The sequence below is a fragment of the Oncorhynchus gorbuscha genome, linkage group LG04 (assembly GCF_021184085.1).
Source record: "Oncorhynchus gorbuscha isolate QuinsamMale2020 ecotype Even-year linkage group LG04, OgorEven_v1.0, whole genome shotgun sequence".
In the NCBI taxonomy this organism is placed as follows: Eukaryota; Metazoa; Chordata; class Actinopteri; order Salmoniformes; family Salmonidae; genus Oncorhynchus; species Oncorhynchus gorbuscha.
In genome coordinates this window covers 52,749,706-52,874,375 of record NC_060176.1, presented here as the reverse complement: position 1 = coordinate 52,874,375, position 124,670 = coordinate 52,749,706, and the positions used below count along the sequence as shown (strand labels likewise).

General features: G+C 41.8%; 2 protein-coding genes across 3 annotated transcripts; one reads left to right on the top strand and one right to left on the bottom strand.

Annotated features, from left to right (window-relative positions):
- Positions 1-23,907: 23,907 nt before the first annotated feature.
- LOC124034261 (LIM domain kinase 2-like) lies at positions 23,908-92,855 on the bottom strand. Of its 2 annotated transcripts, none has more exons than XM_046347194.1 (16): positions 92,611-92,855; positions 46,793-46,889; positions 40,872-41,007; positions 35,809-35,918; positions 35,174-35,362; positions 34,640-34,745; positions 33,861-34,075; positions 33,537-33,723; positions 30,641-30,727; positions 29,685-29,816; positions 28,873-28,929; positions 26,850-26,915; positions 25,905-26,082; positions 25,734-25,789; positions 25,370-25,527; positions 23,908-25,110 (listed from the first exon to the last, which is right to left on the bottom strand). In XM_046347194.1, the coding sequence occupies exons 3-16, from the start codon at positions 40,887-40,889 to the stop codon at positions 24,936-24,938; spliced, it is 1,734 nt and encodes a 577-aa protein (XP_046203150.1). In that variant the 5' UTR covers positions 40,890-41,007; positions 46,793-46,889; positions 92,611-92,855; the 3' UTR covers positions 23,908-24,935. The 2 variants fall into 2 exon arrangements, with proteins under 2 accessions (XP_046203150.1, XP_046203149.1); XM_046347193.1 differs by lacking the exon at positions 92,611-92,855 and adding an exon at positions 61,925-62,201.
- On the top strand, positions 68,879-123,267 carry LOC124034262 (sodium- and chloride-dependent GABA transporter ine-like). The gene is made up of 13 exons (XM_046347195.1): positions 68,879-69,649; positions 75,253-75,387; positions 100,819-101,029; positions 103,147-103,279; positions 105,732-105,866; positions 106,266-106,369; positions 108,475-108,599; positions 114,181-114,293; positions 114,681-114,821; positions 118,615-118,714; positions 119,908-120,008; positions 120,220-120,390; positions 122,451-123,267. The coding sequence occupies exons 1-13, from the start codon at positions 69,409-69,411 to the stop codon at positions 122,565-122,567; spliced, it is 1,827 nt and encodes a 608-aa protein (XP_046203151.1). The 5' UTR covers positions 68,879-69,408; the 3' UTR covers positions 122,568-123,267.
- Positions 123,268-124,670: the final 1,403 nt, after the last annotated feature.

Here is a 124,670-nt window from a genome sequence, read left to right as displayed (position 1 = left end):
AAGTATTTAATTTCCTCATTTATCACAACAACTCTTTATGAATGGAAAAGTCATGTTGTAGGATACATTTTTCATTTCAAATGTATGTAATCCATTAATGGTGATTTTTTATCAAGAAGGGAAAAGCCAGGAAATATTGCTGAACTGTAGGCTACACATTTAACATTTGAAACTAAATTGTGATTTTGTTGTATTTGGAATCAAATTATATTGCATTGTAATATTGTGCGGATAGTGGAGATGATTTAATTAAGTTATGTGTAGAACAATGTGATAACACTCAATAGTGAACCTTCATAATTTCGTTTAGGGCTACTGTACGAAATAGTATTTAGGCCAGTAGGTCTACTGTAGCATATTGTAGGCTACTTCATTGAAGAAACAATGTCTGAAATGTGGTAGGGAGAGTCATTTCTTATGATATGGAAGCCGTTCTCCAAAGAAACAGATGCAAAGAGCTTTGTTTTAAAATTATATTTAAATTGTCTATCACACCCGTTGCTGCAATAAATATCACTTTCATTTACAATGTAATTGATTAAAAGTTGGTCTTCAATAACTTTATTTCCACAGTCATAATCATCGTAATTGACAGGCTACATTTCCCAGTATTATTTCAGTTATAATATGTCACAATATCCCATTTATCTTTTTCATTTTCTATTTCGTTGTTCCTGGTACACTACATGACCAAAGTATGTGGACACCTGCTTGTCGAACAGCACAATCCAAAATTATGGGCATTAATATGGAGTTGGTCCCCCCCTTTGCTACTATAACAGCCTCCAGTCAAGTTCTTCGACAAACCAATTCTGTGTGGACCTTGATTTATGCACGGGAAACAGAAAAGGGCCTTCCCTAAAATGTTGCCACAACGTTGGAAGCACAGAATTGTCTAGAATGCCATTGTATGCTGTAGCGTTAAGATTTCCCTTCACTGGAACTAAGGGGCCTAGCCTGAACCATGAAAAACCACCCCAGACCATTATTCCTCCATCACTAAACTTTACAGTTGGCACTAAACATTGGGGCAGGTAGCGTTCTCCTGGCATCCGCCAAACCCAGATTCATCCGTTGGACTGCTAGATGGTGAAGCGTGGTTCATCACTTCACATAACGCATTTCCACTGCTCCAGAGTCCAATGGCGTCGAGCTTTACACCACTCCAGCCGGCGCTTGGCATTGCACATGGTGATCTTAAGATTGTGTGCGGCTGCTCGGCCATGGAAACCCATTTCACGAAGCTTACTTGTTGGAAAGGTGGCATTCTATCTGAGAGAGATTGCATGGAGATTGCATGGTTGTCTGCTCGATTTTATACACCTGTCAGCAACGGGTGTGGGTGAAATGGCCAAATCCACTCATTTGAAGGGGTGTCCACATACCTTGGTATATATAGTGTAGGATGTTTCTTCATTGGGGTGAGAATACTGAAGGCAGACAATGACCATTTCCGCTGTCAGAGGAAGACTGGAGCCCAACTCGGTTTCCATCCAGCAGATGGCGTTTTTCCATTGCTTCGCCCACCAAGCAAGGAGACCAATGAGTGTTGAATTTGGTCAACAAAACAATAAATGGCTTATTTGCAATGTGAGGTTGATTTGATCAAATTTCGTAATTTCAAGTTTCGTAATGCTTAAGTTGTGTACTGATATAAGTAGGACACGTGGCATCCCAGCAACTTTGAGAAAAAACACTTTATATCAGAGTTGTCTGATGCATATTCATGCAATGAGGCTTGTAAATAGCAGATATAAAAACGAGACAGAACAATGAAACAGATATTTCATCGGATGTATATATATGAAGCATCCGTTTGGCGTTTCCACCCACTACCAAATATGGCGGTGAGAGGAAGCGCAGTGGCCGGCAGCGAGAGGAGATTCATTTTGCAATTTTTTTGAAACATTTGATTTTAATACAGTTTTTTGTTTCCAAAACTAGTATCTGTTAAGAACAGAGTGGACAAAATATTGTTGTTAAGGAGTGCAATAGTGAATTTAGCTATTACACACACACATCAGAGAAGGCTCTTGAGTGGCGCAGTGGTCTAAGGCACTGCATCTCCATGCTAGAGGTGTCATTACAGACACCCTGGTTCGAATCCAGGCTGTATCACAGCCGGCCGTGATTGGGAGTACCATAAGGCGGCACACAATTGGCACAGCGTCGTCTGGATTTGGCTGGTGTAGGCTGTCATTGTAAATAAGAATTTGTTCTTAACTGACTTGCCTGGTTAAATTTTAAAAAACAATAGGCTGTTGTCTGTGTTGGGTTAGTTTGGCATCTCTCTCCATTGAATACAGGGGGTTGACGTCAACAACCTCAATCGAATATTTAAAAAAGAATTACAATAATGAGATGTATCCACTAATGCAAAGCAAAGATAGGCGAGAGCTAACGCAACAGGTTAGGTGAATTAACGCAGCAGGTTATGTGAGTTAACGCAGCAGGTTAGGAGAATTAGGTTAAAGGTAGTAAAGGGTTAGCGACAATGTTACAGTTGTCAACAACTGCTGTCCCCGAGGCGACCAATAGATGGAGCGGTAGGCCTACTCTGTATCGCCACAACGGTAGAAATATAAACAAACCATCTGTGGAGACAAACATTAGTATCATAACACTGGTTTTACACAATGGGTAACTGCATATGTGAAGTGTCTGAAAGTGGCGTTGCAAAATAAGTGGGGTTATTGAAACATAACAGCTGAGCTAATTGGGCAGATTGGTTGCCACTCAAGAGCGTTTTGTTTGGCTGCTTCCCTGTAGCGTTTTAGCTAAACCGGTTAGGATAACTAATGTATCAGGTTAGGAGAATGAACGTTGCAGGTTAGGAGAATGAACGTGGCAGGTTATGAGAATTAACGTTGCAGGTTAGGAGAATTAACGTTGCAGGTTAGGAGAATGAACGTGGCAGGTTAGGAGAATGAACGTGGCAGGTTAGGAGAATGAACGTGGCAGGTTAGGAGAACTAAACTAGCAGGTTAGGAGAATGAGGTTAAGGTTAGGAAAAGGGATAGGCTTAGCTAAAACACTACATAAAAGCAGCAAGCAGCCATGCAAAATGGTCTTGAGTGGCAACCAATTTGCCCAATTAGCTGTTAGGTTTCCATACACCCACGTATGTTGATCCTCCCACTTATTTTGCAACCGCCACTTTCAAACACACTTCACATAAGCAATTACCCATGACTCGCTTGACACCGTTACAGCATCAGATCAGCAGAGTGTACTATGAAGCAGAGGCGATTTCAGCACGTAAATCTTGGTGGGGCAAAAAATACAAAACACATTAATTGCACTATAACGGTGACAAACGGTGCCAACAACCTGTTAGGGCCTACATAAAGCTGTCCCAACAGTAGTCCCAACATTTTACCACTGCTACACCTGGCTATCAGCGGAGCCTTGTCTGGCAGCGAAACAGTTAATTCAGCCTCATTTACTGTCTTTAAAAAAACATAGATGATATGGCTGACTTACTTAAACAAATGTGGTTTCTAATGACAAATGAGATGTACAAACTATGGAATAAAGGGACGACAAGCAGATAAAAGGCAATCCGTAATTTTGATTAAGACATTCATGAGCGAGCTAGGACGGACATAGTCACTATAACTATTTTGTTTAGCACTTTTGAAATGTACAATGACAAAATTCAGAACATGGGCAGTTCTTACAGTGTTCTCCCTGTACACCAAGTCAGAACCGTATGATAAAAAAGTGGGCATATAAGCAGACAATGAAAGCTCTTACAATATTCAATGATTACATTTCTCTAAAACAGGTTAAAGGCTACATGTGCACCACCAAGTCAGAACAGTAGGTGAAATTAAGAGGGGTAAATTGACTAGATTATTAGGGTGAGGTACATGGGCTACTAACATTGTTCTACACAATATAGACTTAGTATTACTTTCTTAGCTACAGTATACATATCTCCCTGGCATATTACATCATTTATGCAGCAGCAATAGCATACAATACAATACATTTTTGGACTCACCTTGTTGTGCTGTGCCCACTTGAACAAGAAGGTGGCGCGGCAATCCTTCGTGGGCAATTTTTTTCATCAAAGTCTGGCATTCTCTGGATTTATGGTGCTTTCAAAACAACTGGGTCTCTGAAAAAAACAAGGTCAAATCATGATGACGTCATTGATCTTCAGGTCGTAGCTTTAGAAAGAGGCCGGATTTACAATTCCGATTTGGATGACCATTCAAAACATATTTTCCCAGTTGGAGCTCGTTTATTCCCGACTGCCCAGGTGTCTTGAACTCACTGAAGTCAAGTTTTTGCAGTTCCGGGTTAACAGTTGTTTTGAGTGTGGCACAAATCATGCTTCATTGACAGCGTGGCCAATGTTGAATGTTTATCATTTTAAATTTGGAAAAGAGCCCCACCAGTTAAGACTAGGGCTGAATACTGCCCCCTTTGGAGGAAGTGCGTGCCCATCGTAAACTGAAAATATTTTTTCCCAAAATTGCTAATATATGCATATAATAATAATTATTGAATAGAAAACACTCTAAAGTTTCTAAAATCGTTTAAATTATGTCTGTATGTAAAGCAGAACTCTCAGGGCAGCCTTTCTCCCAAACTCTCTCTTGTCAAGAGAAAAGTTGGGTCAACTTTGACATCATCGCCCCCACTTTTCCCAGGCAGCTACCGATCTGGGAACAGTATGTATGTGTTCAGCGCGATGCCTGCTTTCAAATAGCGCGTTCATTGTGAGACTTTGGCGGGCTAAAATGTTCGGGTCACTCTCAAATACATGCACTCTATTGCGCGCGGCCGATTTGGGGCACTTTCTTTTCCAAGAAACACCAATTGAAGGCGGTTTGTCTGTTCGCGCTGATCATTGTTTTACATGTTAAAAACATCATAAAGCTCGATTCTGCACATAGTTTGACCAGTTTAGTCGACATATAATATGTAATTTTGAAGTTTTGATGCGCAAGAGTGCGGGACCAGAAGTAATTTTGGGTGCATTTCAGCTGAAGCTGTTAGCATATGCTAATACAGAGACACACAACTTGAAACCAAACGATGTATTGGGTAAGTATGACTCCTTCTACGTCTTCTGATCGAAGAACATCAAAGGTAAGGGAATATTTATGTGGTTATTTTGGGTTTCTGTGGACTCCAAACGTAGAGGAGACATACTGCTAATATCTGAGCGCCGTCTCATTGTATAGCCAGTGAACGAATTATGTAACGTTAAAAATAAATGTAATACAGCGGTTGCATTAAGAAGAAAGTGTATCTTTGTAACTATATGTAGAACATGTATATTTAGTCATGTTTATTGCTTGTTATCTGACGTTATCTGTCGGAGCTATCATAATTTCTCCGGACATTTGAGTAGCATTTTTTGAAATGTCGTCATTTGTAAACAGAGATTTATGGATATAAATGGCATATTATTGAAAAAAACATAAATGTACTGTGTAACATGTCATATTACTGTCATCTGATGAAGATTTTCAAAAGGTTAGTGAATTATTTATTTTTTAATCCTACTTTTAAATTTAATATTTTCTGGGACAAAATGGCTGCCTCTTGTCTTTTGTTTCAGTGGTGATCTAATATAAATATGTGCTATGTTTTCACGGGAAAACATTTTAGAAATCTGACTTGCTGGGTAGATGAACAAGGTGTTTATCTTTCATTTGAGCTATTGGACTTGTTAATGTGTGGAGGTTAAATATTTAGAAGAATATTTTCGAGATGACACGGACATGCCTGTCCTTCCTGCTGCTAAGATCGTGGCTCCGATCTCGTGGCAAGTTGAGGATACCGTGAGACGAGCTCAAGCTATTGAACCGGACCCGAAAGGAGGTCCTGCCAATCGGTTGTTTGTCCCCAAGGCAGTGAGGACTCAGGTCCTTCTGTGGGGGCACTCCTCTCGCCTCACCTGTCACCCGGGCGTAGGTCGCACCTTGGAGTTCATCCAGCGTAAGTTCTGGTGGAGAAGGCGTTGCCACTTTCGTCAATGCTTGCCCCGTGTGCTGCCAGGGCAAATCTTCTCACCTCCGCCCGCAAGGACTCCTTCACCCTTTACCTGTTCCCCACAGACCCTGGTCCCATATCTCGTTGGACTTTATTACTGGCCTTCCTCCATCCCATGGCAATACTACTATCCTAGTCATAATCGACAGGTTTTCAAAGGCGGCCAGGTTCGTCCCTCTGACTAAGTTACCTTCTGCCAAGGAAACGGCTGAGTTGGTAATTAATCATGTGTTCCGAGTCTTCGGCATTCCTCAAGATATGGTTTCTGACAGAGGTCCCCAGTTCGCCTCTAGGTTTTGGAAGGCCTTCTGCCAACTCATGGGGGCTTCTGCCAGTCTATCTTCAGGGTACCACCCGGAGTCCAACGGCCAAACAGAGGATGAATCAAGAGCTGGAAACCACCCTCCGATGTATGACTCGTAACAACCCGTCCACATGGTCGTCCTTCATTGTTTGGGCCGAATACACGCACAACACCTTGCGCTCCTCCTCCACTGGTATGTCTCCGCACGAGTGTCAGTTTGGCTATGCCCCTCCATTGTTCCCGGACCAGGAGGCAGAAGTCAGAGTGCCTTCAGCCTTGAAGTTCGTCAGACGCTGTCGGCTTATGTGGAGGAAGACCCGTCTTAATCTTATGCGTTCCTCACAGAGGTACCAACAACAAGCCAACAGACGTCGCCGTCCCGGGCCTACCCTGCGCCCCGGCCAGAGAGTCTGGCTCTCCACAAGAGACTTACCACTACGGGTGGAGTCTCGCAAGCTGTCCCAAAAATACGGTCCCTTTAAGGTTGCCAGGAGAGTTAACACAGTTTCTTATCGCCTACACTTACCCAGATCCCTTAAGATTAATCCCACGTTTCACATTTCCTTATTAAAACCTGTTGTTTTTTCTCCCCTTGTCCCGGCAGACAGACCTCCCCCTCCGCCTCGTGTCATTGGAGGCCAGCCGGCTTATACTGTCCATCGGATACTGGATTCCCGCCGGGTGCAGCGGTCCTGGCAGTATCTGGTGGACTGGGAAGGCTACGGTCCCGAGGAGCGCTCCTGGGTTCCTGCCAAAGACATACTGGACCCTGACTTCATTCGTCAGTTCAGGGTCCTCCACCCTGAGAGAGCTGGTAGGAACGTCAGGAGCCGTTCCTAGGGGGGGGGGATTCTGTCAGGATTTGGCCAGGGTTGTTCCGGTTTTTGGTCACTAGATGCCCCCATTGTGCCTTTTGACCTTTTGTTTTCCCTTGATCCCCATTATTATTTGCACCTGTGCCTCGTTTCCCCTGATTGTATTTAAACCCTTTGTTTTCCTCAGTTCTTTGCTCTGTGTTTGTATGTTAGCACCCAGCCCTAGTACTCTGTGTACTCTTGTTGATCCCGGTGGACTCTCTTGTGGAATTCTGTTTTTTGTTCTTGTTTGTTTGTTTTTGAGTATCTTTTGAGGCTTTTTGTGCTATACCTTCCACCTTGTGGATTTACCTTTTTGTCTTGGAGGATTACCTTTGTTCTTGTGGAATTCCTTTTGAGGTTGTGGAGTTACATGTTTTCCTGAAGAACTTCACTTTTTACTTCATCAGTACTGCTGTGTCTGCCTCATCTTCTGGGTTCTGCCGACCATTCGTGGCTCAGTTGGTTAAGTGACTGTTTCTCACTCTGGAGACCCGGGTTCGTAACCGGGTCCTGACAACTGTAGCAATATTAATATTATCGGAGCAGTCTTGTTGATACAAAAGGTTTCGATGTACTCCGATCCGCCTCGTTCGTTGATACGTTTCATTATTCTCAGAAACACCTTGTTGATGAAATGTTTCAATATTCGCAGAACGTTTCCCTTCCCTGGCGAACATGCAAATACAAAAATGAGCTACCTGGGCACACACATTACAAGGAACATTTCTGAATGCAGAGCAACAATTTTGGTGGTAAGCACACGAGACAATGACACTGTCATAGTACACTATATGCGCGTTCCACAAGGGTGACATCATATAGCCTATAGCAGGGGGTCTGCAGCCTTTTTCATATGTGTGACAATTTACAATTGATCCTACAATTTCTAAGGATCTGTGTGCCACTTATTATTTTCAAATAAACATTGTAGGCTTCTCAACTGTGCCCAGAAAATGTCTAACTGCCCACAAACTGAATAGACTAATTCTACCTGGCTAATAGACAGAGACGCTGTCCATTCAGCCACACCCCACGGAGCTCCACTATGCCTACCTGTGAGGCGCTGTCCATTCAGCGGTGCTGAATAAAATAAAGATTTTTCTTTATTCCTTGGTTGAGTTTGTTTGTCTTTATTCATCCTTATCGATTATAGGCCTAAGTAATTCCTTTGATTTATGCCTTGTATGTCTATGCATGTGTAGGATTTACAGTATCTGGCATAGTTTTCATTCGCAGTCAGCTGTTTTATGCTCCAGTTACTTTCTCATCGATGTCAGTATTTGAAGTCGGCCTTGATAGCGTGTATTACACATCTATTTCATGTTGCACTGTATGCACTGTCCACAAGTGGGCTAAATTAGTCGGTGTAGTTTATGCATAATTCGGTTGAGTAATACACTGTTCAAGCCATTCCACAGACCTTTAAACCTAATATTGAGGTGTTGATGTCTGGCAGACATTTTTGTTTGTTTTTGCTATTCTCCAAATAGCATTTGCCGGAACATAGTATGCACATTTACATCACAATTTGGCAGTGCATTATTTCTGACAGTTTTATAACCTTTATCAAAACATTAAAATGTTACTTACTGTGAGCTTCCTGATTGAAGCCTGCTCTGCCCCCCTTTATGATGTCCCACCAATGAAGTGATGTGAGTTTTGATAATGTGACCAGTCTGCAAGGGCTTTATAGTTGAGATTTTCTCTTGTCAGACCAATAAATAAATGGTCAGGATTAAGCCATCCTAGTTCATATGTTCCACTCCTTCTGAATTACCCCTATAGATATTTTCCTAATATTTGAAACTTGTTTTATTGAGTTTTTTTTTTACCAGAAATTGCAGTAACAGCCTGTTATATTCTGAAATTATCGCAGTATAGCTGCCGGCTGTGCTACGTAAAGCTTGGGGCCGTTTTCACAGACAGGGCTTAGATTAAGCCAGGAGTAGGCCTTAATGTGTACTAGTTAAACTAGGACATTTAAGTAGCTTTCATGAACGTGGCTTAAATTTGGCTTAGTTAGTTGGAGACTATGGAGTCCTGGAGTAAGGTAAGTAAACCTAAATGAGAACCTAATCAGGTTTAACCCAGGTGTTAAGTGTGAGCACATGTTGTTGGTCTAATGGGGCTCATAAAAACCCAAATTGGAATAGAAAATACAATTACAGGTGTGAATCTTGAGACAAAACAGAGAGAAAAATAATTAGTTAAAAAAACTTTAGTGAGTATGATAAAATGCTACTAAAACAAATTTTGACAAACCATCCAGTTATTGAAAGTAAAAACCATACTACTGCTACTGAGCAATATAAAAAGAGTGGTTCAAATCAAATCCAATTTTATTTGTCACATACACATGGTTAGCAGATGTTAATGCGAGTGTAGCGAAATGCTTGTGCTTCTAGTTCCGACAATGCAATAATAACCAACAAGTAATCTAACTAACAATTCCAAAACTACTGTCTTATACACAAGTGTAAGGGGATGAAGAATATGTACATAAGGATATATGAATGAGTGATGGTACAGAGCAGCATAGGCAAGATACAGTAGATGGTATCGAGTACAGTATATACATATGAGATGAGTATGTAAACAAAGTGGCATAGTTAAAGTGGCTAGTGATACATGTATTACATAAGGATGCAGTCGATGATATAGAGTACAGTATATACGTATGCATATGAGATGAATAATGTAGGGTAAGTAACATTATATAAGGTAGCATTGTTTAAAGTGGCTAGTGATATATTTACATCATTTCCCATCAATTCCCATTATTAAAGTGGCTGGAGTTGAGTCAGTGTCAGTGTGTTGGCAGCAGCCACTCAATGTTAGTGGTGGCTGTTTAACAGTCTGATGGCCTTGAGATAGAAGCTGTTTTTCAGTCTCTCGGTCCCAGCTTTGATGCACCTGTACTGACCTCGCCTTCTGGATGATAAGCGGGGTGAACAGGCAGTGGCTCGGGTGGTTGATGTCCTTGATGATCTTTATGGCCTTCCTGTAACATCGGGTGGTGTAGGTGTCCTGGACGGCAGGTAGTTTGCCCCCGGTGATGCGTTGTGCAGACCTCACTACCCTCTGGAGAGCCTTACGGTTGGGCTGCAAGTTGCAGTGAATTCAATGCAAATTCAAATGTAACCACAAGAGTACAACAACTTCAGGTAAGAAATCTTCATTATTGTCAGGACCCGGTTACGAACCCGGGTCTCCGGAGTGAGAAACAGTCACTTAACCAACTGAGCCACGAATAGTCAGCAGAACCCAGAAGATGAGGCAGACACAGCAGTACTTGAGACGGTGTATTTAATGAAGTAAAAAGTGAAGTTCTTCAGGAAAACATGTAACTCCACAACCTCAAAAGGAATCCTACAAGAACAAAGGTAATCCTCCAAGACAAAAAAGGTAAATCCACAAGGTGGAAGGTAAAGCACAAAAAGCCTCAAAAGATACTCAAAAACAAACAAACAAGAACAAAAAACAGAATTCCACAAGAGAGTCCACCGGGATCAACAAGAGTACACAGAGTACTAGGGCTGGGTGCTAACATACAAACACAGAGCAAAGAACAGAGGAAAACAAAGGGTTTAAATACAATCAGGGGAAACGAGGCACAGGTGCAAATAATAATGGGGATCAAGGGAAAACAAAAGGTCAAAAGGCACAATGGGGGCATCTAGTGACCAAAAACCGGAACAACCCTGGCCAAATCCTGACAGAATCCCCCCCCTAGGAACGGCTCCTGACGTTCCTACCAGCTCTCTCAGGGTGGAGGGCCCTGAACTGACGAATGAGGTCAGGGTCCAGTATGTCTTTGGCAGGAACCCAGGAGCGCTCCTCGGGACCGTAGCCTTCCCAGTCCACCAGATACTGCCAGGACCGCTGCACCCGGCGGGAATCCAGTATCCGATGGACGGTATAAGCCGGCTGGCCTCCAATGACACATTATTATCAGTATTTCACATTTCTCATATTCATATTTTTGTGACATCACTTATAGTCCTTCTGTAGCTCAGTTGGTAGAGCATGGCGCTTGTAACGCCAGGGTAGTGGGTTCGATCCCCGGGACCACCCATACGTAGAATGTATGCACACATGACTGTAAGTCGCTTTGGATAAAAGCGTCTGCTAAATGGCATATATTATTATTATATATTATATTGAATGATATCTGCCTTTATAGACTCCGTGGAAGAACCTTAAACTGGCTTTAAAAAGAGAGAATGCAGAGATCAGAAGAGAGTGATTTACTACTGGTGGTGGACCACCAAAAAAAAGGCAAGACTGATGAATTGAGTGACTTCCTGTCTGGAATAATAAAGCACCAGCAACCTCTGGCTGGTATACCAGATGATGACCAACCTCTGGCTGGTATACCAGATGATGACCAACCTCTGGCTGGTATACCAGACGATGACCAACCTCTGGCTGGTATACCAGATAATGACCAACCTCTGGCTGGTATACCAGACGATGACCAACCTCTGGATGGTATACCAGACGATGACCAAACTCTGGCAGGTATACCAGACGATGACCAACCTCTGGCTGGTATACCAGACGATGACCAACCTCTGGATGGTATACCAGACGATGACCAACCTCTGGCTGGTATACCAGACGATGACCAACCTCTGGCTGGTATACCAGACGATGACCAACCTCTGGATGGTATACCAGACGATGACCAACCTCTGGATGGTATACCAGATGATGACCAACCTCTGGCTGGTATACCAGACGATGACCAACCTCTGGATGGTATACCAGATGATGACCAAACTCTGGCTGGTATACCAGATGATGACCAACCTCTGGATGGTATACCAGATGATGACCAAACTCTGGATGGTATACCAGATGATGACCAACTTCTGGATGGTATACCAGATGATGACCAACCTCTGGCTGGTATACCAGACGATGACCAACCTCTGGATGGTATACCAGACGATGACCAACCTCTGGCTGGTATACCAGATGATGACCAACCTCTGGCTGGTATACCAGACGATGACCAACCTCTGGCTGGTATACCAGACGATGACCAACCTCTGGCTGGTATACCAGACGATGACCAACCTCTGGATGGTATACCAGACGATGACCAACCTCTGGCTGGTATACCAGACGATGACCAACCTCTGGATGGTATACCAGACGATGACCAAACTCTGGCAGGTATACCAGACGATGACCAACCTCTGGCTGGTATACCAGACGATGACCAACCTCTGGCTGGTATACCAGATGATGACCAACCTCTGGATGGTATACCAGACGTTGACCAACCTCTGGCTGGTATACCAGACGATGACCATTTGGACAGTTCAGATGAAGAACTGAGCACAAATGGTACATATACCAAAGACCATATCCAGTGTCTCTGGATATTACTCTGACCATATCCAGTGTCTCTGGATATTACTCTGACCATATCCAGTGTCTCTGGATATTACTCTGACCATATCCAGTGTCTCTGGATATTACTCTGACCATATCCAGTGTCTCTGGATATTACTCTGACCATATCCAGTGTCTCTGGATATTACTCTGACCATATCCAGTGTCTCTGGATATTATCCAGTGTCTCATATCCAGACCATATCCAGTGTCTCTGGATATTACTCTGACCATATCCAGTGTCTCTGGATATTACTCTGACCATATCCAGTGTCTCTGGATATTACTCTGACCTGACCATATCCAGTGTCTCTGGATATTACTCTGACCATATCCAGTGTCTCTGGACCATATCCAGTGTCTCTGACCATATCCAGTGTCTCTGGATATTACTCTGACCATATCCAGTGTCTCTGGATATTATGACCATATCCAGTGTCTCTGGATATTACCTGACCATATCCAGTGTCTCTGGATATTACTCTGACCATATCCAGTGTCTCTGGATATTATCTGACCATATCCAGTGTCTCTGGATATTCCTGACCATATCCAGTGTCTCTGGATATTACTCTGACCATATCCAGTGTCTCTGGATATTACTCTGACCATATCCAGTGTCTCTGGATATTACTCTGACCATATACAGTGTCTCTGGATACTGACCATATCCAGTGTCTCTGGATATTACTCTGACCATATCCAGTGTCTCTGGATATTACTCTGACCATATCCAGTGTCTCTGGATATTACTCTGACCATATCCAGTGTCTCTGGATATTACTCTGACCATATCCAGTGTCTCTGGATATTACTCTGACCATATCCAGTGTCTCTGGATATTACTCTGACCATATCCAGTGTCTCTGGATATTACTCTGACCATATCCAGTGTCTCTGGATATTACTCTGACCATATCCAGTGTCTCTGGATATTACTCTGACCATATCCAGTGTCTCTGGATATTACTCTGACCATATCCAGTGTCTCTGGATATTACTCTGACCATATCCAGTGTCTCTGGATATTACTCTGACCATATCCAGTGTCTCTGGATATTACTCTGACCATATCCAGTGTCTCTGGATATGACCATATCCAGTGTCTCTGGATATTACTGACCATATCCAGTGTCTCTGGATATTACTCTGACCATATCCAGTGACCATGTCCAGTGTCTCTGGATATTACTCTGACCATATCCAGTGTCTCTGGATATCTGACCATATCCAGTGTCTCTGGATATTACTCTGACCATATCCAGTGTCTCTGGATATTACTCTGACCATATCCAGTGTCTCTGGATATTACTCTGACCATATCCAGTGTCTCTGGATATTACTCTGACCATATCCAGTGTCTCTGGATATTACTCTGACCATATCCAGTGTCTCTGGATATTACTCTGACCATATCCAGTGTCTCTGGATATTACTCTGACCATATCCAGTGTCTCTGGATGTGTCTCTGGACCATATCCAGTGTCTCTGGATATTACTCTGACCATATCCAGTGTCTCTGGATATTACTCTGACCATATACAGTGTCACCAAGTAGTAGTACACTATGTTGTCCTCTCCGAAACTGAGCACACAATGACGAGTTGAGAAAAATCCTTGAAATCACGAGTTGCAACTTTCCAACGGGCAACAATGTTTGAAAACTCTAAATTAGGAGTGCATACACCCTGAACATTGATGGAAAAACCAGTTCTTACGGTTCCTGTACTCTTCAGCATCAGGAGTTGATGGACACTTTATGGGAACGTGACATCCATCTATACAGCCAATCACTCCTGGGATGTGCCCATATTAATACATCCATACTCTATAGTTGGCTTGGCCAGCAGCATCAGGAAACTTGATGTAGACTCCTCAGTTCACAAATGGCCCTGCAGACTTTGGAAACTATTCTACACACAGTTGCTTCACTGGCACCACACGAATCACTAGTTTCACAATGAAAGATTCCAGATGCCAAAAACCTAAAGGTGATCAGAACTTGGAGAGAATTGGGTAAAGGCCTTCCTCTTTGAGAGAGAGGAAAGTCTAGGCTCAAGCAAATATATTATCCCCAATGCATTTTCTTTGTACATATGAAAGCGGTCTCGAAAAATCTATTTCATCAAATTAATTAAATCGATTACTCCTATCCACAAGTACTCATCTGGCTGGCCTCTGTAGTGCATGTTGGACTTCATTTAGATATTCCAAATAGTCCATGCTCCCTCACAAACAGTACTAAGCAGAAGTTAAATCTCCCTCTTTGAAGGATTCATTTAAGCTTCAATTCGGTCTTAGAGTAGCTCTAATCCTCCCTCTTGCAATCGGCTTTGTTTAATCCAGAACAGGGTAAATCTACCACTATTTTAAGATAAGTCTGTGCAAGTCGCTTTGAGTTAAGCCAGCTCAAACATGCATTTTAGTCTGGGACTAGGCTTAAACCTTGTCTGTGAAACTAGAGGTTACCCTACGTGTGGTAACCTAACCTAGACTACACCACCTTCTGTTTAATGAGGGGAAGGATCTCAACTTTAAGGCTTAAAATGGATATGGGTGGATTGGCAGTCTGGCAATTCTGCCAGAAGGGTCGGACCATCTTTTAATGGGGTGGGCTGGTCGAAATTGACAAAATAAAACTTAACAAAAAAATTATATATAAAAATACAATAATGGACTTTTGTGCTATTTCTCTGTTGTCGGCCACTCTAACAAGATGAGTTGGCCCAGCTTTCTGATTGGCTGAGCTGAGGTAGCTCAAATTCACATTCAAAGTTAAACGAGCACCATTAAAGAGAGTGAGACCTGCCATGACTCTGTCAGTCACTCATTCAGAACAGAAAAACGGAAAGGTGGTGCCGAAAAAGTTAGAGACCAAAAAAAGTGCTTGACACCAACGCTGCTAAATGTGTGAAAATAATCAACTTATTTGCTAAAATTCTGGTTCTGCTGGTCCGAGTGGTGTGTCTGTGAGAAATTTCAGGTCAGATGCTGTGGTGCAGCTGAGGTAGGAAGAAAACAGACACGCACACTGACACAAATCATGTATTTTGGCCGTATATTGTATGAAATATATTTCATACCTACTATAGTAGGTGAATTAGGAAGGGAGATTCAGTGGAACATTTAGACACTAGGCTACTTGCAATATAGCCTAACAAGTTGTTAGATTGGCTTTTATAACACATAGGTCAGGCAATAGCCATCTACTAGACATTTAATCAGTGCCTTTTACTTAACATAAGTCAATATGTTTTACAATAAAGGGGACTGTCAATTTAGGGCCTGTCTGTGTATTTGACTTGTTTTATCAAATTTTTATTTGCTTCTGTATCCCAGTCTATTCAGCCCAGCTAGTGGGTTTTTGAGCTGTAGAAACAAGTGACTCTGGTGTCAGATTACATTTACATAGCCACCAACACTGATGGCTGGTAAGTCCTGCCTATCTCCCGCTTATTTCATTCACTGAAAGGCCCGTCACTACTTGGCAGGAAGATTCACATACGCACGCTACACTGTCAAACGAAGCACAACACTGGAAATCTATTCACATCCACATAAACTAGTCCAGGCATTGTTCTTTGACAAGCACAGAAAGTTGTATATGAATTCAAAATCCAAAGTAACAGTATCTGGTGTGGCCACCAGCTGCATTAAGTACTGCAGGGCAACTCCTCCTCATGGACTGCACCAGATTTACCAGCTCTTGCTGTGAGATGTTACCCCACTCTTCCATCTAGGCACCTGCAAGTTCCCGGACATTTCTGGGGGAATGGCCCTAGCCCTCACCCTTGAGATCTGGACTCTTCTCTGCCCATGGCAGAACACTGACATTCCTGTCTTGCAGGAAATCACGCACAGAACGAACAGTATGGCTGGTAGAATTGTCATGCTGGAGTATCACATGATGAAGGATGTCTTCCCTGTAACGTACAGCTTTGAGATTGCCTTCAATGACAACAAGCTCAGTCCGTTGATGCTGTGACACACCGCCCCAGACCATGACGGACCCTACACCTCCAAGTTGATTCCGCTCCAGAGTACAGGCCTCGATGTAACGCTCATTCCTTCAACAATAAACGCATCACCCCAAGTGAGACAAAACCGCGACTCGCCAGTGAAAAGCACTTTTTACCAGCCCTGTCTGGTCCAGCGACTGTGGGTTTGTGCCCATAAGCGACGTTGTTGCCGGTGATGTCTGGTGAGGACCTGCCTTATAACACGCCTGCAAGCCCTCGGTCCAGCCTCTCTCAGCCTATTGTGGACAGTCTGAGCACTGATGGTGGGATTGTGCGTTCCTGGTGTAACTTGGGCAGTTGTTGTTGCCATCCTGTACCTGTCCCGCAGGTGTGATGTTCAGATGTACCAATCCTGTACAGGTGCTGTTACACGTGGTCTGCCACTGCGAGGGTGATCAGCTGTCCAACCTGTCTCCCTGTTGCGTGTCTAAGGCGTCTCACAGTACGGACTTTGCAATGTATTGCCCTGGCCACATCTGCATACCTCATGCCTCCTTGCAGCATGCCTTAGGAACGTTCACACAGATGGGCAGGGACCATGGGCATCTTTCTTTTGGTATTTTTCAGTCAGTAGAAGCCTCTTTAGTGTCTTAAGGTTTCATAATGTGACCTTAATGCCTGCCTTCCGTCTGTAAGCTGTTACTGTCTTAACGACCTTTCCACAGGTGCATGTTCATTAATTGTTTATGGTTCATTGAACAAGCATGGGAAACAGTGTTTAAACCCTTTCAATGAAGATCTGTGAAGTAATTTGGATTTTTACAAATTATCTTTGAAAGACAGGGTCCTGAAAACAGGACATTTATTTTTTTGATGAGTTTATATGTAAGAAAGCCTGTCCCTTTAAGAACTCAGTGATAACGTCACATTTATCACAAGCTGGCATAGTGTTAAGTTCATTACCAAGTGCAGTTTGCAACCTATTGCTGTGAACACAAATCTCAGTTTTTGGACATAATTTCCTTTCTGACCAAAAACTGAAATATCTGCATGCCATTCTCCCATTCTTCTCTGCAGATCCTCTCAAGATCTGTCAGATTGGATGGAGAGCGTCACTGCACAGCTATTTTCAACTCTCTCCACAGATGTTCGATCGGGTTTAAGTCCGGGCTCTGGCGGCGCCATTCAAGGCCATTCAGACACTTGTCCCAAAGCCACTCCTGCGTTGTCTTGGCTGTGTGCTTAGGGTCGTTGTCCTTATGAAAGGTGAACCTTTGCTTCATCAGACAACATAATCTTGTTTCTCATGGTCTGAGTCCTTCAGGTCCCCTTTGGCAAACTCCAAACGGGCTGTCATGTGCCTTTTATAATAATATAATATAATTTACATTTGCAGACGGGTGACTTACAGTCATGTGTGCATACATTCTATGTATGGGTGGTCCCGGGGATCGAACCCACTACCCTGGCGTTACAAGCGCCATGCTCTACCAACTGAGCTACAGAACCCCACACTGAGGGGTGACTTCCATGTGGCCACTCTACTATAAAGGCCTGATTGGTGGAGTGCTGCAGAAATGGTTATCGATCTAAAAGGTTCTCCCATCTCCACAGAGGAACTCTGGAGAGTTTTCTCAGTTTGGCCGGGCGGCCAGCTTTAGGAAGAGTCTTGTTGGTTCCAAACTTAATCCATTTAAGAATGATGGAGACCACTGTGTTCTTGGGGACCTTCAATGCTGCAGCCATTTTTTGGTACACTTCCCCAAATCTGTGCCGCTCTATGGACAATTATGTCGACCTTCATTTTCTTTAACATCATTTTGAGAGCAGCACAAAGTGTACTCCAGTCTCTTAAAATGAGATCTCATTCAGATCTGTTGCATGTCCCTTATAGTCATACTCAGTGTTATTAACAATAATAAGTGACTCATTGCTAATGAGATTTTAGGATATTGATAAGGGAATTATGCTTAAAGGTAATGATTAAAGAATCCCACCCCAAAACGTAACTAATTAGTGATTATTAGTTTATATAGCATGTATAATGAATGATTAAAGTACTAAACATAAGTCCCATAAGGTTTGGTAGAGAAATGTGTGTGTGTGTGTGTGTGTGTGTGTGTGTGTGTGTGTGTGTGTGTGTGTGTGTGTGTGTCTAAGAAAATACAGAACAATTCAACTGTGTTTGACCCGATCTGGCTAGAACTCTGAGAAACTTATGATAGGACATGTAGTCCTTTTCAAGGTTCCTCTAATCTCGGGGGAATGGAACTGTCGGCTTGGTAGTGATAAACAGTGGTGAGAACTCACTACTGTTCGTGTGTATGTATGTGCATAGAATATCTACTGTTTGTGTGGAGGTATGGGCATAAGTAGGGAGCAAGTTATAAAATGAATGTCTTTGTATCATGGACGTCAGAGCGTGCTCTTGAATAAACTACAACAAAGTCTTTGCCTAATTCTTATTAACCCTAGCTTACAACCTAGGGGGAATTGATCAAAGCTTATTGATCGTTAGTTATCATTGGGATTGAAAATTCTCTTGACAGATGGTTAGCTGAAGCTTTTTTTGTGTGTGTCAAAACTCAACAGAGCACGCCACGAGGCAGAATATACAGTATGCCTTGAATGAAACCAAAATACAAGAAAGGCCAATAGTTGGTTAACACCATCTGCTCTAATACGCTCATGAAACAGTAATTCAAGAAGATCTAAATGCATGTTCCCATGAAATAGAACGTTTTATTTATATACGATACGTTTGGGCATAGGCAGAGGTTGCGTTATATGCGTATTATACACTGAACAACAATATAATTGCAACATGCAACAATTTCAAAGATTTTACTGAGTTACAGTTCATATAAGGAAATCATTGCGACATGGGGACGTGCGTTATCATGCTGGAACATGAGGTGATGACAGCGGATGAATGTCACGATAATGGGCTCAGATCTCGTAACAGTATCTCTGTGTATTCAAATTGTCATAGATAAAATGCAATTTTGATCATTGTACGTGGCTTATTTATTTTTAACTTCACCTTTATTTAACCAGGTAGGCCAGTTGAGAACAAGTTCTCATTTACAACTGCGACCTGGCCAAGATAAAGCAACACAGAGTTACACAGGGGATAAACAAACGTACAATCAATAACACAACAGAAAAATCTATATACAGTGTGTGCAAATGTAGTAAGATTAGGGAGGTCAGGCAATAAATAGGCCATAGTGACAAAATAATCACAATTTAGCATTAACACTGGAGTGATAGATGTGCAGAAGATGAATGTGCAAGTAGAGATACTGGGATGCAAAGGAGCGGAAAAGAAATAACAATATGGGGATGAGGTAGTTGGGTGGGCTATTTACAGATGGGCTGTGTACAGATGCAATGATCAATAAGCTGCTCTGACAGCTGATGTTAAAGTTAGTGAGGGAGATAAGACTCCAGCTTCAGTGATTTTTGCAATTCGTTCCAGTCATTGGCAGCAGAGAACTGGAAGGAACAGCGGCCAAAGGAGGAGTTGACTTTGGGGATGCCCAGTGAAATATACCTGCTGGAGTGCATGCTACGGGTGTGTGCTGCTATGGGGACCAGTGAGCTGAGATAAGGCGGTGCTTTACCTAGCAAAGACTTATAGATGACCTGGAGCCAGTGGGTTTGGCGACAAATTTGAAGCGAGAGCCAGCCAACGAGGGCATACAGGTCGAAGTGGTGTGTAATATATGGGGCTTTGGTGACAAAACGAATGGCACTGTGATAGACGACATCCAGTTTGCTGAGTAGAGTGTTGGAGGCTATTTTGTAAATGACATCCCTGAAGTCAAGGATTGGTAGGATTGTCAGTTTTACGAGGGAATGTTTGGCAGCATGAGTGAAGGAGGCTTTGTTGCAAAATAGGAAGCCGATTCTAGATTTAATTTTGGATTGGAGATGCTTACTGCGAGTCTGGAAGGAGATTTTACAGTCTAACCAGACACCTAGGTATTTGTAGTTGTCCACATATTCTAAGTCAGAACAGAGTAGTGATGTTAGACGGGCGGGCGGGTAGCGATCATTTGAAGAGCGTGCATTTAGTTTTACTTGCATTTAAGAGAAGTTGGAGGCCATGGAAGGAGTGTTGTATGGCATTGACACTTGTCTGGAGGTTTGTTAACAGTGTCCAAAGAAGGGCCAGAAGGAAACAGAATGGTGTTGTCTGTGTAGAGGTGGATCAGAGATTCACCAGCAGCAAGAACGACATCATTGATGTATACAGAGAAAATAGTCGGCCCGAGAATTGAACCTTGTGGCACCCCCATAGAGACTGTCAGAGGTCCGGACAACAGGCCCTCCGATTTGACACACTGAACTCTGAGAAGTAGTTGGTGAACCAGGAGAGGCAGTCATTTGAGAAACCAAGGCTGTGAAGTCTGCCGATAAGAATGTGGTGATTGACAGTCGAAAGCCTTGGCCAGGTCGATGAAGACGGCTGCACAATATTGTCTTTGTCGATAGCGGTTATATTGTTTAGGACCTTCAGCGTGGCTGAGGTGCACCCATGACCAGCTCAGAAACCTGATTGCATAGTGGAGAAGGTACGGTGGGATTTGAAATGGTCGGTGATCTGTTTGTTAACTTGGCTTTCAAAGACTTATGTCTGCCCACAACAAACCCCACCCCCACCACCATTGGGCACTCTGTTCACAATGTTGACATCAGCAAACCACTCGGTCACATGACGCCACTGCCTGAAACAGTTGAAAACAGGAATCATCCTGTGAAGAGCACATTTCTCCATTGTGCCAGTGCCAGTGTCCATTCCCACTGATGTTGGTTACAAAGCTAAACTGCAGTCCGGTCAAGACACTAGTGAGAACGACGACAGTTTGTGCAGAAATTATTTGGTTGTGCAAACCCAGTTTCATTAGCTGTACGGGTGGCTGGTCTCAGACCATCCTACAAGTGAAGAAGCTGGAGATCCTCGGCTGGTGTGGTTACATGTGATCTGTGGTTGTGAAGCCGGTTGGACGTACTGCCAAATTCTCCTAAAATGTTCTTTTCTCTTATAGTAGAGAAATTAACATTCAATTCTCTGGCAAGTGTGGACATTTCTGCAGTCAGCATGCCAAATGCACACTCCCTCAACTTGAGACATCTGTGGTATTGCGTTGTGTGAAAAAACTGCACCTTTTAGAGTGGCCTTTTGTCACCCAGCACAAGGTGCACCTGTGTAATGATCATGCTGTTTAATCAGCTTCTTGATATGCCACACCTGTCAGATGGATGGATTATCTTGGCAAATGAAAATGACATAATTTCACTAACAGGGATGTAAAAAAAATTGTGCAAAAACATTTCAAGAAATAAGCTTTTTGTGCATATGAAACATTTCTGGGATCTTTTATTTCATCTCATGAAACATGGGACCAGAACTTTACATGTTGCGTGTATATTTTTGTTCAGTATATAATGAAAGGCTTATTCAACTTTTCAACTGCCGTTCCTTCACCTAAAACAAAATTGCACTACACATTCTTGTACCACGGAAAATGTTAAACTTGTAAAAACTGTAGGTACAGATCTTTTGTTTTGTCTCATGGGTTTCATAACCACGTCTAAAAACAATTCAATAATGATGAGACGGAAGACAGAAATGCAGTTCAAACATTTATATAGAACGTGATTAGCTCAACACATACATCCCCCATGATGCTCTGCTGCACAATCCAAATTCACCACAATTCTCTACACTTAAAACGTAATTTAGCTGAAACCTGCTATTCCTGTTAAGAGAATGAGTCATGCTCACTGGGAATTAAATTAGACTATTAGAGACGCAAAGTTACACAAAACCACCCTCTAGTGGTCATCAACCTCCATTTACAAGGGGAGGGGAGGATTTCGGTGTGTGCCACTGAAGTAAATAATGTTGTTTGCACCATAGGCAAAAGTTAGCACCATAGGCAAAAAAAAAGAAACTGCTTTCAAAATGGTATTGTTTAATTCATTAAATTAATTCAACACTATGGTGATATAAATGATAGTGGTTACAATTTGTACAAGTCAGTACCATAGAAAGATTATGCTATCAAACAAACCTCAAAGTTTATTAAATCTTCATATTGTACAAAATGTCTAAACAAAATATATAAACCCTTGATTCTCAGATAGATTCATATATACATTTCTTACAGCAAACTTCAAAAACAAATAAATCCAGTTCTTTTATTTATACAAGTCACTTTTTAGTAAGTTGTACAATGCCTTTGAGAGCAGAGCTCCATTTACTACACATGTTCAGTGTCTAATCAGCAGCTGAGATTCTGACGCACATACAGAGCTGTGTTGAGTAGTCATTAAAGCCAAGTGCAGTCCAAATTCTGTTTTTCCTGTGTTTTGAATAATTGTCCTACAGCTGCTGAAATGAACATGTGATCAATATAATTTCCTGATAGTTGCTGGTTGAAAATACAATCTACACAGAACCTTCTAATCAGCAGGTTTGCATGGGTGAGAGTTTCAGCTTTCCATGGTGACATCATTCAGTAAATTGGTGAAATGAGTTCCAAACCTCTGCCAATAACAGCTAGTTTTCCTCTCCCCACTCAGACCACTCCCAGACAGTTCTAGCAAAATTCTTGCTTGAGAAATAGTTTTGCTAAAAAGCTATTTTTGCCCATTTTAATGGAAATATATTACAGTAAGGTACTTAATTGTTACCCAGAAATGATTTGATATTGATATAAAACGGCTGCATTGGGCCTTTAACATCAAGCACCTGGTACCGGTCTGGTTCTGAAAGTGTGCTAGCTTAGCTACATGTGAAAACAACCGTATTAATTTCATTCTAAAAACTCCAAATCAGTCAATAGCTCTAAAAATCCCCAAATCACAATTCAATTTAAAATCTGTCCATGACTGCAAATGAACAGATAAACAAAGTCATATGTAGTTAATAAAGTGGAATGAAAACATTTAGCGAATGGTAAGAAAATCTATACACAAACATTACCACCCTCTACAGTAACTTGAAGTCGGTAGATGCCCCATAAACCCTCCACTGACAAAGGCATCAGCATGCTTTAGCTTGGCTAGCTAGTCGAAGTCGGCTAGGTGAACCAAGTGTGCTCGCATACTCCCTTAAAAGACCTTCGCTTGAAAAACAAGAAAAAAAGCGGCAATAGTACCGTTTGTCCATTTTGAGACGTAGTAGCCTGTATACACTTCATCAAAGTAGTCAGAATGAATCTAAGGTAACTCAAGAAATCTGTCATTCATTTGGATGTTTTTGCTTAGAGATCTTAGTTGCACAATTTTACATCTAACGAAGATGTTTGGAGCTGTATTTCTTAATGACAAAATTTTCATGAAAACGCATAGTCTCTCATTGAATGACAACAAAGACTTTATTGAAGAATCCCTACCTTTGACCAATCACATCTGAACACCTGAAAAAAAACCTCACCGAATGTCACAAAATGTCATAATATATATATGGACAAACTCTTCCGAAATGTTTTGGCTGGAAAGCATGCGGACGCCTGAAGACTCCATGTGTAACTCTGTGTTGTCTGTTCACACTGCTATGCTTTATCTTGGCCAGGTCGCAGTTGCAAATGAGAACCTGTTCTCAACTAGCCTACCTGGTTAAATAAAGGTGAAATAAAAAATAAAAAAATGAGTGCACATGATTACACTTAACGGTTGTAGAGTGGATCTGATTCCATCAGTTTGAAAGTTCTCTCTAAGATCAAGGACCTCAGAGAGTCACACCTCTAGGTGAAGCACTGTTCAACAACTATTTTTCTGGTCGGTGAGCTCATAAAATTCATTTGACACAGCTCCACATATTTCTCTGACTGATGTGACTTGGCATCCTCAGAGAATGTTCGTTTTGTCCTTAGACATGTCCTCCTGATGGTTAACAAACTTCACTCCAAACTCCCTGCCTTGCGTTAACTCTGAGCCAGTCATCAATCAAGCCAGTCTGTCACACATCTGTTTTCTCTGCTGCTGCCTGCCTGCTGAAGGAGTCTTCTCATGGGCTGGGTCTCATCTCTACATTCCAACCTCAGCAAACTTCAACTTCAGACCAACCCCAAAAAAACAACCCAGTGAAAAACACAACAGCTTTCACGTGGGGATTGATATTAAATGCTGTGGAGAGATCACTCTCAATATGATTCCTCATTTTATAGAGACAGTGCACCACATAACATGTTCTGGTAGTATGGTAAAAATAGATGTGTACCCTGCATGTCCTGGTGTTTGGGTTTTTTGTCCAGCTAGCTCAGGGTATCCAGTTCCCAGATGACACGAGTTAGGTCCGTCTTCCCCACTCCTCATCCAGTGCAGCAGTCCAGACGGTGGTCCTGGAAGGTGGGCTAGGTGCTGTTGTCAGCCAGGCTGGGATCCTCAGCAGGGGCTGGCGTTGGGGGTGCGGACTGGGACGGAGAGGAGCTGTCTTTGGGGGGGGTGGAGTCGACACAGTCTCTGGTGCAGCTCTTCCAGTTCGGCTGGCAGAGGGATGCCCATCTCCTGGTTGAGGTGCAGGGCTTCGAAACAGTCCTCCAGCTTCTGGGAGGCAGGCCTAGGGAGGGAGTGGGGGGAGACACAGGGGGGGGGTTAGAGGTTACAACCAGGAATGTAGCTAGGCAGGCAGGTCAGGATGAGGGAGTGTCCCTGGGAAGGCAGCCTGAGCCTTTGAGCCTTCATTTACAGAATGTTTTGTAAACATGCCTACTATAGCTGTTGTCACTAGCATACAAATATAATCTAGATAATACAACAGATTCAACTGTAATACATTACTCAGAGTGAAAAGCCATAAGATACTGTATAAAACTCACCGGTTTTCAGGGATGAGGTCACAACAAGCCACAGCCAATGCAAAGAAAGCTTGTGGGCAGTCATCAGGAAGGAACTTCTCCATGAACTTGTCTACATTGAGGCCAAAGTCATAGGTCCTTGGAAGGCACTCTGGGTCGGCATTCACCTGCCCAATAATCTACAACAGAGACAGAGTTAAGAATAGATCCACACTCCAGATTACAGTATCTGACTAACACTGGAAAAAAATCAAACTGATGAAAATAATACTGAAGCTATATAAGCCTAACTTTGAAGCACAAAATGTATCCTTCAATTCAACATACAGCTCATAGCCTAATACTGTCAATATAAAAAGCAAGACTTTAAAAATGGCATTCTTACCTCACAAAGCACAATTCCAAAGGAGAAAATGTCCACCTTTTCATCATAGCGTTTACCTGATGACAAAATAGAAAGTGAATTAACAGACCAGCATAGAGTGAATAAAGACGTGTTGAAGTGACTGATCCGTGTGATCCACAGCTCCACGCTGGGTCCTCCTGCTCTGCTCACCATTCAGCATCTCTGGAGCCATCCAGTAGGGGTTCCCCACCACTGTGTAGCGCTTCTTACGATCAATGCGCCTGAACACTCTTTTCTTATTGGCCAGTTTCTCTGGGGGAGGGTGCTTGACCTTCTCCTCCACCATGAGCCGGGATAGGCCGAAGTCTGCCACCACCACTGTGTTGTCCTGAGGGAGGACAGGGGTCAGAAGTCAGAGGTCAAGAGCATATGAAGTGGCAATGTAATAGTGGTAGGTGTTTTGTTCATACCTCAACCAATAAGGGTCAACAATAAAATAAGATTGTTCAATGGATTTTGCTTGTTGTGTGTAAAGTCATTGACAAATAAAATAAATAAATCACAATGATATATGACCAGAAATGTGTATCAAATTAAAAAAATTAGTTGTCTTCCTGTATATAACGTCACTGAACTGAGACAATTATACAGATGCCACCTCAATGGAAATAACAGACAAGACTCATTACACCTCATTGAGTGTTGCCATACAGTGAAAGATCTGTGAAGATCTATATAAGCCTGTACTTTACTACTTACACAACATGTTGTTGTAAATTGTGTTCAGCTGCTACAATAGAACCTAGCTCTACCGGACCCTGGCCTGTATCGACAAGACCGCACTGGCTCAGTAACAGACTCCTGTCACAACAACAAAACATGCTCTAGAACACCCTGCCCCCAGGCTCATCTGAAACAATAACCTACGGTACGCCCAAGTACGCCCAAGGTACATCTAGCTTTAACTGTTTAGGAACACTTTGGTATAAGAGAGAAACAATGACTTCATGATTCATTTGAGATAATGAGTCTGGATTAGTATCTTTATGGTGTTTCTGTAAATTAAAATCAGGAAAATTGGGAAGGGATCACTGCTCCTCTATACATCTATTTCCAAATTTGCATGCAATGTACAATTCAGGACAGGTCACCTACCAGTTTCACCAGGCAGTTGTCAGAGTTAAGATCTCTATGGATGATGCTCATTGAATGCAAGTAGGCCTGAAATAAAGAAGAAATATGAGTCAAACAAACCAAATCATCCACAAAGGGAAGCAAACACGCCATATTAGAGACAGAAACCTCATCATTTGACAATTCCTTGAGTGGGAAAATATACATTTGTTTTTGTTGCCCCACATAGTTGTGTTTCTGTGGTGGAACTGTGGAAAAGGAAAGAAAATTAGGATTACTGTCAACATTGAGCTGGTCTCCAGGGAAACATGCAGGCCCATGCCTGCCACTGTTGGCTAAGACAGACCGTAAGGTCTCTGGAGCATATGATTGGTCACTGCCCAGCCCCAACCACTCCAGTATGACCCATGAGCAAGGGCAATCCCTGCCTCAAGTAGGCAGATTTTAAAATATTGATGTCACAAATGTATCATTTGCACAGGTCTTTATTAAAATATGTAATTATTTATCACCTTGTGTAAAGGTGGGATTTCCAATACCGTTCAAAAGTTTGGGGTCACTTAGAAATGTCCTTGTATTTCAAGGACAAGCTTTTTTTGTTGTCCATTAAAATAACATCAAATTGATCATAAATACAGTGTAGACATTGTTAATGTTGTAAATGACTATTGTAGCTGGAAACGGATGATTTTTAATGGAATATCTACATAGGCATACAAAGGCCCATTATCAGCAACCATCACTCCTGTGTTCCAATGGCACGTTGTGTAAACTAATCCAGGTTTATAATTTTAAAAGGCTAATTGATCATTAGAAAACCACTTTGTAATTATGTTAGCACAAATGGACAAAATGTTAAGCTTTTTTTCTCAAAAACAATGACATTTCGAATTGAACCCAAACCTTTGAAATATGTATAGTATTTTGCAACAAAACATGATTATTTGTCTCTGAAACGAAACCGTCAAAGGCTAGATTTCAAACAAATACAGTGCCTTCAGAAAATATTCATACCCCTTGACTTTTTGATGTGCTGCAGCCTGAATTTAAAATGTATTAAATTAACGGGCCTTCTGGGTGGCGCAGTGGTTAAGGTGTGCCACCATAGACTCTGGGTTCGTGCCCAGGCTCTGTCGTAACCGGCCGCGACCGAAAGGTCCGTGGGGCGACGCACAATTGGCCTAGCGTCACCTGGGTTAGGGTGGGTTTGGCCGGTAGGGATATCTTTGTCTCATCGCGCACCAGCGAATCCTGTGGTGGGCCGGGCACAGTGCGCGCTAACCAAGGTTGCCAGGTGCACGATGTTTCCTCCGACACATTGGTGCGGCTGGCTTCCAGGTTGGATTGTTTTGGATTGTGTATCGGAGGACGCATGGCTTTCGACATTCGTCTCTCCCGAGCCCGTACGGGAGTTGTAGCGATGAGACAAGATAGTAGATACTAACAATTGGATACCACGAAATTGGGGAGAAAAAGGGGGTCAAATAAAAAAAAAAAAAAATAATTAATTAAAAATAAATAAAAAGTATTAAATTGAAATGTTGCGTCACTGGCCTACACACACACACAAACGACACCTTAAGCCATATGGAATTATGTTAAGACATTCTTTTATAAAAAAAGAAATAGATTGTAATAGATTATATTATAATAAATTTAAACTCCGTTACAGTTTAAAGACTGATCAGAGAAAACTGAGGCTGGATCAACAACATTGTAGTTACTCCACAATACTACCCTAAATGACAGAGTGAAAAGAAGGAAGCCTGTAGAACAGGGATCATCAACTAGATTCAGCCACGGGACAATTTATGTTCTTGAGCGGATGGTCAAGAGTGTGTGAATACTTATGTAAATTAAATATTTCTGTATTTAATTTACAATAAATTTGCCAAAATTTAAAGGTACTGTACCTTTAAATGCATGGTGTTAAACTACCACCATACATATTGGAGGCTAGTCCAGCTGAACAAAAAGCAGCCAGTGTCTATATGGACAGTGTTTTACCGCCAATGGTAAATATCCCTGGAAGGCACCAACTCACCATTCCAGAAGCAATACCTTTAGCGAAGCTGACCCTCTGCTCCCATGGAAACTGGTCCTATAACAAGCCAGAGAAGAAAGAACTAAATGAATAGGTCTGCTGGTTGACATGCCAGCCAGCCCACCACTGAGCCAACAGCCTTTAGCTGAGGTCAGTGAGTCCCAGTCCCACACAGCACAGGCCCATAAAAGGAAAAGTTTGAAAAAACATTTAACAACCAAATCAATTTTTTATGTAAATGACATTTTAGGGTCCAAACACCTTTTTTTGTTGCAATATCACTTGTTTTTGAGAAACTTAACCTAAACAGTGACTCACTTCCTCACCCTCGTTGTGCAGTATGGGGGCCCTGAAATACATCCTACAAGAAACAGCAAAACTCTCAGTATAGTGATGCAGGTCTTGAATTTAATGTTGCGGATAAGTTAGGAAAGTTAGGAATGACACAATTTAATGTGTATAACATTTAAAAAGACCTGTATCAATATACTGAGAGCTTTGCTGTTTCCAAAAGGACGTATTTGGGTGTTTTTGGAGCCCATGTACACATTTTTTACAGGCACCTATACCGCACAACAAGAATGAGGAAGGGATTCGCTGTTTGGGGTAAGTAAATAAAAAATAAAATCACCAAAAAGGTGTCTTAACCTTCTATAACATACCATTTACATAAAATATTTAGATTTGTTGTAAAAAATTACTTCTCCTTTAAGGAAAACACTAACAGCAGACCCAAGGCCAACATTAATGCTATTTTGGAGGAGTGGGAGAGCATAAAGAGAGTGAAGTGAATTTAACTAGTTGAAACACACCATGTCTCTAATGAAATCCTTCAGTGTGCCTCCCTCGATAAACTCGGTTATTAAATTAAGCCTCTTGTCCTTGTATAGCACGCCGATGAACTTCAACACGTGGGGATGTTCCAGACTTCTCATCACTTTAACCTGGGGAGAGAGAAAGAAAGAGGTATGTTTTCAAGATATGTAACTTTCAAAAATACAGAAATCATCCCCATATGACACATTTTGCATGATGCAAAATGCTTCATACTGGGAGGATTTCTGTATTTTGAAAGTTACATATCTTGAAAACTTGATTGCTGACAAGCAAAATATTTTGGGACCATGTCAACAATGGACTAATGAAACAAATACCAAAATATAGTTTTTGGGTGGAGTTTTCCTTTAAAGCCCCCACCATGCAGTCTGTCATTTTATTTTCACTGTATGTCTATTAAATTCACTGGGTGTGTTTATTTAACGAATAAACTCCGAAATATATTTTTTTCATTTCTTTCCCTGAGCCTCCTTTGGCCCTTGAAATGCTCAGTCTGATTGTGTGGGCAACAGGAAAGAAATGTCAAGATATTTAGATACACATCTCTGATTGGCTGATAGGATGGTCTAGCATTGGTCTATTATAAGCAGATCAAATTGTGACGACATGTGGGTCAAAAGTTCCATCCCACCAGATCATAAAGAAACTGCAATTCTTTTCTTCTTCCAAACAGCTCTTACACAAGGGCATTATCACAATTACATTGTGTTTATCACCACAGTAATCAGTTTACACATTGGAGATATTTTATCTTTGCAAAAAAATCCCAAGCTTATTTTTTCCCTCTGAGGACTGGAGCAAATGCATACAAAAATAATAAGGTTGGCCTAAAGGAATCCATCTATGAAGCAAATACAGGGACATTTGGCAAGCTCTCATTTGTGGGTATAATAAATCACGGCCCAATGTACAACCAGATTAGTCTACTGACCTCCTTTAGAAAGGTCTTCTGGGTCTCCTCATCACAGCGAATCAGCTCCTTCATCACCATCACCTCACCAGTGGCTTTGTGGGTCACCTGTCAAAATGGAGAAAAACAAAACACTGATCTGTGTAGATGTGAGAGAGTCATTTGTTTACTTGGATCCCTATTAGGTTTTGTGGAAGCAGTAGCTACTCCTAGGGTCCACAGAAAAACGAAACATGACAATAAATCACATACACTGACAGACATGGACATTCACACACATTTAAAATACAAACAAAGCAAAAAACAAAACAAAAAAAAGTGTGTGTGTAGAACAAGGCTGTAATGTAACAAAATGTGGAAAAAGTCAAGGGGTCTGAATACTTTCTAAATGCACTGTATCTTCTGTTAGAGGAGCTTCCAATGGAGAACACTCTGGGTTCTATTAGAGAACTCTCCAACCATGGGATGGCAGGGAAAGACATAGCAAGTGAGTTTCTTCAATAACAATTCATGATCATTAACATCAAAGGCTGCACTGAAATCTAACAACAGAGCTCCAACTATCAATGTATTTTAACTAGGGCCAACTATCAATAACTTTTAACTACATTTCTTTTAACTAGACCCCATTTAGTCGACTGGCCGATTGTTTGGTCGATAGGCTGTTGATTGAGATTTGTTTAGTCGAGCAGTCACAAAAAGACACAATCATGGCATACCTGTCTCAGTGGATGAATCCATTGCGGAGGCCACGGGAATGGAACATCACTAAGACAGGCATCCGTGCCGCGAGGGTATTTATTTGCCTTGGCACACCAAGCAAATTGAGAAAATAAGTGAAATTGCATTGGTTTTCCATAATTGGCTACTCCTTTGAACCTGACACCGTTTGTGAGAGTATTACTTAGGCCTAGAGTATGTGTGAAGATCATGTGTAGGCCTAGAGTATGTGTGAAGATCATGTGTAGGCCTAGAGTATGTGTGAAGATCATGTGTAGGCCTAGAGTATGTGTGAAGATCATGTGTAGGCCTAGAGTATGTGTGAAGATCATGTGTAGGCCTAGAGTATGTGTGAAGATCATGTGTAGGCCTAGAATTTAAAATGTTGAGTCAAGAAGGGGAGTGTGGCTTCCAGATTGAACTATCCTGCCAATTCATGTACATTCAATGTTTCATAACTTGTTTGCATCTATCAATTCACGAAGGCTTATAGGCTACCTAGCCTGCGTGTAAAATGTATAAAATGTAGCTTCTTAAAGTATGTTTTCCTACACCTCAAAACAGCAAGTAAACAAAGTCTATTTTACATCAATTTAGAATGACAATAGTTCCTCAATTTATTTGAAAAATCTTTCCAGCTCTCTCCCTTTCAATCACTGACAAGCCTCAGCAGGAAAGGGAGAAATGTCATGCTCTGACCCAGTGTAAACGTCATAAAATACCTGATTACTTTGTGCAAATACTGCTCTCTGTCCAGAGGTCACTGGCGTGGGAAACTGAGTGCCCAGAATAGTTTATACAATGTTGCAAGTTTGCTAGCGTGAGTTGCCGGCCATACCCAGGTGCTAGTTTTTTTTCATTTTTAATTGTGTGAATTTGACCACTTTTTCTCCCCAATTTCGTGGTATCCAATTGTTTAGTAGCTACTATCTTGTCTCATCGCTACAACTCCCGTACGGGCTCAGGAGAGACGAAGGTTGATAGTCATGCGTCCTCCGATACACAACCCAACCAAGCCACACTGCTTCTTAACACAGCGCCATCCAACCCGGAAGCCAGCCGCACCAATGTGTCGGAGGAAACACCGTGCAACCTTGGATAGCGCGCACTGCACCCGGCCCGCCACAGGAGTCGCTGGTGCGCGTTGAGACAAGGATTTCCCTACTGGCCAAACCCTCCCTAACCCGCACGACGCTAGGCCAATTGTGCGTCGCCCTACAGACCTCCCGCTCGCGGACGGTTACGACAGAGCCTGGGCGCGAACCCAGTATCTGGTGGCGCAGCTGGCGCTGCAGTACAGCGACCCTTAACCACTGCGCCACGGGGGAGGCCCTACCCAGGTGATAGTTGATACCATGTCTCTACAGGCAGGCAGAGCAGAGAGATTCATGCGATTGAAGAACATGAACCTGCATGCATAGCCAATTTGATTAAGTGGCTATTTATTTATTTATTTATATCAGGATATTTTATACCTGCAATATTTGTATTGTTTTTTTTATTGGTTTTACCTCGTTGTCAAAATAACAAAAACACGTTATTATAACTGAAATTAAACGTTTCCACAAACATTTGCATATAAAAATCATAACTGGCACGCAGATCAGAAACAATTGTGAGGGGGGGCTCTTGATCTCTGGCTCCCTCGAGTCATTTGTGCCTTAATCATTTCATCAAACAGTGTGCTTAAAGCATCAGACAAGCGCAGTGCATAGTTGATTTTATTAAAACACACAGGGTGTGAATGTATGGAAAAATACACATTTAAAAATGTAGACCAATCGATTGAGTCGAAAGAACAGATGACTCAATTGACCAATACTGTTTTTAGGTTGGGACAGCTTTATGTTTAACCAATCAGCTGTCAGTGCAGAGTCAGTGCAGTACACGTTGAGTGCCCTTCTCTATAAGCATGCTGAAATTCAGTAGTTAACTTGTTCTCTGAAAAATAGCATTGTATTTGGTCAAACAACTCTCCATCAGTTTACTAAGAACAGGCAGCCAACTGATTGGGTGGCTGTTAGAGGCAGCAAAGGGTGCTATACTATTTTTAGGCAGTGGAATTACTTTAGCTTCCTTCTATGCCTGTGGACACATGCACTCATTTAGGCTTTGGCTAAAGTTATAGCAAATAGGTATGGAAATACAGAGTGAGATGTGTGTGGAAAATATGTTGATTTTTGAGTGAAAAGCTGACCTTGATAGCCTGGCCAAAGAAGCCCTTGCCCAGAACCTCTCCATGGATGAGGTCACAGGGGCGGAAGATGCGATGAGAGCAGCTGCTGGAGGAGCGCAGGGATTCAGAGCGCCCGATGTCCCGGGTCAAGATAGGGTGTTCCTTAGGGGAGGCTGGCCCAGGGGACTTACAGATGCTGTTGCTACGCCTTCCATTGACGGAGAGGAACAAAGGTCAGTAAGACATTGATCAGGTTCTACTGGAACAAATAAATAACTTTGTATCTCTCAATTTTTGCCCCAATGCTTAGACTCTCTCTCCCAAGGTTGGCTGGTTAAGCTGTACCTTAGAGACCTCCTCTTTAGGGTGGCATCATCCACCAGATCTGTCCTCTCCAGGACACTGTCAGAGGGTGAAGACAGGCGCATGCGGGAGGTGGCGGGGACCCCCAAGCGGTTGTGCAAGGACCCCAGTCTGAGCCTTTCCAACCGCTGCCTGACTGGATCGTACTCTATGAGCAGATGCAGCGTCTGACTGGTCCGATGAATGAGGTCCTCCACCTGAAACATAAATCAATCAGAATACATAATCTGCTAGGCCAAAGTCCTCTCTGACATAGTAACATGAGCAAGCAACACTAATGAGAGAGGTATAAGGCCTATACAGAACACAGGATGGAATTAGAACTAGGCAGGGTTCCAATGAGAAAAGGATCCGGATTCCTGACAACGCGAAGAGCTATCAAATTAACTTAAACTACATGACTTGAATGAAGCCAAATAATTTAAATTGGAATGCACCTTGTTGCAAACAGGAAAGGTGGGAACTAAAATGTAATTAGTGAATGCACCATTGGAATGAACATGGTTGAATGAGGTGTGTTGTGAGATTGTGTGTTGGAGTCCTTTCAGATGCCATCCTCTCCCAGCTAAAGAATGTTTAAATGAAGGCAGAATGAATGGAATGCAAAGACCACATGTTCCGAAATCTATTTTAGAGTAACAGTAACAAATACTTATGTAATAGTCACATTTTATACACCACTGGGTCACAACCGAATAGTCTGAATAGTTTCAATGTTTTATTATTCAGTGTACTGTCAAAAGCTGGATCCTGCAACTCACCTCTTCCTCCATCAGTGTTCCCACTGGAAGACCGTTGATCTCCAGAATCCGGTCACCAACATGGATGGCATTCCGAACCTCCGGGCTGATATGCATTCCTCTGACCCTGAGAGAAATACAGCACATAGCCATGTCAGTCTGGAGCACCAGTATCAAAATGAACTATGACTCCATATAGGACTGTCAACGGAGAGCTGGTTCTGTTGTCCAATCAGCAGTGAGCACCTGGACAATACAGAGGTGGGTGTGTCCGTCTGTCCACAACATCTCGTACATCTATCAGCTAATGAGAGACTCCTTTGCCTGACCTGGATCAAGACTATAATAAACACCAAAGTAAAGAGATGTGGGGTTTAACTTTTAAATCCAGATTACATAATCGTATTAGTAATGTACACACATCAGGACTAATGCCTTGTTATTTCAACAAACCTATAATCCGTTTCAGAACACGACTCACCCTGTCCCACTCAGGCCTAGATAGTGAAGGGTGTACAGATTCACTAGTTGTGTGTGACAGTTCAATCCACTCACTCTTTGACTTGAACGCTAGAGGAGCCGCTGGCAACGTCTCTTAGGACAGAGACAGAGAAGCCCCTCTTGCTGTTGGTGGCAGAGGGCATAGAGATGAGGGTGACCGTGTGGGGCAGAGAGCCCAGGGCCGAGTCAGCCGAACGCTTCTCCAACACGGGTGCCAGGACTACCTGCTTATAGCACTTCCCACTACACCGGGAGGAGGAGAGAGGAGAGAACAAACAAGGAATAAGGGGTATTGTTGTGGATAATTATGTTTTTTAAGTTCTTACCAGTTCTTAAAGTATTCAAAAGTGTTCATCAGTGTTTAAACATCAAATTATTCTACTTTCTTCCAACTTTCATCTGAGTACTTTTCTGCTAAATAATTTCCCTTTGGGGAACAATAACGTTTTATTGGAGAAAAAGGAGGGGTATGCAGAGAGTCGGACTATAGAGGGGACTCTACAGTGTGACAGACGCACCAGATTCCTAAAAGATCAATCAGAAAGAGTGATGTTGACGGTTTGCAATAACAAACACCACATTCCCTAGTTGCCTCTATCAACATCTGACCCAACACCATACTTACAAACAGAATCTGAACGAATAAAACCAACAATTCTGTGAGCAGTAGATAGTAAAACAACCCTCACCAGTACAGCTTGGATCGCTCCACCAAGGCGTAGGTGTCTCTGTCCTCGATGACCACCTTGCAGCTCAGACATACAAAGCATTCTGGGTGATAATTGTATTCTCCAGCCACCTGGAAGAACAGATAAAGGTGAGTTTGTCTCCTGGCTTTGATCTTTCCCATGGTGTTCCAGGTCCAAGCAGAGAATTCTTCAGGGTGATCCTGCTGTGCTGAGCTGTGTTGTACACTGTGTGGTGTTCTGTATTGTCCCGTGTTGGCGTGTGTGTTGTCCTCTCTTTGTGGCAGTAACACAGTCAGTAACAGCTGCTCCACTCTCAGCCTGTCTGGAATCTGCTATGATGTCATCTACCTCCCAGCTCCTAAGCCCTGCCTTTTCCAATCACAGCACACCTTGCTGACACTCTCACCTCACACCCTCGCCAACTTTTCTCACACCCTCTCGCTTACTCATTCCCTTTTTATCTACGGTCATCAACTTTTTATCCCTTTTATCTACTAACACACTCCCAATCTGTTGGCCCTGCACTCATGCTAAATTAAATCAACTTATCCATTATAGCTGTGAATTTCCAGACAATATCACGATACGATATGCATTGTGCTTCTATACATTTCACAATTTATCATGATTCAAAATGTATTGCGATTTGATACATAGATTGAATTGCAATTCAATGTTCCAAACATATTGCTCACTAGGTCTCTGCTGCAGAAGGGACAATCGAGAGTCATAATAAAAACGAGTTTTGATAAGTCATGGGGGAAAATAAGTGCTGAAAACATGGTACCTCAGCATTTAAGAAGATTGAGGCCAAACTAGAGAAATACTGAAGTAGCTAACGACTAGCCGACTAGCTAAAGTCAACTACCTAGCAAAAACTACCTTTTTTTGAGGGGAGAATCAATAGTCAAAAATAAATGTAACAAATTGCAAAACTCTACTGTATTGATTTTTTTTTTAACCCGATCCCCAATATTCACCCTCTAAAGCAAGGGACAAGTACAAACAGGGCCTGTGCCATAGCAGAGGGTCCTGAGGTTATACAATGCATTCGGAAAGTATTCAGACCCCTTTACTTTTTCCACATTTTGCTCCGTTACGGCCTTATTTCAAAAATGGATTAAATAAATAAAACATCCTCAATCTACACACAACCCCCCATAATGACAAAGCACAAACAGGTTTTTAGAAATCTTTGCAAATGTATTACAAATAACAAACAGAAATACCTTATTTACATAAGTATTCAGACCCTTTGCTATGAGACTCGAAATTGAGCTCAGGTGCATCCTGTTTCCATTGATGATCTTTGAGATGTTTCTACAACTTGGAGTCCACCTGTGGTAAATTCAATTGATTGGACATGATTTGGAAAGGCACACACCTGTCTATATAAGGTCCCACAGCTGACAGTGCATGTCCGAGCAAAAACCAAACTATGAGGTTGAAAGAATTGTCCATAGTGCTCCGAGACAAGAATGTGTCGAGGCACAGATCTGGGAAGGGTACCAAAAAATGTCTGCAGCATTGAAGGTCCAAGAACACAGTGGCCTCCATCATTCTTAAATGGAAGAAGTTTGGAACCACCAAGACTCTTCCTAGATTTGGCTACCGGCCAAACTGAGCAATCAGGGGAGAAGGTCCTTGATCAGGGAGGTGCCCAAGAACCCGATGGTCACTCTGTCAGAGCTCCAGAGTTCCTCTGTGGAGATGGGAGAACCTTCCAGGAGGACAACCATCTCTGCAGCACTCCACCTATCAGACCTTTATGGTAGAGTGGCCAGACGGAAGCCACTCCTCAGTAAAAGGCACATGACAGCCCGCTTGGAGTTTGCCAAAAGGCACCTAAAGGACTCAGACCATGAGAAAGAAGATTTTCTGGTCTGATGAAACCAAGATGGTGGTGGCAGCATCCTGCTGTGGAGAGGTTTTTTGGAGGCAGGGACTGGGAGACTAGTCAGGATCGAGGGAAGAATGAACGGTGCAAAATACAGAGAGAGATCCTTGATGAAGTCCTGAGCACTCCGGAGCAGCTTCTCAGACTGGTACTAAGATTCATCAATGAAGTACTGAGTTAAAGGTCTGAATACTTTTTATTTTTTAATACATTTACAAACATTTCTAAAAACCTGTTTTTGCTTTGTCATTATAGGGTATTTTGTGTAGATTGGGGGGGGGGGGGGGGGGACAGTTGAATCCATATTAGAATAAGCCTGTAACATAACAAAAGACGTGGAAAAAGTCAAGGGGTCTGAATATTTCCCAAATGCACTGTAGCGTTTGGCCAGTAACTGAAAGATCGCTCGTTCGAATACCCAAGTCGACAAGGTGAAAAATGTGTTGATGTGCCCTTATGCAAGGCACTTCTCCCTAATTTGCTCCAGGGGCACTGTGCTACTATGGCTGACCCTGTAAAATAACACATTTAACTGCAATTATCTGGTGGATGTGGCAATAAAACCTCAACCGCTCCCCCAATTCTTTCTTTTTAAGGCTGGGCAGGCAGCTGGAAACCTAAATATGAGGCCTGGAGAGTGTGGGGAGATAATCTACAGTATTAAGACTTCCAGCGGAGTCTTACGACTGCTGTTGTGCCAAGACGCAAGCTCTTCCCCCAGATGAATTCAAACAGGGAATAACGTATAAGGAATGTGAAGATATTAATGAAAACCTGTAGTCTTTGAAGTAGGATAACCTTTTCCATTACCCCCCCTGCTGTTCATTGTATGCTGCTATGAGTAAGACTGTTGGGAAATGATATTGTTGCCGTTGCAGGCAGCAGTGAGATTAGGCAGGGTGATGTAAGCCATGTGTGCATCTGTGGCTGTGCCTCCCACCCTCCAGGCTGGAGCATTACCACACTGACCCCAGTCAGACACAGCCTGAAGGAGCCACAGCTAGACACACATGGCTGTGTCATAGTCCATAGGTGGCTGTGTGTGTGCAGGCTCTCTCAGAGGGGAGGCTAGGCTAGTGTGCATTTGTGTGTGTGTATGACCAACATGACTCCAGAGGAAATGTCTCTTACACAACACACTTGAGGTCATTTTCCCATCTCATCCAAATAAAAGGGAACAAAAAAGGATCTTACAACGTGTCAGATTTACAACGTGTCAGATTTACAACGTGTCAGATTTACAACGTGTCAGATTTACAACGTGTCAGATTTACAACGTGTTTTACAGTAAGCAAAATTGAAGAAAACAAATGTCATGCCACGATCTCCTAATTAGGAGAACTGAATGCAGTTTTGTGCCGAAACCTGCCCATCAAACACACAACGGTCATAAGTAGCTGCCTGCTCCACACTGCTCTCCTCTCCTGAAAGACCCAACATCCATACGATTTTACGCCGTGTTGGTTCGGCTGCTATCTAAGAGAAGCCTGCCAATTAAACTCTGCCAGAAATACTTGGCATGTCACTTTCAGAGCCAATGTGGCCAAGAACAAATAGAAAGGCCCATTGTGTGTTTTGCTTACTGGCAAACTTCTTGCTCTAAAAAAAGAATACTTTTGGGACCCCCTTTAATCCAGTTGAAGAGAAAGCATCCTTTTGTGACCAACAATTGTTTGTGCCAGCAGCAGTTTAATTTAGACCTGATTTAAATTGGGCCAATAACACTGTTAAAATGAAGTTTCACAGCACTCCAACCCCATGCATGAGGCATGGGCATTCCATAGCACTGATGAAACAACAAGAAAGCTAACCAATATCCAGCCTTCAGTGACTCTTCCATATCATAACCATGAGCTCATGGTCTAATCCTGGAAGATAAACATAGATTTGACAATCGCAGTAGACCATAACCATTCTAACCTTCCCTTAATAACAGATAGTCGATCTTTCAAAAACCATCCCCAATAAACAGTGTGGTGGTCTGGTGGTGCAGTGTGCGTAGTATCCATTGACTTTCCACCGCAGTGGACCGAATCAGGTGATGGACTGGCTCCAAAATCACTCCATGTTCTCAGTTTTCACCCCAAAGATTGTGCTGGAGGAAGTGAACTGTGGAGACTGTACAGAGACCAGAGCAGGGCCATGATGGGGGACCTAACTAATACACACATTGTGATGGGGAACCTAACTTCCACAGATTCAGAGAGAAGGTTCAGGTCCAGTTGGCGATCTTTCAAAGCAACCAGGATGCAAAGTATGGCTGCTCAGTGTGGGTGATTACTTGTTGAGCCATAGCCCAGCCCCCATGACCTCGTCTGTACATAAGTATTGACCTCAATCACCAAGGAGATGTTTGTTACAACACAGATGAGGGACAGGGGACAGGGGGCAGGGGTAAAGCTGACAGTTCCATCATTTGTGTACATAGAGGAAAAACAGATCCTATTAGACCACAAACCCCTGAACTCAAATCAAAAGAACAGTGATTCACTGTGAACTGGTGTTATTTGAGTATGGCCCTACACATCTAACCTCTGAATCCAATGGTAACCTTGACAGTTAATTATTATTCAAATATTATATTAATGTACAGCTTTGTCATTGCCTGGACACAACCCTTAGCCGTGGTATATTGGCCATATACACCACAAACCCCGAGGTGCCTTATTGCTATTATAAACTGGTTACCAACGTAATTTGAGCAGTAAAAATAAAAGTTGTGTCATACCCGTGGTCTGATATACCACGGCTGTCAGCCAAATCAGCATTCAGGGCTCAAACCACCCAGTTTATAATTAAGCAATAAGGCACGAGGGGGTGTGGTATATGACCAATATAACACGGCTAAGGGCTATTCTTAAGCACAACATTGCGGAGTGCCTGGATACAGCCCTTAGCCACAGTACATTGGCCATATACCACACCCCCTCATGCCTTATTGCTATTATAAACTGGTTAATAAAATGTTTTGTCATACCCGGGGTATACGGTCTGATATACCAGGGCTGGAACCACACAGTTAATAACGGTTCTTCGCCAACACTGTCCTCTTCATGTTCCATGAGATCCAAGTGAACCAAGCTAGAAGCCTACTGCATCATAATACCTGATACTCTGGATCCTGGGCCAAACAGGGTTCATCTTGATTTCACACGGGGCAACTTACCATGGCAGGTCCAATCATGAGCAGAGAACAGCCATGACACAGCTCCCCAAACTTCTCCCAGTAGTGTTTACGGCAGTACAGCTTGCCATTCTTCTCATAGTACCAGTTGGTCAGGTGGTCACAGCATTCCGAGCACCTGTGGATGGGAAAACACACTTCATGACCTCTGCAGGAAATGAAGGGAGTAGAGTGGACAGACAAATCCTTTCAGTGGAGACCATATCAAGCGTAAAGCAATCTGTTTCAAGGCCATTCAAAGGAGACTCACTACAAAGCCTGGGTGCATTATTTCAAAGACAAGTTGACAATCTCAAAGGCTTGTGTTAGACTCCTGAAAGATTCCAATTGAGCAGAGAGTCCACTCTCAAACAATGAAGGAGTCTGTGAGCGTTCACGTATTGACTGAACTGAGAGATTTGACATACACATATAGAAACAAATAAACAAGACACAAAGCTAGAGCAGAAATACCCTGAAAAAGACCCTGAAAGAAAACAGCATTTGACAAAGACAAATATGCTTAGTGTGCGATCGAAGTCAGGTAACTTGGGAAATAGTTTAACCAACGCCAAAACAGTTAACCAGACTTGTCTGTAAACTTTCCCTCAACCAAACAACCAACAAAGTGAGTGTGGAGGTAAAAGTATGCTTTAATGAGAGGAACTGGCACATTAGACACAGTGCAGCAGAAGCCATTCATCATGTGAGAAATGACACTGGTGAACATAATACTTTCCACTCCCATGTTGCACTGGAGTGCAGCGGTTGCTTCAGGCCTTTCTTTAGAAGGACGGTATGTACTCGTCTCTGATCGTCAGGTACGATGAAGAAGTAGGCTACCTTGTTCCTGAGACATGTCACGTCTCATTGGTGTGCTCCAGCACAAGGTGGGCAACACTGAGAACAGGGTGACTAGTGACTACACACACAGTGTCTACCGGAGGGATGTGGTTTCAGAGAAGAATGAAGCGATAAGCAGTAGACGGTGGGAAACAATGGTCATTAACCTGGTACTAAATACCAGCAACCAACACCAAACACTGCCCTCAGCCCTCCCTGTCCACAGCCACATTCCAGCATCTTAATATGTTCCAGATGTTTCTGGAGAGGCTGCAGCACCTTTCGGACAGAAACCCTGACAACCATCTACAGCCCGGTGAAGGGGTATCAACTTAAATTGTGGTTAATACAATGATTAGACCAATTATCCTGCCATGCCACTACTCAAGAGCGGATTGATCCACATCCTTGACTGGTGTGAAACTTGGCAAATCAGGCAGAAAAGTATGGCTCGGACTTAGTCACGAAACGTTCAGAGTTAGAAATGCTGAAGTTGCAGAGAGAGCACCTTCAGGCTCTGAGCGCACCTTCCGAAAGTTTCACAGGTTATGCAAAATGGTGGCACCAGGTTAAGCTGTGTCAGGCACACAATCAATTCCACACCTCTGTCAACGAGATGAAGGCACGACACTGGCAACCCACTTACACAGACAGCTCCCTGTGAAGGTCTGGGGATTTGCTGTAGTTTTGCCCACTGCTGGCCTGGGTCTGTGGATCACAGTGATCTCTGAACCCTGCAGTAGAGCTAATCGCAATTGATCAGCCTTTGGAGAGACAATCCACTCCTGGAGATTAGGTAAATCAATTCCCTTTTACAATGGTTCATTCTTTAACACAATGTTAATTACTGGGTAAACCTTACAGAGGTGGTTAATAGCTTCTGGTAAATTGTGTGAGGAAATGCAGCCCACACACAGAAATGAAAGCAAGAATAGGTAAGCAGGAAAAGAGTGAAAAGGAGGTTTCCGGGCCTTCCTGTGCACAGAGGGATTATGTGGAAAAGCAGAGGTGGTCTGAAAGTCTGTCCAGATAAAGATCAACATTCTGACAGAATGTTGACGAGACAATACGCCCCGGTTACAAAACGAGACTAAACAAGTGACAAAAAAAGGAACTGCATTTTAAAAACACGAGTCTTTTTCCTCCTCTATACTCTCCTCTGTGAACAACAGTTTAGTCTGCTAGCCAATCTGTGGTCAGTAGTAGTGTCCTACCTGCATATTGCCTGTGTACTCATGGCTGTCTGTTTGCTAGGCATGCACTGTATGGGAGTATTTTTTATAACAGTCACGGAAACAAACAGAAACAGAAGGCAACGACGAACTACACTGACAAACACGCACGCGACAAGTGTGAAGAATGTGGTGCCCCGGACAGACGAGTCTCACAAGGGCCCCAGGTATGCTGCAGGGTAAACAACTTTCACTGTAAAACTGAACAAAGTAACCTTGGCTGGTCCCTGTTGAGTCACTGTGTCCTCCCTCCCTGTCATTCCAAAACAACCCAATACCTCATGACAAACATTGGTTGTCAATCCCAGTGTAGGGGATGACAGATAACTGAAGATTACAGTCATGTCTCTGAAGAAATAATCGTTGTTTTGGCCTTTAGACTATCTGACCTTACAAACACCTCAATCAGCAGAGTAAACAACACGGGTGCCATTTCTTATCCAATAAGGGAAAAAAAGGGGGGAAAAAAGAAGAGAAAAATCTGTCTCAGGTGAGAGGAAGGACTGGTCCTCCAACAATGCTATGAACAAACACCAATGGGAAAACATTACTTATTCCATTTCCTCAATTCCACTATACCTGTGGAAGGCCAACTTTAATGCCTTTTGTTGTAGTGTACTATAATACATACTTAAGTTTTCTATGATGAAAACTGACACTAAGCACTAGGCCTATGGGGAAGCAGTGTCGTAGTAATGCAAACAAGAAACACTAGTTCAAGATGCCATAACACGGAACTTAACCCGAAACCTCTCAAACTTTATCATATGTATTAATGGACTGCATGTACAACTTTCAATGTTAGCCAACGAAGATCCAATTTAATAACAACATATCAAGAACACAATAGCACACATTGCAATCATGGTTGGTATTGGTCAATGCAGGTCTGGCTGTTATCAAGGGACTCATGAGTAACCAAACCAAAGCAAACCAGCCAGAGCAGTGGCCACCAGATCATTGGCTAAGTGAAAGCACATTTTCATTTCAGAAGGCAACCAATGTGAACAGAGAGTAACAGCTCAAGTCAAAACACATCAACGTTACATTATTGGACCCCACAGACAATTAACAAGGGGAAAGTACTATCATTATGACTTGAGCCAGAAGGCTTCAACTCTTTTAGAGGACTAACATCGACTCATAAAGGACAGTCCTTTGGGACAACGCAAAATCCAGTTTTCCCTGGGAAAAACAAAGGACTCTGTGCAGTGTCGGGAGCAGCTGGCCCACGACTCTGAATCGCTGTCTAGGAATGTGGCAGCGGGGCACACACACTGTCTAGTCTAGTCTTTACCTATACATTCGTCTGAATGTCAGCTTTACTGGAACAGGGATAACGTCAGCCTTTCACAATGCTGCACAACTTGGGGGAGGTGCAGGACTGTGTGCACAATAGGAGCCAGGGGTAACATGGAAAAGGAAACTACTGTAGTTGCTTTAAAGTTAGACAATGTCCCACACGGAGAGTGAAAGGAATTGTGTCCTCCATGGACAAAATTTGTGTATAACATTTGACAAAAACAGGACTTTTGTCATCTCAAAGTACCAGAAAATGCGCAGATTTGGGGCCAGGGGGTCTGACTACTGAGGGCTAAACTCCAGCACACTTGGCTGAGCGTCAGTACGGTAGTCTGGCTCGATGGCGGTTTTTCCCAAAGCAGATGCTCCATCTAAAGTGTTAATTTCACAGAAAATGACTGAGGTGGTCTTGGGCAGGAACAGAGAAGGAGGAGGGGGAGAGAGACAAAGGGGCAATTCCACGGTAACAGAATGACGCAGAGACTGATTTTTCTATTTAAAAAGGTTTGGACATCACAGTACAGCAGAGTACAGCACAGCAAAGTATCGTTCAGTACAGTAAAATATACAGTACTCGTGTGCTCTACTGTACTAAACTCTACAGTATTGTACTGACCGATACGCCACTCTTCACTGTACAGTACTATACTCTACTTTTCTGTACGAACTTGTGAAACAGTAGTCTATGCCTGGTTAAAATTTGGACTGACCAAATTACAATTTCTCAACGTCCATGGACATCCGGTGGCGGTCAGAGCTCAGCGGGTGAGAGGGCTGGTTACAGTAAATGGAAAGAGAGGAGGCTCATGGGTAGGTGTCAGCGATATTAACAAGAAAGCGGGGAGAGAGAGAGAGAGTTACCGATTTAGTAACAGAATGACTCATTTTAAATCATAAACCAAATTGTATCAGTAAAATCAATAACTAATTAGTAGGTCTACCTTGTTACGTCTGAACTTCCATTATCCTCCCTTTTCATGAGGGAGAGAAATGTGAAATTTGACTTTCTGCTAGATGTTCTCAGACCCCTTTTCCATATGTTAGACCAGAAATCAAAGCCTTTACATAATCAAGATTTTTAGTATGGAAAATGGTTGAACAATATATATGCCTTAATTGACTCTTAGCTTTTATTATTCACCAAATTGGATGAACTTCACATGTTAAGTTCTCATGGGGCTTTTTACATGGAAATGCCCAGACACAGACTGACAGCGAGAGAGTGAGAATTGCACAGCTGTATCAAGGACTTGGCTTTTGAACTGACACACGGTTCAGTGGTTCTATAAAAGAGCCATTATAGAAAAAGAGAAAGAGACCCACATCCTGGGTTATATAAGGACACTGTTGCTGAAAAGCTTTGTTTGAAATTTGAGTGCTTGGGCTAAGGAACACTCACAGATTTCAAGCTCCTTCTACCCAAGGGAGACTACTGAAATGATATGATGTGAATTTGGCGTCCTCTTAGGCTTTATTCCTAATTAATTTATTACATTCAGGGGGAATCCAGAGCTCTAGAAAAACAGCTCTACTTTATTCAGTTCCATTCAACTATTCATCAGTTCTATTCTTTCATTCGTGTTACGTCACGTTGTGTGCTGGATGGGCACAGTGAGTGTCAGAAATACACTCCCTCTCCTGATTATATGAACAGAGCTGCTGTGACTCTGCCCTCAATCCCAACTTTCCATTCCACAAAAACGCTGTGGGGCGAATCATCATCTAGACCATGACTCTTGGACTGCTTATCTAACTGAAGCACCATCATCACATCTATACATTCTCTTCTGGGAAAACAAAACCGGAGTGATCGTATTTCACAAAGAGCTATGGGAGCTAAAAATGGTTTTTATTTGAGCGTCTGTACATATTGTCCTACCATATTGACCTCTGTTCATCCCAAGTCTAGAGGGTTATCACTGTCACTGGGGGCCAGTGACCGGAGAATGCCAGACAGTCTCAATCCTGACAATGACTAAGCCACAGGACGAAGAGAAACTGCTAGGGCCAAAGTCCACAAGGCCGGAGAGAGAGGTGGTGGGATCCTCTGTGTCCCTGTGACCCATGCAAATTCATGTGCGAATAATGCCTCATGTCTATTATTTTCCACCTTTAATAAGGCAAAAGGAAAACAAATATCTACCACCTAATTACAATGGTTTGAAGAAAAAAAAGTAGAATGGTGGTATCAGCAAATGGGATTTGAGTGATTAGATTTTCAATAAGTACTGTAATTGAGTTCTGCGTTACTGTAGAATAGTTTGAACACTGAACAGAGACATTCCTGCCGAAAATGATGATGAAACATTTCACAGGACAGGTAGGATTCTGTAGGACTACCCACAAGTCCATTTCTAAAGAATCCCTGAAATTGTCAAAAGCTGTATGTTGACCAGCAAAACAGTCCATTGTTGACGTCAATGCTGCTTATTTAATGTCAAAACAGTTCTAATGCGTAGTGCAAACAGCACGTGATTCCTACAATAAATTGTCAATTAAATAAATCAGTGAATATAACTGAAATCCACATTTAAAAGTATGACTTACTGAAAACAGGTATTGTGCCAAGTTCCTTGCAGAACTTTCACATTGAATGCATCTTGAATCACTCCTCCGCAACCCGCACAGTGGCGTCCATGTGTGCCTGTAGGGTTCAAGGATTTCGTTAAAGGAAAAGCATACTCCATCCATCCATCCATAAAAGTGATATCACAGTAGCAATGAATTTCTGAATATGTTTTGTTGACTGAACAAAGGTGTGGCTCATACATGTGATGTTGATGTGAGCCATTTCCCCTCAGGGAAATAATTGTCATGGGCCCTTAGATCCTCAAAAAGTTCTACAGCTGCACCATTGAGAGCATCTTGACTGGCTGCATCACCGCTTGGTATGGCAACTGCTTGACATTTGACTGCAAGGCACTACAGAGGGTAGTGCGTACGGCACAGTACATCACTGGGGCAGCGCTCCCTGCCATCCAGGACCTCTAAACCAGGTGGTTTCAGAGGAAGGCCTTTAAAAATAGTCAAAGACTCCAGCCAACCAAGTCATAGACTGTTTTGCTACTACACAGCAAGCGGTACTGATAAAGTCTGGAACCAAAAGGACCCCTGAACCCCCAAGCAATAAAACTTAAATAGTTAGCCAAAAAGTCCGTGTAGCTATCTGCATTGACCATTTTTGCACTATTTTGACTCATCACATACGCTGCTGCTACTGTTAATTATCTATCCTGTTGCCTAGTCACTTCACCCCTACCTACACTACATGACCAAACGTATGTGGACACCTGCTTGTCGAACATCTCATTCCAAAATCATGGACATTAATATGGAGTTGATCTCCCATTTGCTGCTATAACAGCTACCACTCTTCTGGGAAGGCTTGACACTAGAGATGTTGGAACATTGCTGCGGGTACTTGTTTGAATTCAGCCAAAATACCATTAATGAGGTCGGGCACTGATGTCAGGCGATTAGGCCTGGCTCGCAGTCGGCATTCTAATTCATCCCAAAGGTGTTCGATGGGGTTGAGGTTAGGGCTTTGTGCAGGCCAGTCAAGGCCAGGAATTGGACAAATTGACTAGTTGGAAAGGTGGCATTCTATGAAGGTGCCACGTTGAAAGTTACTGAGCTCTTCATTTACGGCCATTCTAATGCCAGTGTTTGTCTATTGAGATTGCATGGGTGTGTGCTCGATTTCATACACCTGTCAGCAACGGGTGTGGCTGAAATAGCCAAATTCACTAATTTGAAGGTTGGTCCACATACTTTTGACCACGTAGTATATATGTACAGTTGAAGTCAGAAGTTTACATACACTGAGGTTGGAGTCATTAAAACTCGTTTTTCAACCACTCCACAATTTCTTGTTCACAAACTACAGTTTTGGCAAGTCAGTTAGGACATCTACTTTGTACATGACAAGTAATTTTCCCAACAATTGTTTACAGACATGTTATTTCACTGTATCACAATTCCAGTGGGTCAGAAGTTTACATGCACTAAGGTGACTGTGCCTTTAATCAGCTTGGAAAAATCCAGAAAATTATGTCATGGCTTTAGAAGCTTCTGACAGGCTAATTGACATCATTTGATTCAGTTGGAGGTGTACCCGTGGATGTATTTCAAGGCCTACCTTCAAACTCAGTGCCTCTTTGCTTGACATCATGGGAAAATCGAGAAGAAAATTCAGCCAAGACCTCAGAAAAAAAGGTAGACCTCAACAGGTCTGGTTCATCATTGGGAGCAATTTCCAAATGCCTGAAGTTACCATGTTCATCTGTACAAACAATAGTATGCAAGTATAAACACCATGTGACCACCCAGCAGTCATACCGCTCAGGAAGGAGACGTGTCACCTAGAGATGAACATACTGTGGTGCAAAAAGTACAAATCAATCCCAGAACACCAGCAAAGGACATTGTGAAGATGCTGGAAGAAACAGGTACAAAAGTATCTACAGTGGGGCAAAAAAGTATTTGGTCAGCCACCAATTGTGCAAGTTCTCCCACTTAAAAAGATGAGGCCTGTAATTTTCATCATAGGTACACTTCAACTATGACAGACAAAATGGGAAGAAATCCAGAAAATCACATTGTAGGATTTTAAATGAATTTATTTGCAAATTATGGTGGAAAAATAAGTATTTGGTCACCTACAAACAAGCACAATTTCTGGCTCTCACAGACCTGTAACTTCTTCTTTAAGAGGCTCTTCTGTCCTCCACTTGTTACCTGTATTAATGGGACCTGTTTGAACTTGTTATCAGTATAAAAGACACCTGTCCAGAACCTCAAACAGTCACACTCTACTATGGCCATGACCAAAGAGCTGTTAAAGGACACCAGAAACAAAATTGAAGACCTGCACCAGGCTGGGAAGACAATCTGCAATAGGTAAGCAGCTTGGTTTGAAGAAATCAACTGTGGGAGCAATTATTAGGAAATGGAAGACATACAAGACCACTGATAATCTCCCTCGATCTGGTGCTCCAAGCAAGATCTCACCCCGTGGGGTCAAAATGATCACAAGAACGGTGAGCAAAAATCCCAGAACCACACGGGGGGACCTAGTGAATGACCTGCAGAGAGCTGGGACCAAAGCAACAAAGCCTAACACCAGTAACACACTAAGCCACCAGGGACTCAAATCCTGCAGTGCCAGACGTGTCCCCCTGCTTAAGCCAGTACATGTTCAGGCCCGTCTGAAGTTTGCTAGAGAGCATTTGGATGATCCAGAAGAAGATTGGGAGACTGTCATATGGTCAGAAGAAACCAAAATAACTTTTGGTAAAAACTCAACTCGTCGTGTTTGGAGGACAAAGAATGCTGAGTTGCATCCAAAGAACACCATACCTACTGTGAAGCATGGGGGTGGAAACATCATGCTTTGGGGCTGTTTTTCTGCAAGAGGACCAGGACGACTGATCTGTGTAAAGGAAAGAATGAATGGGGCCATATATCGTGAGATTTTGAGTGAAAACCTCCTTCCATCAGCAAGGGCATTAAAGATGAAACGTGGCTGGGTCTTTCAGCATGACAATGATCCCAAACACACCGTCCAGGCAATGAAGGAGTGGCTTCGTAAGAAGCATTTCAAGGTCCTGGAGTGGCCTAGCCAGTCTCCAGATTTCAACCCCATAGAAAATCTTTGGAGGGAGTTGAAAGTCCATGTTGCCCAGCAACAGCCCCAAAACATCACTGCTCTAGAGGAGATCTGCATGGAGGAATGGGCCAAAATACCAGCGACAGTGTGTGAAAACCTTGAAGACTTACAGAAAACGTTTGACCTCTGTCATTGCCAACAAAGGGTATATAACAAAGTATTGAGAAACTTTTGTTATTGACCAAATACTTATTTTCCACCATAATTTGCAAATAAATTCATTAAAAATCCTACAATTTTTTTTTTCATTTTGTCTGTCATAGTTGAAGTGTGCCTATAATGAAAATGACAGGCCTCTCTCTCATCTTTTTAAGTGGGAGAACCTTGCACAATTGGTGGCTGACTAAATACTTTTTTGCCCCACTGTATATCCACAGTAAAACGAGTCCTGTATCGACATAACCTAAAAGGCCGCTCAGCAAGGAAGAAGCCACTGCTCCAAAATCACCATAAAAAAGCCAGACTACAGATTGCGGCAGGGTAGCCTTGTGGTTAGAGCGTTGGGCTAGTAACCGGAAGGTTGCAAGTTCAAATCCTCCGAGCTGACAAGGTACAAATCTGTCATTCTGCCCCTGAACCCACTGTTCCTTGGCCGTCAATGAAAATAAGAATGTGTTCTTAACTGACCTGCCTAGTTAAATAAAAGGTATAAAAATAAATAAATAAAACTGCAAAATCGGCACCCAAAAATACAGATTTCCGATTGTTATGAAAACTTGAAAATCGGCCATTCCAATTAAAATCGGTCTAATCCTAACTGACATAAGGCAGGGAATTTTTACTAGGATTAAAATGGCAGGAATTGTGAAAAACTGAGTTTAAATGTATTTGGCTAAGGTGTATGTAATCGTCTGACTTCAACTGCATATACCACCCTCAATAACCTCGTACCCTTGCACATCAACTCGTACCCGTGTTTATAGCCAAGCTATCGGTACTCATTGTGTATTTATTTATCATGCTATTATTTCTCTCTGCATTGTTGGGAAGGGCCTGTTCTCGCGTCTTGTGACGGCCGGCCGCCCAACAACCTGCCCGCTTGACCCTATCCCCTCCTCTCTTCTCCAGACCATTTCCGGAGACCTTCTCCCTTACCTCACCCCGCTCATCAACTCATTCCTGACCGTTGGCTACGTCCCTTCCGTCTTCAAGAGAGCGAGAGTTGCACCCCTTCTGAAAAAACCTACACTCGATCCCTCCGATGTCAACAATTACAGACCAGTATCCCTTCTTTCTTTTCTCTCCAAAACTCTTGAACGTGCCGTCCTTGGCCAGCTCTCCCGCTATCTCTCTCTGAATGACCTTCTTGATCCAAATCAGTCAGGTTTCAAGACTAGTCATTCAACTGAGACTGCTCTCCTCTGTGTCACGGAGGCGCTCCGCACTGCTAAAGCTAACTCTCTCTCCTCTGCTCTCATCCTTCTAGATCCTTCTAGATCTATCGGCTGCCTTCGATACTGTGAACCATCAGATCCTCCTCTCCACCCTCTCCGAGTTGGGCATCTCCGGCGCGGCCCACGCTTGGATTGCGTCCTACCTGACAGGTCGCTCCTACCAGGTGGCGTGGCGAGAATCTGTCTCCTCACCACGCGCTCTCACCACTGGTGTCCCCCAGGGCTCTGTTCTTGGCCCTCTCCTATTCTCGCTATACACCAAGTCACTTGGCTCTGTCATAACCTCACATGGTCTCTCTTATCATTGCTATGCAGACGACACACAATTAATCTTCTCCTTTCCCCCTTCTGATGACCAGGTGGCGAATCGCATCTCTGCATGTCTGGCAGACATATCAGTGTGGATGACGGATCACCACCTCAAGCTGAACCTCGGCAAGACGGAGCTGCTCTTCCTCCCGGGGAAGGACTGCCCGTTCCATGATCTCGCCATCACGGTTGACAACTCCATTGTGTCCTCCTCCCAGAGCGCCAAGAACCTTGGCGTGATCCTGGACAACACCCTGTCGTTCTCAACTAACATCAAGGCGGTGGCCCGTTCCTGTAGGTTCATGCTCTACAACATCCGCAGAGTACGACCCTGCCTCACACAGGAAGCGGCGCAGGTCCTAATCCAGGCACTTGTCATCTCCCGTCTGGATTACTGCAACTCGCTGTTGGCTGGGCTCCCTGCCTGTGCTATTAAACCCCTTCAACTCATCCAGAACGCCGCAGCCCGTCTGGTGTTCAACCTTCCCAAGTTCTCTCACGTCACCCCGCTCCTCCGTTCTCTCCACTGGCTTCCAGTTGAAGCTCGCATCCGCTACAAGACCATGGTGCTTGCCTACGGAGCTGTGAGGGGAACGGCACCTCAGTACCTCCAGGCTCTGATCAGGCCCTACACCCAAACAAGGGCACTGCGTTCATCCACCTCTGGCCTGCTCGCCTCCCTACCACTGAGGAAGTACAGCTCCCGCTCAGCCCAGTCAAAACTGTTCGCTGCCCTGGCCCCCCAATGGTGGAACAAACTCCCTCACGACGCCAGGACAGCGGAGTCAATCACCACCTTCCGGAGACACCTGAAACCCCACCTCTTTAAGGAATACCTAGGATAGGTTAAGTAATCTCTCTCACCCCACCTAAGTTTTAGATGCACTATTGTTAAGTGACTGTCCCACTGGATGTCATAAGGTGAATGCACCAATTTGTAAGTCGCTCTGGATAAGAGCGTCTGCTAAATGACTTAAATGTAATGTAATGTAATGCCTGTAAGTAAGCATCTCACTTAGTCCACACCTGTTGTTTACGAAGCATGTGACAAATAACATTTTATCTACTCTTTTTGCATAGTCACATTTTTCTTAAGGAAATAAGAAGATAGGGAAATACCTGCAATTCTGAGTAATTGCAAATACCATGGTTATAGGGGTACTGTTTTTTTGTTTGTTGCTGTGTTATTCTAATCCACTATGTACAGTGCCTCCAGAAAGTATTCACAGCACTTGACTCTTTCCACATTTTGTTGTGTTAGACTGAATTTAAAATGGATTAAATGTTGATTTTGTGTCAATGGCCTGCCTACACACACACACACACACACACACACAACCCCATAACGTCAAAGTGGAATGATTATTTTAGAATTTTTTTACAAAGCTGAAATGTCGAGTCAATAAGGATTCAACTCCTTTGCTATGGCAAGCCTAAATAAGTTCAGGAGTAAACATTTGCTTAACAAGTCATAAAAAGTTGCCTGGACTCACTCTTTGTGCAATAATAGTGTTTAACATGATTTTTTGTATGACTACCTCATCTCTGTACCCCACGCATACAATTCATCTGTATGGTCCCTCATTCAAGCAGTGAATTTCAATAACAAAGGCCAGGGAGGTTTTCCAATGCCTTGCAAAGAAGGGCCCCTATTGGTAAAAATAAAAACGCATACATTGAATATCCCTTTGAGCATGGTGAACTGACAGTGCCTTGCGAAAGTATTCGGCCCCATTGAACTTTGCGACCTTTTGCCACATTTCAGGATTCAAACATAAAGATATAAAACTGTATTTTTTTGTGAAGAATCAACAACAAGTGGGACACAATCATGAAGTGGAACGACATTTATTGGATATTTCAAATGACACTTTTTATGGATATCTTTAAGAAATGGCTTTCTTCTTGCCACTCTTCCATAAAGGCCAGATTTGTGCAATATACGACTGATTGTTGTCCTATGGACAGAGTCTCCCACCTCAGCTGTAGATCTCTGCAGTTCATCCAGAGTGATCATGGGCCTCTTGGCTGCATCTCTGACCAGTCTTCTCCTTGTATGAGCTGAAAGTTTAGAGGGACGGCCAGGTCTTGGTAGATTTGCAGTGGTCTGATACACTCCTTCCATTTCAATATTATCGCTTGCACAGTGCTCCTTGGGATGTTTAAAGCTTGGGAATTTTTTTTCTTTCCAAATCCGGCTTTAAACTTCTTCACAACAGTATCTCGGACCTGCCTGGTGTGTTCCTTGTTCTTCATGATGCTCTCTGCGCTTTTAACGGACCTCTGAGACTATCACAGTGCAGGTGCATTTATACTGAGACTTGATTACACACAGGTGGATTGTATTTATCATCATTAGTCATTTAGGTCAACATTGGATCATTCAGAGATCCTCACTGAACTTCTAGAGAGAGTTTGCTGCACTGAAAGTAAAGGGGCTGAATAATTTTGCACGCCCAATTTTTCAGCTTTTGATTTGTTAAAAAAGTTTGAAATATCCAAAAGACATGTCGTTCCACTTCATGATTGTGTCCCACTTGTTGTTGATTCTTCACAACAAAAAAATACAGTTTTATATCTTTATGTTTGAATCCTGAAATGTGGCAAAAGGTCGCAAAGTTCAAGGGGGCCAAATACTTTCGCAAGGCACTGTATTAATTACACTTTGGATAGTGTATCAATACACCCAGTCACTACGAAGATACAGGTGTCCTTCCCAACTCAGTTGCCGGAGAGGAAGGAAACAGTTCAGGGATTTCACCATGAGGCCAATGGTGACTTTAAAACATTTAAAATAGTTTAATGGCTGTGATAGGAGAAAACTGATAATGGATCAACAACATTGTAGTTACTCCACAATACTAACCTAAATGACAGAGTGAAAAGAAGGTAGCATGTAGAGCAGGGATCATCAACTAGATTCAACCGTGGGCCTATTTTTTTCTTGAGCGGATGGTCAGGGGGCTGGAACATAATTACAAATCATTTGTAGACTGGAAATTGACTGCAAGAAGTCCAAACATTTATAATATTTGACATTTATTTTAAAATTTCTTACATTTGTTTATGATCATGTCTCTCTCTTATGCGTGGGAATACTTGGGAACAGAATCCCTAAATTAAAATCACTTGGAGCTGATTTCCTGGTGTTTTTACAGTCTTATGTCCCCCCAAAATAATAAATAAATAAAAATATGAAACCTTGGGTGGCCAAGTACTACCACAAAATTGGGGAACCCTGCTGCAGAGAATAAAAATATTCCAAAACATGCATCCTGATTTTAATAAAGCGTTGAAGTAAAACTGCAAAGAAATGTGGCAAAGAAATTTACTTTATGTCCTTTAGACAAAGTATTGTGTTTGGGACAAATCCAACGCAACACATCACGGAGCATCACTCTTCATATTTTCAACCATGGTGGTGGTTGCATCATGCTATGGGTATGCTTGTCATCGGCAAGGACTAGAGAGTTATTTAGGATAAAAAGTAATGGAATAGAGCTATGCACATGCAAATTCACCTTCCAGCAGGACAATAACCTAAAATTCAATGACAAATGTACACTGGAGTTGCTGTTCCTGAGTGGCCTAGTTACAGTTTTGACTTAAATCTGCTTCAATGTCTAAACTTGAAAACGGCTGTCTAGCAAGGATCAACAACCAACTTGACAGAAATTTAATATTTTTTTGTTTTTATAATGTGCAAAATGCTCACAGCTGTAATTGCTGCCAAAGGTTATTCTGACTTGTATATTCAAGGGCGTGAAATCTTATGCGAATTAGATATTTCTGTATTTCATTTTCAATACATTTCTTAAAATAAGTTTTCACTTTGTCATTATGGGGTATTGTCTGTAGATGTGAGAATAAATGTTTTACTTTAAAAAAAATGTAGGTAGTAACAACAAAATGTGGAATAAGTCAAGATGTGTGTATACTTTCTGCATGCACTGTACATCACATCAATGGAGTGGAATTGAAGAGTGTGGGCGAACTGTACCTCCGACAAAAATGTGAATTCTTAAAAACGCTTACCGTGTACCCATGCCTGTCCTGTGTAAAGGCGTGCATTTCTTTGTTTGCTGAAATCCGTAGTTTGGGATTCATTTTATGTGATCTGTCAAACTATGCCCCATAATCCACTGTTTTCCAATGGAGTAGGAAGTTAGGACTTCAAGCTGGCACTACCACTTGTAGTCTTTACTGAAGACTAATCTCTTCAGTATATCCTACGATTGAGTGTAGTCTGGCCCAGGGTAGTGAAGGTGAACGGTAAGGCACTGGAGCGATAAACTGCCCTTGCTGTCTCTGCCTGGCCGGCTCCCCTCTCTCCACTGGGATTCTCTGCCTCTGACCCTATTACGGGTCACTGGCTTACTAGTGCTCTACCATGCCATCCCTAGGAGGGGTGTGTCACTTGAGTGGGTTGAGTTAGACGGTTTTGTGCCCCCTTGAGCCTGTGCGGTAGAGGAGATATTTTTTGGGCTATACTCAGCCTCGTCTCAGGGAAGTAAATTGGTGGTCTGTTGATAACCCTCTAGTGGTGTGGGAGCTGTGCTTGGCAAGGTTGGTGGAGTTATATCCTGCCCGGTTGGCCCTGTCCGGGGGTATCGTAGGACGGGGCCAGTGTCCCCTGAACCACCCGTCTCAGTCTCCAGTATCTATGCTGCAATACTCTATGTCCCAGGGGGCAAGGGTTAGTCTTACATCTGGTGTAATTCTCCTGTCTTCTCTGGTGTCCTGTATGAATTTAAGTATGCTCCCTAGGATTATGCCTCAGGAATACCTGGCCTGATGACTCCTGGCAGCCAACTGTTCTACCTGCGGATAGGGAACTCTGACCTGTTCACTGGACATGCTACCTTGTCCCGAACCTCCTGTTTGACTCTTTACCGTGCCTGCTGCCTCAAAACTCAATGCTCAGCTATAAAAAGCCAACTGATATTTACTCATGAGGTACTGACCTGTTGCACCCTCTACAACCACAGTGATTCTTTGACCCTGCTGGTCATCTATGAATGTTTGAACATCTTGATAACAATCTGGCCTTAATGGCCATGTACTCTAATAATCTCCAACTGGCACAGCCAGAAGAGGACTGGCCACCCCTCAGAGCCTGGTTCCTCTCTAGGTTTTTTCCTAGGTTCCTGCCGTTCTAGGGAGTTTTTCCTAGCCACCGTGCTTCTACATCTGCATTGCTTGCCGTTTGGGGTTTTAGGCTGGGTTCTGTATAGCACCTTGTGATATCTGTGGATGTAAAAAGGGCTTTATAAATACATTTGATTGATTGATTGATTGATTGATACTTGTACCTGTGCTTGCCCTGATTGTTAGAGTTGTCAGTTGGATTTGGCAGAGATCCCAAAAATGGAACCTTGGCAGAGGTTCAGAAAATTCTACTTTTATCAAAAAAACGACATTTCATTAAACAAACAAAGGCGTGCCTTTACACTGGACAAACATTGGTACACGGAAAGAGTTTAAGAATCGTCTGACAGCGACTCGATGTAGTTGGGGGTACAGTTCGCCCAGACTCGTCGCAACTCACATCCATTGATGTGATGTACATCGTGGAGTTGAGAAACTCTGCTACTGTTTTTGTAGAACATAGGGTAACACAGGCTGTTTACATTATAAAGTTAAGACTATAAGTGATTCTCAAGTAACAAGGAAAACCTTCAGACAAGCTTGCATATCATTCTTAAACAAGATCTTTCATTGAGCTTTTCCCAAAGTTCTTGTTTTCACACAAGCCTGCACTCACGACGCTTCCATTCCAATAGAGAGCAATAGCAATGCAGTCTTTTTGTAGGCACTAACTCCGCCATGGCTCGCTGGCCAAAGCTTATGGTGAAATTAATCAATTTTGGGGGGATAAACGCCAAAAATAAGGTCTGTGGCAAACACAGGCTTAGGAGATCTTATACGTTTAGTTCTAGGAGATAATCATCATCAGCTGAAGTAAAATGTTCAGAATTTTGAAGCATTTATGTAAACAAAACAAGCACATAAAGGCTTCATAAAAAGGTAATGTTAACTTACTGAAGAGATCTCCTAAGCCTGTGTTAACCTCAGACCTCATTCATTTCCCCCATAGGATTGGCTGAACGAACCAGGGGTATCACGTTTCCGGTTTTTAGGACAAGCTGGGATGAAATCATTACACTTATTCTGTTGCAAAGCTTCATCCGTTGCAAAAAACGTTTACGCATTCAAACTTGTTATGGCTGCAATCCCGATATCGGGATAAGTGTCATCAACAACCGCTGAATAGCATAGCGCTACATACAATAATTATTACTATAAATATTTATATTCATGAAATCACAAGTGTAATACAGGAAAACACAGCTTAACAGCGAAAGCAATCCAAGCGTTTGTGTAAGTTTATTGATCGCACGATAAAACATTAAGTACACTTAGCATCAGGTAGCTCGGTCACGAAAATCAGAAAAGCAATCAAATTAATTGTTTACTTTTGATGATCTTCGGATGTTTTCACTCATGAGACTCCCAGTTACACAACAAAAAGGTTCCTTTTGTTCCATAAAGATTATTTTTAGATCCAAAATACCTCCCTTTGTTTGTCGCGTTATGTTCAGAAATCCACAGGAAAGAGGTCACGACAGCGCAGACAAATTCCAAATAGTTTCCATAATGTCCACGGAAACATGTCAAATGTTTTTTATAATCAATCCTCAGGTTGTTTTTAAAATAAATCAACAATACACTGCTCAAAAAAATAAAAGGAACACTTTAACAATGTAACTCCAAATCAATCACACTTCTGTGAAATCAAACTGTCCACACTGATTGACAATAAATTTCACATGCTGTTGTGCAAAATAATAGACAACAGGTGGAAATTATAGGCAATTAGCAAGACACCCCCAATAAAGGAGTGGTTCTGCAGGTGATAACCACAGACCACTTCTCAGTTCCTATGCTTCCTGGCTGACGTTTTTGGTCACTTTTGAATGCTGGCGGTGCTTTCACTCGAGTGGTAGCCTGAGACGGAGTCTACAATCCACATAAGTGGCTCAGGTAGTGCAGCTCATCCAGGATGGCACATCAATGAGAGCTGTGGCAAGAAGGTTTGCTGTGTCTGTCAGCGTAGTGTCCAGATCATGGAGGCGCTACCAGGAGACAGGCCAGTACATCAGGAGACGTGGAAAGGCCGTAGGAGGGCAACAACCCAGCAGCAGGACCGCTACCTCCGCCTTTGTGCATGGAGGAGCAGGAGGAGCACTGCCAGAGCCCTGCAAAATTACCTCCAGCAGGACACAAATGTGCATGTGTCTGCTCAAACGGTCAGAAACAGACTCCATGAGGGTGGTATGAGGGCCCGACGTCCACAGGTGGGGGTTGTGCTTACAGCCCAACACCGTGCAGGACGTTTGGCATTTGCCGGGGAACACCAAGATTGGCAAATTCGCCACTGGCGCCCTGTGCTCTTCACAGATGAAAGCAGGTTCACACTGAGCACGTGACAGACGTGACAGAGTCTGGAGACGCCGTGGAGAACGTTCTGCTGGGACATCATGTCTCGCTCCATCCATCAACGCCACAGATGCACCACAGACTGTCCAGGACTCATCAGGAGCATGCCCAGGCATTGTAGGGAGGTCATACAGGCACGTGGAGGCCACACACACTACTGAGCCTCATTTTGACTTGTTTTAAGGACATTACATCAAAGTTGGATCAGCCTGTAGTGTGGTTTTCCACTTTAATTTTGAGTGTCACTCCAAATCCAGACCTCCATGGGTTGATACATTTGATTTCCATTGACAATTTGTGTGATTTTGTTGTCAGCACATTCAACTATGTAAAGAAAAAAGTATTTAATAAGAATATTTAATTCATTCAGATCTAGGATGTGTTATTTTAGTGTTCCCTTTATTTCTTTGAGCAGTGTATATCAACCTCAAATGTCTTTCACAGTAGGAGAGGGAAAAGCAATACCTATCCAAACTCATGTTGCGCGAGCAAAACTCACGTGACCACTTGACGCAATGTTATCGGTCTGGCTCATTTTTCAAAATAAAAGCCTGAAACTATGTCTGAAGACTGTTGTCACCTTGAGGAAGCGATAAGAAGAGGAATCTGGTTCATATGCCTTTAAATGGAGCAATGGGAGGCTATGGAACATGGAGTTTTCAAAACAGAAGCCACTTCCTGCTTTGATTTTCCTCAGGGTTTCACCTGCAATATCAGTTCTGTTATACTCACAGACAATATTTTGACAGTTTTGGAAACTTTAGAGTGTTTTCTATCCAATACTAATAATAATATGCATATATTAGCAACTGAGGCCGAGGAGCTGGCCGTTTACAATGGGCACCTTTTCATCCAAGCTACTCAATACTGCCTCTGCAGCCACAAAAAGTTTTTAAAAATGTTTTAATCGAATTTAGCAGATGCTCTTATCCAGAGCGACTTACCATGGCGCTTGCAACGCCAGGGTTGTGAGTGCATACATTGTCATACTTTTTCATACTGGTCCCCCATGGGAATAAACCCACAACCCTGGCGTTGCAAGTGCCATGCTCTACCAACCGAGCCACACGGGACCTACTCCAAATGTAAAACGCAAACAAGAGTTTCTATTGGACAAATTCAGGTAGGTCCCTCCCTGTTTCCTCTGTTTGCTTCATAAAAATGTTTCTGTAATGAATACACCCCTAGCAAGCTCTATGCAATGAATATGATGTGAAAACTGGGGGATTTAGAATTGAGTGGGCGTGTTCGAGCAGCTCACTTTTGTCAAGTCGGTAACCTTTCAAAGTATGTTGCATTATGGGGATGAAAATTGTCTGACTTGCGCCTAAATGTCGACTGCATGAACTTTACAACAACCATGTGATCAATGGTCATGAAGCCGACTGCAATTTTCTGCAGTTGCCCCTCACCAGCTGTGACTTGCAGCCATCACCTGCATTGTGGGAGGCAATAACTGTCAATCAATCATTAAAGTGTTTTTGTTTGACCCACGCGAACAGGACGTGACTGAAACAGGAAGCAACTTTGCCGCAATGTATACAGTGTACAAATGATTGATATTTGAGTCCCTCTCTCCCTAATTGACAGTACAATGTACACATATTTATAGTGTGTGATATGGGGTTTGGAGACATGTTTATTTCAACATTACAAAGAAAAGATTAATCAACAATGGCAACACTGCCATGTTGCACTGAGCCTTGCTGTTGGAAAACCAATCAGTGTCCGACTTTCGGCTGTCACAGATGTACATACCTCAACTCCACTCCTTGACTTTCATCTGAAGTAGGTTGCTTCTAATTAGGTATATAAAACGTGGATTGCCGATGCTATGTATGGGCCATTGAGATACTTTGAAGCCACCGGTTGGCAATAATGGCACTCTCCAGTAGGAGCAGTACTCCATAGGAATTATACAGTATTTCAATGAAATGCTTCAAGGACAAATGACATTAATTTAAGTTTTTTTTTGTTGTTGACAGTAACATCAGTAATCTCCAAAAAATATTATTTCAAGTAAAATGTTTACATATTTTGTATTTTTAGCTCACATAATATTTTTAAAAGTATGCATTATGGTGTCTAATTGAATAAATGTGGCAAAAACAAATGTAGATATTAATAAATGGATTTCTATAGATTCCAAAATATTTTTTACAATGGTGGGAGAGTGCCAAGGTGGAGGCAAGGTGGAGCGCCCCCACCATTAATTCTATGTAAATTATTGGTTGCTTCAGCTTTACCACTCAAACAAGACCAATGAATCCAAGAAGCTAAATTCAAGTTTGAGTAAAATCTTATTTCTTCATATTTCAACAGTTTACAGCAGGTATAAAACGTGCAGCAAAATTCTAGCTCCCTCAATGCAGTAGCCTACATTAATCAATAACAGTAAAGTACAAAATAACAAGTAATAGGGGTAGTATGCACAGTAATAATTGACTATATTTACAAATATAAAGTGGGTAGTGAATTGGACTCGCAGTAGAATACATAGTATAAGTCAACATAATCAGCTGAACTTTGATGGCAGAGTCATTGCCGTAGTTACAAAGTAACTATGTATGTCCCGATGACCAGATACATTGCAGCAAGTTCTCATTTGACATAAACACTATCTGCTCGAAAATTGACCAAGTCCAGAAAATTGTGCGTCCCCCCTACTGGATGTAACTTGGGCTTCCCTTTACACACCAAATATTTTTGATATGTAAACAACAATATATTATTTTAAATCCACATTGTTATCCACATGTAGGCTAAGCAAATTAACAATTTAATGGGAAAAAAGTTTAGACCGCTCACCTTCCAGTTCCTCCATATAACTAATTTCTGTGTGTCGTCGATTTTTCTTCTTCTCAGAAAGTTCTCATCGTGATCCAGCATGAGTTACAATGGGGTGTTTTCATTCTACACATCCAAAAATCTTAAAATCCAGTTCTAGGGAAATTGTCCGCTAAATCCCGTCACATTTTTCAAGGAAGGTTAAAATATCCCAGCTCAGTTTTGCAGTAGCCCAACTTTGTTAGCAGGATAAATGACGTCATGCAGTTGAAATTCCTGTACGGAGACCGGAAGGAATCAAACAGCAACACCTGGAACAGGAGAAAATAATTGGAGCCCACAGGCCAATATCCACTACTGCACTGAAACGGGAGCACCATCTACTGTCAAAAAGTAGGGATCTCACTTTATTTCTCCACACAGGATAGCTACTATTCTACGGTTTGGTGGAGTGGATACCTGTCAAAAGTTTTAGAACACCTACTCATTCAAGGGGTTCTCTTTATTTTTACTATTTTCTACATTGTAGAAATGATAGTGAAGACATCACAACTATGAAATAACACATATAGAATTATGTAGTAACCAAAAAAAGTGTTAAACAAATCAAAATATATTTATATTTGAGATTCTTCAAATAGCCACCCTTTGCTTTGATGACAGCTTTGCACACTCTTGGCATTCTCTCAACCCAAGCAAGTCTCTACATGATTCCATATGTGTTATTTCATACAATGTCGAAAATAGTACAAACATAGAAAACCCCTTGAAAGAGGTGTTCTAAAACTTTTGACTGGCAGTATACCTGCGCCCAGCTTTTCATAAGTTAGGCCCTAATCTATGGATTTCATGGCTGGGCAAGGGCGCAGCCATAGGTGGGCCTAGTCCCACACACTTGGGAACCAGGCCCAGCCAATCAGAATGAGGTTTTTTTCCCCACAAAAGAGCTTTATTACAGACAGAAATATGCCTCAGCTCCCCCTCAGACGATCCCGGAGGTGAAGAAGCTGGATGTGGTGGTCCTGGGGCTGCGGTTGTGAGGCAGGTTGGATGCACTGCCAAATTCTCTAAAACGACATAGAGAAACGAACATTCAATTCTTTGGCAACAGCTCTGGTGGACATTCCTGCAGTCAGCATGCCAATTGCACACTCCCTCAAAACTTGAGATATCTGTGGTATTGTGTTGTGTGACAAACTGCACATTTTAAAGTGGTCTTTTATTATCCCCGGCATAAGGTGCAACTGTGTCATAATCATGCTGTTTAATCAGCTTCTTGGTATGCCACACCTGTCCGGTGGATGGATTATCTTGGCAAAGGAGAAATGCTCACTAACAGGGATGTAAACATTTGAGGAAAATAAGCTTTTTATGCATAAAGAACATTTCTGGGATATTTTATTTCAGTTCATGAAACATGGGACCAACACTTTACATGTTGCGTTTATATTTTTGTTCAGTATATCTGGATTTCGCCTATCAGATAGGATTAAAGGCATAGAAATAGAATGAATAGAACAGGAGTCCCCATTCAAGTAAATTATTTGTCCGTTCTGTTCATCATTTTTTAATGCATTTATTCCTCTAGATAGACAACTTTTGAAAAACTGTGCCAAAACACGACTGACACTAGTCAACCAAAATGGTTTCAACCATCACACTGAATACCTTGTAACTCCAAACCAAGCCGCTAGAAGAAGCCATTGGCACTTTTTGGTAGATCGCTATATGACAATAAAAATCAATCTACCGCTACCCAAGTGATGTTTGTTTCAATTAATTAAGGTCTTATCAACATTTTTATTATGAAACTAGTTAATTTATTATTCAAATCAAAGTTTTGGTCACATACAGTACACAGATTTGCAGATGCAGCAAATTGCTTGTGTTTCTATTTTTTTTTAAAACCTTTATTTAACCAGGCAAGTCAGTTGAGAACACATCTGCACTGGGAACAGTGGGTTAACTGCTTGTGCAGGGGCAGAACGACAGATTTGTACCTTGTCAGCTCGGGGGTTTGAACTCGCAACCTTCCGGTTACTTGTCCAACACTCTAACGCTCTAACCACTAGGCTACGCTGCCGCCCAATTGTGTTGTATTATTGAATGAAACTAAGGAGATGCACTCAAACTTTGTGATTTAACTTACGTTATGTTAACTACATTACTTTAGTTGACTGCTTTGAGCAAAACTTGAATATAATCTAACCTATTCTAGAAGCCTATTGTTTGTGTATGATTTTTATTTATTGTTCACTTGTTTTTCAACAATGTCAGGTACAGGCAGGGATGAATGGGGTAAGACACAGGGTAAGAAATCATTTGAACATCACATGTATAAATTCCCACTGTGACCATGATAAAATGCAATGTGAATTGTGATGTACTACTGAATGAAACTGAGGAGATGCACTCAGACCAGCCTTAGTGATTTAACTTACGTTAACTACATTACTTTAGTTGGCTGCTTTGAGCAAAACCTCTATCTAATATAACCTATTCTGGGAGCCTAGTGTGTGTATGAACTATGTGGAATAATTTTGGACCATTGGCTTCCCTGAAAACAGGTACTGGCAAGAGGAGCAATACGAGTCTGTCAGAGGTCAACATGCTGATGTTGGCTTTGGTGGTTCACACAATGAAGAAGCAGGTGTCCTGTCCAGTGATGTGGAACTGACCTTCGACCAGTAAAAAAAAGAATCTTCACGGAGGCTGTAAGACCCTTTCTCCTCGAAATAGAAATTCTTCGACTTGACTGCCTCTTCAAATGGTAAGGTCCCTTGCACCATAGGGATACTTGACCTCCACCACGGCTGTGGTGCCCAACAGACCATCCAGTGAGGCACCCAGGATCCCAGATCTCGTGAACCAAAGCCCTAACTCCTGCACACCCATCCCTGTAGCCATTTGCCTTGATGCCTCACTGGATGGTCTGGTGCCCTCCTCGTCATTATCTGTGCCCCACTATACAGACACCCCATCCAACGACTGATCTGAGGACCCTTTTTAGCAACGAAGGAGTAACACGCTTGGCCCTAACCACTGCTCCATAATTGCTGGCCGTCAACCTCCCTCTTCTCATGGTGTGCCAGTTGGGGGTTGGTGCGCGGTCCAACTGTTGCCTGCCATATAGCCTTCTGTGCTCCACCAACAGCTCTATCCCAGCCAGGATGCCTGCATACTCCAGGTGCCCTTGTTTTTAACAATGTCTGGTACAGACAGGGATGACAGAGAGGGTAGCGGTTTTTCTGGTTCAGGTTCAAAGATCATTTGAAGTGTTTGTAATATGCTCTGTGAAAAATGAATGGTGGAAAGACGATTGGAACCATTTCCGTGTTTTACCACTAAGTTTTCAAAGCACATCAAATTGTATTTGTCACATGAACATGGTTAGCAGATGTTAATGCGAGTGTAGGGAAATGCTTGTGCTTCTAGTTCCGACCATGCAGTAATATCTAACAATTTCGCAACACCTACCTTATACACAAGTGTAAAGGAATTCATAAGATTATGTACGTACAAATATATGAATGAGCCAAGGCCGAACGGCATAGGCAAAATGCAGTAGATGGTATAGAGTACAGTATACATTGGGGCAAAAAAGTATTTAGTCAGCCACCAATTGTGCAAGTTCTCCCACTTAAAAAGATGAGAGGCCTGTAATTTTCATCATAGGTACACTTCAACTATGGCAGACAAAATTAGGGGGGAAAAATCCAGAAAATCACATTGTAGGATTTTTAATGAACTTATTTGCAAATTATGGTGGAAAATAAGTATTTGGTCAATAACAAAAGTTTATCTCAATACTTTGTTGTTGGCAATGACAGAGGTCAAATGTTTTCTGTAAGTCTTCACAAGGTTTTCATACACTGTTGCTGGTATTTTGGCCCATTCCTCCATGCGGATCTCCTCTAGAGCAGTGATGTTTTGGGGCTGTTACTGGGCAACATGGACTTTCAACTCCCTCCAAATATGTTCTATGGGGTTGAAATCTGGAGACTGGCTAGGCCACTCCAGAACCTTGAAATGCTTCTTACGAAGCCACTCCTTCGTTGCCCGGGTGGTGTGTTTGGGATCATTCTCATGCTGAAAGATCCAGCCACGTTTTATCTTCAATGCCCTTGCTGATGGAAGGAGGTTTTCACTCAATCTCACAAAAGAATGAATGGGGCCATGTATCCTTTACACAGATCAGTCGTCCTGGTCCCTTTGCAGAAAAACAGCCCCAAAGCATGATGGTTCCACCGCCATGCTTCACAGTAGGTATGGTGTTCTTTGGATGAAACTCAGCATTCTTTGTCCACCAAACACGACGAGTTGAGTTTTTTGGTTTCATCTGACCATATGACATTTTCCCAATCTTCTTCTGGATCGTCCAAATGCTCTCTAGCAAACTTCAGACGGGCCTGGACATGTACTGGCTTAAGCAGGGGGACACGTCTGGCACTGCAGGATTTGAGTCCCTGGCGGCGTAGTGTGTTACTGATGGTAGGCTTTGTTACTTTGGTCCCAGCTCTCTGCAGGTCATTCACTAGGTCCCCCCGTGTGGTTCTGGGATTTTTGCTGACCGTTCTTGTGATAATTTTGACCCCATGGGGTGAGATCTTGCGTGAAGCCCCAGATCGAGGGAGATTATCAGTGGTCTTGTATGTCTTCCATTTCCTAATAATTGCTCCCACAATTGATTTCTTCAAACCAAGCTGCTTACCTATTGCAGATTCAGTCTTCCCAGCCTGGTGCAGGTCTTCAATTTTGTTTCTGGTGTCCTTTGACAGCTCTTTGGTCTTGGCCATAGTGGAGTTTGGAGTGTGACTGTTTGAGGTTGTGGACAGGTGTCCTTTATACTGATAACAAGTTCAAACAGGTGCCATTAATACAGGTAACGAGTGGAAGACAGAGGAGCCTCTTAAAGAAGAAGTTACAGGTCTGTGAGAGCCAGAAATATTGCTTGTTTGTAAGTGACCAAATACTTATTTTCCACCATAATTTGCAAATAAATTCATTAAAAATCCTACAATGTGATTTTCTGGATTTTTTTTTCTCATTTTGTCTGTCATAGTTGAAGTGTACCTATGATGTAAATTACAGGCCTCTCTCATCTTTTTAAGTGGGAGAACTTGCACAATTGGTGGCTGACTAAATACTTTTTTGCCCCACTGTATACATAGATGAGTAATGTAGGGTATGTAAACATTATATAAAGTGGCACTGTTTAAAGTGGCTAGTGGTACATTTATTACATCCAATTTAAAAAATGTAAAGTGGCTAGATATTTGAGTCAGTATGTTGGCAGCAGCCACTCAATGTTAGTGATGGCTGTTTAACAGTCTGATGGCCTTGAGATATAAGCTGTTTTTCAGTCTCTCGGCCCCAGCTTTGATGCACCTGTACTGACCTCGTCTTCTGGATGATAGCGGAGTGAACAGGCAGTGGCTCGGGTGGTTGTTGTCCTTGATGATCTTTTTGGCCTTTCTGTGACACCGGGTAGTGTAGGTGTCCTGGAGGGCAGGCAGTTTGCCCCCGGTGATGTGTTGTGCAGACCTCACTATCCCCTGGAGAGCCTACGGTTGTGGGCGGAGCAGTTTCCGTACCAGGCGGCGATACAGCCTGACAGGATGCTCTCGATTGTGCATCTGTAAAAGTTTTATAGGTATTATGCCGCATCCGCTGTGGCGGACTTTAATATTTCTCAGCTGCGACTCAATCTTTGCATATGTTTCTGATTAATAAACAAAGCCATGCTGGTGGGTGGTACCAATCAAATAAAACCCAGCCTTCAATTAAACATAGGCGAAAAATTATTTATACGTAATTTCATAAGACACGTCATTGGCACAATTTTGCATGAAGCAGGTAGTTCGGTTTTGCCATATCATACTTTGACTAAAACGCGAATTTATTGACTTACATCATTGTGCAACATCATGGGTAAACTCTGGTCATCTTTCAACTCGAAAAAGTGGATTTCTAATATTGTGGGCGTTTAATCTCTCCCAGTTTATATGTCCCTCTTTCTGAATTCATCCTATATTGAAATCTAAAACCACAAGATCTCTTTGTTTCTGGGTACTACTGATAATTGATTTCCTTAGATAGTGAGGATTGTTCCTCCAAATAAAATTAAGAATCGCATCTAAATCCTTTACAAATCAAGTGATAATGAAAGATAATCAACTGAAAAGGTTTGATTTGAGTGTTTACACAGGTCTTTTGACCAAACACATGCAATATTTTCACGTCTGCGCTTTTCAGAGATGATCTTATTTGTTAAAATACCAATTAGTGAAAAAAATGGTCTGCCTGTATGAACGCAGCCTTTAAAACAGTGACGTCAGACATCGCACCAATGATTTATATTTCCACTTGAGGATTTAAAAGGGGCACTGTTTTGAAGCCCCTGCGCCTCCATCTTGGCACTCCCTCACTGTCGTAAAACACATTTTGAAGCTATAGAAATGCATTTATTAATGTCTCAATTCCTTTCTGCCACGTTTTATTATATTAAAGACCCCTTAATGCATACTTTTAAATTATATATAAAAACCTTTTCCATAAAGTATAATTATTAGAGACTACTAATGTTACGGTCGTCCCCACTACAACAAAATAAAAACTTAATGTAATTTTGTAAATACATGTGACACTTAATTGAAATACTGTGGAATTTCATTCATTCTTAGGAGGACTGCGCCTACAGGGTAGAGCCAATATGGCCGACCGGTGGCTTCAAGAGCCTGTCAATGGCCAATACATAGCATCGGCAATCCAGGGATTATATACATAATTGCATCACACTCGACTCAAACCAAATATTAACCTTAACCACACTGCTAACCTTATGCCTAACCCTAACCTTAAATTAAGACCATTTTTTGTGTTCATTAATTTTGACTGCCAATTTGTAGTTTGTGGCTGTGGTAACTAGTGGAAACCCCACAACAAGGGCATCGCTAGGAAACTACGGCACGTAGGGGCGTGTTCCCGATTTTTTTTAATGACAGTACATAAGCAGGTAGAATGAACATTTTTAGGTCAATGTTTCGGTGGGTTCATTGAGGTATAATAAGAACGGGTAGGTTACCGGGAGTTTAGTGCATATTATCCTGCATGTGAATTGATGGTAAATCGGGGCATTAGTTGTGATATGTCAGGCAGTCGTCGAATGAGGTATCATCTGATGCCTACAGTAAGATAGCGCACGTTGTAGGCTAAAGCTAGTATACCAATATAATTGTGTTTCATAAGGGAATTGAGTTGTCCAGATTGCCTGTAGCCTATTTGGTTTAGACATTTTACTCGTGCGCCTATTATATATTTCCTGCTATAGGCTTTGTTCATAATATTCAGTAGTATCGTACTGATTTATTCTATTATAAAGGTTCTCGTTACATTTAGCCTATTGATTAAGCTGATACTTCGACTGTTATCTGTTAGTAAGTGGCATAGTAGCCCATGACTTAATTTAAATTGTTGGTGAGAGTCAAGACTATTACACTTTTACAATGGGAGTGGGATCCGAAAAGACATCATCCACCACCAAGGGAGTCTACAAAGAGGAGACTGATATTGCTGTGAAAGCATCCTTAAACGTGAATGCTATGTTATCAAAGAAAGTGGGGCACGCGACAGCAGAAAGAGCCACCTGGGGTCGCCGCCTTGAGTTCGTCCTCGCGTCAGTGGGATACGCGGTGGGACTTGGGAACGTGTGGCGCTTTCCATACCTCTGCTACAGGAGCGGTGGAGGTAAGCATGTATATGTGGAAGTATACATCCAGAAAGATTTTTCGGTTTGTTTAATTTAAAAACGAGTGTAATTACTGAGCACAGTCACATGAAGTTTGCATTCCTGTTTGTTGCATTTTTTTTATTGCAACATACACATGATAAGTGCAGTAAAATGTGTTGTTTTACGGTGTCAGCCATAGTAGTATAGAACCCCTGGAGCAAATTACGGTTAAGTGCCTTGCTCAAGGGCACATCAACATACTTTTCACTTTGTAGCCTCGGGGCATTCAAACTGGCGACCTTTCGGTTACTGGAACCAACATTCTAACTGCTAGTCTACCTGCCAACAGGTATGATCTATCTGTGATGTAGCCTACATAAACTTTACTTGTGGTGTATGTGCCTTTTGGTTGAACAATAGCCTTACTAATTACAAAAAAGGAGAAGCCTTTTCACTCTGCAATAACAAGGTTGCTTTCAGAATAAAGATAATGTGTTCATTTATGTTGGATGTTTGTTTCTTGAAGATGTATGACATTTTGCTTACTTGCTGATTTTAATCTTACTTGCTGATTTTAATCTTATTTGCATGCCTTTTATAGAATATAGGATTGAGCCAAATGATGCCATATGGATTTTGTTTTTAATAAAATGTTGAAACTTGGATCTCAGGGATTCTGTCTGCCACATCCTCTGAAATACACCACAAAGGAAGACTTTCAGGTTGAGATTAACGTCAAGATGTTATGAATATAAACTGGATTTCTTGAAGGAGCCAGGAGCCACACCACTAGTTTTTCTGGGACTGTCTTGGAGTGGGCTAAGTGGGGAGAGGAAAACTGGCAGAGGTTTTGAACTTGTATTGGTCTATTAACAAATTATCATGAGGCAGGCAAAAACTCTATCCCAAACTCTATATTTTCGAACAGCTCTTACATTAAAATTATATGATCATTTTCACAGTGTTATTCAAACCACATAGGTGGATATATATATATATCATAGGAAAATTACATTTTTGACTGCACTGGTCCTTTATTGTTGCATCATCATCATCATCATGACTTTGCATTGCCTTGGCTTACAGCACAGCTGAGATCTAGACATGTGTGACTCAGAAAAACATCAGACCTCCCCAAACAATAGACACGGATGATTATGTGTTCTGTTGTATTTCCTCGTTAGACTTGCCTAGTTTAACACAGGGTAAATCAAATAAATACAAATAGTTTACTTCTTCTCCTGCTTTGCCACGGACCTCACTGTATAACAGAAATGTGCTACCTTGACAGATACCATCACACTGGTTTGTTCAGGCACTCAGAAGGCACTAAATTAATCTGGCATACATTCACATCCCTGGTTTATGTAGCAGACATAAATTGGATTTATAATCTTGTGGGGGAATTGCCTCTTGGTCTAATGGTCAAGATGTATGTTTCTCCCGTGAGGAACCAGGGTTAAAATCCTGTCTGTGACAACTACAATAAGGGGTCTGCATCTCATTCCCTCACCCAAGAGCTTAAAACAAGTACATTTCTAGTTGTAGTTTAGGGAATTAATACTGTCTTGATTTTATTACAGTAAGACACACCATGTGTTGCCTATTCATCCTCCTTGGTGTTAAGCTATCTGTCATGGTAATTACCATATATGACCGTTTCCTGGGCTAGCAGTCCAGACCTCTATCTAGTTACTGAGATAGGGTGGATCTGCTCTGTAAACAGAGATGCTGTATTGGTGGTAGTAGTAGACAATAGTTGATGGTGCACTGCCTGGGTCGAGTTTCAATTGAATTGAACCAACATTGAGAGTTCATTGTTTCTTGGGCCTCAGGCCTTGAAAAAATACAAAATTCAACTGATTGAAAGTATAAGGGGATATCAGTGAGAAATGCCGTGGTCAAGGCTTCGACGGCGCCAGTGCAATGAGTGGAGCTTACTCAGGTGTTCAAAAACGCATATCATGGGTCTCCTTTGCTCTGACATGCACTGCCAACTGTGGGACCTTATATAGACTGGTGAGTGCCTTTCCAAATCATGTCCAATCAACTGAATTTACCACAGGTGTATTCCAAGTTGTAGAAACATCTCAAGGATGATCAATGGAAACAGGATGTATCGGAGCTCAAATTTGAGATTCATAGCAAAGGGTCTGAATACTTAAGGTATTTGTTTTTATTTTTGTATAAATGTGCAAAAATGTCTAAACCTGTTTTCACTTTGTCATTATGGGGTACTGTGTGTAGATTGATGAGGGGAAAAAAATAATTGAATCCATTTTAGAATAAGGCTGTAAGGTAACAATGTGGATAAAGAGAAGGGGTCTTTATACTTTCCAAAGCCGCTGTATCTTGGCACGCATCATTCAAGACTAAGTTTAAGTTGTGTGACCTACAGGCCGTAGTGAAAACATTTGCACACAAAAAAGGAGGACTTCAGGAGATCGGGGAGTCTCTTGTTGGATTTAATTGAATTTACCTTGAATATTGCAGCCCATTTGTGTAGGCTATTAGCCAGACAAAAGCCGCCAAGTTCAACAATAAATAATGGCTGAATTTATCCTTGTAACGGTTTTCTGTATGTGAAGGAGAGGCCTTGAGAAATACAAAAGTCAGACCAAAATGCGGCGTGGCTATTGCGATCCATGTTTAAATGAAACAAAGTAAACACGAATCAAATACAAAAACAATAAACGTAACACGAAAACCGAAACAGCCTAATACTGGTGCAAAGTAACACAGACAGTAACAAGGACAATCACCCACAAAACCCAACACCAAACAGGCTACCTAAATATGGTTCCCAATCAGAGACAATGACGAACACCGGCCTCTGATTGAGAACCATATCAGGCCAAACATAGAACTAGACAAACTAGACATGTAACATAGAATGCCCACTCAGCTCACACCCTGACCAACCAAAACATAGAAACATACAAAGCAAACTATGGTCAGGGTGTGACAGTACCCCCCCCCCCCCCTAAGGTGCGGACTATGGCCGCAAAACCTGAACCTATTAGGGAGGGTCTGGGTGGACATCTGTCCGCGGTGGCGGCTCCGGTGCTAGACGTGGCCCCCACTTCACCGTAGTCTTAGTCCCCCACCTTGTCCGCTTCAGTGGCCTCCTAGCCACGGCGACCCTATTTAATGACACTGGACTGAGGGGCAGCTCGGGACAGAGGGGCAGCTCGGGACAGAGGGGCGGCTCTGGCGCCTCGGGACAGAGGGGCGGCTCTGGCGCCTCGGGACAGAGGGGCGGCTCTGGCGCCTCTGGACAGAGGGGCGGCTCTGGCGCCTCTGGACAGAGGGGCGGCTCTGGCGCCTCTGGACAGAGGGGCGGCTCTGGCGCCTCTGGACAGAGGGGCGGCTCTGGCGCCTCTGGACAGAGGGGCGGCTCTGGCGCCTCTGGACAGAGGGGCGGCTCTGGCGCCTCTGGACAGAGGGGCGGCTCTGGCGCCTCTGGGCTGAGGGGCTCTGGCGCCTCTGGGCTGAGGGGCTCTGGCGCCTCTGGGCTGAGGGGCCCTGGCGCCTCAGACTCCGGCAGCAGCGCCGGATAGGCGGGAGGCTCTGGCGCCTCAGACTCTGGCAGCAGCGCCGGAGAGGCGGGAGGCTCTGGCGCCTCAGACTCTGGCAGCAGCGCCGGAGAGGCGGGAGGCTCCGGCAGCAGCGCCGGACAGGCGGGAGACCCCGGCAGCAGCGCCGGACAGGCGGGAGGCTCCGGCAGCAGCGCCGGACAGGCGGGAGGGTCCGGCAGTAGCGCCGGACAGGCGGGAGGCTCCGGCAGCAGCGCCGGACAGGCGGAATGCACTGTAGGCCTGATGCGTGGTGCTGGCACTGGTGGTACTGGGCCGAGGACACGCACAGGAAGCCTGGTGCGGGGAGCTGCCACCCGAGGGCTGGTGTGTGGAGGTGGCACTGGATGGACCGGACCGTGAAGGCGTACTGGAGATCTTGAGAGCAGGGCTGGCACCAACCGCCCTGGCTGGATCTTCACCCTAGCCCGGCAGATGTGGGAAGCTGGGGTGAAGCGCACCGGGCTAAGCACGCGTACTGGGAACACCGTGCGAACCACCACATAACACGGTGCCTGACCAGCACCACTAGGGAGGCTAGGGAGATGCACAGGAGGCCTGGTGCGTGAGGCAGTCTTCACCAGTCCCCTAGCACGCACCTCAGGATGAGTATGGAGAGCTGACCCAGGTGCCATTAAATCCCTGACACGCTCCGTCGGGCGAATGTCGTGCCTCATGCACCAAACCAGCAACTCCCTCATATTTCTCTCCTCCAATTTCCCCATTAACTCCTTCACAGTCTCTGCTTCGCTCACCTCCAACACCAGCTCTGGTTCTGAGCTCCTCCTTGGCTCCTCACGATAAACGGGGGGAGTTGGCTCAGGTCTGACTCCTGACTCTGCCACACTCCCCCTGTGCCCCACCCCCAATAAATTTTTGGGGCTGACTCTCGGGCTTCCGTCCGCGCCGCCGTGCTTACGTTGCCAACCTCATTCTCCTGTAACCTTCCGCGTACTGCTCCATCGAATCCCAGGCGGGCTCCGGCAATCTCCCTGGGTCGATTGCCCACCTGTCTATTTCCTCCCAAGTAGTATAGTCCATATTCTCCAAGTAGTGCAGCCTCTCCCACTGCTGCTCCTGCTGCTGCTCGTTACCGCGCCGCCTGTTGTGGTGGGTGATTCTGTAATGGTTTTCTGTATGTGAAGGAGAGTCAGACCAAAATGCGGCGTGGCTATTGCGATCCATGTTTAATGAAACAAAGTAAACACGAATCAAATACAAAAACGTAACACGAAAACCGAAACAGCCTAATACTGGTGCAAAGTAACACAGAGACAGTAACAAGGACAATCACCCACAAAACCCAACACCAAACAGGCTACCTAAATATGGTTCCCAATCAGAGACAATGACGAACACCTGCCTCTGATTGAGAACCATATCAGGCCAAACATAGAACTAGACAAACTAGACATGTAACATAGAATGCCCACTCAGCTCACACCCTGACCAACCAAAACATAGAAGCATACAAAGCAAACTATGGTCAGGGTGTGACAATCCTCAAGCCGACTACTTTTTTTCTCGTTTTTTGGTTATGTGTTTCATGTGTCATTAAAAAAAAGTGTATAAATAGCAGCCAAATACAGAATATAGCTATAGATTGTACACTGCAGAATGAAACAATCCCCACTAAGCTAGTGATTTGAGGGCGGACTGACTGTATTATTTGGCATTAATAGACTGGTTTCACGCACAACAACTTCCTATACAAGCTGGGAGGTAGCGTGAGGACGGCTCATGTCATGCAGGTTCAAGTAGCCTATACAGGACAGTTGTATATTAAAATTAAAATATATATTGGTAGCTGTTTAGTATGTTGCATCAGACATTTATTTTACAATCAGCAATGTTTGAATTTCCAACATGTTATTGCCACCAGCCAACAATTTGTGACACTGTATAGCTTTGTGAAATGTTAGGCTTAACAAACTCCGGCCTTGCGGGGGTCCAGAAAAACTGCAAATTAAACAAGACATTTATTGTTTGTCTTGAACACTTCTTGTGTTACTAATCTATTTGGCTCCATATCTCCCTTCGTTTAGGTGCCTTTCTCATTCCTTACTTTCTCATGCTGTTTCTGTGTGGCATCCCCCTTCTCTTCATGGAGTTTGCTATTGGGCAGTACACCCGTCTGGGACCGGTGCATGCTCTAGCCACAATCTGCCCCTTGTTCAAAGGTGAGTATTATCCACAGGCCTATGGTTCCCAAGCCTCACATGTTTAGCCTTTATCTGCCATTTATCTGTTGGTTTTAGCCAACCTGGAAGAGTCCAGCAAAGAGACAATGATATTTTAATGAGCGCATATGTACAGTAGGCCTACTTGGCACGGGTAAAGGGATTAACATGTGGAGGTTCAGGTTACTCCTTTGTTCAAAAGGTGAAGGGTTTAATAAACTGTTATCAGGTTCCGGTGTTACTCGACAATGTCATATGACTCAAAATTGGTTTTAAACAATAGTCTACATCTTTGTTGACATGTTATTAATTATTTAGACATTACACATGAATAGCCTATTGTGTTTATACTAGGTGTTCACATAATAAAATAATAATAGAAGGATTTCTGCAATTAACTGCCACTCATAAGTATTTACACTATACCACCCATGCAATCATTTTGCACCATTACTTTCACCCTTAAGTGTTCTTCACTAATTCACTTTTTCTTTCAAAAACAAGGTGCACCCTGTTGTTTAGCTTTAATTTAAGCTCTCCTTCCCATGTTAGAGACTCCTGACCATGTGCTACAAGTTATAAAAGGAATGGCCTTTGTACAAACAGTCCTTTACAAATAAGATTGTTTCTTAAAAGCTGTGCTTGTTCACAGCTTGTTTTTTTTGTTTTTTTTTCATCTGTCACATGTTCAGTTTCATACCTACTGTTCATGGGTAACACTTCATGTGTCATACATAAGCTTTCCAGTACACGTAGTGCCTGATGGATTATTTTTAAATGAACTATTTCCAAATATCATTATTAGTATGGACAAAGCCTAAATCATTGTTGTAACTTGTTTATGGAGGTTTATCACACATCATAATGTTATACGTTTTTCTTTTGTTGTTAACGTTGATCTGAAAGGTTTATTGATGCCACTAGAAATTAAACGTTACCAATAATGTACAAAGTAATATGTAACAGACCCATCCTTATAGACCAACTAAGGAGAAATGTGATGAATTGTATCAAGTAATTCTTTAAAGTTTCAGTTTATTTTGGTTAGATGGGTTTGCACCTGTTATTTTCTGGAGTGAATAAAATCATATTCCTTCTTAACCTCATGTTCAATGTTTGATGTCTCAGGCCCCTCTGAAAAGAACAGGTGCAAATGTGACCAAATACAGAGGAAAATCCACATTTGTGAGAGTTTTTTTTTTTATCCGTGACAATTAACTGTTGGCCAGTCTTCTTTCCATCTAGTTAAATAGTACACTCACATGATGTTTGCCCCATTTTGGCTTCACTTCACAGTGAAAGGAGTGATCCTACAATGTGGGCCTAATTAGTTCAAAAGGAAACCTGTCGTGTGTGTGTACTTATGCCCAGTTTGGTTTGGTATTATAAGGGGATGTGCTGATAAACAGGAATCCAAGTGCACAGGTTAAAAAACATAGAATGAACCTTCCCACTGGGCCACAAACTGCCCAAACTATACGTTGACAAACTTAGATTGCACATCACTATACAAATTAAGTGGAAAATCAATTGGATTTGAAAAAAGTAATCAACTGTTTTGAGGGTGACATTTTAACCACAGGATTATGTCATCATGGTAATCATGTTTCTACAAAGACAAACCTTTTATAAAATATGTTGAATCTGTACCTTAAAACAATGTACTGGAGAATTTATTTGTCTACAGCTACCCACTGGTCTCTTATCAAGGGTTTTAGCTATGATATTTTTCACTGACTATTACCAATGTGCTATTTTTACAAGGAGTAGGTCTAACAGAGCAAATTAATCATCAATGATGCCATTTAGGCCAATATAACCTTTGCAAAGTCATCAACAGCTATTGTTTGAATTCAACGCAGAATTCAACAAACAAAAGGCCTGTAATTATACTGGCGAAATGTAATTATATTTAGGGCTCGATTCAATCTAAATACCAGGTATCACTGAAGCGTTACAGATTTCCCAATTTTCAATTTCCAATGGTGCCTACTTAGTGTCTTCAGAAAGTATTCATACCCCTTGACTTATTCCACAATTTTTCTTACATCCAAATTCTTCATGCTCTGTCAAATTGATTATTGATCATAGCTAGACAACCATTTTCAGGTCTTGCTGTAGATTTAAGTCAGAACTGTAACTCAGCCACTCAGGAACATTCACTGTCTTCTTGGTAAGCAGTTCCTGTGTAGATTTGGCCTTGTATTTTGGGTTTCCAGTGTCTGGTGGAAAGCAGACGGAACCAGGTATTTGGTTTCTTTTTTTTATCCTGAAAAATTATTACAAGCATGCCCATAACGTGATGCAACCACCACTATGCTTGAAAATATGGAGAGTGGTCCTCAGTAATGTGTTGTATTGGATTTCCCCCAAACATAACACTTTGTATTCAGGACAAAAAGTCAATTGCTTTGCCACATTTTTTTGCCGTATTACAATATTGCCTTGTTGCAAACAGGATGCTTGTTTTTGAATATTTTTATTCTGTACAGGAGTACCTACAATGTTGATCCATCCTCAGTTTTCTCCCTCATGGTGAAATCCCTGAGCGGTTTCCTTTCTCTCCGGCAATTGAGTTAGGAAGGATGCCTGTATCTTTTGTAGTGACTGGGTGTAATGATACGCCATCCAAAATGTAATGATAACTTCACCATCCTCAAAGGGATATTCATTGTCTGCTTTTTAATTTAAAAAATGAAAAACATCTACCAATAGGTGCCCTTCTCTGCAAGGCATTTGATAACTTGTGTGGTCTTTATGATTGAATCAGTTTTTGACATTCACTGCTTGACTGAGGGACCTTACAATTATCTGTATGTGTGAGGTACAGAGATGAGGTAGTCATTAAAAATCATGTTAAACACTATTGCACACAGAGTGAGTCCATACAACTTATTATGTGACTTGTTAAGCACATTTTTACTCCTGAACTTTATGCTTTCCATAATAAAGTGATCGAAAACGTATTTACTCATGACTTTTCAGCTTTTAATTTTTAATTAATTTGTATACATTTTGAAAAACATGATTCCACTTTGACATTATGAGGTATTGTATGTAGGCCAGTGACCCCCAAAAAATCTAAATGTAATCCATTTTAAAATCAGGCTGTAACTCATGAAAATGTGGATAAAGAAAAGGGATGTGAATACTTTCTGAAGGCCCTGAATGCAGCGTTTACTGTGAATGTGGTCTCCGCTAACGAGGGAACATAACCTTTCAATTCCATCAACTGAAGTTCAGTATTACAGCATGATGATGCGTTGGTTGAGAGTTTTGGTTGAGATGGAGACGTGAATCCAACATATCAGTTATTAATTTGTACACTAACTGAAATTAAAGCCAGACTAAGTCAGTGGCACTATCCAAGCAGAAGATATTAAAGCCAAATTAAGTCATTAAGTCAATGGAACTATCCAAGCAGAAAATACATCTCCTTCAAATGTTGATATTTGGTTGTGTTGACAACCAAACCCAATTCAATATCACTTTTAAAATACAATAAATAGCCCATATCAAGTTTGATATGTTAGATTCACATCTCCAACTCAACCAAAAATACAAGTTAAAGAATGGGATTAAGCCAGTGACTTAATATTTGGTTGCGTTGTCAACCAAACACAGTTCAATATTACATTTGTAATACAGTAGATACCCTAAAGTTAATCTTAATGTAACCTTCAACCTTTTAAAATGAGTAACACATCCACGGCCACGTTTTGAGTTTACTGTAACTGTATACATTTCTTATGAAAAGCATGTTCAAGATAGCATGCATGTTCAAGATAGCATGCATGTTCAAGATAGCATGCATGTTCAAGATAGCATGCATGTTCAAGATAGCATGCATGTTCAAGATAGCATGCATGTTCAAGATAGCATGCATGTTCAAGATAGCATGCATGTTCAAGATCGCATGCAAAAGTCTGGGGAGATGGTTGCACCATATACTTTTAATGTAGACCCGTGATAACACAATCTGTTATATAAATAAACAAAACATTCTAATTTTAACCTGGTTGTGCTTTTAAATGGTTGAAAGCGCATTGATAGGGTGACAACTAAACCAAACATCGGACATTGTTTTTCCATTGGAATTTGGTTGTGCTTTTTAGATTGTTAAAAGCATTGTTATAACACATTGGAAATTCAACTGACTTTTGGTTGTCTTTTTGAGTGGGTGAATATACACTACCGTTCAAAAGTTTGGGATCACTTAGAAATGTCCTTGTTTTTGAAAGAAAATACTTTTTTTTTTGTCCATTTAAAATAACATCAAATTGATCATAAATACAGTGTAAACATTGTGAATGTTGGAAAAGGCTGATTAAAAAAATATATATATTTAATGGAATATCTACATAGGCGTACAGATGCCCATTATCAGCAACCATCACTCCTGTGTTCCAATGGCACATTGATAAACCTGGATTAGCTTAAACATTTTAAAATGCTAATTGATCATTAGAATCCTTTTGCAATTATGTTAGCACAGCTAAAAACTGTTGTGCTGATATAAAAAAGTTGAGTATCTGGAGCATCAGCATTTGTGCGTTCGATTACAGGCTCAAAATGGGAAGAAACAGAGACCGTTATTCTGAAACTCAGTCTATTCTTGTTCTGAGAAATAAAGGCTATTCCATGCGAGAAATTGCCAAGAAACTGAAGGTCTTGTACAATGCTGTGTACTTCTCCCTTCACAGAACAGCGCAAACTGGCGCTAACTAGAATAGAAAGAGTGGGAGGCCCTGGTGCACAACTGAGCAAGAGGACAAGTACATTAGAGTGTCTGTCTAGTTTGAGAAACAGACGTCTCACAAGTCCTCAACTGGCATCTTCATTAAATAGTACCCACAAAATACCAGCCTCAATGTCAACAGTGAAGAGGTTACTCCGGGATGCTGGCCTTCTAGGCAGAGTTGAAAAGAAAAATAAAAGATTAAGATGGGCAAAAGAACACAGACACTGGACAGAGGAACTCTGTGGACAAAAAATTGTATTTTCTTTCAAAAACAAGGACATTTCTAAGTGACCCCAAACTTTTGAACGGTAATCTAGGTTGCAATCTCATTGATCAACGTCTCAACCAAATATTACCAAATTATCCACTTTGAAATGACATATTGTGCCCAATGGATTGTCCTTAAATTCAGGTTAAGAAGTTGGGATGGAAGTTCATGTTTGATATATCAACAGTACATTTTATGGCATTGGCATCAGTAGCATCACTTATTAGAACAATGTCAATAGCAGTAACAACAATGCAGTGGTTTTCTTAGAGGGGTTAAGTCATTTAAACATGTTGCACAAAAGACCGCTCAAAAGCAGTTTCCTGTTTAGGGTGACTTGTACAAACAAATAAGACCAACCACAAATAGTTTCAGATTAATAAACACAATTTTATTAATAGTGAATAATAATTAAGCACTACATTTTCAGGTTATACTGTAGTTCCATTACACTTTGAACTATTTGTCATGATATACATTTCATGGTGCATCTTCGGACCATTTAGAATTGTTCATGCAAGTTTGTGGCAAATTACATTTTTCTGTTTCCTTGACACATCCACGCTATGTTATCCAACCTAATCGCTGAATGTGTATTAACATTATTTTATTATATTATTATTTTATGAGCTGACAAACTGTTATTAATGATAATTACATGTGCCATGTTTTCCATATTTCTTACACTTGCTTCATAGCAGATAATTGAAGTGAAGTGTTTGTATGTGTTCATAGTAGTTATAGTAGGTTGGCTTCTGTCAAACTATCTTTCACCTCTCTTTGATTGATTGAATAGGGGGGTGGGACTTCCACCATGATTTGAAGGGTCCGTGTCCAGTTGTAATTAAATGAGACGCAAGTGGTTTCACCCATGATTTGGGAGGTTGGTAATTAGGTTTTGTTATGTTTAATTAAGACTATAATTAGGTTTGTGTGGGTGTTGTCTGTGATTTAATGTCTGTTTATATCATCTGACGTAATGTTAGGTAGAACTTGACCCGGGAGTCATGATTTATGACTCCAGATGTCAAATCTGGGGTTAGGAACTAATCTCTATAGGATGTTTGTACTCACAAAAAGATAGTTACACATATTAACATATGTAACATTTAAAATATTATTACATTTGTAAGATCATTGAAGATCTCATGCCCATATGAATATAATTGACGCTGCAGACGCTGCAGACAACAGTTTTCAACAAGTTACGTTGGTGATGAAAAATGTCTGATGTTCAAAGATCTACATCATCACACGGGATACAGTAGATCACCCGCATAAGCCTTTGCGAGGGTTAAATCTGCATAAACATAGTTGATTCTGGATGGTAGATGTAAGTAGGGAGAAACGGGGTGACAGGTTAAAGTGGATATTGTCTGATGGCACCAATTTGATAACCTTAAAGTCTGGTTTCACAGAATTGATTGATATTAATATTTAACATATTATTTGATCAGATCTTTAAGATGACAAAGGATCCCTCACACACACAATTATATACACTGATGTTGCATCCATCCATTTTCTAGAATTATGGTTTACATTTTTACATCCCATACACTAATACTAGTAGGGGGGGGTAGATCAGCTTTAATTTTGCAGATTGTTGTTACGTCCATCGTCGGAATGAGACCAATGCGCAGCGTGGAAAGTGTACATCTTACTATATTTTAGATGAACACCCAAAACCAACAAAAGATCAATGAACGTAAAGTTCTACAGGGCTATACAGCAACTGTTAAAAAAAACAGGAACCCACAAACTCAGGTGGAAAACAGGCTGCCTAAATATGATTCCCAATCAGAGACAACGATAGACAGCTGACTCTGATTGGGAACCAAACCCGGCCAACAAAGAAATAGAAAACTAGAATGCCCACCCATATCACACCCTGACCTAACCAAATAGAGAAATAAACAGGCTCTCTAAGATCAGGGCGTGACAATTGTGGCCACACACACACACACACACACACACACACACACACACACACACACACACACACACACACACACACACACACACACACACACACACACACACACACACACACACACACACACACACACACACACACACACACACACACACACACACACACACACACTTAGGTTGGAGTCATTAACTAGTTTTTCAACCACTCCACAAATTTCTTGTTCACAAACTATAGTTTTGGTCAGTTAGGACATCTACTTTGTGCAAGACACTTAATTTGTTATGACAAACAATTGTTTGCAGACAGATTATTTCACTTATAACTCATTGTATCACAATTCCAGTAGGTCAGACGTTTACATACACTAAATTGACTGTGCCTTTAAACAGCTTGGGAAATTATGTCATGGCTTTAGAAGCTTCTGATAGGCTAATTGACATCATTTGAGTCAATTGGAGGTGTACCTGTGAATGTATTTCAAGGCCTACCTTCAAACTCATTGCCTCTTTGCTTGACATCATGGGAAAATTAAAAGACATCAGCCAAGAAATCAGCCAAAATTGTAGACCTCCACATGTCTGGTTCATCCTTGGGAGCAATTTCCAAATGCCTGAAGGTACCACGTTCATCTGTACAAACAATAGTACGCAAGTATAAACACCATGTGACCACCCAGCCATCATACCACTCAGGAAAAAGACGCATTCTGTCTCCTAGAGATGAACGTACTTTGGTGCAAAAAGTGCAAATCAATCCCAGAACAACAAGGACATTATGAAGATGCTGGAGGAAATGGGTACAAAAGTATCTATATCCACAGTAAAACGAGTCCTATATCGCCATAACCTGAAAGGCCCCTCAGCAAGGAAGAAGCCACTGCTCCAAAACCACCATAAAAGGCCAGGTTACAATTTGAAACTGCATATGGGGACAAAAATGGTACTTTTTGGAGAAATGTCCTCTGGTCTGATGAAACAAAAATAGAACTGCTTGGCCATAATGACCATTGTTATGTTTAGAGGAAAAGGGGGAGGATTGCAAGCCGTAGAACACCATCCCAACCGTGAAGCAAGGGGGTGGCAGCGTCATATGTTGTGGGGGTGCTTTGCTGCAGGAGGGACTGGTGCACTTCACAAAATAGATGGCGTCATGAGGAAGAAAATTATGTGTATATGTTGAAGCAACTTCTCAAGACATCGCAAATGGGTCTTCTAAATGGACAATGACACCAAGCATACTTCCAAAGTTGGCTTAAGGCTTAAGGACAACAAAATCAAGGCATTGGAGTGGCCATCTCAAAGCCCTGATCTCAATCCCATATAAAATGTGTGGGCAGAACTGAAAATGTGTGTGTGAGCAAGGAGGCCTACAAACCTGACTCAGTTACACAAGCTCTGTCAGGAGGAATGGGCCAAAATTCACCCAATCTATTGTGGGAAGCTTGTGGAAGGCTACCCGAAATGTTTGACCCAAGTTAAACAATTTAAAGGCAATGCTACCAAATACTAATTGAGTGTATGTAAACTTCTGACCCACTGGGAATGTGATGAAAGCAATAAAAGCTGAAATAAATCATTCTATCTACTATTATTCTTAAAATAAAGTGGTGAACCTAACTGACCTAAGACAGGGAATTTTTACTAGGATTAAATATCAGGAATTGTTATTTTAGCCAAATACATTTAAACTCACTTTATGTAAACTTCCGACTTCAACTATATACATTTGATGTATATATATGTTTATTTTAAATAGCTAACACTTCGATAGCCATAATAAATAGATTTTCTGACAGTGGACATCCTTGTTTTACTCCACTAGACAGTTGTTAATACTTTCTGAGAAGCAGCCATTATTTACTATTTTACATCTAGGGTTACTATACAAAACTTTAACCCATTGTATAAGAGATTGTCCAGCCGTTTATATAAAAATTCCAGTCATACTTTATCAAAGGCCTTGTCAAGGTCGGCTATGAATACCAGACCTGGTTTCTCAAAAGTGTTCTATTGTTTCTAGTACTTGTCTTATATTATCTCCAATGTATCGTCCATGTTAAAAGCTGTCTGATTAGGATAAATAATATCTGACAATACCTTTTTTAATTCTTTGCGCTATGCATTTTGCTAGAATTTTGGCATCACAACACTTAAGTGTAAGGGGTCCCCAGTTTATAGGTGGACTGAATCTTTATATTTAGAACCTGGGTCATGTTTCAGTAATAGTACAATCAGACCTTCTTGCTGAGTATCTGATAATCTACCATTTTTATTGGAGTAGTAATAACATCTTAATAATGGTAATTTGAGTACATCGAAAAATATTTGTTATGCCTCAACTGGTATACCATCAAGCCCTGGAGTTTTCCCGGACTATAAGACTTTAATTGCATCTAGAAGTTCCTCCTCTGTAATTAGGCCTTCACATGAGTCTTTACCTTAAGTCCAATATATGTTCTAACACTGTATCCAAACCGGCCACGCACCATTGTTCCCAAATTGATTTTTGTCCCCACACACCAAACACGATCACGACACGCAGGTAGAAATATCAAAACAAACTCTGAACCAATTGTTATTTTGGGGAAGGGTCGGAAAGCATTAAACATTTATGGCAATTTAGTTGGCTATCTTGCAGTTGCTAGCTAATTTGTCCTATTAAGATAGCATGCTGTTTCTAGATAATTAGTTCTGGGATATAAATGTTGAGTTGTTATTTTACATGAAATGCACAAGGTCCTCTACTCCGACAATTAATCCACACATGAAACGGTCAACCGAATCATTTCAAGTCAACTCTCCTCCTTCCAGGCTTTTCTTCTTTGGACTTTATATGGCAATTGGCATCTAACTTTCATAGTTACCACGACAACTGACCAAACTCAGTTCATCTTTCAATCACCCACGTGGGTATAACCAATGAGGAGATGGCATGTGGGTATCTGCTTCTATTAACCAATGAGGAGATGGGAGAGGCAGGACTTGCACCGCCTTCAGAATCACAAATAGAACTGACTTCTACTTAAGCGCTTGGAAACGCAGACGCTCGTTGGTGCGTGTGAGCAGTGTTGATTCAATAATTGAATAACATGTAACATGCGATGGGAGCGGTATGGTCAGCATGTTAAGGTAAGCTTTAGTGTAGCTTAACTTCTTCCAGCATGAAGTACAGTACCAGTCAAAAGTTTGGACACACCTACTCATTCAATGGATTTTCTTTATTTTTTACTATTTTCTACATTGTAGAATAATAGTGCCGACTTCAAAACTATGAAATAACACATATGGAATCAAGTAGTAACCCAAAAAGTGTCATAGTTTTGATGTCCTCACTATTATTTTACAAAAAAAATAAAGAGGAAAAACCTTGAATGAGTAGGTGTGTCCAAACTTTTGACTGGTACTGTAATTGGTAGCTTGGTAAAATATATGTTCAGAGTACTTTTCTCCTAACACTGACTATATACAGTATATAACATGACTATCTTACAGACCTTCTCAAAGGCCCTCAACTTAGCATACCTACCTACATACCTAATTGTCTGCTAATGGTTGATGGGCCCCCAAATTGTATTCAAACTGATTGGGTATATTTAAGCCCTAGGGCATTCACACTTAGCCCATTGCGCAATCAACAAGCAGTTGTCTGAATTTCACAGAGCCTTTGAAGTTAACAGAAAAGGAACACTGACGCAATGTTATTTATGTAACTTATTTATAAAACTGATATGATACCCACATCGTATCAAAATATTTATTACATATCAATATAGATTTTACATCCCCATCACTAGTCAATTTAAATCTTCACACAAATGGTTGTTGCTAATGTGGTAAAAAAGTAATGTTCATGATGTCATTATGTCTTGTGGTAAAAACTACTGCCATTAAAGAGTCCAGTGTAAATTAAGCAGCTCTGATGCCGAAAGATAAAGGACATTCTTTCCTACTTCACCTACTTCACACATTTTATTTTAGCGACAGAAAAAATAGTGTGTAGCTTCAATAGTTATCTACACCGCTACGTGGGGGAAAAAGTCATTAACTACTGAAAACACTACCAAAATTTGAATTTAGTTCAACTACCACCAAGCTACTGAAAACTGTATTTAAATTACTAATATTAGTGTATGGGATGTAAAATAATCCTTAATTCATGAAAACAGATGTATGCAGCATCCAGTGGATACAGTTCTGTGAGAGGGCCTGTCTTATTTTAAGGTAACAGTAAATCAACAATGTTTATGCAGATTTAACCCTTGCAAAGGTTTCTTGGGGTGAGCTACTGTATCCCGTGAGTGAAAAGACCATTCCAAAAAGTACCCCAACCTCCCTTATACCAATGGCACTCCAATTTTTCACCCTACCTCTGTTGGGATAAGTGGTCTATTCACTTGAAGGTTGACAGGGAGCCCTGCGGGATTAAGACCTGTCAATTAATCACTGGCAGGACTGAGTTCCTAACATAAGCTTCACTGATGGCAATGTGAAAGATGTGATGGTCTTTGAATATCTGACATTTTCCATCACCAATGTAACTTCTTGAAAACTGTTGTCTGCAGCATCCGTGGATATATATATTCATATATATCCATACATATATAATATATTATATTCATATGTGCAAGAGATCTTCAATGATCTTACACATTTATTATAATAGTATTTTACATGTTACATATGACAATAGTACTTGACCTGGGAGTCGTGTGCAAATACCCTTCTATAAAAAATCTGTCCCTAATCCCAGATTTGACATCTGTGGTCATAAATCACGACTCCCGGGTCAGGTTCTACCTGACATTATGCCATATGATATGAAAAGACATCAAAAGACATCAATCATAGACAACACCCACACAAACCTAATTCACTCTAACTTATAGTCTTAATTAACATAACTAAACCTAATTACCAACCCCTTCCAAATCCGTCACCCACAAACCGGATGTTTATACAATGGTTGAAACCCCTTGGTTATCTCATTTCATTTACCTAATTTGATTACCTCTGGACATGCCCGCCTCATAAATAATGGTGGGCGTCCTGCCTCCTCATCAATCAACAAGGTTTGAAAGATAGTTTGTCAGAAGCCACCCTACAATAACTACTGTTCATCATGGTAAAAAAAATGAATTACAGAGATTCCCTAGGTTCTGATTCTGTGAAAGCACTCATTTGGCATTTTGCTGGACTGTGGTAGTAGGAACACACGTTATCCTGAGAACTGCCTGTGCCGTCTGCTTGTTTAATCAATTATGTGTATTGTATTGAATAAAACATCTGTCACAAAACCAAATGATTTCAGATGCTGTGTTGATGGCTGAGACCTTGTACAATTGACATTGTAGTGCCTGAATTAGTTTCTCAAATTCGTTGGCCCATGCTTTCTGGAATAATTGTTTTGATCAAAATCTACTACGAAACAGTTGGGGCTACGCTTTTGAGTTGACACATGTTAAAATTACTAAAGGAGTGAAACGGTGTACATTCTGAACATATAAAAGTAGCAAATTCTAATCTTAATTTGGAATCGAATATGGGTGATTCAACATGTGTTCTTGATATTCACAGATTCACAACATATTGTTTTTATCAGAAAAAAACCTGACACATTTACTTTTGAAACATCAAATAAGCTTATAGGTTCAAAATCAGTAGCTCGAAACAAATCCCTTCAAAGTCCTCAGTGTTTTGAGAGAAGATGTTGTATTTCTAGTGTCAACTGCAGGGTACTACTTTCCATCTAAGTTAAAGATTTCAAACTTTCTGCCTGGATCTCGTTCTGCAGGCCAGTAGGGACACTGTTAGATAATACAACTTTCACTATTTAGAGAGTTGAATATGTTTCAAATCATAATGAAGAATTCTGATTGGTTAAATACAAATGCCTTTGGACACCAAATGGCCTCTGACTCTGGTAGTCTGGAAGATTGCACTATTTTTGACCATGGAATGTGTGGATCTTCAGGACACTAGCGGTCACCTAATGCTCCCTCAATGTACAAGGCCCAGCCATCAACAGCCTTTGATTATCTTGGGTTTGAATCAATGAGGTATTCTGTCACCTGTTCTAACTTCAGACTTTTCTCCATAGTTTTTATCTCCTCAAAAACAGAGATAGTCTACCCGGTCAAAACTTTTGGGTCCGTCCCTTGATTTATCGCTCATTTCAGCCTGGTAATGGCTCTGTGCTAAGCGAAGGCCAAAAGCAGGTAGTTCTTTCTGAATATATCTTTTTAATTTATATTACTATGCCACCACATAGTAACTGTGATATTTCTGTCATCAGTTCTCCCAATCAATTCCCCACAAACTTCTCCTCTGCTCAACCAACACAATTTTCACTCTGGACTTATGCCTACAGTATACTTACTCAGTAGTATATGAATGTATCATTGTAAAATCCTCTACCTCATTCCTCTCCTGACCCACCATTGTACCTTTTATCTGTGGGTTGTGTTTGTAATGTCATTTTGTAATTCCATAGAGTAATATACAATTTGTCACTTTTGTGGTTGAGCTTGGATACAGAATGCAGCATATTCCTGTTGACCCCTAATGTGATTCTTTTCCACATCCTATTCCACATGGCCTTATGGATTTTATCATACACCAAACTCATATTCTCACATTCTATACAACTACGTCTCTCCAGTTTCACAGCAGCTCAAACTGAGCTGACAGTTCTTCCTTTGCTAAATGCTTTCCTATGTCTAAACATCCACTGGTATGGGCACACGTGTTGTATTTGATTTGTTAGACCAAGATTTGCTTTGTTTTATTTATACTTTGAGTGGCCTCACGTGTACTGTATGTTTTGGCTGATTGTCTCCTTGGTATCCTGGTGTCCCTGAGATGTGTCTTGTAATTCCTCAGAGAGTTTGTCTAAGAAGGCATGACCAAAATTAGATTAATAGTAATACATAGATGAATCTGAAGGTATAAATTCTTTGAGAATTAATTTGAGTTCTTTCCCAGAATAACAAGACAAACACAAGTTCTTTATACATTCTAGATACTTTTGTGTATATAGTGTATGTGTACACCTGTTCAAATGAGTGGATTCGGCAGTTTCAGCCACACCAGTTGCTGATAGATGTATACTATTGATCACACCGCCATGCAATCTCCATAGACAAACATTGACAGTAGAATGCCTTTACTAAAGAGCTCAGTGACTTTCAACGTGCACCATCATATGATGCCACCTTTCAAACAAATCCGTTTGTCAAATTTCTGTCCTACTGCAGCTGCCCTGGTCAACTGTTAGTGCTGTTATTGTGAAGTGGAAATGTCTAGAAGAAACAACGGCTCAGCCATGAAGTTGTAGGCCACACAAACCCACAGAATGGGACCGCCGAGTGCTGAGGCATGTAAAAATCGTCTGTCCTCTGTTGCAACACTCACTACAAAGTTTCAAACTGTCTCTTGAAGCAATGTCAGCACAATAACTTGTTTGTTAGGAGCTTCATGAAATGAGTTTCCATGGCCGAGCAGCTGCACAAAAGCCTAAAATCACCATACGCAATGCCAAGTGTCGGCTGAAGTGGTGTAAAGCTCACCGTCATTGTACTCTGGTGCAGTAGAAGCGCGTTCTCTGGAGTGATGAATCACACCACCATCTGGCAGTCTGACCCCAATGCATAGTGCCAACTGTGAAGTTTAGTGGAGGAGGAATAATGGTCTGGTGCTGTTATTAGTTTCAGTGAAGAGAAATCTAAACTTTACAGCATACAATGACATTCTAGACAATTCGGTGCTTCCAAGTTTTTGGCAACAGTTTGGGGAATGCCCTTTCCTGTTTCAGCATGACAATGAGGTCCATACAGAAATGGGTTGTTGAGATCGATGTGAAAGAACTTGACTGGCCTGCATAGAGCCCTGACCTCAACCCCATCGAACACCTTTGGGATGAATTGGAACACCGACTGTGAGCCAGGCCTAATCGGCCAACATCAATGCCCCGACCTTAATAATGCTCTTGTGGCTGACTGGAAACAAGTCCCCGCAGAAATGCTCCAACATCTAGTGGAAAGCCTTCCCAGAAGAGTGGAGGCTGTTATACAAAAGGGGGGACCAACTCCATATTCATGCCCATGATTGTAGAATGGGATGTTCGATGAGCAGCTGTCCACATACTTTTGGTCACGTAGTGTATAATAACTCTAATCAAGATATTTACAATCATAATGAGAGGGATCATGAAAAGGTAGGAAATATATTGAGGTCTCTTGTCTTTCATTCTATCTTAATATTTAAAGATGTGATAGTCTGTTGTCCTTGGCTCTGGTTAGGCCATATGGAGGTTAACAAAGGAAAGATGGCAGTGTGTCCTCATTTGTCCTGAGTTGAGGGGTTCCTTGGTGGTGGTTTCTTGCTCCTTTCCTCTGAGTTTGGATGGTCCCTCATGGACTGCTCTTTGGGTTTTGTCCCTGCTTGTTCTACCTGATGGCTCTTCCTTTGAGTTGCAGAGGCTGTGCTCCAAATGGTCTTCTCCTTCTTTCTTTGAAGAAGGTTAGCTTAAATGAAAACTCCATCTGAGACTGTTTAGTGCATGGGCTGTTCCGTCCCAATTTCTATAAATGTACTTTTCCTAACTTATCAGTTTACCAGTTCTTGCCATTTTAAGGCGAAGGTCCTTCCTTGTGGTCAGCCTACTGAAGATGAAGGTCCAGCAGGATAAGAGGCTAAAAGGGGGAGACAGCAGTGTCTTTTTTGTAGTCCTGTGAGGTCACATGGTATTTACCTAGGTGTGAAAGGCCATTTTTCTGACCCTTGTCTTAGACATAGAGTGCACTTGGAGGAAGGAACTCAGTAGTCAATAACAGTTCAACATTCTAGACAGACAGTAAAAGTATGTTTAGGGCTCCCGAGTGGTGCAGCGGTCTAAGGCACCACATCTCAGGTCTAGAAGCGTCACTACAGACACCCTGGTTCGTATCCAGGCTGTATCACAACCAGCCGTGATTGGGAGTTCCATAGGGCAGCGCACAATTGGCCCAGCATCGTCTGGGTTTGACCGGTGTAGGCCGTCATTGTAATTAAGAATTTGGTCTTAACTGACTTGCCTAGTTAAATAAAATGTTCATCATTGTTCAACATATGACATTAAAATGACATGTTGCTACAATGGCATGTAAATGCACATTTAAAAAATGCACTCTTAATTCAATCTGGTGGAACCTGTTCTTCTTCAACACAATCAGATGACATTACATTTACATTTAAGTCATTTAGCAGACGCTCTTATCCAGAGCGACCTATGTGCCTATTTTGTTGTTGGGCATGTCAGGTGAAATCACCAAGACTTAGCAGTTTTGCAGGTGCAGTAGCAGAATCTACACAGGGAGGCTTGGGTCATGAAAAGGTTAACATTAACACAAAGGGTTAACATTTGAATAATAGGTGTACAAGTAGCATTGCATCAGAAGAGCCTTTGTGTTTCTCAAATCGTAAACTCAGCCAATTGGTTTTCCTTGCTGGCAATATCATCCCACAATATGTTGCAATCTTGCTGTAGTGAAAGATAGAGATCGGCTACTGGACTAAAGAATGTGTTGGCTTTTGAGGTTCCCTAGCTTTAGATTAGTAAACTGAGAATGTATTTGACCTGATTTTACTTAGTTATTTATTGACAAAATAATGATAACCATAACTGTACATTTGGAGATCAACCCCTGATCCCTTACAATTCACAATATTATTGTTTTGCAGTACATACAATTAAGCAATTCTTCTTCAAATATTCCAATGCTTTTGACCACTCCCACGGAATTCTTCCTCGTCTGCAGTATAGCGGCGCTGGGTTGTTATTGAACACTGTAGATGAAACTCCTTTTGACAGGAAGAACGCAAACACCATTACGCCACTCTGGGTGTGTTAGGATGAGCCAATAAATTCGCGTGAAGGGAAAGAGCAAACTCGGGGATGGATGACAAAAGAAGAGGCTTATGGTGTACCACGTGTAGTAGTTCCAACTGATCCGGGAGATCAGTGGGGTTAGATTGGGCTCCATCATTGTGTTGATATAGGTGTTTTCCAGCCCACCCCTCCATATTGCCAGCAGCATTCCATAATTCTTTCTCTGCTAACAATGCCAAAATATTTTGTATTCTTTTGTGAGGCACCAAACATGACCTGACCTTACTCAAGATGGCGCCGTACTGGATGTCCGCCTTTTTGCAAGCTCCGACCCAAATTTGACTTTATTTTCTCTAAATGTATCCACTATAATTTCTTTCAATAACTTTGAACATCAAATCGGCAGTTACATACCTCAATTCCGGCTTCTACTTTGACTTCGACTCATCTGCCCTGGGCTCTTTCTGTAATTCCAACACAATGTTCGGGTTACCCAAGAGGACATGCTGGCATTACAGAGGCAAGAGACATCCTGGAGAGATTAAGGCGAAGGGGAAACCGGCCTTCCCTGCATTTTACTGGCCTAAAATGGATGACCTCAGATCGCGGATTAGCAACCAATGGGACTCTAGAAACTGCAATATTCTCTGCGTTTCTGAAATGTGGCTCTCGGACAAGATGCTATCCAACTCAATGGATTCTCCATTAACCGTGCGGACAGGACAGTGGAGTAAGGGAAATCAAGAGGGGGGAGGGGTTTGCCTCTTCATCAACAACAACTGGTTTGCTGACTCGAGCGCGGTAGAAAAGTCGACCCATTGTTCACCTGTCATGGAATACCAGATGGTCAAATGCCAACCCTTCTACCTCCTAGGGGATTTTCAGCTGTTATTGTGACTGTTGTATACATTCCACTTCAGGACAAGAAAATAACAAGCTGGCACTTAACAAACTGTATGAGGCTACAAGCAGGAAAACGTACCTCCATAGGCTGCTTTTCTGGTTGCCGGTGATATTAATTATGCGTCATTAAGACACGTGATACCCAACATCCATCAACACATCTCCTTCACCACTAGGGGAGATAAAGACTTAGACCACTGTTATTCTACCCACAAGCAAGCATACAAGGCCCTTCCTCATCCGCAATTCGGAAAATCAGATCATGTATCCGTACTGTTTCCTGTTTACAAGCAGAATCTCAAACAGGAAGTACTCGTGACTCGTTCCATTGACAAATTATCACCCAGAATCAGAGGTTATGCTACAGTACTGATTTGTTAGGGCTGATTGGAATATGTTTTGAGACTCCACAGATAGCATCAACAAGCTAACCACCTCCATCACCAGCTTCATTAGGAAATGCATCGACCATGTTGCTTCCCCAATCGAAAGCCCTGGATTAACACTGGGATGACACTAAACTGGGGCGGCAGGTAGCTTAGTGGTTAGAGCGTTGGACTTGGAACCGAAAGGATGTAAGATCGAATCCCCGAGCTGACAAGGTAAAAATCGGTGGTTCTGCCCCTGAACAAGGCAGTTAACCCATTGTTCCTAGGCCGTCATTGAAAATAAGAATTTGTTCTTAACTGACTTGCCTAGTTAAATAAAGGAAAAATAAAGTACATGGCTATCGCAGACAACCCTGAGGCTACGGCTGAGGACCGGAATAAGTACAAGAAAAACCGCTATGACCTCCGCAAATTCATCAAACGAGCGAAAGGACAATATAGGGAAAGTGGAATCATAGTACACAGGCTCTGATGCCCGCCACGTGGCAGGGGCTACATTACGGATTACAAAGGAAGACGCAGCCTTGACCTGCCCAAATATGCCTCTCCACCAGACGAACTCGATGCATTTTATGCACGCTTTGACAATGACAACATCTGGTGTGAGGGCCATCACCGTCCCAATGGACTAGGTGATCTCGCCGACGTGAGTAAGGTCTTTAATCAGGTCAACACCAGTTTAGGCCGTGGAGCCCAACGGTACCCCAGTGTGGGTCCTCAGAGCATGTACAGAACAGCTGGCAGGCATATTCACTGTCATTTTTCTCTCCTTGTCCCAGTTTGTAATCCCCACATGTTTTAAGATGACCACCATCCTTCCTGTTCCCAAGAACTCTTCAGGCTTCATGCCACAATGATTACTGCCCTGTAGCACTCAAATCTGTAATCATGAAGTGCTTTGAGAGGCTGGTTATGTCACACATCAACTCCATCTCAGACACCCTAGATTCTCTCCAATGTTCATACCGCCCCAACAGATCCATAGATGATGTAATCTCAACTGCACTTCAAACGGCCTTCACCCACCATATAATAGGAATAATGTACCTATGTGAGAATGCTGTTCATTGACTACAGCTCAGGGTTCCAACACCATTGTCCCCTCCAAACTCGTCACCAAGTTTAGGACCCTGGGACTGGACACTTCCCTCTGCAACATGGATCCTGGACTTCCTGACGGTGGTAGTGTAGGCCTGATCACCAGCGATGAGACAGCCTACAGGGAAGAGGTTAGTGACCTGGCAGTGGTGTGCCGGAACAACAACCTTTCCCTCAACGTTTGTAAGACCATGGAACTGATCATGGTCTACAGGAAACGATGGGGTGAGCATGCCCCCATCCATATCCATGGGGCTGAGGTGGAGTGGGTCGAGGACTTCAAGTTCCTCTGTGTCCAAATCCCTGAGGACTTAATGGTCCACACACACATCCGCACAGTCATGAAGATTGTGCGACAGCGCCTCTTCCCCCTCAGGAGGTTGAAGAAGTTTGGCATGGGCCCTCAAATCGTCAAGTTCTACAGCTATATCATTGAGAGCATCTTGGCTGGCTACATTGCTACTTGGTATGGCAATAGCAGCGCCCTCGATTGCATGGTACTACAGAGGGTGGTGTGGACAGCCCACTACATCCAGGACCTCTATATCAGTAGATGTGAAAGGAAGGCCTGGGAAAATCGTTAAATAGACCAGCCACCGCACGGCAGCAGTACTGGTGCATCAAGTCTGACACCAACAGGCTCCTGAACAGTTCCTGTCTCCAAGCCAGATGCTAAAAAAGCTAGCCAGATGTCTACATGGACTATCAGAGTTGACCCTTGTGTTTTTCATTTGATTTATGTTTTTGCACTGTCTCTATACACACTCACAGGGCCCTACATACACTCACAGGACCCTACGCACACTGACACTCCAACACACACACACTCACTTCATAATTTGCTCACACACAAACACACACACATAATATGCACATACATTCATACTGACCCTACACCAGGGGTTCCCAAACTTTTTGGGCCCACGACCCCATGTTAATATCTGACAATTCTCGGAACCCCAACAATGTGAAAAAAAATATGTAATTAACAGCCAATGTTTACTTTTTTATTCAATTGAAAAACATTCTAACAGTATTTCTGGTTGTCTTCTCAACTCACCATCACATAATACATTAAAAGTAAGTAGTTGACCGTCAATTGCAAATTAGTCTGACATAATGTATCTTATCTCACCACCTCTAATGAGATGGGTGCGCTTGATGCATATCACGTCGGAGCTTCTCAAAGTCAGGGGGCGTGGTCGACAGTGCGCGCCTCATCTCTGCTGTCACATCCAACCTGGATCGATATTTGGTTTTAATGCAGACGAGAGCTCTGAATCCAGCTTCACACAGATATGAGCTGACAAAGGCTACCATGGGTTTTATGGTGCTTTCAAGACAACTGGGAAAAATACGAGGTCAAATCATGACGTCCGTGATCTTTAGGTCGGAAAGTCTGACCTTTAAAAAGAGGCCCGAGTCTGAATTCTGAGTTGGATGACCTTTTCAAAACGTTTTTTTTCCCACTCAGAGCTTGCATTTTTTTAGTTAGGCAGGGTATTATTCCCTTTGAGTCAGGAATCAAAACTCCTCTTTAGTGACCTGTGAATGCATTCAGTCACATCACTTACTGGCATGTCAACTGAGCCAGGATCACAGTCAAACGGATTGGGAAGTAGGTCCCAAAGTGCTCCTCCAAGCGATGGGACAGTTACTGATGCTGTTTTCTGTTAGAAATATGTTCAGCTGAGGGAAGCGGGCACGATTTGCTTTTGAAAGACTCTCCAATAAGAATTATTTCCTCTGAATCCACTGATTCAGTCACTCATCTGTAGAATGTCTTTGTATTTCCACTGCAAACATCTGTTCAGTTTTCCAAATATGTCTGTTACATTTTCTGTGTAGTCCACGAAAATGTATTCATTACAGACATTCAACCAAGTCTTTAATTTATTTTTACATCCATTGTGAATGACAACAGTTCCCCTCTCAATGCGAAAAATCTTTCCAACACTCTCCCCTCGATAACCACCAAGCCTCGGTATTAAATAGAACATTGTCATGCTCTAGATCCACATCTGTGCCACCAGTCCATCCCATGGAATCTGTTTTTTTCGTCAATACAGCCACAGCACACTGAACATCCTCTGTGCCCTTTCATTCTCGTGAAACGGAACAGGATGTCTTCAGGAATAGCATCCCCCGACATGTATAGCAAACAAAAGCAATAGATGGGCATCTTAGCCCTCAAAGCTAACATCCATTTGGAGGGCGTAAGCTGGGGGAGTTTGAGTCATTTCAGTCCGTTTCCTCTGTATTGCTAGCAATAGCAATTCTCATTTAACAGTGATATCTGACAAAGGTATTGACAAAGGTATTGATGGGAGTTTCTGTGCACCTGCCTCCCCACACCTTGTTTCCACCATATCAATTGTGGCCGGTAATATCAAAGTCTCTGAAATAATGTGTGGTTTCAAAGCGTAGCGGACCTAGTCATTCACCGTGGGAATGATTCAAGTGCAATGGTCAAGTGTTGCCCTTTCCCACATTACAAGGATTTTGAGATACAAAGCCAATATTATATTTAAAAAATATATATTCTTCAGGATTTTGGAAAATTCTCCCTTTACTCCATTTTCTTATCAGGCGACCCCTGACCCCATAGTTTTGGAACCGCTGCTCCACACAAGCACACCCACTCACATACAATTATCATATACGCTGTTGTTACTCTGTTTATCAGCCTGATGCCTAGTCGCCTTACCCCTATACATATCTATCGCTATCACTCCAGTATCCTTGCACATTTTTCTTATTTTTCTTTGTGCTTTTTTGTTATACCTTATGTTATTTTTAGTATTACATTGTTATTGATTACTGCATTGTTGGGGTTAGAGCATTTCACCGTACTGGTCCACATGACATTAAAACTTGAAACCTCACAGATTTGTTTGTAAAGATTCAGTTCTTCTTGGAGTACATTTTATGTATATTCTGTAATGCAGAGTCTCAGTGGAAAGATTTATGAACAGTATACACAGTCATTAAGACACTACTGCTGCTAAAGTGTTGTCTCCACATATTTTAGGCGATAAGGACTTTTTAAAATCAAAACTATTCCGAGAAGAGAAACTCAACACAGTTTCTGACAGTTAAGCCCAGCTTTCGGTGATGTCTTGTGAAAAATTGCACAATGTTTGGTTATTCAGTGTTCAACTGAGAGACACTTGACCCAGCACAGCAGGGGACCCAGGTCAAGTCCGGGTAGTGAACCTGAACTGCTTTAATCGTTAGGTCTGAAGAGCTCAGTGACTTTCAATGTGGCACTGTCATAGGATGCCACATTTCCAACAAGTCAGTCACATTTCTGCCCTTCTAGAGCTGCCCCAGTCGTCTGTGAGTGCTATTATTGTGAAGTGGAATTGTCTAGGAGCAGCAACGACTCAGCCACGAAGTGGCGGGCCACAAATGTGTGTGTATGTACAGTTGAAGTCGGAAGTTTGCATACACCTTAGCCAAATACATTTAAACCCAGATTTTCACAATTCCTGATATTTAATCCTAGTAAAAATTCCCTGTCTTAGGTTAGTTAGGATCACCACTTTATTTTAAGAATGTGAAATGTCAGAATAATAGTAGAGTGATTTATTTCAGCTTTTATTTCTTTAATCACATTCCCAATGGGTCAGAAGTTTACATACACTCAATTAGTATTTGGTAGTATTGCCTTTAAATTGTTTAACTTGGGCCAAATGTTTTGGGTAGCCTTCCACAAGCTTCCCACAATAAGTTGGGTGCATTTTGGTCCAATCTTCCTGACAGAGCTTGTGTAACTGAGTCCGGTTTGTAGGCCAGGTCAGGGTTTTTGTGATGGCCACTCCAATACCTTAAACTTTCTTGTCCTGGCCATTTTGCCACAACTTTGGAAGTATGCGTGGGGTTCATTGTCCATTTGGAAGACCCATTTGCGACCAGGCTTTAACTTCCTGACTAACGTCTTGAGATGTTGCTTCAATATATCCATATAATTCTCCTACCTCATGATGCCATCTATTTTGTGAAGTGCACCAGTCCCTCCTGCAGCAAAGCACCCTTACAACATGATGCTGCCACCTCGTGCTTTATGGTTGGGATGGTGTTCTTCAACTTGCAAGCCTCCCCCTTTTTCCTCCAAATATAACGATGGTCATTATGGCCAAACAGTTCTATTTTTGTTTCATCAGACCAGAGGACATTTCCCCAAAAAGTACGATCTTTGTCCCCATGTGCAGTTGCAAACCGTAGTCTGGCTTTATTATGGTGGTTTTGGAGCAGTGGCTCTTCCTTGCTGAGGGGCCTTTCAGGTTATGTCGATATGGGACTCGTTTTACTGTGGATATAGATACTTTTGTACCTGTTTCCACCAGCATCTTCACAAGGTCCTTTGCTGTTGTTCTGGGATTGACTTGCACTTCTCGCACCAAAGTACATTCACCTCTAGGAGACAGAACGCGTCTCCTTCAAGAGCGGTATGATGGCTGCATGGTCCCATGGTGTTTATATTGCGTACTATTGTTTATTTATATAGATATATCTTTATTGTGTTTTAAATGTGTATATATACAGTGCCTTGCGAAAGTATTCGGCCCCCTTGAACTTTGTGACCTTTTGCCACATTTCAGGCTTCAAATATAAAGATATAAAACTGTATTTCTTTGTGAAGAATCAACAACAAGTGGGACACAATCATGAAGTGGAACGACATTTATTGGATACTTCAAACTTTTTTTAACAAATCAAAAACTGAAAAATTGGGCGTGCAAAATTATTCAGCCCCCTTAAGTTAATACTTTGTAGCGCCACCTTTTGCTGCGATTACAGCTGTATGTCGCTTGGGGTATGTCTCTATCAGTTTTGCACATCGAGAGACTGACATTTTTTCCCATTCCTCCTTGCAAAACAGCTCAAGCTCAGTGAGGTTGGATGGAGAGCATTTGTGAACAGCAGTTTTCAGTTCTTTCCACAGATTCTCGATTGGATTCAGGTCTGGACTTTGACTTGGCCATTCTAACACCTGGATATGTTTATTTTTGAACCATTCCATTGTAGATTTTGCTTTATGTTTTGGATCATTGTCTTGTTGGAAGACAAATCTCCGTCCCAGTCTCAGGTCTTTTGCAGACTCCATCAGGTTTTCTTCCAGAATGGTCCTGTATTTGGCTCCATCCATCTTCCCATCAATTTTAACCATCTTCCCTGTCCCTACTGAAGAAAAGCAGGCCCAAACCATGATGCTGCCACCACCATGTTTGACAGTGGGGATGGTGTGTTCAGGGTGATGAGCTGTGTTGCTTTTACGCCAAACATAACAACAGTCCTGTTGTTGAAGGACTGTGTCGCAAATTAAATCGGAACTCAATATATCCACAGATGCCAAAAGGCCTGGAACAGGATGTCAATATATGACTGTTCTTTAGTTCCCACAAAATACTGGAACTGCTGGCTTACAGTATTTAGTTGTGACCCAGTTATGGCCAATGTTGCGTTCTCTTCCCACCTCTGGTTTTCCTGGTTTGCATGGTTTTGAATGGGTCCTGTTACTGAACCTTTTTTTTTATATTAGAGAAAGCTGGGATGGGCTGTCAAATTCATTCCATGTAGGGCCTAGTGTCGGCTGTTTTTTCTTTCTTTCTCCCTTTCATTTAAGACCTAGACCTCCAGGTGAGTGGAGTTTTTTACTAATTAGTGACCTCAATCAATCATGTACAAGGGCTTTGGCTTTCCTGGAAAATGTTTGTCGGATTGCACACTCAGCGGGTTGGTAATAACCGGATGCATCCAGTTTTCAGGGGAAATGGAAATAGAGCATCTGAACGACTCCTCAACATTTAATGGATTGGTTGAGCAGTGCAGAAGAGATCCTTCCCCCGACCAGAAAGATAGAAACACCGCTCAGGCATTTATTTTACGCATGCTACGCTAGTTTAGTTGGATTGTAGCAACATGCATGTCTAAAATCCTATCATAGCAGCTATTAATCTTTCTTGTAACCTCATATTACCTGGAAGTGTACCACCTTTGTACAGTATCTTTAAAAAAAACTTTGTCCACAGCTAATTGTTAATGGGAGCACTACCATTGTTGTTTACCCAGGCCTACCTTTACAGATCCACATACAGTTCAGTACACTGCCGAAGGAGGTCCATACACAAGAGACACCAGAGGAGAAAGTAGCTACTGCTGCTTGGCCATCACCACTGTAGGACAGGTATCTTACTTTGTCCTCTTTGCCCTCCCTTTCGCTCTACAGGTGTGGGCATTGCCACAGTCGTGATCTCCTTTGTGCTCTGCACCTACTACAACGTTCTTATGAGCTGGGCACTCTACTACTTCTTCAACTCATTCCGAGCCATCTTCCCCTGGCAGTCCTGCAACAACACCTGGAATGCCGTGGGTAACTGCTCCAGCGGTTTTCCTGGAAACGCCACCCACCTGCAATCAGCCAGTCAGCAGTACTTTGAGTAAGCACTGACCAACTGGGCACAAACTGGTTGAATTGACGTTGTTTCATTGTAATTTGTCAACATATTGCCATGGAATCTGTTTTAAAATACATTGGATTTTAAAAAGTAATTAACGTTAACTGTTGTTTTGAGGGTAAAATTTAAACCACAGGATTATGTCCTAATGGTAATCCATTTTCAACATTGACAAACCTTTGTATTAAATATGTTGAATTTGTCCCTTTGAAACAACGTCAGATCTTCAAACCTTATATCCACTATCAAAAAAACAATCATTAGGCTGGGCAGCACCTCCTACTGAAGAGTTGATCTACAGCTATTCATTTGGTCTCCCATCCAGGGTTTTAACCCAGCCCAGCAATGCTTATCTTTTATATCTGTCACTGACTACTACCAATGTGCTATTGTGAGAATGATTATTGAGTGACCTCTTAGCAACAGTGAATACATTTAATTATTATCAGTCATTCCAGAAGGGTAGGTTTAACAGAGCAAATGAAATGGAACCATAGTTTATAAGTCATATCAACAATGATACTATTTAAGCCTATATAGCATTTGCAAAGTCATCAGCAGCTATTGTTAAACAAAGAAAAAACAAATATGGCCTACGGTTTCAAGCTTTTCTCGACGTCAAATGTAATCTTCAAGTGAATCATTAATATGATGGATTCACATCTCAACCAACAGCCTAAGTTAAAGAACTTAGTGCATTTAAAGTTGGATTAGATTTATTCTTAAACTTCAATGTTTTTTGTTGTTGTTGAGATGGAGACGGAATCCAACAAATAAATGATTAATTTGTAGACAAACTGGATATTGGTTTGTGTTTGGTCGTCAACACAACCAAATATCAACATTTGAAGGAGATGTATTTTCTGCTTGGATACTTCCATCTGTGCCACTGACTGTCTGTCTTTTTAATTCCAGTTTGCCTATAAATAAATAATTGATATGTTGGATTCATGTCACCATTTCAACCCCCAAAAATCTAAGTCAAAGAATAGTACTAAATATAACTTTAAATGCACATTAAATAAAGTTTGATGGAATTTAGTCCTATTCTTTAACTTTGATTATTGTTTGAGATGGAGATATGAATCCAACATATAAATGATCAAATTCCAGTTTGACTATAAATTAATATCACCTTTGCAATACAGTTAATTGCCTATTAACTTTACGTCTCCAACTAAACCAAAATGAAAAGTTAAAGAATAAGATTAAACCAGTGACTGAGAACTTTTCAAGCGTTAGATGTTCTTTAAATGTTAATATTTGGATTCATTGTCAACCAAACACAATTCAATAATATTTTTGTAATGCAGTAAATAGTGTAAAGTTAGGGCTATCTTACAAACTAATGTAATAGTAGTTATTTAACCTGAGTAACACATCCATGGACACATTTTGAGGTTAGCCTAATGTAACTATAAATGTATTTTTATGTGATCATAGAAAACGTGCATGTTCAAGTTAGCATGCAAAGATAGCAGAATCTTGAACAGCATTGATCACTTGCACTATGTACTTTGTCATGTGGTTGTGATATTAGATGAAGCACAGTGATGACACATTAAGTTATTGTGTTAATTCAAAATATCTGACATTTTATTCCCATTTGATCTTTGTTGCTTTTTAATGGTTGAAAGCGCAGCCATAACACATTTAGATGATCACTAAACCAAAACTCAGACATTGTTTTTCCATTGGAATTTGGTTGTACTTTTAGATGGTTGAAAACACATTGGGAATTCAACAAACTTCTGGCTGTCTTTTTGAGTTGGTTAATAAAGGTTGAAATCTCATGGGAATCTTAATTTAATGTTTTTTTTAATTGACGTAGTGGTAGGACCTGAAAGTCGCAGACATGGGTAGGGCTCAGGACTTGTGGTTATTGTTATAGCTTGTTTTTATCGCAGCGGGTTTGTACTCTCTTTGGGTAATCATATGGTGAGAAAAGTAATGAAAAGCCCAAGTTGGATGTGAATTGGAGCAGGAGGACAGATTACTGTAAAGTCAGGGATTTTGTGTTATTGAATGATAACAGTATGATAAGCTATGAAGGTTTCTTTAGCTTTGTTTCCCATCCTGACCCTTCCTTCCTCTCTCAGTCACAGGGTTCTGGAGATAACCAATGGTATTGAGGATGCAGGAGGACTACGCTGGGAGCTGTTTGGCATCCTCATCCTGGCCTGGGTCATAGTCTACTTGTGCATCTTCAAAGGCGTCAAATCAACTGGCAAGGTCAGAGTGCATTCTCTTCCCTCACAACAGAAGCTGCTTATTGTTAGTCCTCCTCAGAGTAGTACACTCTGAAGAAAGTTGCTATCTAGAACCTAAAAGGGTTATTTGTTTGTTTCCATAGGATAACCCTTGTTGGTTCCATGTAGAACCCTTTTGGATTCCATATAGAACCCTTTCCACAGAGGGTTCTACATGGAATCCAAAATGGTTCTACCTGGAACCCAAAAGGATTTTACCCGGAACCAAGAAGGGTTCTCCTTTGGGACAGCCGAATAACCTTTTTTGAACCCTTTTTTCTAAGAGTGTAGATTATTTCGATTTAGTAATTTGTGGTATAGGTTAACTGAAGTGTATAGCTGTTGGTTCATTTGAAATGGTTGCACTCACCAGTGATACTCTTAGTTCTTAAATGTAAATGTCTCGTTAGTGTGGAATCATTATACATGTTTAAGGGTTTTCCATTACCTTGGGTGGCCTACATTGTGGTGGGAGTGGGAGGAGCACTGATGGTTGTCAAATATCATGTTTCTCTTCCTGGAGTTTAGAGGCGACAGAATCTGTTCCACCTCTGTTGTTTCATACATTTTCTTTTACATTTTGATCAAAAATATGAATGTGTTAACTCCAAACTGTCTATTCGATCAACTAACATATAAACTACATGACCAAAAGTATGTGGAACTTCTTATTCCAGAATTATGGGCATTACTATGGAGTTGGTCCCCCCTTTGCTGCTATAACTGCCTACACTCTTCTGGGAAGGCATTCCATGAGACATTGGAACATTGCTGCGGGGACTTGCTTCCATTCAGAGTCGGCATTCCAATTCACCCCAACGGTGTTCGATGGGGTTTAGGTCAGGGCTCTGTGCAGGCCAGTCAAGTTCTTCCACACTGCTTTCGACAAACCATTTCTGGACCTTGCTTGTCATTGCTGAAATAGGAAAGGGCCTTCCCCAAACTGTTGCCACAAAGTTGAAAGCACAGAATCGACTAGAATGTCATTGAATGCAGTAGCATTAAGATTTCCCTTCACTGGAAGTAAGGGGCCTAGCATGAACCATGAAAAACAGCCCCAGACCACTATTCCTCCTCCACCAAACTTTGCAGTTGGCACTATGCATTGGGGCATGTAGCATTCTCCTGGCATCCGCAAAAACCCAGATTCGTCAGTCGGACTGCCAGATGGTGAAGCGTGATTCATCACTCCAGAGAATGCCTTTCCACTGCTCCAGAGTCCATTGGTGGCGAGTTTACACCACTCCAGCCAATACTTGGCATCGCACACGGTGATCTTAGGCTTGTGTGCGGCTGCTCTGCCATTGAAACACATTTCGTGAAGCTCCCGACTAACAGTTTTTGTGCTGACGTTGCTTCCAGAAGCAGTTTGCAACTGGATAGTGAGGGTTACAACCGAGGACAGACAATTTTTACGCACCTAAGCACTCGCCGGTCCCGTTCTGTGAGCTTGTGTGGCCTACCACTTTGCGGATGAGTCGTTGTTTCCACTTCACAATAACAGCACTTAAAGTTGACCGGGTCAGCTCTAGCAGGGCAGAAATTTGAGAAACTGATTTGTTGAAAAGGTAGCACCGTCATAGGATGCCACGTTGAAAGTCACTGAGCTCTTCAGTAAGGCCATTCTATTGCCAATGTTTGTCTAAAATGTTGTGTAAATGGTGTGCCCGAAATAGCCGAATCCACAAATTTGAAGGGGTGTCCACATACTTTTGTGTATATACAGTGTAGCTCTGACAGACATTCATATTCCACAAGGCATGCAACTAAAGGTATCTTCATAGCCCCTAAAGCCAAAATGAATTAAAGGCAAAGCATGGAACTCCTTGCCATCTGAAATCTGAGTAAGCAAGCTGCAAAAGTAGCTTTAAAAAACAAATAAACCACCACATCACAGCACAACACCTCTGACCTAAATAGCTGTAGCATCCCCCTCCCGAGCACAGCTGGTGTTTGGGTTAAAGATAAGATATGCCCTTGGCATCAGGATATCAGGGCCTACTCAGAGAAAGCAATTGTAAGCAAAGCCTCAGAGTAAGGGCGTCCTGCTCCATATTATCAGATTACTGATGTTAGTCAGTAGAGAATTGATATATTTAGTATTTATTTTTTCCACAAATTGAGTGCACTGGGGCTTTATTATTCCGGTATGATAAGGCAATAATAGTCGTAAGTAGCACATGGAGAATAAATGATCTATTACCTGTATATTAATGTTATGTATTGATATTTTATGTAGTTCTGTCCTTCAGCTGTAATTGTCTATTAATGTTATGTATTTTGTCATGTTATATGTTTTGTGTGGAGCCCAGGAAGAGTAGCTGCAGCTTGGTTGTAGCTTATGTGGATCCTAATAAAATACGAAATAAATACAATGCATTTAATCTAATATTATACTTAATTAATATGTTTTCTTCTCACTCTCTGTGCTTTAGGTTGTTTATTTCACAGCCACGTTCCCATACTTTATTCTGTTCGCCTTGCTCATCAACAATGTCCAGCTTCCCGGGGCCAAGGATGGGATGCTCTACTTCCTGAAGCCTAAGTGGAGCAAGCTGCTTGAAGTTCAGGTCTGACATACTGTAGGAGAGGATCAATGAGGATTAAGGGGTGGTTTCCCGGACACACATTAAGTCTACTACACTCTTAGAAAAAAGGGTTCTTCGGCTGTCCCCATAGGAGAACCTTTTTATGTTCCATGTCAAAACCTCTGTGGAAACAAAAAAGGGTTCTTCAAAGGGTTCTCCTATGGGGACAGCCGAAGAACCCTTTTAGGTTCTAGATAGCACTTTTTTTTTCTAAGACAACATTGTCTTGGACAACATTGAAAAATTATTTTAGTCCAGGATTAGGCTTAATCTGTTACTGGGAAACCACCTAGAAGTGTATTTGTGTTCTTGTTTTACAGTATGAGTAAAGAAATTGTGTCCCTCTCTCACCTTTATCCACTCACCTCTGCCGTTCTGCAGGTGTGGGTTAACGCTGCAGCCCAGGTATTCAACTCCATTGGAATTGGATTTGGCTCCATGATCTCCATGGCCAGTTACAACAAGTTCAACAATAACATCCTTAGGTTAGACATGCAGTCTCCTATACCAACCACTACAGTACCACTTTGTCTTTACCATGATTGTCTGCAGATCCACAGTGTAAATCTATAGTTAAAAAATAATAACTGCCTCTCAGTAGTGGTGCGTGGGTAAAATCACTGGGGAAGCCAATTTTAGGAATAAAAGCCATATTACAACCTATGTGTTTTGATAATTGCGTTGTTTGCTCTATAACATGTTGGTTCATATGCCTTGACAATGTGATATTTTGGCCTAGGCCGAAACAATAAGAAGACACATTGGCAGAATAAATTTAACAACACATTTGTTTCATCACAAAACCGGAGAGCAACATCTGTCCGGTGAAGTCCACAAAACATATTGCACGTAACAAACAGTTACATAACCTACAGCATGGTCAATCGACTTAATGTTTCTGACATTTTTGGACTACTAAACAACTATTGATTTAGAACATTGGAGAGTTACCGCAAGTCACAAAGAAAACAGGAGCGGCCTCCACTACTCCAGCACCATTTCAATATCATTAAATCACCTATGCTTAGTCTAATAAATACAGTGACAACTAAAAGATTCCAAAAACTATTTAGTCCATTCAACGTAAGCTAAATATCATGTGGCTGTCCATGGTACTGATTTGTGTGTGTGTGTGTGCATGCGTAAGTAGAAAAAACATGTTGACTCAACCTACTTGTAGAGAAACGCCAATGCCATCCTCCTCTCTCATGTTGCTGAAACGGTTTTTGACGCTGTCATACAGTACACACTTTTAGTTTGTGTTGTCCTAAGGTACCTGGCTAAAATACTTGCTAGTTAACATTAGCCTACTACATCTAGCTACATATTGAACTTCCATCCTCTCAAGCCAGAGGCACAATGTATGAATTTATGGTTGGATCAGAATCGTTGTTATAATTATTGGCCAGTACGGAGAATTACGTAAGTAAAACCACAAGTCCAAATCTCCGTTCATGGCTAATTTAGTAAAAGGACAATTTTACCTAGCTAGCTAGCCACCAGAGGACAACAACACAACGTAAAGCATCAATTCAAAAAAATGTGTTGTCAAATTACATTTGGCGCGAAGCCAAATCCTTCCCTTCATACTTTTTTTTGTTGTGCGCCAGGACTATTCACAGTTGATCTCACTCAGTTTGGCTCAACGCTGAATGGCTATTGTATAAAGAAAAATATCAACGGAGGCCAAATGCTCGCTGGCTTCCCTTGAATTCAATGCTACGGCGGCATCAATATCATACTAATTTTGACCAGATGGCATCAGAAAGATGTGCTACACATACAGAGACCGAGGGAAGCTGTTTCGCTCGCTCGGATGCTTTCTCCGGTGAGATACATTCAGCCTCTTATGAATTGAGAGAAAATTATGAAACACAGAGACGAAATATACATTTATTTTATTTTTCATTTTAAAAAAGTCCATTTTTGGGGGAAGCCTGATTTTCCCTTGGCAACCACGAAGACGTCCCACTGCTGCCTCTCATGGTGACTAAGAGTAGTTAACTGTGTCTTCTCAATAAGTCCCACCATATTTTGTACATCCACAGATCCATTAATACATTCCCGAATTGTGACCTTAAAAATGTGCCAGTGTACACTGTAGTGCTGTTTCCCATGATTGGTATCAATAAAAAATGTAAACACAAAAGATCCCTGTGTGAGCATGTAATGTTATCAATGTCTAAAACCCGTCCATACATACTTCTAAGGGAGGCACTGCTGCTCCTCCTTTTAAAGTCATATCTAGTTCAAATCAGTGTTATTCTATCTTAGTTCTGTGAGAATAGCTAAATAGACGTAGCATGTGCGATGAGGATGTTGTTTTGCAGACTGAAATGGTATTTCAGAATTGAGAACACTATTAGCCTCAGTGGAACTGGTTGTTACACAAGTGCTTGGTTACTCCTCAGAAGCAACCAACCATGTTGCTTGTCCCTGGCCAGTTACTGTAGTTACTCACCACAGACTGTTCTTCAAACCAAACGGCTAGTTTTAGCCCTCAGAGCTAAGTGTTCTCCTTAGAGATCCACTTGACTCTGAGAAATCCCATCAGTCTGACTGTTGTGTTTGTTTTCTTGTCCTCCCCTAGGGACACATTGATTGTCTCTTTAGCTAACTCGGCCACCAGTATCCTGGCTGGCTTTGTGATATTCTCAGCAATCGGCTACATGGCTCATGTACACAACCTCCCAGTGGAAAACATCGCCACAGATGGTAAGTACTTCCTGTTTAAGTGGGACTTCTTTGATTGCTGTTCATCCATCTACTTCAGTGGAGGCTCCTCAGAGGAGGAAGGGGAGGACCATACTCCACAGTAAATTTCATTAAAAATATATATTTTTAAAACATTTAAAAAGTTATCATTTTTAGATAAAACTGTACTAAATATAATCACGTCACCAAATAATTGACTAAAACACACTATTTTGCAAATAAGGTCGACAGTAGCCTCCACAGCACTCTGTAGGGTAGCACCATGGTGTAGCCAGAGGACAGCTAGCTTCCCTCCTCTGGGTACATTGACTTCAATACAAAACCTAGGAGGCTCATGGTTCTCACCCCCTTCCATAGACTTGCACAGTAATTATGACAACCTCAGGTTGGAGAATGTCCTCCGATCAGAGCTCTTGCAGCATGAACTGACATGTTGTCCACCCAATCAAAGGATCAGAGAATGAATCTAGTACTGAAAGCATACATTACAGCTAGCAGTGCAGTGCATAAAATGTGGTGAGTATTTGACTCAAAGAGAGAGCAAGACAATAGTTGAACATTCATAGGCTAGGTTGTAGCATCCTCATGATGGGTATAGGGAAAATGTTAGTATCATGTGGTACCCTAAACCTATCGTTGTTACATTGAACTGGGTTAATGGAATATGAATGACAATCATCCACATGCTGTAATAGAAATAAATCCATGCTCATTAAAAAAAAGTCCTCCCTCATGTAAAACTGCACTGACTGCCACTGATCAACTGATATGACTTTTATTTCCAGAGTAGCTATTACATGTCTAATTGATGGGTTATCTCCTAAAACTTCCTCTCATGGTCCAGGGCATCATGATTCATCACATTTATTTCAGCACTATGTTTGTAAATACCTTGAATAGTGTTCATTTGTAATAGTCAATAGGTATTGATTGACCAAACAACCCCTCCCATCATTGACAGATGTTTAGTGGGTATAAATGGAAGGAGGTCAAACATGACCCATGTCACTTTGAAGTATACACATATTGTGAACTCCTGGGAATGATACCCATGGAAGTCAAATTGAGTTCAGAACCAACACCTTCCTCCATTTATTAGTCCCTGGAAAACTTTGGAGTTGAGTGTTGCCTCCATCCCATGGGGAAAAACAAGAACACAGAGTAGAATACAAAGGGATTCAGTCACAAGGATGCACTTCTCTCTGGGATGCCGGAGTGGAAAACTACAGCGTTTGGAGTGGGTGTTTATGTAGAGGCAGACAGAGTCCTCCCTCCCTACCCAGCAGGCAGACGGACAGACAGACGGACTGAGCTCAGAGGCCTGGGCCAGGCAGCATCAGACTGGTTGCATCCCACTAACCTTGTTCACTTCCCTTTGTGGATTTGAAAGAAATGACTGGTACATGGAAATCGCTCCCTCCAGCCAATGACAACACCAATCTAATAGTTTTACATTTTTGTGGAGAAAGAGATTACTTGGACCCACTCACTGAGGGTACCTGGGTGACCAGTTAGCATGCCAGTGTGACCCCACTGGTTGAATCAACGTTGTTTCCATGTCATTTCAATGAAATGTACATTGAACCAACGTGGAATAGACATTGAATTGACCTCTATGACCGGTGGGAAAGCTTCACCTGGGTTTCCAAAGTAATTGATATCATGATGACTCATCTAAAGATGTTTAAATCAACAGAACAGTTCTTCTATTCTCAGTCCTATCCTAAGCTGTGGCTACCTGGGATTGGGTGAAGCTCCAAAAATAAACACAACGTTTTGGAACTATAAAACAAATCTGCAAAACACAGACACATTAGTGTCACTTCTGTCTTGTGGAGTGGGTTATTTTTTCCCTAGTAAATTGAGAACATGACGCAGTCTGGAAATTAGCCTTATTGAAGTCTTGCTTTGCCCCTTTTTAGTTCTCTCTTTCATTCTCTCATTTTCTCACTGCAAGTGATTATTACTGTCTGTTGTAACTTTCCTTCACTCTGCAGTCCAACTCCTCCCAAACCATCTCAAGTGGGTTGAGGTTGGGTGGTTGTGGAGGCCAGGTCATCTGATGCAGAACCATCACTCTCCTTCTTGGTCAAATAGCCCTTACACAGCCTGGAGGTGGGTTGGGTCCTTGTCCTATTGAAAAACATATGATAGTCCCACTAAGCCCAAACCAGATGGGATGGCGTATCGCTGCAGAATGCTGTGGTAGCCATGCTAGTTAAGTGTGCCTTGAATTCTAAATAAATCACTGATAGTGTCACCAGCAGAGCACCATCACACCTCCTCTTCCATGGTTCACGGTGGGAACCACACATCCAGCGATCATCCGTTCACCTACTCTGCGTCTCACAAAGACAGAAGTTGGAAACAAAAATGTCACATTTGGACTCATCAGACTAAAGGACAGAATTCCACTGGTCTAAAGTACATTGTTTCTTGGCCCAAGAAAGTCTCTTCTTCTTATTGGTGTTCTTTAGTAGTGTTTTTTTGCAGCAATTCAAACATGAAGGCCTGATTCAAGTCTCCTCTGAATAGTTGATGTTGAGATGTCTGTTACTTGAACTCTGAAGCATTTATTTGGGCTGCAATTTCTGAGGCTAGTAACTCTAATGAACTTATCCTCTGCAGCAGAGGTAACTCTGGGTCTTCCTTTCCTGTGGCGGTCCTCATGAGAGTCAGTTTCATCATAGTGCTTGATGGTTTTTGCGACTGCACTTGAAGAAACTTTCAAAGTTCTTCAAAATCTCCAAATTGACTGTCTTAAAGTAACGATGGACTGTCATTTCACTATGCTTATTTGAGCTGTTCTTGCCATAATATGGACTTGGACTTATACCAAATAGGGCTATCTTCTGTATACCACCCCTACCTTTTCACAACACAACGGATTGGCTCAAACGCATTAAGAAGGAAAGAAATTCCACAAATGAACTTTTAACAAGGCACACCTGTTAACTGAAATGCGTTCCAGGTGACTACCTCATGAAGCTAATTGAGAGATTGCCAAATGTGCAAAGCTGTCATCAAAGCAAAGGGTGGCTATTTGAAGACTCTAAAATATAAATAATTTATAATTTAACACTTTTATGGTTACTACATGATATATTGACTACACTATGTGTTATCAAATAGTTTTGACGTCTTCACTATTATTCTATAATAATTTTGCACGCCCAATTTTTCAGTTTTTGATTTGTTAAAAAAGTTTGAAATATCCAATAAATGTCGTTCCACTTCATGATTGTGTCCCACTTGTTGATTCTTCACAAAAAAATACAGTTTTATATCTTTATGTTTGAAGCCTGAAATGTAGCAAAAGGTCGCAAAGTTCAAGGGGGCCAAATACTTTCGCAAGGCACTGTATGTATCTATATATATATATGTATATATGTATGTATATATATATATATATATATATATATATATATAATTTTACACACACAATACTCCATAAAGACAAAGCCAAATCAAATTGACGGTGCCATGTTGAAAGTATCTGTTTATTAAAAATAAAACATTTACCCTTTACTCATGACTTTGTTGTCAGCGATTACTACCTTGAGTCTTCTTGGGTATGACGCCAAAAGCTTGGCACACTTGTACTTGGGGAGTTTGTCCAATTCTTCTCTGCAGATCCTCTCAAGCTCTGTCAGGTTGGATGGGCAGTGTAGCTGCACAGACATTTTCATGTCTCTCCAGCGATCAGGTTCAAGTCCGGGCTCTGGCTGGGCCACTCAAGGACATTCAGAGACTTGTTCTAAAGCCACCACTGCATTGTCTTGGCTGTGTTCTTACGGTCGTTGTCCTGTTGGAAGGTGAACCTTCGCCCCAGTCTGAGGTCCTGAGCACTCTGGAGCAGGTTTTCATCAAGGATCTCTCTGCACTTTGCACCGTTCATCTTTCTCAGTCTTTCCTAGTCTCCCAGTCCCTGTCGCTGAAAAACATCACCACAGTATTGAGCTGCCACCACCATGCTTCACCGTTCAGGTTTCCTCCAGGCGTGAACCTTGGCATTCAGGCCAAATAGTTCAATCATGGTTTCATCAGACCAGAGAATCTTGTAGAGAATCTTATTTCTCATGGTCTGGGAGTCTTTAGGTGCCTTTTGGCAAACAAGCGGGCTGTCATGGCTTCCGTCTGGCTACTCTACCATAAAGGCCTGATTTGTGGAGTGCTGCAAAGATGGTTGTCCTTCTGGAAGGTTCTCCCATCTTCACAGAGGAACTCTGGAGCTGTGTCAGAGTGCTCACCTCCCTGACCAAGGCCCTTCTCCCCCGATTGCTCAGTTTTGGGCCAGGCGGCCAGCTCTAGGAAGACTCTTGGTGGTTCCAAACTGACATTGTCAACTGTGGGATATTAAATAGAGAGGTGTGTGCCTTTCCAAATGATGTCCAATCAATTGAATTTACCACAGGTGGAGTCCAATCAAGTTGTAGAAACATCTCAAGGAGGATAAATTGAAACAGGATGCACCTGAGCTCAATTTAGAGTCTCATAACAAAGGGTCTGAATACTTATGTAAATAATTTATTTCTGTTATTTTCAATCAATTTGCAAACATTTCTAAAAATCTGTTTTCACTTTGTCATTATGGGGTATTGTGTGTGTAGGTTGAGGACATGTTTTTATATAATACATTTTTAGAATAAGGCTGTAACATAATAAAGTGAAGGTGTCTGAATATTTTCCGAATTCACTGTAGATAGATCTATCTAATTGAAATGAATGATGAATTAAACGTGGGTTATCTTAAGGTGAACTCCAGGTGAAACAGCAAAACGTGTAATTGTTCACACGGTGAATTAAGACCTTTGGAGAAAGTAAAGTAGGGATTAACCAGTGTGCCTGCCAGGCACTGCTTATGAGCACCTGCTCAGGCTTGGCTCAGTCCCACATATGGTCTCAGATACCGGCTTTGAAACACACAATTGTCTCACTGCTGACTGACAATTCTACACCGACATCTGGTGTATGGAAATTCAAGAGCTTGGGACTCTTTAAGGTTCTATTTGCAAAAAGAGGATATTGAGATAATTGGCTTTAAAGTTCCAAACCCTCACTAGTTTGAGTGATGTCAGCAATTTTTGATCATGTATTCATTTGAACGTAACAACATAAATTGGGCTATTTCGAGTACTAAATAGGTAGAGAACATGGAATAGAACAAGGCTATGTCAACAACTCAATTTTGACAAAAATGCAGAGAACCTTAGTCCCTAGCTCTCAAATTATTGACTAGATAGTTTGTTCTGTGACTGTGAAGTAATGGCTGTATACAGTCAGGTGATTGTGAGGTGTTCAGGACATTCTATATGATCTGGCTCGGTTTCATTCCCTTCATGATTGTATGAAGAGCACTTCTGTGCTCTAATGTTTTTTGTTAGGTCAAATTACGGATGTGGTCAACTGCATGAATTATTGAAGTGTTTTGAGGGTGGAAAAGGTGACCCATGTACCGTGTTTTATTATTGAATGTTTTGACTTCCTTGTTTAAGTTGAGAATAACCACTGGTGTCATTTATCTCTAAAATGTTCTCAACAAAGTACCATTCTATGGTATGTTTGTGTTTTCGTGCCACAGGTCCTGGCTTGGTGTTTGTGGTGTATCCAGAGGTCTTCTCCACTATGCCTCTGCCACAGTTGTGGGCTCCTCTGTTCTTCTTCATGCTTCTCTGCCTGGGACTGGACAGCCAGGTTAGACACATACAACATTTTAGCTCATGAACAATTACAATACCTTTTAAAAATGTTGATTCATGGTAGGAGAGAGCGAGACAGAGGAGGGAAGAAAGGAAGTGTAGAAATGCCTGACCAGGGAATTTAACCCTAACCGCGCATGTACTCTGGAGTTGGCAGTGTTACCACTCAACCAAATTCTGGTACAGGCGGTGCTTGTGCATTTTTTATATTTTTTTTTATGGCAAATAGAGAACAGAATCCACAGGAACCAATTCTACCTCTAAACTGAGTGAGAGAGCGATCAACATTTGCTGTATTTACATCACACTACCCAAAAACAGTCCCCAGTCTCAAATCCAGATCTCCGTGTAAATGTCCACTGTGCTGTACTGTGCCCTGCAGTTTGCCATGGTGGAGGTGGCGGTGACGTCCATAATAGATGGCTTCGGCCCTAAGGTGCTGCGTGTCCTGAAGAGACAGGAGGTCATTGTTCTGGCCGTCTGTGTTATGGGCTTCCTTCTAGGCATTCCTCACATCACTAAGGTAAGGTAATCCTGTCAGATATAATTACTATTCATGGGGTAATCCCCACCCCTCCTCCTCTCTGTTTCTGTGACGTAGACTGTATGAACATGATTGGACCTGTTAACAGTTCCTTCGGGAAGTATTCAGACCCCTTGACTTTTTCCACATTTTGCTACTTTACAGCCTTATTTTAAAATGGATTAAATGACCCCCCCCCCTCATCAATCTGCACACAAGACCCCGTAATGACAAAGCAAAAATAGGTTTTTAGAAATGTTTGCAAATGTATTACAAATAAAAAACTATCACATTTACATAAGTATTCAGACCCTTTACTCAGTACTTTGTTGAAGCATCTTTGGCAGCGATTACATCCTCAAGTTTTCTTCGGTATGATGCTGCAAGCTTGGCACAACTATATTTGGGTAGATTCTCCTATTCATCTCTGCAGATCCTCTCAAGCTCTCCGGTTGGAAGGGAAGCGTCACTGCACAGATATTTTCAGATCTTTCCATAGATGTTCCATTGGGTTCAAGTCCGCGCTCTGGCTGGGCCACTCAAGGACATTCAGAGACTTGTCCTGAAGCGACTCTGTGCGCATAGGGTCGTTGTCCTGTTGGAAGGTGAACCTTCGCCCCAGTCTGACGTCCTGAGCAGGTTTTCATTAAGGATCAAATCAAATCACATTTATTTATATAGCCCTTCGTACATCAGCTGATATCTCAAAGTGCTGTACAGAAACCCAGCCTAAAACCCCAAACGGCAAGCAATGCAGGTGTAGAAGCACAGTGGCTAGGAAAAACTCCCTAGAAAGGCCAAAACCTAGGAAGAAACCTAGAGAGGAACCAGGCTATGTGGGGTGGCCAGTCCTCTTCTGGCTGTGCCGGGTGGAGATTATAACAGAACATGGCCAAGATGTTCAAATGTTCATAAATGACCAGCATGGTCGAATAATAATAAGGCAGAACAGTTGAAACTGGAGCAGCAGCACGGCCAGGTGGACTGGGGACAGCAAGGAGTCATCATGTCAGGTAGTCCTGGGACATGGTCCTAGGGCTCAGGTCCTCCGAGAGAGAGAAAGAAAGAGAGAAGGAGATAATTAGAGAACGCACCCTTAGATTCACACAGGACACCGAATAGGACAGGAGAAGTACTCCAGATATAACAAACGGACCCTAGCCCCCCGATTAATAAACTACTGCAGCATAAATACTGGAGGCTGAGACAGGAGGCGTCAGGAGACCTCAGGATCTCTCTGAACTTTGCTTTGTTCATCTTTCCCTCGATCCTGACTAGTCTCCCAGTCCCTGCCGCTGAAAAACATCCCCACAGCATGAGGCTGCCACCACCATGCTTCACCGTAGGGATGGTGCCAGGTTTCCTCCAAACGTGACGCTTTGCATTCAGGCCAAAGAGTTCAAACTTTGCTTCATCAGACCAGAGAATCTTGTTTCTCATGGTCTGAGAGTCTTTAGGTGGCTTTTGGCAAACTCCAAGTGGGCCGGCATGTGCCTTTTACTGAGGAGTAGTTTCCATCTGGCCACTCTACCATAAAGGCCTGATTGGTGGAGAGCTGCAGAGATGTTTGTCCTTTTGGAAGGTTCTCCCATCTTCACAGAGGAACTCTGGAGCTCTGTCAGAGTGACCACCGGGTTCTTGGTCACCTCCCTGACCAAGGCCCTTCTCCCCCGATTGCTCAGTTTGGCCGAGCGGCCAGCACTACGAAGAGTCTTGGGGGTTCCAAACTTCTTCCATTTAAGAATGATGGGATGCCACTGTGTTCTTGGGACCCTTCCCCAGATCTGTGCCTCAACACAATCCTGTCTCTGAGCTCTACAGACAATTCCTTCGACTTCATGGCTTGGTTTTTGCTCTGACGTGCACTGTCAACTGTGGGACCTTTATATAGACAGGTGTGTGCCTTTTCAAATCATGCCCAATCAATTGAATTTACCACAGGTGGACTCCAATCAAGTTGTAGGAACATCTCAAGGATGATTAACGGAAACAGGATGCAAACCTTAGTAAACATCTGTAAAAAATTGTGTTTGACCAGATACAATGCTATTTCACAGTAAACAAATTGACAACAGAATTTCAGCAAGCTATAGGGAAGGACACTCAACAAGCACAGCAATTACACAAATGACTGATGATAAAATTATCGGGGGCTTGTTAGACTTCAGTGCAGCTTTTGACATTATCGATCATAGTCTGCTGCTGTAAAAACGTATGTGTTATGGCTTTACACCCCTTGCTATAATGTGGATAATGAGTTACTTGTCTAACAGAACACAGAGGGTGTTCTTGAATGGAAGCCTCTCAGATATAATCCAGTTAGAATCAGGAATTCCCCAGGGTAGCTGTTTAGGCCCCTTGCTTTTTTCAATTTTTACTAACGGCATGCCACTGACACTGGCTTTACTCAAAGTATGTATGCGGATGACTCAACACTATACACATCAGCTACTACAGCGACTGAAATGACTGCAACACTCAACAAAGAGCTGCAGTTAGTTTCAGAGTGGGTGGCAAGGAATAAGTTAGCCCTAAATATTTCTAAAACTAAAAGCATTGTATTTGGAGCAAAACACTCACTAACCCCTAAACCTCAACTAAATATTGTAATAAATAATGTGGAAAATGAGCAAGTTGAGATGGCTTAACTGCTTGGAGTAACCCTAGATTGTTAACTATCATGGTCAAAACATATTAATGCAGTAATAGCTAAGATGGGGAGAAGTCTGTCTATAAGGCGATGCTCTGCCTTAACACTATCAACAAGGCAGATTCTACAGGCCCTGGTTTTGTCGCACCTTGACTACTATTCAGTCATGTGGTCAGGTGCCACTTTTTTGGCTCAGATTGGTAATTGGCCCAGAACAGGGCAGCACAGCTGGCCCTTGGATGTACACAGAGAGCTAATATTAATAATATGCATGTCAATCTCTCCTGGCTGAAAGTGGAGGAGAGATTGACTTCATCACTACTTTTATTTATGAGAGGTATTGACATGTTGAATGCACTGAGCTGTCTGTCTAAACAACTGGCACACAGCTTGGACACCCATGCATACCCCACAGGACATGTCACGAGGTCTCTTCACAGTTCCCAAGTCCAGAACAGACTATGGAGGCACACAGTACTACATAGAGCCATGACTACATGGAACTCTATTCCACATCAAGTAACTGACGCAAACAGTAAAATAAGATTTAAAAAACAGATTAAAAAAACACCTTATGGAACAGCGGGGACTGTGAAGTAAGGCTCACACACACACACACACACACACACACACACACACACACACACACACACACACACACACACACACACACACACACACACACACACACACACACACACACACACACACACACACACACACACACACACACACACACACACACACACACACACACACACACACACACACACACACACACACACACAATAACATACGCACTATACATAAACATGGATTTAGTACTGAAGATATGTGGTAGTGGTGGAGTAGGGGCCTTTGGGCACACGGTGTGTTGTGAAATCTGTGAATGTATTGTAATGTTTTTAAAAATGGTAGAAATTGCCTTAATTTTGCTGGAACCCAGGATGAGTTGCTGCTGATTTGGCAGTCATTATGGGGTATTGTATCTAGATTGCTGAGGAAATGTTTTTATTTAATCCATTTTAGAATATGGCTGTAATGTAACAAAGTGTGGAAAAAGTCAAGGGGTCTGAATAATTTCCGAAGGCACTGTATTTAGGTTTTTATCCGTACACGACTAAAGCGACTCTGTCTCCACAGGGGGGCATGTATGTGTTCCAGCTGATGGACCACTACACTGCTGTGGTGTCGCTCATGTTCCTGTCCTTCTTTGAAGTCATCGCTGTCTGCTGGGTTTTCGGTAATACCCAGCCCCTTCTCTACCCTTATTGATGACATTCAACAGCCTCGAAAGGATTTTGGTCTTACAGTATTTGATTACGTAACATCCTGATTATGAGTTAGATCTTACAGGACTTTATTTATCCAAGAAAAATACACTATATATACAAAGGTATGTGGGTACCCCTTCAAATGTGTGGATTCTGCTATTTCAGCCACACCTGCTGACCGGTGTATAAAATCGAGCACATAGCCATACAATTGTTAGAGACAAATATTGGCAGTAGTATGGCCTTATTGAAGAGCTCAGTGACTTTCAATGTGGTACCATCATAGGATGCCAACTTTCCAACAAGTCAGTTTGTCAACGTCTCAGCCACGAAATGGGAAAACACACATGCTCACAGAACTAGACCGCCGAGTGCTGAAGCGCGTAAAAAACCATCTGTCTTCGGTTGCGACACTCACTACCGAGTTCCAAACTGCCTCTGTAAGCAACGTTAGCACAAGAACTGTTTGTTGGGAGCTTCATGAAATGGGTTTCCATGGCCGAGCAGCCGCACACAAGCCTAAGATCACCATACGCAATGCCAAGTCTTGGAGCAGTGGATACGCATTCTCTGGAGAGATGAATCACGCTTCACCATCTGGCAGGCCGATGGATGAATCTGGGTTTGACGGATGCCAGGAGAATGCTACTTGCCCCAATGCATAGTGCCAACTGTAAAGTTTTGTGGAGGAGGAATAATGGTCTGGGCTGTCTTTCATGGTTCGGGCATGGCCCCTTAGTTCCAGTGAAGGGAAATCTTAACGCTACAGCATACAATGACATTCGAGGCAATTCCGTGCTTCCAATTTTGTGGTAACAGTTTGGGGAAGGCCCTTTCCTGTTTCAGCATGATCATCGAACACCTTTGGGATCAATTGGAATGCCGATTGCAAGCAAGGCCGAATCACCCGACATCAGTGCCCGACCTCACTAATGGTCTTGTGACTGAACGGAAGCAAGTAGCAATGTTCCAACAACTAGTGGAAAGCCTTCCCAGAAGAGTGTAAGCTGTTATAGCAGCAAAGGGGATACCCATATTAATGCCCATGATTTTGGAATGAGATGTTCGACAAGCATGTGTCCACATACACTTTGCTCTATATACAGTATGTACTGTATGTCTCGAAGTTAATTTAAGTATTTAATGCAATATGTTTTTACAGGATTGCGTCGGATGACCATCATGATCAAGAGAATGTTGGGAAAGGCTCCCAACATCTATTTCCGCTCCTGCTGGATGGTGTTCTCCCCTGTGCTGGTCCTGGTGAGTGCTTGGGCTGGCTGATGATGAGGAGGAGTACAATTAGCATAGTTATGATGGTGATGAGGATTTAATGTATTTTCTATTTGTGGTGTTTTACTTTTTGTAGTCGTTATAGTAGTGATTGTCGTAAGGCTTAGAGGTTTCATCCAAGTCTAACCTGCTCCATGTGAGTTAAAGTGAGATTGTTTGCCTCTCCTATCCTCCCCTGTAGTGCATTCTGATCTCCAGCATCATCCAGTACACGCCAGCTCGCTATGGGAAGTCATACACATACCCTGTCTGGGCAGAGGTGGTGGGCTGGGGAATCTCCCTGGTCTCCATTGTGTGGATCCCACTGGGAGCCCTGCAAGAGATCTGCAGAAATAAGGGCTCACTGCTGCAGGTGAGCATTCTTTCAGTAAACCAAAACAAACACACATACTGATACTTACATAAATATAGCTCACAGATACTGTTGTAGCATCATGCATACATACTTTGCTTATATACTAGTATGTATGTATGTATGTATGTATGTATGTATGTATGTATGTATGTATGTATGTATGTATGTATGTATGTATGTATGTATGTATGTATGTATGTATGTATGTATGTATGTATGTATGTATGTATGTATGTATGTATGTATGTATGTATGTATGTATGTATGTATGTATGTATGTACTGTAAGTCGCTTTGGATAAAAGCGTCTGCTAAATGGCATTTATTATTATTATTATGTATGTAATGTATGCATATTATTATTATGTATGTATGTATGTATGTATGTATGTATGTATGTATGTATGTATGTATGTATGTATGTATGTATGTATGTATGTATGTATGTACTGTAAGTCGCTTTGGATAAAAGCGTCTGCTAAATGGCATTTATTATTATTATGTATGTATGTATGTATGTATGTATGTATGTATGTATGTATGTATGTATGTATGTATGTATGTATGTATGTATGTATGTATGTATGTATGTATGTATGTATGTATGTATGTATGTATGTATAATACAAATTGTATTCGTATTAGAATTGTATTCATATTATATATACATGCATTGTATTCGTATTATACATACATGCATTGTATTCGTATTATACATACATGCATTGTATTCATATTACACACAAACACCCCATCCTGGTCTCAGACATTTCTTATTATTCTGTACGAAAATCCGAGACACACCATTTAGTATGATATATTACGTTTCGTATGGTATGTATTAATTTGTGGATGCCCAAAGCTCATTTCGTATAATATGTTACAAATTACAATTTGTATTATATGTTACAAATTTGCAAAACGTACAATATGTTACAAACCAAGACAGTTGTGAAGAGGGCACAACAAAACCTTTCCCCTCGGGAGACTGAAAAGATTTGGCATGGGTCCCCAGATCCTCAAAAGGTTCCACAGCTGCACCATCGAGAGCATCCTGACCGGTTGCATCACCGCCTGGTATGGCAACTGCTCGCCATCTGACTGTAAGGCACTACAGAGGGTAGAGCGAACGGCGCAGTACATCACTGGGGCCAAGCTTCCTGCCATCCAGGACCTATATAATAGGCGGTGTCAGAGGAAAGCCCATAAAATTGTCAGAGACTCCAGTCACCCAAGTTATAGACTGTTTTCTCTGCTACCGCACGGCAAGCGCACGGCAACCGGTACCGGTACAAATGTACAAATGACCTCAACTGACCTGTACCACCGCACACTTACTCGGTACCGGTGCCCCCGGTATATAGCCTCGTTATTCTTATTGTGTTACATTTTATTATTACTTTTTATTTTAGTCTACTTGGTAAATATTTTCTTAACTCTTCTTGAACTGCACTGTTGGTTAAGGGCTTATAAGTAAGCATTTCATGGTAAAGTCGACACTTGTTGTATTCGGCGCATGTGACAAATAAAGTTTGATTTGAAATTCAAGCTAGGTGGCTAACGTAGCTAGCTGGCTAAAGTTAGCTAGGCTAGGGGTAGGTTTAAGTTTAGGAGTTAGGATAAAAGGTAGGGGTTAGGGTTAGCTCTAACATGCTAATCAGTTGAAAAGTCCCAAATGATCCAAAATGCTAAAGTTGTCCATGATGAAATTCGAACTTGCAACCTTTGGGTTGCTAGACGTTTGCATTATATGCCAACCTGTCCTCCCAATCAACCACACTACTTTAGTTTTTGCCTTAAGTAACCATCTGTCTAATGTAACCATGCCAAGCGTAACATATCATACTCATTTGAATGCCCTGGATTTACTATTTCTATGTTACGTTTAGTATACGAGACCAGACTGCGCACACACACTGTACTGATACTGTACTTTTTATCCCACATGACAGTCATATAAATAACAAAAGTGCAGTCCGGGCATCAGCAGACACCATAAGAAATTAAATTATTTATGTGATTCTTAACCTGTTCTTCTATATATTCTATGTGCCCCAGAGAATAAAAACAGCTGTGACTCCTACAATAGAGTTGGATCCTGTCAACCATCTGCCAGAGGAGCAGAGCGAAGACACACCGGAGTCTGTTTTCTTGTCTATCATCACTCCTCTGTAACCACAGCCAGTATGTCTAAGTACTTGCGTGCGTGAGTCAGTGTGACTGTGAGTGCTCTATTGGTATGGGGAGGTGTGGGTTGTTAGGTAGTTTACAGTTTATGTAAATAGCATGTTTACGTGTTTTACCCTTGTCCCTCTGGTAATCTCTTCAACCAACACCTCTCCCCCTGGACATAACATATTTTGTCTCCCAATTTGATTTTGAATTCCATGACCTCAATGGTCCAGATAGATCTTTGGCTGAGTAACTCTTTGAACCAACATTGCTATCTTGTGGCTGTTTCAAAGTTTTTATTCACATCGTGAGGTTCATTTGAGGCTCATGTGAATAGTGAACTCAGCAATTGACTGAACAAACACTAGGCTGGTCTAATATAAAAACATGCATATGATATTTATTCCTCTCCTAGAAAGATAATATGCAATTAGATGTATGGCGGTTATATGGTGTGCCTTTTACTGATAACTGTAAGGAGGGGAACCACTGCAGTGTTGCCATGACCAGTAGTGTAAAGTTCTTAAGTAAAAATACTTATGTTGTTTTTTGGGTATCTGTGCTTTGCGTTATTTTGACAACTTTTTTATTTTACTTCACTACATTCCTAAAGAAAGTGATGTACTTTTTACTCCATACATTTTCCCTGACACCCAAAAGTTCTCGTTACATTTTGAATACAGTACATAGCAGGACAGGAAAATGGTCTAGTTCCCACACTTATCAAGAGAACATCCCTGGTCATCCTTACTGCCTCTGATCTGGCAGACTCACTAAACACATGCTTCATTTGCAAATTATGTGTTGATGCGTGCCCCTGGCTATCCATAAATTACAAATAAAATAAATAAATTGGTGCCATCTGGTTTGCTTAATATAAGGAATTTTTAATTATTTCTACTTTTTCTTTCAATTTTGATACTTAAGTATATTTTAACAATTACATTTACTTTTGATACTTAAGTATATTTAAAACCAAATACTTTTAGATGTTTACTCAAGTAGGATTTCACTAGGTGACTTTTCCTTGAGTCATTTTCTATTAAGGTATCTTTACTTTTACTCAAGTATGACATTTGTGTGCCTTTTCCACCAGTGGCCATGACATCTGTTAGCGGGGAAAGTCCAGGGTTCTGTCATTATTCATCTGCTTTATTACACTTTATTATTGAAAAAGTGGTATCATTGAAGTCTTAAGGGTTCTGGTTGAAGTTTTCTATTTGAATTGCTCTGCCACAGTCTGGGCCTTTGTCGTATGTCATGTTTGTTTGCAACAATGACAATTGGAGCTCAGCATTACCAGGAGTGCCTTTTGTCATTAAAAGATCCAATGACACTGGAAGTGGCTTTGGACTATACGACTGAATTTACAATGGGGTGTCTTTTGAGGGGTCACAGAAATATATAGACGGGTGGGTTGTTTAGCAATAAAACCAATGAATGCTCAACTGTGGAGCAAAACAGTCAGGTTGACATAGAATCAAAGGATTGACAACATGTAAACTATATTTCCTCTCCAAATCTTTATTGAAAACATAAATACAGTACATTTGCACAATGAGCACTTGTTGTCTCTCAAATACATTGTTACATTTGTAATTTTAGCCATATTAGCATAGACGTGACAAAAGCAAAACACCTCAAAACAAGACATGGTATCAATACACAATGATCTAAAACGAGCTTCTTGTCATTGTTGCTAGCTATCTGACCGTCCAGAATCATAACACACAGACTTCTGCCCCATCGACATGGGTGCGTAATTTGTGACGTTGTCAGCTAACCCATCTATAAGATCAATTTGGTATAGTGACTAAGTGTAGATAACTTTGCCACTGGCCTTGTGCCCTGTATCAACATTTCTTCATTTTTTTGCATGATCAATATTTGATGAAGATACCCCGCCAAAATATCATAGAGAATATCACCGAACCAGGTTGAGTATAATTTACAAACGCACAATATATATATTTTAGAGGTGTGTTTACTCTCTTTTGATATAAAACAAGATCCTATTCACATTTAGTGAGCTATCAAGAATGTATTTTGTGCCTGTTTGTTTGACAAACAGCATTTTTTCTTCACAAATTACAATGAGTAAATTAT

Excerpts from the sequence above, each read along its gene's own strand:
- LOC124034261 (XM_046347193.1), bottom strand. Across the intron at positions 35,919-40,871 it reads TCATGATTGGACCTGCCATG|GTGGCTGGAGAATACAATTA; the intron begins GTAAGTTGCCCC and ends CTGTTCTTCCAG. Across the intron at positions 30,728-33,536 it reads TCTTTGGCCAGGCTATCAAG|GTGACCCACAAAGCCACTGG; the intron begins GTCAGCTTTTCA and ends CCATTTTGACAG.
- LOC124034262 (XM_046347195.1), top strand. The coding sequence starts at position 69,409 with ATGGGAGTGGGATCCGAAAAGACATCATCCACCACCAAGGGAGTCTAC. Across the intron at positions 103,280-105,731 it reads GCGTCAAATCAACTGGCAAG|GTTGTTTATTTCACAGCCAC; the intron begins GTCAGAGTGCAT and ends TCTGTGCTTTAG. Across the intron at positions 114,294-114,680 it reads GCCTGGGACTGGACAGCCAG|TTTGCCATGGTGGAGGTGGC; the intron begins GTTAGACACATA and ends TGTGCCCTGCAG.